Source organism: Thamnophis sirtalis, unplaced genomic scaffold (genome assembly GCF_051295495.1).
Source record: "Thamnophis sirtalis isolate CommonGarterSnake01/CBP01778 unplaced genomic scaffold, rThaSir2_p1.2 scaffold_1, whole genome shotgun sequence".
Taxonomy (NCBI): Eukaryota; Metazoa; Chordata; class Lepidosauria; order Squamata; family Natricidae; genus Thamnophis; species Thamnophis sirtalis.
This window is the reverse complement of record NW_028261381.1, coordinates 48981213-49125391: the sequence shown is the minus strand read 5'-3', so window position 1 is coordinate 49125391 and position 144179 is coordinate 48981213. Positions and strand designations below refer to the sequence as shown.

The following is a 144179-nucleotide window of genomic DNA, read 5'->3' as shown; positions in this document are numbered from 1 at the left end:
TCAGTACCAGTTCCGGGTCAGCGCCAGCAATCCCTGGGGAATTAGCTTACCCAGCGAAGCCTCTGAATTTGTGAAACTCCCGGAATATGGTGAGCCTATATTCACAAAGGAGAGCTGACTTTCAGAATGGAAAACTTCCCTAATGTCACACTTTAGAGTTCTAGGCTTTATTGAAAATAAACATTTCCTGGGAGTTCAAGCATCACATGGTTCATATTTTGTTGCCCGCTATGAAAAATTGGAAAGTGATGTATGCTAACAAGTCTTCCTACGTTCAGATCATTTTATGTTGGTGCAGCTGGTCTTTTGAGAGGAGGGCAGCACAGGGTTTATAATACTTACTTTGCTTGCAGCCATCCTGTGAATAACTGAAGAGTTTCAAAAGAATGCTTTGATTTGGCAAAACTTTGATTGACAGCTCCCTCCAAAGAGAAACAACATCCTTGGTCAAATTGGCCCGGGCCCATTCATCTGCAGACTTTTCTCCAGACTAAAGCGATGGGTTGTCTTGAATCAAACTCCACCCTCACGCCCCCATGGATTGAAATGTCACAGTGGAGCAATTTGCTTTTTTTGAATGGAGGCATTGCTTTGAATCAGATTACTTCAATGACCCAACCTGAAGCGATACTTCAATTAGATCACAGCCAATCTGTACTCTTTTAGATCTGAAACCCAGAATTTTCATTTGAAAAGGTCTCAGGAGGGCTGGTTTCACCATTAAGCAGAGTGAACCAGCCACCTTAGGCAATAGATGTTTAGCAGAGCGAAGAACTGTTCCTTGCAGGTATTTCTGGAAAGGATTAAAAAAAAAAAAAAACCTCAAAATAACCTGACTTTGGTAAATGATGGCATCAGGATAGGGAGCCAAGTATCTTGGGCCACTGCCGGCTCAATCAAGAACTGTTGCCAGTCAAAACAAGATCTACGGTTTGAATCGGAACAATAGTATAACATGGTATCTGAATTCAATTTTATTTAATAGCAATAGCCCTTAGACTTATATACCGTTTCACAGTGCTTTACAGCCCTCTCTAAGTGGTTTATAGAGTCAGCATATTGCTCCCAACAATCTGGCTGCCTCATTTTACTGACCTCAGAAGGATGGAAGGCTGAGTCAACCTTGAGCCTGATGAACAGTGAGTTACTGATCTTACAGAAACACAGTCATTGGTCAGATAGTCTTGGTCCATACTAATATTAATTTTAATCACTATAAAGCATTCCATCCCATCTTAGGCATGTAGTTCTTAATGCAACAATTTGCAGTTATGGAAAGGAAACTTTCTAACAAAACCCTGGTCTAAAGTTGAGACAAGGTGTTCTTTGCTTTATTCATCTATGGATATACCACCTCAATCCAAATTTTAGGTGGTTTACAACTCATATTAAGTTACAGTAATATCAATATAGTAATAACAAACAGCATGTAATTATAATCAAAACTAAACTAGCCCTTCTCACCCCTACAGAGGGTACCTTTCCTTTGGCCTTCCTTGCACTGCACCTCCAGGACTCTGAGAAGGTAATCTCTGACTGTCTAGGTTAGAGGAACAGATTTGATCATAGAAAGGTAGTGTCCTAGAGAGAACTGATGAAATTTTAGAAGCCTTGTGATCTTCCTGAACCTTGCTAAGACACAAGAGCAACAGGCAAACACTGCATTCACTCTTTAATGTATTTGCATGATGAAATCAACACTCACTGCCATCATTATGAACGACTGTGGCGCTGTTATTAAGAGTGTAGTACTGCAGGCTACTTCTGCTGCCTGCCGGCTGCCTGCAATTTGACAGTTCAAATCTCACCAGGCTCAATGTTAACTCAGCCTTCCATCCTTCTGAGGAGGGTAAAATGAGGACCCGGATTGCTGGAGGCAATAGGCTGACTCTGTAAACCACTTAGAGAGGGCTGTAAAAGCACTGTGAAATGGTATATAAGTCTAAGTGCCATTGCTATTGTAGTTTGTTATAGCTGTTGTTGCTGCTGCTAAAATAATTACCTAACATTGACTGTATCTGTTTTATAATTCTATTTCCCAACCCATCTGGTTCCACCAAGACTCTGCAGCGGATGGTGCTACCATTACTTGGAAAGAGAATTTTGATTTTGCCTATACAGAACTGAATGAAATTGGACGGTAAGGAAGTAATTTCACAAAAGAAAATGTAGAGAAAGTATAATTGCACCTTTTTAATCATATTATCATTGCAATGGGAGTCTCTCCATAGCAACCACACAATCTCTGAAAAAGTCAAGACTGCTGTAATCAATCACGGAGAGTCACCGCATTCACACTTTCATGGGTTGCAAAAACATATCTTCCCAGCTGAGTTAGAAGCACTGCATTGCACAACATTGTGCACACAGACACACACACATAGTATCTTCTCTCTATGTATCCCAATTCATTTATTAAATTGCTTAAAATCTTTGTGGGCTTGGATCTAGTTCCCAATATGATGAGCTCCATTCACCAGAATTCACTTTTCTTTTCTTCCTTCTCTTACTAAGCCCCATCACTACTGTACATGCTATCATTTGCAACAGAAACCAGTCTTTTTTTAAACCATGACTAACTCACAAGTGGATAGTTTAGTACATTGCTCTAAGCTATTAATCAAATGTTTACAAACCACAGTGGTAGGTTTAGTGAAGGAAAACATGATGATCTAGCATGATATATAAATGCAGGCTCTGTGTTACTGCTTTTTCTAAGCTCACCTTAGAAACCTTTTAATGCTAAAGTCAAATGAAGAAATAATCACCTGGAGATATAGAACCACTAGAAAGTTACAAAAGTGCTTTTCCAAAAGGCAACTGGACTTTGGGGGATTTTTCTTTGAAAATGTTTCCCTCCTCATCCAAGAAGCTTCCAAGCCCTAGTGGTATAGTGGTTAGAATGCAGTATTGTGGGCAAACTCTGCCCACAACCTGGAGTTTAATCCTGACAGGCTCAAGGCGGACTCAGCCTTTTATCTTTCCAAGTTTGGTAAAACGAGGACCAGGATTGTTGGGGGCAATATGCTGACGTTTGTAAACCGCCAAGAGTGCTGTAAAGCTCTATGGAATCATATATAAGTCTAAGTGTTATTGCTATTCTTCAGTTCTAAACGAATAATTGAAGAAGCTTCTTGAATGAGAAGCAAAACGTTCTTAAAGAAAACCCTCCTAAAAAGTCCTGTTGCCTTTTAGAAAAAGAAACGTTGGACATTCATGGCTTGGATGATTAAGAATCTCTATGGACAACCACTAGAAAGAAAACAGTGCTGACTAAATCTGGGCACAGGATTTATCTATGTAAAAATATGGAGAGAAAGATTTGCCCTTTCTGATGAGCAAATTGTGTTCATGATTTGTGACTGGCATATATATTGGCATCCTTCAGTCTCAAAAGACTATGGTATCGTGCTCTGGAAAGAGGTAATAAAGCAGCATCTGGTGTGGCTAAAAAGGCCAATTCGAAAGTGGCAATCCCTTCCATACTGAGGGCAGATATATTTTGTCCCCTGCCCAGCCCCTAGATTTCGCTGGTTCCGGGACTGCCTCTTTGCCTCAGCCTGCCAAACAAGTGTCTCTTCAAATTGAAGAAGGTCATGCTGCATCTTTAGCCTCCAAGCTGAACGATCAGAGGTCAAGGTTTCCCAGCTGTTAATGTCCGTTCCCAAGGCCTTTAGATCCCTCTTGCAGATATCCTTATATTGCAGCTCCCTCTGGGGCACTTTCCCTGCACTAATTCTCCATACAGGAAATCTTTCAGAATCCGACCATCAGCCATTCTCACAAGTTGCCCAAGCCAGCGTAGACATCGCTGTTTCAATAGTGTATACATGCTAGACATTCCAACATGTTCCAATACTGTGCTATTTGGAAGTTTGTCATACCAGGGATGCCAAGGATATGTTGGAGACAGCGCATATGAAAGGTGTTCAACTTTCTCTCCTGCCGTGTGTAAAGAGTCCATGATTTGGGACTGGCATATAGTTCAGTAGAAACTATGTATGTCCACCTGTCTCCTGGCTATGGAGGATACTAAGTTATCTTGAGGTTTATGATAGAGGGCTTGAGTATTCTTATAGAACCTTATCCATGGTATACATTTGTGAGGATATGTGTATGGAGATGGACAAAAGTGTTAACTTTAAATTTTTACAATTTAATTTTGGGAAGAGGGAGTTCTTCCCACACAAAGCTACTCAGAATTCAGCTTCTAATTCATAGTTAGAATCTCTTATAATAGATTCATTGGGGGGAAAATTGAATATAGTTGTATTAGTTTTACTTTTCCCAAAAGAATATATTGCCAGGGCAAAAAACAATAAATTACATGTAAAGTTAATAACTCAATGATTTTAGAAAGCTCTTAAAATTTATTGATATTGAACCAAAATGGATTCATCCTTTATTCACAAGGTATCTTAATGGTCTTAATTTTCCAGGGGGCGATTTGCTGTCGTAAAGAAATGTATTCACAAAGCCACAAGGAAGGATGTTGCAGTGAAGTTTGTCAATAAAAAAATGAAAAAGAAAGAGCAGGCAGCGCATGAAGCAGCCATGTTGCAGCACCTACAACATCCTCAGTATATCACCATTCATGACACTTATGAGTCGCCATCTTCCTATATCTTAGTTTTAGAACTGTAAGTCCTACATGGAAGCTAAACTTCTTATTTCTTGAAACAAGTCACTTACCGTATTTTTCAGAGTCTTAGACACACCGGAGTATAAGACACACCAAAATTTTGAAGAGGCAAATAAAAAAAAAGTTTTTGCACTCTGCAGACCTCCCAAAAACGGCCGGTTTTTTGCAAAAAAAGGCCAATTTTTGTCAAAAAAGGGCATGCATAGCCTTTAGGAGGCTTCCAGAGTGCTCCTGGGAGCTGGAGGAGCAAAAATGAGCAAAAAACGGCCCATTTTTCGCTCATTTCTGCCCTCCCCAGCCCCCAGGAGCACTCTGGAAGCCTCCTAAAGGCTATGCATGGCCATTTTGGTGAAGCGGGTGGAGTTTCAAAAGGCAAAAAAATTCAGTGTATAAGACGCACCCAGATTTTCAGCCTCTTTTTTGAGGGGAAAAAGGGGCATCTTACTCTGAAAAATATGGTGTTTATCTGTTCTATCATATTGTACATCTGACTATTTTCACAAAAGCCATTTCATTTCCTTACAGGAGGGAAATGAACATTTTGTATATGTCTGGTTCCAAAGATGCATTTTTAAAGTTTCTATGCATCTAAATGTAGAGTTCCTTATATTAAGTTGGATTTATGAAAATGTAGTATCACAAGCCTTTAGCCTGTAGTATTTTTTAAAAATAATTGTCCACCTTTTTTCTTTTTAAAAATACCACTCTATTTAGGGAGATATCCCAGTATTTATGATTGATTGATTTCCCACCTTTATTATTCTTATAAATAATTCAAAGTGGTGAACATACTTAATATTCCTTCCTCTTCCTATTTTCCCCAAAACAATAGCCCTGTGAGGTGAGTTGGGCTGAAAGAGAATGACTGGCCCAACCCACTGACTTTACCCAGCTGTCTTTCATGCCTAAAATGGGACTGGAATTCACAGTCCGCTTAGATTTCATGAGATTTATTTTTGTAATGGAACATTTTTGGATTTTAGGATGGACGATGGCCGCCTCTTGGATTATCTTATGAATCATGATGAACTGATGGAGGAAAAAATAGCTTTTTATATAAGAGATACGATGGAAGCTTTACAATATCTTCACAATTGTCGAGTTGCTCATCTGGATATAAAGGTAAGAAGGAGAAAAGAAGAAAATATTAACTTGTGCCTCTACAGTCTTAAGTACCCATTTTTGCTTGTTCATCTTCACAGCAAACCCAACTACCGGTATGCAAAGTTGCTTCCCAGCTTTAACTATTTGAAATTAAGTTAGTGTCCACATACATTTGAGCCATTCTGCAGGATGTATTTAACTGAAATCTTTGTAGATGAAGATACTAACCATCACACAACCTGTTAAGTATTTTCCATCTGCCAGTCCCAAATTGTCTTTCTATATTATGTTTGCTTTAAATAAATCTATCCTAATAAAGACAAAGTTTTTAACTGTCTCAGCACCCATCACATTCACCTTAGTTCATAACTGTTTAAACATATTAAAATTTTTATATTCTGTTGGTGCCTTGTGATTTTTAATTACCTGTGACAATTGGGTTAGCAATATGGTCTGATAAATCATATTTCAGTAATGTGAGGATTCATGCTAGATGCCCTCTTGAATGTAATGGGCCACAAACCTACCAGACAATACTTGTGGATTTATTTTCTATAAAAAAGATATTTGTTTGAGGAGTAACCCCAGATATAGGCATGTTTCTCTTAGCATATTGGCTATACCAGTATTGACTGAAACCTGTTTTTATCACAACAGAAATATACAATACACCTTTTAAAATGTGATTTAATTTTCAATTTCCACAGCCAGAAAATTTGCTGATTGATTTACGGATCCCAGTGCCACGTGTTAAGTTAATTGACCTTGAAGATGCTGTTCAAATCACAGGCCATTACCATGTCCATCATCTGCTTGGAAACCCGGAATTTGCTGCTCCAGAAGTTCTCCAAGGGGCTCCAGTGTCCCTGGGCACAGATATCTGGAGTCTGGGAGTGCTCACCTACGTCATGTTGAGTGGCGTTTCCCCCTTTCTGGATGAAAGCAGGGAGGAGACATGCATCAATGTGTGCCGAGTAGATTTCAGCTTTCCCCACGAGTACTTTTGCGATGTAAGCCATGCTGCCAAAGATTTCATCCACGTGATCCTTCAGGAAGATTTCAGGAGGAGACCTACTGCTGCCACTTGCTTGCAACACCCGTGGCTGCAGTTTCACAATGGCAGCTATTCCAAAATACCTCTGGATACCTCACGCCTGGCGACTTTCATTGAACGCCGCAAACACCAGTTTGATGTGCGCCCCGTTCCCAACGTGAAGAGCTTCATTATGAGCAGAATGAACCCAGGAACGTAACGCAATACAACTGTGGTAACAATGACGGAGCGCTACAGCGGGTGAAAATGGAGAAAGCAGATTCACTGCAACTTTTCCTCTGTGTACAGAGTATTACATTTGATGTGATTGTTGAGGAAAGTGTGTACTGTTTCAGCAGTTACATTATCTAAGTAGTTAGAATTAGACGCTTTCTCAGGTTGCCTCAGCTGCAACGTCTTGAGGGGGATTTGTTGTAATTACATGGTCATGTTCAATAAGATGGCATCAGTCAAAAACGGGAATCAAAACACAGTTATCTTATTTCTGAAAGATTTGAAGATCTTCAACCATCTGAAAGATCTAGGCAGTTTTGCTAATTATATGAATAGTTGAGTGATGTATCTGAAATTCAATCAAAAATTGGAAAAACAAAACTAAGTGACTATTTATAGTCAACAATTCTTAAACTGGAGTGGATAAATATTGGCTTCTGTGAAAATTGCTATCCTTGTGTTAAGGATCAGAGCTTTCCTGTAAGGCAGATTTCATTAATCTTGAACTAGAATTAAGCTTGTGGTAAGTGTGCTATACTTGAGATTCACAGTAATACTGAAGTGATAGATAAGTGGCATTGATCAAGATATCAGCAGATCATTGCCAATAAGTCCTCTTGGGATGCCACACTTTGTTTTGTTCAACATTAACTTACTAGAAGGTAGCAGTGTGCTACTAACAAGATGGTAAAGTAATTGAGACATCAAAAACATTTAGATGAAGCACAAAAAGGTGATTTTTTAAAAAATTAAAGTTTTATAGCTCTTGTACAGAAAACTTTTGTTGAGAAAAAGCTATCTTAAAATAAGTGCTGTATCTGTAAACTAGATGTCAAAGACTTTTTCTATTTGAAGAATGTTTGTTGAATCCTCATATTCTCTGTAACCTAAAAAGGATTTTATTTCCCTTCCACTTATAAAAGTTGCTCAGTTGTGAATTCAAGCCAAAGTTGGCCAAAGTGTGGTAAACATAGTCGGTCCATCATTATGCTTATGGCTCTGAAATTGGTCTTAGTACATAAGGCTAATAGTTTACTATGACCGTATGCATTTACCTTCTTTGCTCCATTTCTCAAATATGTTTTTTTTTGTTTAATCCCAAAGCATAGTATGAAGCAACTCAATGATAATATTAAAAATCATTGCAATCAATATTACTTTCTGATTAGCCAAGGAGCCCACAGTGTGACAGCCCTTTAACAACCATGTCAAATTAAGTGTTTTTGAAATAATAGTTCCAGGCTGAAGTGTTCTTTCATTATCTTTGTAAAACCATTCCAACACTGAACACCCCAAGAGTATTTTAATACAGTTAATGAATTATTCATGGCCTTGCTGTATGACATTCTTTAGAAGTCAAATCAATCAAAACATCCATCTGGTTTTCCCCACTCCTTTTCCCACTTCCCCAACAATTAATGTCCTGCATGCCTTAGGGTAGGCTGATTTATTTAGTGATTATCAGCAGATATGATGGTTGCTACTTCTTACATGCAGAGATAATGGGCTCCTCTTGTTGGATCACAAAGTGTCAATGATTTGAGGGTGTCCTTTCACTACTTGTGATATAAAAAGCTCCTGGTACAATACTTTCAAGGCCAAATGTATTGTTTAGCTAAAAGATAAAATAAATCTCATCATTCTGGGAAAAAGCAAGGAATAATTTAAGCTTTCATCCTTGGCAAGACGATACAGATAATTGGTTTTCCAAATAAATGCATAACTCCATGACAAGCTGACATTTGGTAACTATTTGTATTCTGTCAGTGGTGCCAGAGCCCACAAGATAGAGTACTCTTGTACAATTGAAAGTTGGGGGTGGGGGAGGAAAAAAGAACTGGCAACTGTTCTTGCAATTTTATCATGAATACTGTGAAAGAGAATTGTGGAAGACAGACTCAATTCCTAAAGAAAATGTGGGGCAAAGATAATACAGAATGAGATTTCTGTTCTGCAATGAGCACTGCTACTTTTCTCCTTGTTCTTTTCCAGGAGTGATTAAGCATCAATATATATTTTTTTGGCTTAAAAGGATTGGGCCTGGGGTCAAGAATACCAAAACAGGAAGAACTCTAAAACTTTAGCATGTTAGATTTCATGGGTTGGATTAATTTTTTTTTTAAATTGTACCAGCGGGAACCCACTCTTTAGTGGGTTCAAAGTCTCCTCTTTATTTAAGGAATTTATAAATTCAAACAAAGACCCTATCATCTATTTCAGACAGAAGAATCTCAGTCTATTAACATTTTGGACCAAGATCCTAGTCCGATCCCATTTTATCTATTTTATTTTTTAGAGAGCCTACTTCATTTTTTTCAGACATTGGGAAATAATATGCCTTAAGAACCAAGAACACATTCTCCAAATGAAGAAAGGGAAATTAGAAGGATTAAATTCCCAGGCACACAGGCCATCTTGTCTGAACTGGCAGAATATTGGGGCTATGATAGCCTCCGTCCCAAAGGCATTTGCAGTTTTTCTTGGAGATTCCCTCTCTTGCATCTTGTTTTACTTGGTGCATGCTCTTTACAATTAACAGAAATAATGGTTTTGTAAGACTCATGTCATGCTTAATAATAATTCTAAATCAAATTAACAGGGCTATTTCCCTAATATTTTCCCCTTTTCCTACCAAACTTCTCCAAACAAGTGCTGTAAATGTTTTTTCCACTTTGCCTCACTAGATAAGTAATAATCAATACAGGAAAGCAGAACAAACAGTACAGAAAATGATGTTAGGAGGTGGGGCTATTAAGTATATATATAGAGAGAGTGCCTTTGCTAGGAAAAAAAAGGCAAAGCCCTTTTTCTTTAAATACAAGATGTTCATTTTTTTCATAATTCATTACACACACACACACACACACACACACCTTGTTGTACTTAATATCAAAGCAACCATCATATGTTGCAATGCTGCCATAATATGGAATGTAAGATAACATCAATTCCTTGTTGCCTTTAGCAACTATTTCTAAAAGGCACTGACAATCATCTAAAAGTGTGGCACGTGGGGCTCAGGTAAAAACGAAAGCCACGATTCAACTGAAGTTGGATCCTAAAATCACACCTATTCCTTTTCTTAAGATCTATGCTGCACTGCTAATATATTTACTAATGAGTAAGTCTAGCTGAAAACAATGCCACATATTTCCAAGTAAAGATATATTTAAAAATGTGGCACATTATGGGGAATTTTTACTAGACCTGAAACAATTTAACAAAAGCCCCACCATTTTATTTATGGATGCAATTTGTTTAAATCTCCTTTCTTCAAGCTGTGGTAGCCATTAGATTCACAATTGCCAACCTGCGTATCCAATTCTGCTACTCTACATTTACATCGATCAGATGTTCACAAATGCTCCCAATTTGAGTCTTTAATGTGTGATTCTTTAAAAAAAAAGTACGGCTTTTATACAGAGTAATTTGCTATGATTTTTTGCTGAAATCACTGCAAGCAAACGTTGGGATAAACCCTGGTGATATTGTGACTGGTGTTTCATAGAATAAGCATAAATTGTGACACAAATCAGACAGTTGACTAAGATATTAAAAAAACTGTTACTTCAAAGGGCTCTGTAATGTGGATGTAAAACCTATCTAGTCCAAATACCTTTTTTTTTTTTGCATCAGATGCTACACAAATAAAAGTGGCTGTGAGGGTTTTTTTTAAAGCCCATCTGTCAAAATATGAAAATCTCATTTTGTGAGACAATGTTAGCAAAGTAGTTTGAGACTGGCTGCGAATGGATGTGTTACTCTGGCCCTTATTCAGTGTCTTGGATCTGCCTGACACAGCTACATGTTCTTTCTTAAAGAACCTCTGATTGATTGCATGTGGTCAAGTGGGGCTAGCAATGATTTGGGTCCTTTAGAATGTAGCTCAAAACGGCTGTACACCATTGGAATCTCAAAATGTTCTGAAAGTGCCATTTCCATGGACCTTTTTTTCTTTCCTATTCATTTCGAGCATCTATGATTCATCAGATGATGGTGCTTTCTCAGCAAAATTAAATCAGACGCACCCCTTTTCCTCCTAAATACTTGTTCTAAAATCATTATATTAATGATTATCAACATAATGTCAGGATTAGTTGGGTTATTTATACTTTCAAAATAGCAAAACTCTTGTTCTATTTAAGCCATATTTTACATTCTATTTTTATGTGCTAGTGTTTTAATCAGCTCTTTGTATTTTGCTAGCAAATTATTCTGATTTTGTCCATGTGACTCCACAATAGACATATATTCTGTCATGTGAAGAACATTACATGACATTTCCATATTTACTTAGTAGTAAGCCCCAATGAATTCAAAGATGAACAGTATGAGTACAGTCCTACAAACATTCTGGTGTATGACTCATTCAACTCAGTGGGACTTGTTCATAAAGAGATATACATTGGATTACACTATTACTACAATGGACTTGAAGCTGCTGTGTAAGGTCCCACCAAGTGAGAACTGTAGGAAAGGTAGTATAATAATGGTGTTTTTTTTTGATTGAGATAACTATATATCTGAGATGCTGTCAGGATTTCCACAAAGGAAATAATCAGACTAAATAATCCCTATTCCCATCCTTTCAAAGGTCAAAGTGCGAACTTATTTCACAGCCTTAAACAAATTTCAGTCTTTTGCTGGTCTGCCTTAAGTGGTATTATTTTATTGTTAATTTCATTTTGTATGCATATGTGTTTTGTAAAGAAGCATTTTGTAAATATTTTATTTATACCTCTTCATATGTAATGTTGTAATGTTCCTATTCTTTGGCAACGTATGTTCTCTATGGATAAAAAAAGTACATTTTAGGCTACTACCTTCCTTATAAATGCAATATATATAAAAAGAGTTAGCACTGGATTGTTTTAGAATATATAATTAATTGTTCTGATAAAATCGACTAAGCCATATATAATGCATTCGGTGAGTAGAAGTTTTTATTTTGACCTGTATCGATGATCCTCAATTTGTGATCTAGGACCCATTAGTGGTCTGCGAGAATATAACAGGTGTCCATGACACTGACAGAAAAAGAATAAAAATGCCCAAAATCTCATGATCACTCAATATTGCAATATTTTGTATTCTCAAGATCTGACGGCTTTTTAAATTAAAAATAGTTTAGTTAATGTAGGATCCTATAGACCCTAGCAGAGTGTGGTATTTATCCATCATGTAGTGGTCATTAAAAGCTTTGAATGATGGTGGCAGGATGTGTCACGCACAGGCCACACCCACCCCAGCTCCGCGAATGGGGAAAACGTCACGAAACATCACGTGATGGCAACATGATGCGGCAAGTTTGAATCCCGTGATATAGAGCAATACATTTGGAATCACTAGTACATCGCAACACAGGTTGCTCTCTTGCCTACACTTCCTTAGAAGTAAAGTCAATTCAGTATAAAGGAAATTATTTCCGAGTAAACATGTATAAGATTAGACTAGCAACATACTGATGGCATACGTATTTCAATAGAATTGTTTTAAATTCCAGCATGTTAAGTTTAATATACCATGATTTATTCTTTGCAGCTGAAAGAGGACAGCTGCATTACTGTCCCCAACTTTGGCTCAGAATTACTTACCTACAGGTACTGCAAAAAAACACAAAATTGTGTACAACAAAGCAGCTCTTTTGAAAGAGTATGTTACAAAGTTTCAGAGATGCAAACTGCCACATTTAAAATACAAATGTCTGATACTTCCTCTTCTGAAGTTTCCTTAATTTCTACAATTCCATGAACTACAGTAAAAATACATTTTGCCATATAATGAGTTAGGAAGTTATAGCTCTATTATATTTGGGCAAACAAAAAGTGTACTAATTGACCTTCACAATATACTAAAATAAGTTGTCCCAAAGGTGTTTTTCTCAAGAGGCAACTGAACTGGATCTTAGGGACTGTGAGCTCGGCCACCTGTGGTTTGGACTCGTGCTCCTCCTCTTTGTGAAGGACTCCCAGGAAATATCATGCGATTGGGTCCAAGAGGAAGTTAATGCCTCACTGTGGGAGTGGGAGGTGTCCTTAAAAGAAGCAGCTTTATCATTGTTGTTAGACACCGCAAGATGGGTGGCCATATAAATGTAATAAATAAACAAATTATCCTATGTAATGTAATTGGAATACACCAGAAGTGGGATTTAGCCCGTTCTCTCAGGTTTGGGGGAACTGCTAGCAGCGGCTGTGGAAGGCTCTGCCCACCCACCCTGACGCACTGGTGCATGCTCACATTTGCGAACCGGTAGGGAAAGTAAGTGAATCCCACCTCTGGAATACACCACCTCAAAGCATTTTCACAAAAGTACTATTAAATATAATATTAATGCTGTTATAATTATATTTTGTATAATTATTATATAAATTTTAATATTATAAATATAAAATATAATAATATTGTAACCAGTTTGTTCTAGTGTTAAGGTGGAACTCACAGACTAGAGACTATGAGTTCTACCTTAGGCATGAAAGCCAGCTGGATAATCTTGGGTTATCTTGGGTAATCACTTTCTCTGTGCCATGAAATAGGGCTCAAGTGATAAACTGGCCAGTCAATTTATATTGCGATCATATGGATCAACATTCAGTTGATCTAAAGACAGCGGACTCTGCACTTGAAGAAAAACTCTAGGAACAAAAAAAAAAAATCCTTCCATCCCCCCCCCCCCCCCCAAATCCAGTGGATGAGAAGCGAAACGTCTTCAAAGAAAAACCAGAAAGTCCAGTTGGCTCTTGAAAAAAAGCACATTTGGGTCTAGGTACAAAAGAATAATCCACACTAAGTGTAGATCAATGAGAGAAAAAATGAATTTCAACAACTGTAGAATAAGGCTGCAGCACAAAAAAAATGACAAAAGTGAAGGGGGTCTGAAGCCTTTCTGAATGCCTATATCAAGGCCAAGATAAGCTGCTGAGAGAATGAGGGAGCAGCAGAGATGGAAGATCAAGCAGAGGAAGCACCACAGCAAGATAATGCCCTGCATGGGAGGTATCATTGATGAAAGCCGAGGTGGGAGACATTGGGAAATCTTACCAATCGCTGGACGAAAAGGTGGCACTGATTACAGTCAGGGGTGGGCTTCAAAAATTTCAGCAACAGGTTCTCTGCCTGGTTGCTGGGTGGGTTTGGCCATCGTGGGCATGGCCTAGTCGGCCTCCTCCACCACGGCAGGTGGACCATTTCCTTCCCTAGGCTCCGGACACTTTCCTCGAGCCTCTCAGAGGGCAAAAACTGCCTTCTCCAGGCTCCAGAGGGCTTCTGGAGGCTGGAAATGGGCCTGTTTCTGGCCTTCAGAACTTCCCAGAGGCCCGTTTTTTCCCCCTTGCTGAGCCTCCGCATGGGCCCTGCACTTACCTCACATCCAAAAGTGGAGACTTCTGGGAGGGGCGGCAGGGGTGGGTGGGGCCAGCCAGGGGTGGGATTTGGAGGTTCTTCGAACCGGCCATGTTAGCTATGGGTTCTCCCTAACCTGGGCGAACCTGGAGCAGCCCACCCCTGATCACAGTATAAGAAAAGGCACTAAGAACCAGATCTATAGAAGCAGGAATCTACTACACTAGGCAGGACCCCTATATATGTCTGAATTGAATAAAGAGCAAAGACTCATCGTCAACTCTATTCTACATCAGATGAACTTGTATCCAGTGACACAGTGCATTGACTGGCAAGAGAGCAGGACCCTGACTTCACAAAGGTAATTAGGGATTAGATAAAAAACAGCCCTGAGTTTACAGATTTTTTCCCCCATTTACTTGGACTTTGTATCAGATTATTGTATCTTTAGTACATTAATCTTACCCAGCTGTATACTGAAACTTTAGACTTAAGGCTTAGGTACATGTTTTATCAATTGTAACTAAACTTGGGGCGGGGAGGGGAGTTAGTATTATAAGGTGCGGCTATCTTAAGTGGCAATGTGTAAGACTATGTCACAGTTCATTCTCAACAAAAAGAAATGCTTAAAATACCTTGTACAAATACAATCAGATTTGCAATACTATCTCAACATTGACTCAGAAGAAAAGATGCACTGACAGCAATGATTTTGAAGCATAGAGCTTCAAGGCTCAGAGCAGTGTTTCTGAATCTTGGTATTTTTAAGATGCATTGACTTCAATTCCCAGAATTCCCCAGGCAGTATTTGCTGTGGAATTCTGGGAGTCAAAGTCCACACATCTTTAAAAATGCCACGGTTCAGAAACACTGGCTTAGAACGAACTTTCCTTGAACTAGATTTTGTGCATTTCCCATTCACATGTGCACTTATGATACAAACCCACTTTTCTAAATTTGGTTCTCTCCTATTTTGCTGTTTATCAATACCAGTTGGGAATTATGAGCCCCAAGTCTCAATTGGTTGTGGCTGCCCATGTGTTATTTTTAATATAATGATAATTATTATTTCTGCTTCCGATGAATGCAGTCTCTACATTTACTGTAAATAAATTGACATTTAAAAGTCATCATGTTAGGACAGTTCGGACTCTTTAAGAGAACACCAAAGCGGATGTACAAAATCATGTCTGATTTTCATCCTCACAAGAGTTTGAGATAAACATTATCCAGAACTGAGAGCACAGTCAAAGGGGAATTTGAACTGAGATCTCCCCATGACGCCCATTTTCCAAATCTTGGCGTGTTCGGGGTAAAACTATGATTTGTGAACTGAAACACGTAGCAACACACTTAGACTCTCTTGTTTTACCAAAGCCTCTTCGGCAATGCGAAACTCTCCAGCCACGCCCATCATCGGCTCCTCCACGCCGGCAGAGAGCGCAAACGCAATTTTCTGCCCCGGTGCTACATCACTTGCCACTTCCGAGTCCCAACTCGACCGCTTTGAGATCGTCATTGGTTCGGCGACAAGGTCCGGGACGCACGCGACGCCTTCTCTGTCTCTTGCGCGCGGTAACGGAGAAAGCGCAAAGCGCTATGGAGTCGCTGGCGTCTGAGCTGTACGGAGTTCAGGCTCTGCGCTTCGGGGAGTTCGTCCTGAAGAGCGGCCTGGTTTCCCCGGTCTATGTCGACCTCCGCGTCATCGTGTCGTATCCGGCGCTGCTAAATAAGGTATCCGTCCAGCCCGCGAAGCTCGACCGGCGTGAGCGGTAAAGCGGTTATTGTGAGGGGGCGGGTCTAAGAGAGATTAAAAGAAAAGGAGGCGGGGCCTGTGAATGACTTCCAGCATTTTCCCTGTGGTCACGTGATTTACGTTTGGATGCTTGACAACTGATTCACATTTACAACGTTTGCAGTGTTGGGGGTTATGTGATCACCTTTTCTGACCTTCCGGCAAGCAAAATCAATGGAGAAACCAGATTCACTTAACAAGAGCCTTATTAATTCAACAGCTGCAGTGATTTTACTCACCAAATGTGACAAGCCCACTTAAATGTTTCACTTGGCAACATAAATGTTGGGCTCAATTGTCGTAACTCGAAGACTACCCGTATTTGCATCCCAAATAATAGCAGCTGTAATTAAATGTACTTTAAGCTAAAGTTAACGTAGGATGGCCGCATATTGTTTGCTGGGCAACAGTATAGAAGTGGGTAGGATTTTTAGATCAGTCAGGCTTAGGCAGGCCCTTTTGCTCTGAGAAGTCTCTAATTTTGTTGCTTCGACTGTAAGCATTGCTCACAGCCAAGATTATGAAGAAATTCTTCTCCAAAGATCACAAAGACTAGTATTTGTAGACTTTGTAGGAGTTTTTCAGCAAAGTTTGGATTTGAAGAGATCGCCTGGACAGTCCATGGGGAAGAGTTACAGCTGTGTCTTGTTTTCCTGCCGCTTAGTCCTTTTAAGAAACAGCAATATTTATACTAGGTAAAAGTTCCAAACCATCTTCACAGGGTAATAAATTAAAACAGCACAGATGTGTTACTAAAATATGAATAACTCTGACCAGACTATCTTAGTCCAGGAGAGGTCACAATTTATGTATTGGCTAAAGCTGAAAGTACAAAATAGATTTTTTAGCAATATGGTCCACCTGGTCCTTGGAATAAATTGAACTTAGTTCTCAGCTACATAGCTGACTTTTTAAGAAAAGCAGGCATCTCACTATTTCCCAGACACAATTGCGACATGCTGATGATGTATATGTTAGAGTAGTGTGTGAACCCACTGAATTGCTAGAAGTCAAAATGCTTACTTTTCCTTGACTGATTGGTTTGGTTTGTTCTTGAAAGTCTGTAGAAAATACTTCGAAGTTAAGGATAGATACTATTATGAAGTTGGGTGCTTTGGAAATGATTGTCCAAGGTCAGGAAGCTTTACTTCAGAAATTAAAATCTGAAGAGTAAATGGTAAACACAAATTAAGGATTGGGAACAAGGGAAAGCTATATGTGAGGTGAATAATTTTTGCCCATACAAATCAAAGACATATTTCAGATGATTATTTATTGAATATTTGATAAAGGAGTGATTGCTTCTTTGGTCTCCATTGTGCTTTAAATGATGCTAAAGAAACAACTAATATAACACGGTCTTAATTATCCAGTTGTTTAAGCTGATGAATAAGTGATCATTCTTTCAACTAGCAGCTGAGATCAAACTTTTATGTTGCCCCAGGAAAATTTGGAAAACTCCTTAAACTTTCACTTATTGGTAAATATATTGTGTGCTAATAAAATAAATTTTAAAACCATTCTGTCAGGTAGCAGATCTCCTTTTCTGTTCAGCGAAGGATGCCACACTCAAGTATGATTCTGTCTGTGGAGTTCCATACACAGCTTTGCCCTTGGCGACAATAATCTGCTCAACCAACAAGATTCCAATGCTTATACGGAGAAAAGAAGGCAAAGATTATGGTAAAAAGAATAACATTTAATTTAAATTTTACATATTGATAGTATAGGTCAGTGGTTCTCAACTTTTTTCTTCACCACCGACCGCCTTTAAATATCTTTTGTGACCATGGGGCATGGGCTTGAACCCCAAAGACTTAACTGAAGATTTAAATCATAACATTTCTTCAAGCCTTTGCAGACTTCCTGTGATGACATTCCCCCCCCCCCCCCAAAAAAAAAGAGGTCCGCAGACCTCAGGTTGAGAATCAGGAGTATATTAATAGTAAATAAGCAAGATGTGACTGACAGTGAATTGCTATCAGCTTATTCTCTTTTGGTAGAAAAGAGTTTTGAGGTAAATTTTGTGCCCACAATTAATAAATATGCATGCAAATGTGTTGAACTGAAATGATTTTTTAAATGATTGATGTGTTACCATATATATTTATTAATGACAATAATATTTTAGGGTTTTATAATAATGTTCGATCCTTTCTATTCCTCTTAAAGGAACCAAACGCCTTGTGGAGGGCACAATTAATTCAGGAGAGACTTGTCTGATCATTGAGGACGTAGTAACCAGCGGTTCAAGTGTCTTGGAAACGGCAGAGGTTCTTTGGAAAGAGGGACTCAAGGTTACTGATGCCATTGTGCTGTTGGACAGAGAACAAGGAGGGAAAGCCATGTTGGAAAAACATGGAATTAGGCTGCACTCCGTGTGCAGCTTGTCTCAAATTCTCAAAATCCTTGAACAGCAGGAAAAAATTACCTCTGAAACGGTGGTAAGAGTGGAAAAATTCATTCAAGACAATATTTTTAAACCATCTGAGCAAAATGGTACCGCTCTTGTGAAAAGGGTATACAAAGAAATAAGTTACGCTTCTCGGGCTGAGCTACCTGACACTCATCCTCTGGCTGCTCGACTTCTTAGGCTCATGGAGAAAAAACAGTCTAACTTGTGCCTTTCTGCTGATGTGACCAGTTCCAAAGAATTGCTCCAACTGGCTGACACTCTGGGACCATCCATCTGCATATTGAAAACTCACATTGATATTCTGGATGATTTTACTCAGGAAGTAGTGAAAGAGTTGTGTGTGCTTGCGGCTCGGCACGAATTCTTGATTTTTGAAGACCGAAAATTTGCAGACATTGGAAATACAGTGAAACATCAGTACAAAGGTAAATTTGACTTCCCCGACTACACTGTAACCTCTCCAGGGCTTTTCCACTTGTTGGGATATTTTGAATTTCAAACAATTGCTATGTATTTGATTGAGCACTAATTTGCTTTTTATTTTCCAACCTCCTGAATTTCTCTTAACATAAATTTTATTCTGACCATTATCAAAACTTAGTGCTGAGCATGTATGCTTTTCATTTCTTTATTTTTACTATTCCACACCTATGTCATGGGAAATGCTTTTGTGACAAAGTGTTTGGACATTGAAATTTATTTATCCAACTGAGCCTTTCCGCACTGGCGCTAACTCTAGCGTAAACACATTTCAGTAATCTTTTTTTGTGCCAGATCTTCATAGCATTGCTTTCTGGTCTACAGCCATTAATAGACTTCAATGATTTAGATGCTTTATTTTTAAATCAGGTTTCCCCTCTTGTATGGTTGGGTTTCTGCCATTCTTGGCTGACTATTCTCTTCTTGATACAGTTAGCTGACACCCAGGTGCTGGGATCTATTGGTTTTAGGCTGAAGAGGGATCTTTCCCCTCCAGCCATAGGATTGTCTTCCAGGGCTATTTTGATCCAGATAGCCAGACAGACAGGTTTTTTCAAACTAGGTTTTATCTGAGTATCTGAGATGATCCCCAGCTTGAACACAGTCATCATTCACTTATGGTAGAGGGCGGAATAGCACGATGAAGCAGAAAAGAGCCACTCCCTCTCTGTAGGTGACTATTGTAGTTTGGACTGTTTTGGAACATGGATTTTTGATCTCAATCCTTGGCAACATTTCCATAAAAATAAGAAAGGCGAAAGAAGGAAGAAGGTTTTGGTCAGTTTGCATAGCTTTTTCAGCCACACCTATTCTCGTAATGGTTAACTTCCCTATTCTTTCTTTCAGGTGGTGTTTTCAAAATAGCATCCTGGTCAGATATGGTTAATGCCCATGCAGTTCCTGGCCCAGGAGTTCTTAAGGGGCTGAAAGAAGTAGGACATCCTTTACAACGCGGGTGTCTCTTGATTGGTGAGATGAGCTCCAGCGAGTCCCTGGCCACTGGGGACTATACGAAAGCCGTCGTAAGTTGGAACTTTCAGCTGAATAGAATTGAAAGATAAAAGCATCTCAAGTACCTAAATGCATCCATCTTTCCCCCCATTCTCCAACAGTGTGAAAAAGCTGCTTAGAATGGAAATGTAGCTACATTTCAGTACATTAGAGAAATTCTTGCCAGAAAAGGACAGTGAAAACTAGAATAATTCTAGGAAGCTTGGGAGTTTGTAGGCAAGAATGGAAGGGGATTGTGAAAAGATTCTGACACGAAGAAAGGATGATTATATAAGAGCTAGTGCAGTTTTGTGATTGAGATATTCTTTCTTTTACGAGATAAATACAGGTAGTCCTCAACTTAACAACTATCTATTTAGTGACCATTCAAAATTTCCGTGGCATTGAAAAAAGTGACCCGTGACCATTTTTTACAACACTTGTGACTGTTGCAGCATCCCCATAGTCGCATGATCAAAATTCGATTGCTTGACAACTGTTTCATATTTATGATGGTTGCAGTGTCCTGGGGTCATGTCATCACTTTTGTGGCTTCTGACAAGCAAACTCAAAGGGGAAGCCAGATTCACTTCACAACAGTGTTACTAACTTAACAACTGTAGTGATTCACTTAACAACTGTGGCAAAAAAGATCGTAAAATGGGGCAAATCTCATTTAACAACTACTTGTCAAATCAAGGATTACATGTATTATTGTTATTATTATTTTTGCAAATAGGGAGATGTGCATAATAGCATCACAGTTTAGTATTCTTCCATTTTATAATATGTCAAAGCAAATTTACTGGGTTGAGTGACAGGCCTTGTGTCTGCATGTTTTTTAGGTCAAAATGGCTGAAGATCACTCAGATTTTGTTCTGGGATTTATTTCTGGGTGCAGAATTACTGAAAAGCCTGAATTTCTTCACTTAACTCCAGGTGTCCAGATGCAAGCTGGAGGTGAGTATTGTAATCACAGTGGGTCATTTCAAATAGATATATAAATAATTTTTTAACAGGACAAAGTATTTTAGAATGTGTACTTAACTGGAGTAAAAATTGTCTAGATTCCAAAATTGTCTAGATTAACAAATACAAAAGTTTAGTATTTACAATAGAATTTAATTGGAGAACAATCACTGTAACGTGGATTTCAAAACTGGAGCACATTTGTGTGATATAAATATTCCTTTTTTGATTAAAAGCTTTTTTGCTACGGGTATTTCTCCTTTTGTGGAGTGAGTTTTTTTCTTTAACGTTGGTGGTAAGAAAAGTCTGTTAATGACCCCATTGCCATGGAAAGTAATAAACAGCTCCTTACCAAATGTATTCATGCAGAGATTGGAGTTCCATCTATTGGCTATGCTTTTCAAGATCTAAATGGCATGGGGCAACAAGAAGATCTTTTGATGGTTATGTTCCGTTGCTACTCTCTTGCTTTAAAGGGGTACTTATGAAGTATTTTTATTTTGCCTGTTAATTTCAAAAGGCAATCATTTTTAAAAACATAATAGGAAGTCTAAGCAATGGAAACTGTTCCTTTTGTCAGCCTATATTTGAAAAGAAAAAATTCAAAATGTTTTATTGGAGAAAGGAGTATTAGTTCACTGTCTTGAATTATTTATAAAAATAAAGGCTGGGTTAAAAAAAATTCTTGTAACTTCAGAATATTTTTGATATTCTGTCTTTTTTTCAGCATAAGCCAGAACTGATTTTATTATAAATGTAGATAGATAAAAGAGTTGTGTAAGGATTTTTTTCCATGCATTTTCTAATTGTTGTCTTGAAATTTATTTTTCCCCTGGTGATGGACTTCATCTGAGAAATTATTTTTTGCCATCTCTTGCATTATTTTATACTTATATTAAATCTATATTGGCATTTTATTACCTATGCAATAAGGAAAGGGATTCTTTGAAATGATTTCCCCCAGATTCTTTTATGGTTTTATAGTTTTCCCTTGTACTTAAGCAGTATCAGGATGGATCTATTCATTTTTATAAAGAATTATTTTTGTCTGAATTTTTCTGTCATTTTTTTAAAACTTTACCAAAATGAAAATAGCTGAAAACAATAAAAATATATGTTGTTCTTTGCAGGTGATAGCCTCGGGCAGAAGTACCTAAGTCCACAAGAGGTGATCAGAAAACGAAATTCAGACATCATCATTGTAGGACGGGGCATTTTATCTGCATCAGACCGCCGAGCTGAAGCAGAGGCGTATAGGAAATTAGCCTGGGAAAGTTACTTGCAGAGGATTGGTGTTTGTACCCAAAATTAGCCAAGTTGGTTTCTACTAAACAAGCCCTTCCAAGAAGCTAGCCCAATTAAAATGAATGTGTTTTGTCCACCAAATGTTTTTGTATGTTAAAACAAATTTGCCACTCAGGGATTTGCAAGCTGCCACACAAATAACAGCTATGGCACCTCTTGACACTGAAATCAAGCAATCGGTTTTTATATTGACATGATTTTGGAATTGTGTCCTTGTGTTTAGAGTAAAATAGAAAACAATTCACAAGTCTTTAAAACACCACCATTAGGTTTGAAAACATCAGTAATATAAAAATGGAGAGAAGTCAGAAAACAAGATATATCTTTATATAGCTTATGCACTTCTGGTTATCAGTTCTTAATTGTTTTCTGTATTAAAATAAGAAGAGAGAGAGAGGGCATTTCAGTCACATCTGGAATATGCTTGAAAGCCTTGTACTGACAAAATGAGCACTGCAGGGCTCCATATTAAGAAGCCAATTTTAGTTTAAAGTTCTGTCATCTCCAGCCTTTGATAAATAATCCTTTTGGCCTGATCATAGCCAACCAAAAGAAGGCAATTTTTGGGTAATTAGTAAAAAAAATTAAGTTTTAGCCGGTATAACATTAACTTTCAAACTCAATATTCAATCCCGAGCCTCTTTCTCTCAAGACCAACAGCTGTATTGATGTTTTTAGAAAGAGAGATTGTGATCCTATAGAATTAGTTGATGTGATCTCTTAAGGGATTTCTTTTGACCTGTGCTACATATCAAATCAGGGTCAGGATTTCGGCCTCAAAACATTTTAAGAGCTACAGATACAAACTCCTGTTGTTTCAAAAGAATCTCAAGGATTTAGGCACTGTTTCCTTGTATTCACAGTGAACTTTCCAAGATGGCAGCATAAAATGCCATTCCAGAGTATAGGTGATCCTTGACTTACGACTAAAATGGAGCTGAAAATTTCCATGGCTGAGCAAAACAGTTGTTGACTTTCGTCCCATTTTATGACCTTGCCACAATTGTTAAGTGAACCACTGTAGTTGTTAATAATAACTTGGTTACTTGAATTTTGTTTGATTTTGCTTGTCAAAAGGTCATAAAAGGAGGAGCCTGTGACCCAAAGGACATGGCAACCATCATAAATATGAATCAGTTGCCAAGTGTTTGAATTTTGATCACATGACCATGGGGAGGCTGCAACAGTTGTGCGAAAACCACGGGTCTCTTCAGTGCCATAATTTCAAATGGTCACTAAATGAATAGTTGTAAGCCGAGGACTACCTGTATTTAAAGTAAGAGTCTTATATGCTATTTCCATCCACAATATTGAGCTGCTTTGGTTTCTGGAAAAAATACCATTCTCTTGCATTTTTGATTTAAACTATCTTAAAACGGTTCCAATGGGACATGATTTATTGAGATTTTAGGATGAAAGATAGGGATATATCACAATTTTTGGATGACACCGCTTACTTAAAGGTAAAGGTTCCCCTTGCACATATGTGCTAGTCGTTTCCGACTCTAGGGGGCAGTGCTCATCTCTGTTTCAAAGCCGAAGAGCCAGCGTTGTCTGAAGACAACGTGGTCATGTGGCTGGCATCTCCGTGGACATGTCATGTGATCCCTTTTGTGGCCTTCTGACAAGCAAAGTCAAAGGGGAAGCCAGATTCACTTCACAACAGTATTACTAACTTAACAACTGTAGTGATTCACTTAACAACCGTGGCAAGGAAGATCGTAAAATGGGGCAAATCTCATTTAACAACTACTTGTCAATTCAAGGGCTACATCTATTATTGTTATTATTATTTTTTTGCAAATAGGGAGATGTGCATAATAGCATCACAGTTTAGTATTCTTCCATTTTATAGTATGTCAAAGTTAATTTACCAGGTTGAGTGACAGGCCTTGTGTCTGCATGTTTTTCAGGTCAAAATGGCTTGGGCAGCTCAGTGTCTTAGCCACTGAGCCACCGCATCTTACCTTCCATCAAATTCTGCTTCAGACTTTGTAAAAAAAAAAAAAAAAAAACACATGCTGCTGTGGTCCACTTAATGGAAGACCTGTACTGGATAGAAATGTGAACGTTCTCCCAGCCTGTTCTCCGCACCTCTCAGCAATTTTCAGAATCATCACAGAGTTTAACCTTTGAAACCCCTTCCTTACATTTGGACTAACAGTAATCGGTAGCTTTTTTTTTTTTAGAATACAGGATAACGAAGTTGGAAGGGATCTTGGAGGTCTTCTAGTCCACCCCCACCCCACCCCTGCTCAAGCAGTGGACCCTATTTTTTTTCTTGTAGGGATTAATTCAAAAGCTTGTGCCAGATTGGCCTTGAAGCCATTGTTTTATAGCAATGATGGCTAACCTTTTCCAGACCGAGTGGCCAAAGGGTACCCAAAAAGCCCAAAATGCAATGTACATGTGCCCCCCCGCATGCCCCCCGCATGCATGGCAGAGACCTAAAGGCCAGTTGGCTGGTGGGCGGTGCGCACGCATCCACAGCAAAACTGAACTGGAGTGACGGCTTGGTTGCCCACAAGGAGGCTTGCTGCATGCCATCTCTGGCACACGTGCCATAGGATCTCCATCACAGTTCTATAGTGTTCCTAATGGTCCATCTGGTTTCTTTTGCTGTTCAAGGCAAGAGTTCTAGAGTTGGTGGCTTTAGAATGTTAGCGTCCTTAGGCATGAAAGCCAGCTGGATAATCTTGGGTTATCTTGGGTAATCACTTTCTCTGTACCATGAAATAGGGCTCAAGTGATAAACTGGCCAGTCAATTTATATTGCGATCATATGGATCAACATTCAGTTGATCTAAAGACAGCGGACTCTGCACTTGAAGAAAAACTCTAGGAACAAAAAAAAAAAATCCTTCCATCCCCCCCCCCCCCAAATCCAGTGGATGAGAAGCGAAACGTCTTCAAAGAAAAACCAGAAAGTCCAGTTGGCTCTTGAAAAAAAGCACATTTGGGTCTAGGTACAAAAGAATAATCCACACTAAGTGTAGATCAATGAGAGAAAAAATGAATTTCAACAACTGTAGAATAAGGCTGCAGCACAAAAAAAATGACAAAAGTGAAGGGGGTCTGAAGCCTTTCTGAATGCCTATATCAAGGCCAAGATAAGCTGCTGAGAGAATGAGGGAGCAGCAGAGATGGAAGATCAAGCAGAGGAAGCACCACAGCAAGATAATGCCCTGCATGGGAGGTATCATTGATGAAAGCCGAGGTGGGAGACATTGGGAAATCTTACCAATCGCTGGACGAAAAGGTGGCACTGATTACAGTCAGGGGTGGGCTTCAAAAATTTCAGCAACAGGTTCTCTGCCTGGTTGCTGGGTGGGTTTGGCCATCGTGGGCATGGCCTAGTCGGCCTCCTCCACCACGGCAGGTGGACCATTTCCTTCCCTAGGCTCCGGACACTTTCCTCGAGCCTCTCAGAGGGCAAAAACTGCCTTCTCCAGGCTCCAGAGGGCTTCTGGAGGCTGGAAATGGGCCTGTTTCTGGCCTTCAGAACTTCCCAGAGGCCCGTTTTTTCCCCCTTGCTGAGCCTCCGCATGGGCCCTGCACTTACCTCACATCCAAAAGTGGAGACTTCTGGGAGGGGCGGCAGGGGTGGGTGGGGCCAGCCAGGGGTGGGATTTGGAGGTTCTTCGAACCGGCCATGTTAGCTATGGGTTCTCCCTAACCTGGGCGAACCTGGAGCAGCCCACCCCTGATCACAGTATAAGAAAAGGCACTAAGAACCAGATCTATAGAAGCAGGAATCTACTACACTAGGCAGGACCCCTATATATGTCTGAATTGAATAAAGAGCAAAGACTCATCGTCAACTCTATTCTACATCAGATGAACTTGTATCCAGTGACACAGTGCATTGACTGGCAAGAGAGCAGGACCCTGACTTCACAAAGGTAATTAGGGATTAGATAAAAAACAGCCCTGAGTTTACAGATTTTTTCCCCCATTTACTTGGACTTTGTATCAGATTATTGTATCTTTAGTACATTAATCTTACCCAGCTGTATACTGAAACTTTAGACTTAAGGCTTAGGTACATGTTTTATCAATTGTAACTAAACTTGGGGCGGGGAGGGGAGTTAGTATTATAAGGTGCGGCTATCTTAAGTGGCAATGTGTAAGACTATGTCACAGTTCATTCTCAACAAAAAGAAATGCTTAAAATACCTTGTACAAATACAATCAGATTTGCAATACTATCTCAACATTGACTCAGAAGAAAAGATGCACTGACAGCAATGATTTTGAAGCATAGAGCTTCAAGGCTCAGAGCAGTGTTTCTGAATCTTGGTATTTTTAAGATGCATTGACTTCAATTCCCAGAATTCCCCAGGCAGTATTTGCTGTGGAATTCTGGGAGTCAAAGTCCACACATCTTTAAAAATGCCACGGTTCAGAAACACTGGCTTAGAACGAACTTTCCTTGAACTAGATTTTGTGCATTTCCCATTCACATGTGCACTTATGATAAAAACCCACTTTTCTAAATTTGGTTCTCTCCTATTTTGCTGTTTATCAATACCAGTTGGGAATTATGAGCCCCAAGTCTCAATTGGTTGTGGCTGCCCATGTGTTATTTTTAATATAATGATAATTATTATTTCTGCTTCCGATGAATGCAGTCTCTACATTTACTGTAAATAAATTGACATTTAAAAGTCATCATGTTAGGACAGTTCGGACTCTTTAAGAGAACACCAAAGCGGATGTACAAAATCATGTCTGATTTTCATCCTCACAAGAGTTTGAGATAAACATTATCCAGAACTGAGAGCACAGTCAAAGGGGAATTTGAACTGAGATCTCCCCATGACGCCCATTTTCCAAATCTTGGCGTGTTCGGGGTAAAACTATGATTTGTGAACTGAAACACGTAGCAACACACTTAGACTCTCTTGTTTTACCAAAGCCTCTTCGGCAATGCGAAACTCTCCAGCCACGCCCATCATCGGCTCCTCCACGCCGGCAGAGAGCGCAAACGCAATTTTCTGCCCCGGTGCTACATCACTTGCCACTTCCGAGTCCCAACTCGACCGCTTTGAGATCGTCATTGGTTCGGCGACAAGGTCCGGGACGCACGCGACGCCTTCTCTGTCTCTTGCGCGCGGTAACGGAGAAAGCGCAAAGCGCTATGGAGTCGCTGGCGTCTGAGCTGTACGGAGTTCAGGCTCTGCGCTTCGGGGAATTCGTCCTGAAGAGCGGCCTGGTTTCCCCGGTCTATGTCGACCTCCGCGTCATCGTGTCGTATCCGGCGCTGCTAAATAAGGTATCCGTCCAGCCCGCGAAGCTCGACCGGCGTGAGCGGTAAAGCGGTTATTGTGAGGGGGCGGGTCTAAGAGAGATTAAAAGAAAAGGAGGCGGGGCCTGTGAATGACTTCCAGCATTTTCCCTGTGGTCACGTGATTTACGTTTGGATGCTTGACAACTGATTCACATTTACAACGTTTGCAGTGTTGGGGGTTATGTGATCACCTTTTCTGACCTTCCGGCAAGCAAAATCAATGGAGAAACCAGATTCACTTAACAAGAGCCTTATTAATTCAACAGCTGCAGTGATTTTACTCACCAAATGTGACAAGCCCACTTAAATGTTTCACTTGGCAACATAAATGTTGGGCTCAATTGTCGTAACTCGAAGACTACCCGTATTTGCATCCCAAATAATAGCAGCTGTAATTAAATGTACTTTAAGCTAAAGTTAACGTAGGATGGCCGCATATTGTTTGCTGGGCAACAGTATAGAAGTGGGTAGGATTTTTAGATCAGTCAGGCTTAGGCAGGCCCTTTTGCTCTGAGAAGTCTCTAATTTTGTTGCTTCGACTGTAAGCATTGCTCACAGCCAAGATTATGAAGAAATTCTTCTCCAAAGATCACAAAGACTAGTATTTGTAGACTTTGTAGGAGTTTTTCAGCAAAGTTTGGATTTGAAGAGATCGCCTGGACAGTCCATGGGGAAGAGTTACAGCTGTGTCTTGTTTTCCTGCCGCTTAGTCCTTTTAAGAAACAGCAATATTTATACTAGGTAAAAGTTCCAAACCATCTTCACAGGGTAATAAATTAAAACAGCACAGATGTGTTACTAAAATATGAATAACTCTGACCAGACTATCTTAGTCCAGGAGAGGTCACAATTTATGTATTGGCTAAAGCTGAAAGTACAAAATAGATTTTTTAGCAATATGGTCCACCTGGTCCTTGGAATAAATTGAACTTAGTTCTCAGCTACATAGCTGACTTTTTAAGAAAAGCAGGCATCTCACTATTTCCCAGACACAATTGCGACATGCTGATGATGTATATGTTAGAGTAGTGTGTGAACCCACTGAATTGCTAGAAGTCAAAATGCTTACTTTTCCTTGACTGATTGGTTTGGTTTGTTCTTGAAAGTCTGTAGAAAATACTTCGAAGTTAAGGATAGATACTATTATGAAGTTGGGTGCTTTGGAAATGATTGTCCAAGGTCAGGAAGCTTTACTTCAGAAATTAAAATCTGAAGAGTAAATGGTAAACACAAATTAAGGATTGGGAACAAGGGAAAGCTATATGTGAGGTGAATAATTTTTGCCCATACAAATCAAAGACATATTTCAGATGATTATTTATTGAATATTTGATAAAGGAGTGATTGCTTCTTTGGTCTCCATTGTGCTTTAAATGATGCTAAAGAAACAACTAATATAACACGGTCTTAATTATCCAGTTGTTTAAGCTGATGAATAAGTGATCATTCTTTCAACTAGCAGCTGAGATCAAACTTTTATGTTGCCCCAGGAAAATTTGGAAAACTCCTTAAACTTTCACTTATTGGTAAATATATTGTGTGCTAATAAAATAAATTTTAAAACCATTCTGTCAGGTAGCAGATCTCCTTTTCTGTTCAGCGAAGGATGCCACACTCAAGTATGATTCTGTCTGTGGAGTTCCATACACAGCTTTGCCCTTGGCGACAATAATCTGCTCAACCAACAAGATTCCAATGCTTATACGGAGAAAAGAAGGCAAAGATTATGGTAAAAAGAATAACATTTAATTTAAATTTTACATATTGATAGTATAGGTCAGTGGTTCTCAACTTTTTTCTTCACCACCGACCGCCTTTAAATATCTTTTGTGACCATGGGGCATGGGCTTGAACCCCAAAGACTTAACTGAAGATTTAAATCATAACATTTCTTCAAGCCTTTGCAGACTTCCTGTGATGACATTCCCCCCCCCCCCCAAAAAAAAGAGGTCCGCAGACCTCAGGTTGAGAATCAGGAGTATATTAATAGTAAATAAGCAAGATGTGACTGACAGTGAATTGCTATCAGCTTATTCTCTTTTGGTAGAAAAGAGTTTTGAGGTAAATTTTGTGCCCACAATTAATAAATATGCATGCAAATGTGTTGAACTGAAATGATTTTTTAAATGATTGATGTGTTACCATATATATTTATTAATGACAATAATATTTTAGGGTTTTATAATAATGTTCGATCCTTTCTATTCCTCTTAAAGGAACCAAACGCCTTGTGGAGGGCACAATTAATTCAGGAGAGACTTGTCTGATCATTGAGGACGTAGTAACCAGCGGTTCAAGTGTCTTGGAAACGGCAGAGGTTCTTTGGAAAGAGGGACTCAAGGTTACTGATGCCATTGTGCTGTTGGACAGAGAACAAGGAGGGAAAGCCATGTTGGAAAAACATGGAATTAGGCTGCACTCCGTGTGCAGCTTGTCTCAAATTCTCAAAATCCTTGAACAGCAGGAAAAAATTACCTCTGAAACGGTGGTAAGAGTGGAAAAATTCATTCAAGACAATATTTTTAAACCATCTGAGCAAAATGGTACCGCTCTTGTGAAAAGGGTATACAAAGAAATAAGTTACGCTTCTCGGGCTGAGCTACCTGACACTCATCCTCTGGCTGCTCGACTTCTTAGGCTCATGGAGAAAAAACAGTCTAACTTGTGCCTTTCTGCTGATGTGACCAGTTCCAAAGAATTGCTCCAACTGGCTGACACTCTGGGACCATCCATCTGCATATTGAAAACTCACATTGATATTCTGGATGATTTTACTCAGGAAGTAGTGAAAGAGTTGTGTGTGCTTGCGGCTCGGCACGAATTCTTGATTTTTGAAGACCGAAAATTTGCAGACATTGGAAATACAGTGAAACATCAGTACAAAGGTAAATTTGACTTCCCCGACTACACTGTAACCTCTCCAGGGCTTTTCCACTTGTTGGGATATTTTGAATTTCAAACAATTGCTATGTATTTGATTGAGCACTAATTTGCTTTTTATTTTCCAACCTCCTGAATTTCTCTTAACATAAATTTTATTCTGACCATTATCAAAACTTAGTGCTGAGCATGTATGCTTTTCATTTCTTTATTTTTACTATTCCACACCTATGTCATGGGAAATGCTTTTGTGACAAAGTGTTTGGACATTGAAATTTATTTATCCAACTGAGCCTTTCCGCACTGGCGCTAACTCTAGCGTAAACACATTTCAGTAATCTTTTTTTGTGCCAGATCTTCATAGCATTGCTTTCTGGTCTACAGCCATTAATAGACTTCAATGATTTAGATGCTTTATTTTTAAATCAGGTTTCCCCTCTTGTATGGTTGGGTTTCTGCCATTCTTGGCTGACTATTCTCTTCTTGATACAGTTAGCTGACACCCAGGTGCTGGGATCTATTGGTTTTAGGCTGAAGAGGGATCTTTCCCCTCCAGCCATAGGATTGTCTTCCAGGGCTATTTTGATCCAGATAGCCAGACAGACAGGTTTTTTCAAACTAGGTTTTATCTGAGTATCTGAGATGATCCCCAGCTTGAACACAGTCATCATTCACTTATGGTAGAGGGCGGAATAGCACGATGAAGCAGAAAAGAGCCACTCCCTCTCTGTAGGTGACTATTGTAGTTTGGACTGTTTTGGAACATGGATTTTTGATCTCAATCCTTGGCAACATTTCCATAAAAATAAGAAAGGCGAAAGAAGGAAGAAGGTTTTGGTCAGTTTGCATAGCTTTTTCAGCCACACCTATTCTCGTAATGGTTAACTTCCCTATTCTTTCTTTCAGGTGGTGTTTTCAAAATAGCATCCTGGTCAGATATGGTTAATGCCCATGCAGTTCCTGGCCCAGGAGTTCTTAAGGGGCTGAAAGAAGTAGGACATCCTTTACAACGCGGGTGTCTCTTGATTGGTGAGATGAGCTCCAGCGAGTCCCTGGCCACTGGGGACTATACGAAAGCCGTCGTAAGTTGGAACTTTCAGCTGAATAGAATTGAAAGATAAAAGCATCTCAAGTACCTAAATGCATCCATCTTTCCCCCCATTCTCCAACAGTGTGAAAAAGCTGCTTAGAATGGAAATGTAGCTACATTTCAGTACATTAGAGAAATTCTTGCCAGAAAAGGACAGTGAAAACTAGAATAATTCTAGGAAGCTTGGGAGTTTGTAGGCAAGAATGGAAGGGGATTGTGAAAAGATTCTGACACGAAGAAAGGATGATTATATAAGAGCTAGTGCAGTTTTGTGATTGAGATATTCTTTCTTTTACGAGATAAATACAGGTAGTCCTCAACTTAACAACTATCTATTTAGTGACCATTCAAAATTTCCGTGGCATTGAAAAAAGTGACCCGTGACCATTTTTTACAACACTTGTGACTGTTGCAGCATCCCCATAGTCGCATGATCAAAATTCGATTGCTTGACAACTGTTTCATATTTATGATGGTTGCAGTGTCCTGGGGTCATGTCATCACTTTTGTGGCTTCTGACAAGCAAACTCAAAGGGGAAGCCAGATTCACTTCACAACAGTGTTACTAACTTAACAACTGTAGTGATTCACTTAACAACTGTGGCAAAAAAGATCGTAAAATGGGGCAAATCTCATTTAACAACTACTTGTCAAATCAAGGATTACATGTATTATTGTTATTATTATTTTTGCAAATAGGGAGATGTGCATAATAGCATCACAGTTTAGTATTCTTCCATTTTATAATATGTCAAAGCAAATTTACTGGGTTGAGTGACAGGCCTTGTGTCTGCATGTTTTTTAGGTCAAAATGGCTGAAGATCACTCAGATTTTGTTCTGGGATTTATTTCTGGGTGCAGAATTACTGAAAAGCCTGAATTTCTTCACTTAACTCCAGGTGTCCAGATGCAAGCTGGAGGTGAGTATTGTAATCACAGTGGGTCATTTCAAATAGATATATAAATAATTTTTTAACAGGACAAAGTATTTTAGAATGTGTACTTAACTGGAGTAAAAATTGTCTAGATTCCAAAATTGTCTAGATTAACAAATACAAAAGTTTAGTATTTACAATAGAATTTAATTGGAGAACAATCACTGTAACGTGGATTTCAAAACTGGAGCACATTTGTGTGATATAAATATTCCTTTTTTGATTAAAAGCTTTTTTGCTACGGGTATTTCTCCTTTTGTGGAGTGAGTTTTTTTCTTTAACGTTGGTGGTAAGAAAAGTCTGTTAATGACCCCATTGCCATGGAAAGTAATAAACAGCTCCTTACCAAATGTATTCATGCAGAGATTGGAGTTCCATCTATTGGCTATGCTTTTCAAGATCTAAATGGCATGGGGCAACAAGAAGATCTTTTGATGGTTATGTTCCGTTGCTACTCTCTTGCTTTAAAGGGGTACTTATGAAGTATTTTTATTTTGCCTGTTAATTTCAAAAGGCAATCATTTTTAAAAACATAATAGGAAGTCTAAGCAATGGAAACTGTTCCTTTTGTCAGCCTATATTTGAAAAGAAAAAATTCAAAATGTTTTATTGGAGAAAGGAGTATTAGTTCACTGTCTTGAATTATTTATAAAAATAAAGGCTGGGTTAAAAAAAATTCTTGTAACTTCAGAATATTTTTGATATTCTGTCTTTTTTTCAGCATAAGCCAGAACTGATTTTATTATAAATGTAGATAGATAAAAGAGTTGTGTAAGGATTTTTTTCCATGCATTTTCTAATTGTTGTCTTGAAATTTATTTTTCCCCTGGTGATGGACTTCATCTGAGAAATTATTTTTTGCCATCTCTTGCATTATTTTATACTTATATTAAATCTATATTGGCATTTTATTACCTATGCAATAAGGAAAGGGATTCTTTGAAATGATTTCCCCCAGATTCTTTTATGGTTTTATAGTTTTCCCTTGTACTTAAGCAGTATCAGGATGGATCTATTCATTTTTATAAAGAATTATTTTTGTCTGAATTTTTCTGTCATTTTTTTAAAACTTTACCAAAATGAAAATAGCTGAAAACAATAAAAATATATGTTGTTCTTTGCAGGTGATAGCCTCGGGCAGAAGTACCTAAGTCCACAAGAGGTGATCAGAAAACGAAATTCAGACATCATCATTGTAGGACGGGGCATTTTATCTGCATCAGACCGCCGAGCTGAAGCAGAGGCGTATAGGAAATTAGCCTGGGAAAGTTACTTGCAGAGGATTGGTGTTTGTACCCAAAATTAGCCAAGTTGGTTTCTACTAAACAAGCCCTTCCAAGAAGCTAGCCCAATTAAAATGAATGTGTTTTGTCCACCAAATGTTTTTGTATGTTAAAACAAATTTGCCACTCAGGGATTTGCAAGCTGCCACACAAATAACAGCTATGGCACCTCTTGACACTGAAATCAAGCAATCGGTTTTTATATTGACATGATTTTGGAATTGTGTCCTTGTGTTTAGAGTAAAATAGAAAACAATTCACAAGTCTTTAAAACACCACCATTAGGTTTGAAAACATCAGTAATATAAAAATGGAGAGAAGTCAGAAAACAAGATATATCTTTATATAGCTTATGCACTTCTGGTTATCAGTTCTTAATTGTTTTCTGTATTAAAATAAGAAGAGAGAGAGAGGGCATTTCAGTCACATCTGGAATATGCTTGAAAGCCTTGTACTGACAAAATGAGCACTGCAGGGCTCCATATTAAGAAGCCAATTTTAGTTTAAAGTTCTGTCATCTCCAGCCTTTGATAAATAATCCTTTTGGCCTGATCATAGCCAACCAAAAGAAGGCAATTTTTGGGTAATTAGTAAAAAAAATTAAGTTTTAGCCGGTATAACATTAACTTTCAAACTCAATATTCAATCCCGAGCTTCTTTCTCTCAAGACCAACAGCTGTATTGATGTTTTTAGAAAGAGAGATTGTGATCCTATAGAATTAGTTGATGTGATCTCTTAAGGGATTTCTTTTGACCTGTGCTACATATCAAATCAGGGTCAGGATTTCGGCCTCAAAACATTTTAAGAGCTACAGATACAAACTCCTGTTGTTTCAAAAGAATCTCAAGGATTTAGGCACTGTTTCCTTGTATTCACAGTGAACTTTCCAAGATGGCAGCATAAAATGCCATTCCAGAGTATAGGTGATCCTTGACTTACGACTAAAATGGAGCTGAAAATTTCCATGGCTGAGCAAAACAGTTGTTGACTTTCGTCCCATTTTATGACCTTGCCACAATTGTTAAGTGAACCACTGTAGTTGTTAATAATAACTTGGTTACTTGAATTTTGTTTGATTTTGCTTGTCAAAAGGTCATAAAAGGAGGAGCCTGTGACCCAAAGGACATGGCAACCATCATAAATATGAATCAGTTGCCAAGTGTTTGAATTTTGATCACATGACCATGGGGAGGCTGCAACAGTTGTGCGAAAACCACGGGTCTCTTCAGTGCCATAATTTCAAATGGTCACTAAATGAATAGTTGTAAGCCGAGGACTACCTGTATTTAAAGTAAGAGTCTTATATGCTATTTCCATCCACAATATTGAGCTGCTTTGGTTTCTGGAAAAAATACCATTCTCTTGCATTTTTGATTTAAACTATCTTAAAACGGTTCCAATGGGACATGATTTATTGAGATTTTAGGATGAAAGATAGGGATATATCACAATTTTTGGATGACACCGCTTACTTAAAGGTAAAGGTAAAGGTTCCCCTTGCACATATGTGCTAGTCGTTTCCGACTCTAGGGGGCAGTGCTCATCTCTGTTTCAAAGCCGAAGAGCCAGCGTTGTCTGAAGACAACGTGGTCATGTGGCCGGCATCTCCGTGGACATGTCATGTGATCCCTTTTGTGGCCTTCTGACAAGCAAAGTCAAAGGGGAAGCCAGATTCACTTCACAACAGTATTACTAACTTAACAACTGTAGTGATTCACTTAACAACCGTGGCAAGGAAGATCGTAAAATGGGGCAAATCTCATTTAACAACTACTTGTCAATTCAAGGGCTACATCTATTATTGTTATTATTATTTTTTTGCAAATAGGGAGATGTGCATAATAGCATCACAGTTTAGTATTCTTCCATTTTATAGTATGTCAAAGTTAATTTACCAGGTTGAGTGACAGGCCTTGTGTCTGCATGTTTTTCAGGTCAAAATGGCTTGGGCAGCTCAGTGTCTTAGCCACTGAGCCACCGCATCTTACCTTCCATCAAATTCTGCTTCAGACTTTGTAAAAAAAAAAAAAAAAAAACACATGCTGCTGTGGTCCACTTAATGGAAGACCTGTACTGGATAGAAATGTGAACGTTCTCCCAGCCTGTTCTCCGCACCTCTCAGCAATTTTCAGAATCATCACAGAGTTTAACCTTTGAAACCCCTTCCTTACATTTGGACTAACAGTAATCGGTAGCTTTTTTTTTTTTAGAATACAGGATAACGAAGTTGGAAGGGATCTTGGAGGTCTTCTAGTCCACCCCCACCCCACCCCTGCTCAAGCAGTGGACCCTATTTTTTTTCTTGTAGGGATTAATTCAAAAGCTTGTGCCAGATTGGCCTTGAAGCCATTGTTTTATAGCAATGATGGCTAACCTTTTCCAGACCGAGTGGCCAAAGGGTACCCAAAAAGCCCAAAATGCAATGTACATGTGCCCCCCCGCATGCCCCCCGCATGCATGGCAGAGACCTAAAGGCCAGTTGGCTGGTGGGCGGTGCGCACGCATCCACAGCAAAACTGAACTGGAGTGACGGCTTGGTTGCCCACAAGGAGGCTTGCTGCATGCCATCTCTGGCACACGTGCCATAGGATCTCCATCACAGTTCTATAGTGTTCCTAATGGTCCATCTGGTTTCTTTTGCTGTTCAAGGCAAGAGTTCTAGAGTTGGTGGCTTTAGAATGTTAGCGTCCTTAGGCATGAAAGCCAGCTGGATAATCTTGGGTTATCTTGGGTAATCACTTTCTCTGTACCATGAAATAGGGCTCAAGTGATAAACTGGCCAGTCAATTTATATTGCGATCATATGGATCAACATTCAGTTGATCTAAAGACAGCGGACTCTGCACTTGAAGAAAAACTCTAGGAACAAAAAAAAAAAATCCTTCCATCCCCCCCCCCCCCAAATCCAGTGGATGAGAAGCGAAACGTCTTCAAAGAAAAACCAGAAAGTCCAGTTGGCTCTTGAAAAAAAGCACATTTGGGTCTAGGTACAAAAGAATAATCCACACTAAGTGTAGATCAATGAGAGAAAAAATGAATTTCAACAACTGTAGAATAAGGCTGCAGCACAAAAAAAATGACAAAAGTGAAGGGGGTCTGAAGCCTTTCTGAATGCCTATATCAAGGCCAAGATAAGCTGCTGAGAGAATGAGGGAGCAGCAGAGATGGAAGATCAAGCAGAGGAAGCACCACAGCAAGATAATGCCCTGCATGGGAGGTATCATTGATGAAAGCCGAGGTGGGAGACATTGGGAAATCTTACCAATCGCTGGACGAAAAGGTGGCACTGATTACAGTCAGGGGTGGGCTTCAAAAATTTCAGCAACAGGTTCTCTGCCTGGTTGCTGGGTGGGTTTGGCCATCGTGGGCATGGCCTAGTCGGCCTCCTCCACCACGGCAGGTGGACCATTTCCTTCCCTAGGCTCCGGACACTTTCCTCGAGCCTCTCAGAGGGCAAAAACTGCCTTCTCCAGGCTCCAGAGGGCTTCTGGAGGCTGGAAATGGGCCTGTTTCTGGCCTTCAGAACTTCCCAGAGGCCCGTTTTTTCCCCCTTGCTGAGCCTCCGCATGGGCCCTGCACTTACCTCACATCCAAAAGTGGAGACTTCTGGGAGGGGCGGCAGGGGTGGGTGGGGCCAGCCAGGGGTGGGATTTGGAGGTTCTTCGAACCGGCCATGTTAGCTATGGGTTCTCCCTAACCTGGGCGAACCTGGAGCAGCCCACCCCTGATCACAGTATAAGAAAAGGCACTAAGAACCAGATCTATAGAAGCAGGAATCTACTACACTAGGCAGGACCCCTATATATGTCTGAATTGAATAAAGAGCAAAGACTCATCGTCAACTCTATTCTACATCAGATGAACTTGTATCCAGTGACACAGTGCATTGACTGGCAAGAGAGCAGGACCCTGACTTCACAAAGGTAATTAGGGATTAGATAAAAAACAGCCCTGAGTTTACAGATTTTTTCCCCCATTTACTTGGACTTTGTATCAGATTATTGTATCTTTAGTACATTAATCTTACCCAGCTGTATACTGAAACTTTAGACTTAAGGCTTAGGTACATGTTTTATCAATTGTAACTAAACTTGGGGCGGGGAGGGGAGTTAGTATTATAAGGTGCGGCTATCTTAAGTGGCAATGTGTAAGACTATGTCACAGTTCATTCTCAACAAAAAGAAATGCTTAAAATACCTTGTACAAATACAATCAGATTTGCAATACTATCTCAACATTGACTCAGAAGAAAAGATGCACTGACAGCAATGATTTTGAAGCATAGAGCTTCAAGGCTCAGAGCAGTGTTTCTGAATCTTGGTATTTTTAAGATGCATTGACTTCAATTCCCAGAATTCCCCAGGCAGTATTTGCTGTGGAATTCTGGGAGTCAAAGTCCACACATCTTTAAAAATGCCACGGTTCAGAAACACTGGCTTAGAACGAACTTTCCTTGAACTAGATTTTGTGCATTTCCCATTCACATGTGCACTTATGATAAAAACCCACTTTTCTAAATTTGGTTCTCTCCTATTTTGCTGTTTATCAATACCAGTTGGGAATTATGAGCCCCAAGTCTCAATTGGTTGTGGCTGCCCATGTGTTATTTTTAATATAATGATAATTATTATTTCTGCTTCCGATGAATGCAGTCTCTACATTTACTGTAAATAAATTGACATTTAAAAGTCATCATGTTAGGACAGTTCGGACTCTTTAAGAGAACACCAAAGCGGATGTACAAAAGGCAACATACGCAAATCATGTCTGATTTTCATCCTCACAAGAGTTTGAGATAAACATTATCCAGAACTGAGAGCACAGTCAAAGGGGAATTTGAACTGAGATCTCCCCATGACGCCCATTTTCCAAATCTTGGCGTGTTCGGGGTAAAACTATGATTTGTGAACTGAAACCCGTAGCAACACACTTAGACTCTGTTTTACCAGAGCCTCTTCAGCAATGCGAAACTCTCCAGCCACGCCCATCATCGGTTCCTCCACGCCGGCAGAGAGCGCAAACGCAATTTTCTGCCCCGGTGCTACGTCACTTGCCACTTCCGAGTCCCAACTCGACCGCTTTGAGATCGTCATTGGTTCGGCGACAAGGTCCGGGACGCACGCGACGCCTTCTCTGTCTCTTGCGCGCGGTAACGGAGAAAGCGCAAAGCGCTATGGAGTCGCTGGCGTCTGAGCTGTACGGAGTTCAGGCTCTGCGCTTCGGGGAATTCGTCCTGAAGAGCGGCCTGGTTTCCCCGGTCTATGTCGACCTCCGCGTCATCGTGTCGTATCCGGCGCTGCTAAATAAGGTATCCGTCCAGCCCGCGAAGCTCGACCGGCGTGAGCGGTAAAGCGGTTATTGTGAGGGGGCGGGTCTAAGAGAGATTAAAAGAAAAGGAGGCGGGGCCTGTGAATGACTTCCAGCATTTTCCCTGTGGTCACGTGATTTACGTTTGGATGCTTGACAACTGATTCACATTTACAACGTTTGCAGTGTTGGGGGTTATGTGATCACCTTTTCTGACCTTCCGGCAAGCAAAATCAATGGAGAAACCAGATTCACTTAACAAGAGCCTTATTAATTCAACAGCTGCAGTGATTTTACTCACCAAATGTGACAAGCCCACTTAAATGTTTCACTTGGCAACATAAATGTTGGGCTCAATTGTCGTAACTCGAAGACTACCCGTATTTGCATCCCAAATAATAGCAGCTGTAATTAAATGTACTTTAAGCTAAAGTTAACGTAGGATGGCCGCATATTGTTTGCTGGGCAACAGTATAGAAGTGGGTAGGATTTTTAGATCAGTCAGGCTTAGGCAGGCCCTTTTGCTCTGAGAAGTCTCTAATTTTGTTGCTTCGACTGTAAGCATTGCTCACAGCCAAGATTATGAAGAAATTCTTCTCCAAAGATCACAAAGACTAGTATTTGTAGACTTTGTAGGAGTTTTTCAGCAAAGTTTGGATTTGAAGAGATCGCCTGGACAGTCCATGGGGAAGAGTTACAGCTGTGTCTTGTTTTCCTGCCGCTTAGTCCTTTTAAGAAACAGCAATATTTATACTAGGTAAAAGTTCCAAACCATCTTCACAGGGTAATAAATTAAAACAGCACAGATGTGTTACTAAAATATGAATAACTCTGACCAGACTATCTTAGTCCAGGAGAGGTCACAATTTATGTATTGGCTAAAGCTGAAAGTACAAAATAGATTTTTTAGCAATATGGTCCACCTGGTCCTTGGAATAAATTGAACTTAGTTCTCAGCTACATAGCTGACTTTTTAAGAAAAGCAGGCATCTCACTATTTCCCAGACACAATTGCGACATGCTGATGATGTATATGTTAGAGTAGTGTGTGAACCCACTGAATTGCTAGAAGTCAAAATGCTTACTTTTCCTTGACTGATTGGTTTGGTTTGTTCTTGAAAGTCTGTAGAAAATACTTCGAAGTTAAGGATAGATACTATTATGAAGTTGGGTGCTTTGGAAATGATTGTCCAAGGTCAGGAAGCTTTACTTCAGAAATTAAAATCTGAAGAGTAAATGGTAAACACAAATTAAGGATTGGGAACAAGGGAAAGCTATATGTGAGGTGAATAATTTTTGCCCATACAAATCAAAGACATATTTCAGATGATTATTTATTGAATATTTGATAAAGGAGTGATTGCTTCTTTGGTCTCCATTGTGCTTTAAATGATGCTAAAGAAACAACTAATATAACACGGTCTTAATTATCCAGTTGTTTAAGCTGATGAATAAGTGATCATTCTTTCAACTAGCAGCTGAGATCAAACTTTTATGTTGCCCCAGGAAAATTTGGAAAACTCCTTAAACTTTCACTTATTGGTAAATATATTGTGTGCTAATAAAATAAATTTTAAAACCATTCTCTCAGGTAGCAGATCTCCTTTTCTGTTCAGCGAAGGATGCCACACTCAAGTATGATTCCGTCTGTGGAGTTCCATACACAGCTTTGCCCTTGGCGACAATAATCTGCTCAACCAACAAGATTCCAATGCTTATACGGAGAAAAGAAGCCAAAGATTATGGTAAAAAGAATAACATTTAATTTAAATTTTACATATTGATAGTATAGGTCAGTGGTTCTCAATTTTTTTCTTCACCACCGACCGCCTTTAAATATCTTTTGTGACCATGGGGCATGGGCATGAACCCCAAAGACTTAACCGAAGATTTAAATCATAACATTTCTTCAAGCCTTTGCAGACTTCTTGTGATGACATTCCCCCCCCCCCCCCAAAAAAAAGAGGTCCGCAGACCACAGGTTGAGAATCAGGAGTATATCAATAGTAAATAAGCAAGATGTGACTGACAGTGAATTGCTGTCAGCTTATTCTCTTTTGGTAGAAAAGAGTTTTGAGGTAAATTTTGTGCCCACAATTAATAAATATGCATGCAAATGTGTTGAACTGAAATGATTTTTTAAATAATTGATGTGTTACCATATATATTTATTAATGACAATAATATTTTAGGGTTTTATAATAATGTTCAATCCTTTCTATTCCTCTTAAAGGAACCAAACGCCTTTTGGAGGGCACAATTAATTCAGGAGAGACTTGTCTGATCATTGAGGACGTAGTAACCAGCGGTTCAAGTGTCTTGGAAACGGCAGAGGTCCTTTGGAAAGAGGGACTCAAGGTTACTGATGCCATTGTGCTGTTGGACAGAGAACAAGGAGGGAAAGCCATGTTGGAAAAACATGGAATTAGGCTGCACTCCGTGTGCAGCTTGTCTCAAATTCTCAAAATCCTTGAACAGCAGGAAAAAATTACCTCTGAAACAGTGGTAAGAGTGGAAAAATTCATTCAAGACAATATTTTTAAACCATCTGAGCAAAATGCTCTTGTGAAAAGGGTATACAAAGAAATAAGTTACGCTTCTCGGGCTGAGCTACCTGACACTCATCCTCTGACTGCTCGACTTCTTAGGCTCATGGAGAAAAAACAGTCTAACTTGTGCCTTTCTGCTGATGTGAACAGTTCCAAAGAATTGCTCCAACTGGCTGACACTCTGGGACCATCCATCTGCATATTGAAAACTCACATTGATATTCTGGATGATTTTACTCAGGAAGTAGTGAAAGAGTTGTGTGTGCTTGCGGCTCGGCACGAATTCTTGATTTTTGAAGACCGAAAATTTGCAGACATTGGAAATACAGTGAAACATCAGTACAAAGGTAAATTTGACTTCCCCGACTACACTGTAACCTCTCCAGGGCTTTTCCACTTGTTGGGATATTTTGAATTTCAAACAATTGCTATGTATTTGATTGAGCACTAATTTGCTTTTTATTTTCCAACCTCCGACTCTAGGGGGCAGTGCTCATCTCTGTTTCAAAGCCGAAGAGCCAGCGTTGTCTGAAGACAACGTGGTCATGTGGCTGGCATCTCCGTGGTCATGTGGCCGGCATGACTAAATGTGATCCCTTTTGTGGCCTTCTGACAAGCAAAGTCAAAGGGGAAGCCAGATTCACTTCACAACAGTATTACTAACTTAACAACTGTAGTGATTCACTTAACAACCATGGCAAGGAAGATCGTAAAATGGGGCAAATCTCATTTAACAACTACTTGTCAATTCAAGGGTTACATCTATTATTGTTATTATTATTTTTTTGCAAATAGGGAGATGTGCATAATAGCATCACAGTTTAGTATTCTTCCATTTTATAGTATGTCAAAGTTAATTTACCAGGTTGAGTGACAGGCCTTGTGTCTGCATGTTTTTCAGGTCAAAATGGCTTGGGCAGCTCAGTGTCTTAGCCACTGAGCCACCGCATCTTACCTTCCATCAAATTCTGCTTCAGACTTTGTAAAAAAAAAAAAAAAAAAACACATGCTGCTGTGGTCCACTTAATGGAAGACCTGTACTGGATAGAAATGTGAACGTCCTCCCAGCCTGTTCTCCGCACCTCTCAGCAATTTTCAGAATCATCACAGTGGTTAGTCTTTGAAACCCCTTCCTTACATTTGGACTAACAGTAATGAGTAGCTTTTTTTTTTAGAATACAGGATAACGAAGTTGGAAGGGATCTTGGAGGTCTTCTAGTCCACCCCCACCCCACCCCTGCTCAAGCAGTGGACCCTATTTTTTCTTGTAGGGATTAATTCAAAAGCTTGTGTCAGATTGGCCTTGAAGCCATTGTCTTATAGCAATGATGGCTAACCTTTTCTAGACCGAGTGGCCAAAGGGTGCCCAAAAAGCCCAAAATGCAATGTACATGTGCCCCCCCCGCATGCCCCCTGCATGCATGGCAGAGACCTAAAGGCCAGTTGGCTGGTGGGCAGTGCGCACGCATCCGCAGCAAAACTGAACTGGAGTGACGGCTTGGTTGCCCACAAGGAGGCTTGCTGCATGCCACCTCTGGCACAGGTGCCATAGGATCTCCATCACAGTTCTATAGTGTTCCTAATGGTCCATCTGGTTTCTTTTGCTGTTCAAGGCAAGAGTTCTAGAGTTGGTGCCTTTAGAATGTTAGCGTCCTTCTATTTCTCTTTCCCTTCAAAATCAAAAGAAGCTATTCCATATCTTAATTTGTGTCTGATGTTTGTAATGGGAGTGAGCTAAATCCAGACATCCTGGATAGAAAGATTAATGAATAAGGATTAAGAGTTAATGTACACAGAAATACTTGACCTAGTGACACACTGCACATGTGCGAGATCAGAGATGGCTGCTAGGCGTTCTTCTCCGTTCTGACTCAGACGGAAAAACGCTGGAAACCTCAAAAAAATCGATTCGAATTTCCCGTGAAGAGGTCCTCAGGGATGTCCGGAGTCTGGGGGATCCGAGGAAGCCAGACCCCTGCGGGGGCCACCGTTCTCAGGCGGCCCCGGCTCGTTCAAACATCGGAGGGAGAGTGGACGGTCAGAACTACTGTTGGGACTGAGGAAGCTGGGCGGCTGTCTTTGCCTGGTGCCGCGGCAGTCCCTCCGGATGGCTCTCCCCCCTGTTCGGCTTCGTTTCGCCCCGTCTCTGCCCCCCCTCCTCCGCTCTCGTCTGGTCAGGTGGCCCCACAGAAGCGATTCCATCTTTGCCTGCCCCCACTGTTGTGAGGCTTCCCCCTGTGTTCTCTGTTTGGCACTGGACTATCTCTTATTGTGGCATTTCAACATCCGGCCTTTTTCTGCCACGGCCTCTGGATTCCTAGGCTTGCTGGCACATCTCCATCTGGCCTTGATTATTGTCACTATTATTACTTTCTGTGGCTACCCTTGTGGCATCGCCCTGGACAGTGCCTGTACAAGAAAACCCTTTACCATCTTGGACTGTTCCGGCCGGTTGGACCTTTTCAAATTTACAGAAGAAGAGGGGGGATATAAGACATTCCCCCATATATTTTATCTGAACTGTAACTGGTCTCCAGCCACTTCAACCACCTTGAACGCTGAGAGCCAGTTATGTTAACTGATCTTGCATTTTTAATCAACTGCACAATTTATCTCCTTTCCCTCCTTTTCTTTCATCTTTTTCTTCTTCTCTTTGTATGGGATATGCATGGGATACGTATGGGATGAATGAATGTCCCACTTTTTATTATTATATTGTTGTAATTTTTGTGTTTTAACTGCTACGTGGGGATTGCCTGGGGGAGTGCATGGGTATGTATGATTCGGAGGACCTGCCGGGGGATGCGGGGGCCATGGGGGTGGTTGAGGGGACCAGAGACACGGGAGAGGGTCGGAGTATTACGGTCGTAACAGGGAGGGGCAGATATGGCGGGGACTTTAGGGCAGGCCATTACCGGGGAAGGAGGGTTCGCTACATTACAGAGATCCCTCCTTCCAGCCCTATGAGTCCCACTCCAAGACCAGATGGCGCAAGTAATCAGGACCCTGGACTCAGGCTGCTGTCGCTAAATGCCAGGTCTGTGGTACATAAAGCTCCTCTCGTCCGGGACTTAATTTTAGACGAGAGGGCAGACCTGGCATGTATTACTGAAACCTGGCTGGGCCCAGAGGGAGGAGTCCCCCTCGTAGAGATGTGCCCAGAAGGATTTCAGGTGCTGCACCAGCCGAGAGCCCAGGGAAGGGGTGGGGGTGTGGCTATTGTTATCCGGGAGTCATTAGCTCCTCGTAGGGTCCCTGCTCCGGAGCTTGTCGGGTGTGAGTCTCTGCTGGTAAAGTTGGACCTCAAGGGTCAAGTGGGTCTGCTGTTAACGTACATGCCTCCCAACAGCGTTGCAGCAGCCCTCCCCTCGCTCCTCGAGTCGGTAGCCGAGCTGGCAATTGAGTTCCCTAGGCTGATGGTCCTGGGGGACTTCAACTTGCCGTCGCTCGGTGAACACTCTGATGGGGCGCAGGAGTTCATGGCTTCCATGACGGCCATGGGCTTGACCCAAGTAATCCGGGGCCCAACCCATTCAGCGGGTCACATGCTCGACCTCGTATTTCTCTCGGAGCAGTGGATTTGTGATCTTGGTCTGAGGGGTAACGACATCATACCCCTGTCGTGGTCAGACCACTGCCTACTGAGGCTTGACTTCCGGAGACCAAACCCCCACTGTAGGGAGGAGGAACCGACCAGGTGGTTCCGCCCCAGGCGACTTATGGAACCGTTAAGGTTCCAGACGGAGCTTGGGGTCATTCCTGATACTTTCGCCCACAGTCCGGTAGAGACTCTGGTTGCTGCCTGGCACTTGGCAGCATCGGAGACCCTTGACCGGATTGCGCCACTACGGCCCCTCCGAGGCGGCGGATCCCGGAGACCTCCTTGGTTCACCGAGGAACTCCGGGAGATGAAGCGCCGGAGGAGACGCCTAGAGCACCTATGGAGGTCCGATAAGTCCGAATCGAACCGAGCAATGGTAACCACCAGCACCAAGGAATACACCAGGGCACTTAGGGCAGCGAAAAGATCTCATATAGCCACCTTGGTTGCGTCCGCTGAGTCCCGCCCAGCCGCCCTGTTTAGGATAACCCGCTCCCTACTAAATAGGAGGGAAACGGGGGAACCCCTACAGGGCAGAGCTGAGGATTATGCCCAATTCTTAGCGGACAAAATTGCTCGGTTTCGGTCGGACTTGGACTCCATCTCTGCAGTTCCAGCCGAGGCACAAGAGGATGAAGTAGACCACCTCTGGGTTGAGTTTCAGGATGTTGCCCCTGGGGATGTGGACAAGGCCATGAGGGCTGTAAGTGCCTCCACCTGTGTACTGGACCCGTGTCCCTCATGGCTGGTTGTTAACAGCAGTGAGGTGACACAAGGCTGGATCCAGGCGGTTGTTACCGCCTCTCTTCGGGAGGGGAACTTCCCCGCCGCGCTAAAAGCGGTGGTGGTGAGACCCCTCCTGAAGAAGCCATCCTTGGATCCAGCTGTCCTCAACAACTACCGTCCAGTCTCCAACCTTCCCTTTCTTGGGAAGGTTGTTGAGAAGGTGGTGGCCTTCCAGCTTCAGCGGTCCTTGGAGGAAGCAAGTTATCTCGACCCCTTCCAGTCAGGCTTCAGACCCGGTTACAGCACAGAAACTGCTTTGGTCGCATTGACCGATGATCTTTGGAGAGCCAGAGATGGAGGTCACCCCTCCATCCTGGTTCTCCTCGACCTCTCAGCGGCTTTCGATACCATCGACCATGGTATCCTTCTGCGACGACTGCGGGAGGTGGGAGTGGGAGGCACTGTGCTGCGGTGGTTCTCCTCCTACCTCTCGGACAGGTCGCAGTCGGTGTTAGTGGGGGGGCAGAGATCGACCCCTAGGCCCCTAACATATGGGGTGCCGCAGGGTTCGGTCTTATCCCCCCTACTATTCAACATCTACATGAAACCGCTGGGTGAGATCATTCGCAGGCACGGGATAAGATACCATCAATATGCGGACGATACCCAGTTGTATCTGTCCGCCCCGTGCCAACTCAATGAAGCGGTGGACGTGATGAACCGAGGTCTTGAGGCCGTTATGGACTGGATGAGGGCTAACAAGCTTGTACTCAACCCGGAAAAGACCGAGTGGCTGTTGTGCTTCCCTCCCAACAATTCGATCAGTACTCCATCGCTCAGGCTGGGGGGTCAAATTCTACACCCCTCAGAGAGGGTTCACAACTTGGGGGTCCTCCTGGATCCACAGCTGTCCTTTGACCACCATCTGACGGCTGTGACCAGGGGGGCATTTGCCCAGGTTCGCCTGGTGCGCCAGTTGCGACCCTACCTGAATCGGGAGGCTCTCACAACAGTCACTCGGGCCCTTGTGACCTCTAGGCTGGAATACTGCAATGTGCTCTACATGGGGCTGCCCTTGAAGAGCATCCGGCGACTTCAGCTAGTCCAGAACGCGGCCGCGCGAGTGATCGTGGGTGCACCTCGGTTCACCCACATAACACCTATCCTCCGCGAGCTGCGCTGGCTACCTGTTGATCTCCGGGTGCGCTTCAAGGTGCTACTAGTCACCCATAAAGCCCTCCATGGTAGTGGGTCTGCGTACTTGAGAGACCGCCTTCTGCCAATTACCTCCCTGCGACCAATTAGATCTCATAGATTGGGCCTCCTCCGAGTTCCATCTGCCAGCCAGTGCCGGCTGGCAATTACAAGGAGGAGAGCCTTCTCAGTAGTAGCTCCGACCCTTTGGAACGATCTCCCCGTGGAGATTTGTACTCTCACCACCGTCCAGGCCTTCCGCATAGCCCTTAAGACCTGGCTAGCCCGTCAGGCCTGGGGACAAAGATAATTGCCCCTCCCGAATGATGAATGAATGTTGCTCATTATTTTATTTTATGTTGTCTGCGTCATTGTTTGTATACCCCTCCCTTGATTTTATGTAAGCCGCCCTGAGTCCCCTCAGGGAAAAGGGCGGCCTATAAATGTTAATAAACCTAAACATAAACATAAACCTAGTGGCTCAAATTTGCATGCTGGCTTTTTTTCAGGACCTAGTGCAAAAATCAGGAGACTCATCGTCAAGCATGTCTTTGCAGAGTTAAGCTTTGTCTGCTCGCTGTCTCTGTTTCCAGAATTATCAGAATAGATTGCTGTGACATCTCATCTGGACTGTGATAGCTGATGCTGCCTTTGTAAATGTTTGGACATCTCTTTTGGTTTAGATCACTGCTGTCAGTCTGTTTGACTAGAACCTTATAGTATGCTTTAGGTTTGCTCTGTGGATATTGCGAGGCCTGCCATTAATGGATGATACACAATAATGTGCATGCAATCAATCAAAAATAAAATAGTGAAAAAGTTGATTACAGTTTTTCTGCCTATAATAAGTATTCCTTACAAGAATACTTACAACAAGAATGATTACAACTTAGTAGCATCTTTTGGAGAGAGCTGGAAAGCCACACCGAAAGCACAACCAGACACGGCATCCCAGGTTGTCTTCTCTCGAGCTACAGTGTATTAAATTAAACATGCTACTTATGATCTTTGAAGTAGATTACAGATAGACCTGTTTATTCCATTATGTTTCGTCTGGGTTTCGGATCTACTGCAAAGTCCTTCTCTTAGTTCAGCTAACCTCTGATGCTTTTGGAATTTGCCAAAAATTGAACTAGCTCCTTCCTCTGCATCAATCTGCAAGCAGGAAAAATATGCAAATCTCAGCAAATTAAGTTTGGCTTGACTGCTGGTTTAGGGAAGGAGATTTTTGACACTGAAAACATTTTTCCTGAAGTTCTTATCAGTCTGTAAAAATTTCTGGCCAAAGATGTAACTGTGTTTTACTAAGATATGAAAAACATTACAAACAGTACATATCCTTTGGAGTTTGAAAAAAATGTCTTGAAAGTATGAAAATGTGTACCTCTGTAAACTTTGTTTTCCAAAAGTACAATTTCACAAAACCATTACTTTATCCTCAGCCCTACTGAAGGCAAAGCAATTAATTCAAGGTTTAGAAGTTAAGAAGAAATTTTCATTGAATCCTATTGGGGAACTAGACTTTGAAAAGTCATGTCTGGTTACTTTCTAAAATCACTGATAGGCAGGACTACTGAATCTGGGCTGCAAAGATCCGGATAATGAATAATGGTAACAAAGAAAAATAAGGACTCTTAATTCTTGGCTACTGTGTAAGATTATCCAGATTTTGCAGCCTGGATCCTAATGAGGATAGGCTCCAAGCTACAGCACCCTAATTTTTTATTGCCTATTCCCATATTTATTAGTTAAATTTCCTCCAGAAGCTCTAAATGGCAGTCATATAATTTGAAATGGATTCAGGGTTGTAATGAAAGGATTACATCATACCGCAATAAGTCCCAGTACAGATTCGGATTTGTCTTACCAGGTTGGGAAGAAAAATAAAGGAATCATCATCATCATCATCATCATCATCATCATCATCATCATCATCAGTCTTCTCTGTAATGCTATTTCATTTTGAAATAAAGCAGAACCTGGAAATTGCCATTATGTTACTGAGATTATTCATATCTTCAAGTGATTTGTTTTATTTCTGCTGCTTCTGAACTGGTCCTAATATGCAACAGTAGTTTTGAGAAATCCCAGCTGGGCCATGCATGAAAATTCATTACAGCTCATTACAGTAACAACTTGCCATTTCTATTAATTGCAACTAAGCTTCAAAGACAACACTAAATCTATGCATGTTTATTTGGAAGTGCGCAAATCATAAAGGCTACTTCCATGTAAGCATTTTTTAAATGACAAGTTTTAATTTTGTAGCTCTATTTTCAAGTCTGGGGCAACTACATTATTGTGTTCGGGCTCAAAATAATTCTCTAGGCCAATGGGTCTCAACCTTCCTAATGCCGCAACCCTTTAATACAGTTCCTCATGTTGTGGTGATCCCCAACCGTAAAATTATTTTATGTTTACTGTATTTTTTCAAAAATATGTGTTTTCCGATGGTCTTAGGCGACCCCTGTGAAAGGGTCGTTCGACCCACAAAGGGGTCCCGATCCACAGGTTGAGAACCACCGCTCTAGGCAAACAAGCAGCTTATTTTGGCATTCATCTATTATTTGATGCTTTTTAAAAAACGTTCTTGGCTGCTTAGAGTAATAATTTAAATTCAGGGAATGTTTATTACAATCATTTAAAGTCCTAATTGTCCATGGAATTTGTAAATAGTACATGTGACATTCCACAGTACGTGTGCTCAGGGGGAAATAAATTTCTAAATGACACTGCATATTTGTATATGCAATTGTTTTATTTTTTTTATAAAAATTACTCTAAAGACTGCATAACACAGGGATCTTTTTAAAAAGTTTTTACCACCAAGATCTCCATTGCTCGATTCCCTCCCCCAACCCAGAGAAATTGTCAGTAACACAGCATCCCAGTGAATTGGGGGCTGCACATCGTCGACCACAGAATATGGATGAAACTGTTCAGCGGTATATTGTTCAGTCTGAAGGCGCTTCCCAAGAGTCCACATCAGAAGAGTCTCAAATCAGTAACGCCTGGTTCTGAGTACATCAGAATGGCTTTGAGTTAGGAATCTGAAGAGCAAATGGGCTGCTGGCCATTCGTCTTTAGCATGCAACTAGAAGCTGTCTCCTGCTATTTGTGGCATTTTCAGGGTTTGTGCAGCTGCCAAGGGTCTTCCCTTTGGCAAGTACGGAAGAAGGAAGCCAAGCAGTTCTCAAGCTTTCCATTTTTTTTTCATCCAGACCTGAGTAATCCCATCAGTCAATGGTACCATTATAGGACCTGTTGAGCTTGTTGAATGTGAAGTCTAAACTATGTGAGGATATGGGCTTGCGGTAAAGAGGATTTGTAGCCTTAAAAGGAAAGGAAAGGAAAATTATGAAACAGAATGCCTTCTTGGTAAAATTAAACTGTACACACACACACCAGTAAACATGATTTTTTTTTCTTTTTTGTGACGCTTTAACCCCTTTAGTCAGGGTGGAGTCAGGGCGACTGAATGGAGCGGAGCATTTACTGGCCGAATGCCCTTCCTGACACCTATGTTGAGTTCATAGCATATATTTTCTCTTTGTACCCTGATAAACATCTGCCTCTGCCTAGGACTGAACTCTCAACCTTCCGAGTGTCTTCACCTTTAGGCATTGCACCTGCTCACACCAGTAAATATGATTAAAGATAGGCTAATCTGTTAGCCGTTCACACTGGTCTCCTGTAATATTTAAGAGCCTTGCTTTATTGATGAATAGTTTAATGATTCTTAAAAATCCTGTCCTTTAATGCCACTAAATTTGCACAAAAATTGATTTTGTCTAGTTTGCACTGGAAGACATTTCTAATTTTATTGCTATATAAAGTGTTAATTGAAGAACGTTAATGTTTGAGGGATTATGGAAGGATCTTGCTTTCTATCTTACAGTGACACATACAGTATAAACAACCTCACCAATCAGTAAAAGAGCATTGTGAATGTACAGTGAAAAACATTATGGTTAAATATCAATAAAAATGAAATGGAATATTCTTTATAATGCTCAACTTAGTTCCACATAAAAACAAGTTATGAAAGGTGGAATAATATAGTTTCTCATTCAAAGCAGGAAACAGAAACATGGTATGTTATCTAACTATTTAGTCATGCAATGCACTTTCAGAGGTGTTTCATTTTAGTAACAATTCTGGTGGAAATATCATATATGTGCACTCATCTGCCCAGTTCATACTGGGTGAACTTCGAAGTTCTGGGGTGAAGATATGAGAGAATGTAATCCTTCAAAATTTTGAGCAAAATATTTTTGTTTGGCTTCACTTGCTTTGCTAAATACCTTTTTAAATAATCCACACAACCCTAATTTCTACCATCTTTCATCACAGTATCTTGAATTCAGGTATATCTAGGTAAAAAGATCTTGACAACAGACTGATATACATTGTTATAATCAAAGATAGGAGCTACTGTATATGTTAAAGAAGCCACTATAAAATACAATTCTCAAAAAGGGCCTGAATAATAAATCTAATATATTTTCTAAATACATTCTTTCCCTTTCAAGAAGTAGGACTTCTTGATTTGAGGTCATTCTCGAACAGCAAAACTTTCCTTCACAGTCTCCGTATTCTCAGCATCCTTTTGTATTTCTTCAAACCACTGTAACTTTTTCTATCTCCTCTTTGTTTTCCTAATTTAATACTTACCATTTCGTATCTTGCCCGGGAACGCTCACTCTGAAATTTGGCAAATTCCCGTCTGTCGTGAATAGTAACCAACAGCTTCCAGATTGCCAAAAGGACAATGCCCAGTAGCACAATGCTGCCTACTACAGCGAGTAATATCGTCATGACATCAGGAGTGGTAGTACACTCTAAGAAGAAGAAAGAGGGGAACATGATTCATCATTGTTGACAAGGGCAGTATCTTCAAAACAGGCCTCATCACATAACAACAGATTACATTGCTCCCAAAGTATGTATGAATCAAATTGGAAAATATTTGAATGTAACTGTTTTCAAATGTTATTGTCCATTTTTAACATCAAAAGTACGCCTGAGATTTAAGCAAGGTCTATTGCTTAAATTCAGTACCATGGATTATTTTGATGCAAATTGAGTTCATATGATTCATGTGGAGGTGCTGGCTGTGCAAACGCCATTAAGCAGATGGGAAACTGTTTTTATCAGCAGTTCCCAAGTATGATCCTAAATCAGAGCAGCCCATGGAACTTTAAAATGAAATGTTTATGCTGAGAGCTTTATGGGCACACAGTGCATGACTGATGGATGTAGCCACATTCTTTTGTGTCAGAGACATCTCTTTGCAGGGAAGGTTATATGCATAAGATAAATTTCTGGGAATTATCAGCTAGATTTTAATGTACACATTTTCATTTAGAGAGCCATCTAGCATTGGATTAAGTGTAAGTGTTATTTATCTACAGGATTGCTCTATGTAACCAAATTGGACTCTGCAGAAAATTCTAGCAATGCAAAAGGGACTCCATAGATGGGTATTAAAGGAAAAGCTTTTTCAGTGCCAGGAATCTTGTGTGCCAGGTGCACTTTATATATTATTTATTTATCTGTTTATTAATAACATTTGTATTAATTACTTCGTATATTTCTCAAGCTGTATTTTTTATTTTATTGCTAAGCATTTGTGAGATAATTTTTCACAGCAGATGGCAGCATTTAGCCAACTTTCACCTTGAAAAAGCTAAGCAGGATCAGATTGGGTTAATTCTTGGATGGGAACCACCAGAAACACTCCCCACTGTAGACTAGATGTGAAGTAAAGGTCACAAGGTGTCACTTCTATATTATTGCAAAGAAGACAAGACAGACTCATCTATATTCATCTATATAGCCATCTTGAATCAAGTTTGACCCAAGGGAACATTTACTGCTTACATTTTGCTGTTCAAAATATGGAAAATGAGAAAATAGTTTCTCATAGTTTCTTACTTCTGGTTGGAAATCCAGCTTACATCTGATTACACCTGATTTAACCAAAATGAATATTCAATTACAAATGGGGTTTCTCCAATGTTTTCCATTTAAACTGCTATTTTATACATTGGATTATCTAGATTCTTTTCTATCTGGTGATAATTATATTTAGCCTAGCTAGTATATGGAATGGGTGGGGATTTCTATCCAGTTGGTCAGAACTTGTCCCAAATGTTTTTTCTGGCAATAGTGCTTCCAAACTGGAGTGAGCTTATTTCAACGATCCATCTCAACAAATATACTCTTTTCCCGTTACTGGCATGTTGAAAATTCACAAGAGACCAATTTTATATAACCTGGAAGGTGTGAAAAAATATCCTCCTCATAAATCATTTTCAAATAGAGAACTAATTTCACCATGCTATGTGTTAAAATAAGGTGGTGCAGTAGCTCAGCGGTTGCTGGGTTTGCTGGCTGGAAAGCTGGCAGCCTAGGTTTGAGACTCCAACCTGATGGAGTGAGCTCCAATCCTCACCCCAGCTTCTGCCAACCTAGCAGTTCAAAAGCATGCAAGCGTGAGTAGATAAATAGGTGCCTTGGTGGCACAGTGGTTAGAGTGTAGTACTGCAGCTACTTCTACTGACTGCCGGCTGCCTGCAATTTGGCAGTTAAAATCGCACCAGGTTCAAGGTTAACTCAGCCTTCCATCATTCCGAGGTGGGTAAAATGAGGACCCAGATTGTTGGGGGCAATATGCTGACTCTTCAAACCACTTAGAGAGGGTTATACAGCACTGTAAAGTGGTATACAAGTCTAAGTGCTATTACTATTGCTACCACTTTGGTGGGAAGTTAACAGTGCTCTGTGATGTCATGCTGGCCACATGACCATGGAAATGTCTTTGGAAAGCCCTGGCTTAATGATCTTAAAATGGAGATGAGCACCACCCCCTCAAGTCGGCAATGGCTAGTGGAGCAAAATCTGTAGGGATTCCTTTATACTTTAGCCGTTACACTTTACAAGAGTAAAGAGCTAAACTAATTCAGATTTTAATGTTTCAATCTATAAAATGGGAAAATATATTCATGGGAGGGAAAGCCTTAAAAGAAAAAAACCACATAATTCCAATAAAAGAAGAAGACAACAAATATATGGAACTCTGATTGAAAAAAAACTGATATTTTATCAGTAGTTTGGATAAATGTGCCTTTCTGTCTAGAACTAATGGCTGAAATCCAAAGACACAACATACTAAGATACTCTTATTCAACAATAAATTAAAATGTAGATATAACTTGTAGTGTCATGTTAAGAATTTATTTTAGGTAGGTAAAAATAGATAATGGTTGATTCTGCTCTGTGCCACCGTACTATTGACTGAAATTACTTAGAATCTGTACTTTTCTTTATTATTTATCTACATATAAAATATGTATGGACCTTTTTTGTAGCATAGTCAGTACTAAGAAATGAGTTTGTTAACAAATACGTATGCAAAAAAGCTCAAACTAATTGGGTGCAACGGTTAGACAATAAAGTTTGAGCCATAATGTTTGCCCTAGAAGCACTTGACTAATTAAATGAGCAGATTTCCATTGCTAATTTATATTTGATGATGAAGTTCTATGCCTTCATTTTAAGTCTAAATCAATTTATTACTTCCAGATTGAAATCTTCCTGAAAGTAACACAAGAATGCTAAGAAGTATGATATGCCTTTGAAATTATCTTGTCATCCCAGGTACACATGACCTGGTGATAGACACCAGCTTTTCAAATGCTGGAATTAATAACCCCACTTTTTCAATAAAGTTTCTGAATTTTATCTTATGGATCTGTGGATCTGGGTTTTTCAAATGCCCTCTGTGTTACCAATAGCCACCTTTCTCTTCAATATTTATATATCACCCACTCTCTGTAAAAAAAATGGAGTAGAATTGATCCATATATATTTTTCTACATAAAAACTGTGTCCAAATATGTGTCCTGCACCATTCTAAGATATTTTGTTTGTTTTAAATTCTCAATACCTTGATGGTCTGAAGAGTTTACATCAATAAGAAAAAAGCAAGCAGATAAATAAATACCTGCTTCCTTCAGAACGCTGATATTTGTCTTTCCATTGGTGAGTTCTGAGTACGTGAATTTCATCACACAATCCTTCACGGGATAAGCGCATAAGATTGAATTAGTGTCATCGGTTTCTGAAATAAGATTAAAAAAAAACTCAAGTGGAATAAAGGGCATCAATGCAATACATTCAAATGCAAAACTCATGTTCTATGTTTGCGTCGTTGGCATATATTTAGCACATCGCGATGTGTTTAAAATACCTGTTATTTTGGCCTCTGCAATTGAAGGATACGCTGGGATTCTCACGAGACTGGATTCCTTCAATATGAGAGGCTTCTTATTAGTACATATGGAGCACATTATGGAAGTGTTCGCATGTCTAAAATTATACAAACTATTAACATAGAGAGTGTGCTGGATGAGATGTCCAACCCAATTGCTTTACTTCATAACTAATTGTTTATAAATCTATGGGTAGACATCACTCAGGGAACACAGAGGAAATGTTGACGTGGTTGTACTCTACTAAAACCGTAATTATTATGAGGTCCTGAAAGAAGGCCAAGGAAACCTGGCCTTTTGGAGTAATTTCTTTGGAGGAGGAAGTTTCATTTCCTTCTACAAATCTGCATAAAGGAAGTAATTGTCTAGAAATGGGTTTAATTTTACAGCCTATTTCTGGGCGTAGGGAGTTGGAAGTGAGGAGAAGTACAATATGGGATGATATGCATTACAGAAATATATGATGCGAAAATGCTATGGAGGGAACAGACAGCATTAAACTAATCTGTTAATTAAAGCTTTTCAGAGATATGAGGTAGGTTGAGACAGGCAAGTGATATGTTTTCAGGTAGGTCTTTTTTGTTTTTTGTACTTGTATAGACTTCAATCCTTTTAAAAACTATTTAGCCCTTTGGGAAATAAAGACACCTGGCAGCCGTTTCTAGTTCTGACAAGAAAACATTAAGCACTGCTATTACTAAGTATATTATTATCTTAAAAATAAGATACACACTAGGCAGGTTCCAAGAAAGAAAACTAAAATTATTTTTTAAAAAAAATCTAAAAAGCCAACACAAAAAATTGCTCTGACCCCCACAGAGATGGTATTCAGCAGGTTCTGACCAGTTCTGGAGAACCAGTAGCAGAAATTTTGAGTAGTTCGGAGAACCAGTAAATACCACCTCTGACTGACCCTGCCTCCTGAGTCTCAGCTGATCTGGAGGGAATGGGGATTTTGCAGTAATCGTCCACTGGAGTGGGGAGGGAATGGAGATTTTACAGTATTCTTCCCCTGCCATGCCCACCAAGCCATGCCCACAGAACCAGTAGTAAAAAATGTTGAATTCCACCACTGAACCCCAACCAAACTATATAAAGGCGGGGATGTTGCTTCAATTGCAGTTGCAGTTTATTTGCTGGCCCTCTAAACCAGGGGTGTCAAACTCACGTCATCACATTGTTGTCATGCGACGTATCGCGACTCCCCCTTTGCTAAAATGTGGGTGGGCGTGGCCAGTGCGTGATGCATCCAGCTTGCGGCCCGTGAGGTTGAAACCCCGATTTAAACAAAAAAAACAGAATTGAGGATATTAAAAGTACCTATAATGAGATTGTGAACAAATCCAGTAACAGTGCTCAAAGCATGGAGCAGACTCAAGGAGGCATCAGTTCTACAGGTAAAGTAGGGCTTAGCCTATATGGATTGAATTGGATGACAAATAGTTGATAATGCCATTATTTTACCACACTTCCACAGAGTACCACTTGTCTGCAAATCTGGGCAATCTTTATATAAATAAAGAGGTCATTTAAATATTCTTCAGTATGTTGTGTCTGTTCCTATAGTGACCCCAGGTTGAGGACTCAATTTTTTTTCTGCTCATCTAAACACTGGGTGAGCCCTTGCTACTTGACAAATAGGAGCTGGCAAGCAGACTGAGCACATAGAGATCCAAACATCTCAATGAAATTATAAATTGATTGCTCCCATGGCACTTGGCACCGAACTCACTGCTTTTGAAGCTCAGTGGATCTTTGGCAAGTTCTCATCGTTTCCCTAAAGGAATCCTGCAGGATTCTAAGAGTTCTTGCAAAACAAACACGGAACTTTATGAACAATAGTGGATTCCCATTCAGTCTTAGTTCATACAAACTCAAACTGCAATGGAAATGCCATTGGGAAAAGTTGTATTTTAGGAAGGCAGAGAACAAAACAACTGTATTTATGGAAGAGAACATTTTTTAGCTCAGGATTTAACTGTGGGGTCCATGGTGTTTTCTGAGCTTGGTTGTTTACCTGCAGATGTTTCATTACCGAACTAGGTAACATCATCAATTGGGTAATGAAACATCTGCAAGAAAACAGCCAAGAGCATCAAGGACCACTCACTGTCAGGAGAGGAAATATGTACCATGTGGTTCTCAATATAGTACCTAATAAATTAAGCCCTTTGAAACCACTGCAACTCTCCCCCACAAAAGCGGGTTCATTATTATGTGAACATTTTGCCAACAGATATAAGAAGCTACTCTATTCTTTATTAAATGTATTGTTATTTGTTATATAAAATAATACATTTTTCTACACAGGCAGATATAAATTTAACCAGCAGTGGCTCTTTAGTCTTACTACCAAGGATGTTTTAAGATCAGTATGTGAACAATGTACACGTAGTATTCAACTATCTACTTATAACCACTGATTATCTGCAGAAGGAGATTGGTGAACAAGTCCCACTTCATTCTCTGTATGTTTTTTCAAAATGCATAAAATTTATAGAGTGAGTTACACAATAAAAGAATGTGGCATGGGTGGTTCAAATTCTATAAATTCTTGCAGGTAATTTAAGATCATTTTCCTCCTTTATAATACCCAGAAACAAGATTAGCTGTACAAAACATGAAAAATTAGATGGTAGGTATTTGATAAATTCAGCAAAGATTTTATCACAAGGCAAAGGCTAGCCTAGATTCTGTTTATTCATATACTCTCTGGGCACTATTGCATTCCCTTTGGTTTATGCAGAACTCTTGTTGCCTATAAAATCAAAAGTTTTGGGTGCATTATTCTAGAAATGTGCATTTAAAATACAATTGACATAGCATGTAGACTTAATATACCACTTCCTAGTGTTTTACAACCTTCTCTAAGTGGTTTACAGATTACCTCCAACAATCTGGGTCGTCATTTTACTGACTTCGGAGGAATGGAAGACCGAGTCAAACTTTGAGCCGTTCAGGATCGAATTGCTGGCAGTGAGTAGAGTCAGCCTAAAATACTAAATTTTAACCACTATACCACCGCAATTCAAATGAAACAATAATGAACTGGGCAGAGTTTTGGCCAAACATCCCAAGCACTGTGTATCTTTCTTTGTAATGTTAACTGTGCTTCTCTTGTGGAATGCTATTACAAATACCATTCCAAATTAAACTGCGATTCATTGATTGTAATTATCCTATTTTTTCTTCTCTTATTTCTTCATATAGCTCATCCAACTACAACTGTCTCCCAAAAGCTGGTGCTTCCATCTCCAAGGACCAAACCAGATGTGAAAAATATGTTATATTTAGTATTCTGCCAGTAGGGCAGATAAGGAAATAATTCTGTAGATTTGGCCTTTGAACGATTTGCAATTTTCTTCTTGTACTGGAAGGCCTTTCTGTGCAAGCCAGCACAATATTTAGCTAGGTTATCTTTGCAGAGCTTAAACATGTGAATTTAGAAAACAGCCTTAATCTAAAGGCTATCATTTAGGGTTATCTACATTCAGCTATTGGAAATGAAGTTTAAAACTTGTTCACTTTTATATTTACAGAAAAAGGAAGATTTCAGCTAGATGTTCCAGGTAAAGTCATTATTAAAATATGCTGCCGCAAAATCTCTACTGCACTTGTGGATGAAGAAAGATATTTTCTTCAAAAGACTGAAAGCAGAATTGATATTAAAACCCTGTGCAAATAGCCAAAGGAATGTCAAATTCACCCTTGCCCTCAAGAGCGATAGAAACATGTCTATCGTAGATTAAAGAAAGAAAAGAGTATTGCAAAACATTTACATTAGCAAATACTGTTGCTTGTGTCAATGGAAGAGTGAAGAATGAGTCGAAGAAACAGAAGTCATGCATGTATGAAGAGCAACACTAGAATTGTCTGAACAAACAATAGGTAAGAAAAAAAAAGATGAAGCCATTCTTTTTAAAGACAACTGAGTTGACCTTTGAACATTCTCAAACATTAAAATATTTAAACTCAATATTGGAATAGACCAAAAATGTCATCTAGCCTCACCTCTGTTTGGATATTATCTGTGCACATCCACAAATATCACCTAAACCTGTGATGGCAAACCTATGGGACGCGTGCCAGAGGTGGCATGCAGAGCCCTTTATGTGGCCAAACATGCCATCGCCAGCTGCTCTTCTGGTTTCCGGCACACACATGTGCGCAAGCCAGCTGGGCTTTGTTCAGGTACCGGAGTGCTGGAAAATGGCCTGAAAAGAAGCCAGAAAAAATGGCCAAAAACAGTCCGAAAAACAGCAAAAAATGGCCAAAAAACACCCAGCCAGCTGGTGTTTGGGTTTTTGGTGCTCTTCTGTGTACACATGTGCACATGCATGTCTGCACGTTCCAGTTTGGGCACTTGGTGCTGAAAAGGTCTGTCATCACTGAGTCCTAAACAATCCAGAAAGGTGCTGGATTGAGGCAGTGGAACATAAATGAGCACTAAGGGCCGTTCAATGCAGAACTCTCTGCTTCGACAGTCTATAGCTGTGATGGCGAACCTATGGGGCACGTGCCAGAGTTGGCACACAGAGCCCTCTCTGTGGGCATGCGTGCCATCGCCAGCTGCTCTTCTGTTTTTCGGTGTGCACATGCGCACTAGCCAGCTGGTGTCAGCCTCTGTTTTGATGCTTGCTTTTTCGGCTGCCATTGAAACGGGGAGGGAGGGCATGGTATTTGGGTGAGGGAAGTAATCTGTACAGGACTGTTAATTGGGAGTTGTTCTCTCCGTTTGTTTGCGCATGTGGAAGGAGAGGAGTTTCTCGCCAAGGCCAACTGTCCGGCATACCAACCTGATGATGATTTTTGAAGATGTCTCCACCTGACAGTTGTGGAGATATATGATTGGACTATGGACTGGGGTACCAAGGGGAGGGGAATGAATCATGTATCTAATGCTTTCACGCTCTTTTGCTCAGATCCAGCTTTATGGCACGGCTCCTTCACTTAATAACCAAGAAAGAAATCACTCAACTACATTTTGCAGAATTAAGTGTACTTTTACTGATTATAAGTAATGAGAAGCTAAGCAAAGCTGGATCTGAGCAAAAGAGCATGAAAGCATTAGATATCAATACATGATTCATTCCCCTCCCCTTGGTACCTCAGTCCATAGTCCAATCAAGACATTAAGCTGGATCTCACCTCGCACCCATCCCGGAGCTGACACCTTCCGAGGGGGGTGCACCCAAACGCTGAAGAATGTCCCACCAGGGCAGTGATCAAGAAGAAGATATGGGAGCAGCTGCAGGCCCTTCTGTGGTGGAGCAGATGGCTGGCCTGCAGTTGGAAGAACGATCTGTTCGACCCAGGTGGACTTGGGGAGTGGGACAGAAAGAGGATCCTGAAGAACCTTTGACTGGGATTACTATGAGGAGACCCAGAAAACCAGCAGCTGACTAGCGGGATCCTAAGGAGAAAAATCTTATGATGTCCCAAGCCATGAAACTTCTCGAAGGGGCGTGGGAGAGATGCCAGACTTGTGAGAGTGGAATGGAGAGAGAAATTGAGGCAGAGACAGAGAGAAAATATATCTTGCCTGACCTGAGAGAGACTGGAGGGGTCGAAGGGGGAGTTGAACAAGATGACCTAGCGCCAACCCCAATCACCGTGGCTAGAAACATTCCAAGAGGGGGGGGCCCGCAGACGCCAGATGGCTAAGGTTCTTCCTTTAAGTGTAAAATACGGAGGAGAACCAAAAGAGTTAGGTCTTTTTCTTGTTCAACTGTGAAACTACATGCAGATGTATGGCGATGAACTGGGTTCTGATGAAGCCAAGGTAAGAGTTATATTGATGGCTTTGGAGAAATAAGCGGCAGATTGGATGGTGCGGTTGCACAATGCCGACTCCCCACTTTTGAGATACTTTAATGGGTTTATGACCACTTTGAGGAAACTCTTTGATGAGTCCCTCACAGAGCGAAGAGCCAGAATTAAATTTACAACTCTTACCCAGGGGAAACGGCCAGTAGCTGATTATGTACAAGAATTTCGGCAGCTGTCAGCTTATATGAGGGTGTGGTCTGAAGAAGCATTGTTAGACCATTTCGCTGATGGGTTAAACAAAGAGATTTACCAGCATTGTGTGAACAGGAGACCTCCCCGTAGATTGCAACCCTGGTATGAAGCAGCCACTGATATGGAAATTGACTTGGCCAGGCTGAATTACAAAGGGGAAAGTGAGGGCAAAGAATCCCCCCCTGCCAACCCCACCCAAGAGTTCCGAAAGGGGGAAAAGGTGGATTTGCAAGCAAGCCCAAACCCTTTGTGTGCTTCTGCTGTGGGAAGGAGGGGCATTGTGCCATGAATTGCCGGGTCAAGATGAACCAAAAAACCCCACCCCCTCGGAAAGAGAAGAGGCTGGAGAAACCTCCCAGCAAGAGGAAAGAATCTGCCTTGAAAGAGGAGGAACCTTCTTAGCATTTCAACCCTGTGGAAGGAGGAGGTGAAACCCCCAGCTCTTCGGAAGGAAGTGACTCTGATGATGAGGAATGCTGGGTAAGTTCCCATTCAGGACCCATGACTATTCCAGTTGAGCTTAGAGTGCCCTCTTCTGGCGCACGGGAGAAAATTCTAGCTCTTTTAGATTCCGGTTGTACACGATGCATTATGAGCCTGGAAATAGTAGAGAAATTGGGATTGAAGCTAAAAACTTTAAAAATCCCAATTGCATTTTGCCAATTGGATGGCTCTATTGCGGGAGGGAGCCCTGCTCATTTTGTTACTGAGCCTATTGAGATGTGGATGGGAACCCACCAAGAAACAATAAGATTTATTGTAGCTCCAGGAATGGACCAATCCCTTATATTGGGATTGCCCTGGCTGCGTAAGTGGAACCCACACATAAATTGGAGAAAAGGTTGGTTATGCATCTGGTCTGCTACGCCCCCTGAAAGGGAAGAAGGGGTTCCTGAACTGAATAAGCCAGACCCCAACCTAGCAGCCAGGGGACAAGAAAAAATTGAAAGGGAGGAAAAAATCCCAAAAGAATACTGGGACCTGAGAGATGTTTTCAGTGAGAAATCTTCAGATAAATTACTCTCACACAGACCCACTGATTGCAGCATTGACATTCTCCCTGGTGTAAAACTCCCTAAGCCTCAAATTTACTCAATGATCCCTAGAGAAATGGCCGAACTGAGGAAATTCATTGACAAAAATTTGGAAAGGGGTTTCATTGAACCAGCTAGACCCCGAGTGGCTGCTCCGGTCTTATTCAGAGAAAAGAAAGATGGCTCCTTTCGTCTATGTGTGAATTTTAAAAACCTGAACGGAGTATGTGTCCAAAATCTCTACCCTTTACCACTGATGAAGGACATGCTGGCCCAGCTGGGTAAAGGGAGGATTTTCACAAAGTTAGATCTATGAGAGGCCTACTACCGTGTCAGAATGAAGGAGGGGGATGAGTGGAAAACTGCATTTAATTGCAGTTGTTTTCAATTTCGAGTTATGCCATTTGGACTGCAGGGGGCGCCGGCTGTTTTCATGCAATTAATTAATGAGGTTTTACATGACCACCTTTACAAAGGCGTGATGGTCTATCTGGATGATATTCTTATTTACACGGAAACACGTGAAGAACACGTGAAACTTGTTCGCACAGTACTCAAAAAGCTTCGTGCAGCAGAACTATATGCTAAATTATCTAAATGCGAATTTCATCAGGAGAAAGTAGATTACCTGGGGTATCGCATCTCTCACGAGGGAATAGAAATGGACGCAGCAAAGGTTCAAGCAGTCACCGAATGGGCGGCCCCCCGCACAGGCAAACAATTGCAAAGTTTCTTAGGTTTTGCTAATTTCTATCGTCAATTTATTCCTTCTTTTGCCAAGATTGCCTTGCCAATTACAAACCTCCTGAAATCAAAGGGGGAGGCAAGACCCAAACCGGGTAAACCCTTGAACTGAACTATGGAATGCCAAGCTGCGTTCGAGAAATTAAAAAGCCTGTTTGCAGCTGAACCAGTCCTGAAACACCCGGACATGGATTCACCTTTTGTAGTCCAGGCGGATGCTAGTGATGTTGCAGTAGGGGCAGTGCTACTTCAGACAAATGCACATGGGAAGTTGCAACCCTGCGCTTATACTTCTCGAAAGCTAACAGAGACTGAGAGACGATGGGCTATTTGGGAAAAGGAAGCTTTTGCTGTCAGGTGGACCTTGATGACCTAGCGTCATTTTTTGGAGAGGGCAAAACACCCTTTTGAGGTATGGACTGATCACAAAAACTTGGAGGCTTTGAAAAAACCCCGAAAACTATCCCCCAAACAAATGAGATGGGCACAACACTTCAATAGATTCAATTTCACTTTGAAATATATCCCAGGAGGGAAAAATTTTATGGCTGATGCTTTGTCCAGACTTCCTCAATATAACAGTTCAAAGCTTAGTGTTGTCCAACCTGTCATGCCAACGAGAAGCCTCACAGCTCTGGTTGTCACCAGAAGCAAAACCACTTCCAATTTAGAAGTCACACAAGACCTTATTGCAAAACTTAAGAAAGCCCTTGAAGTTGATGAGTGGTTTCACCAACATACAGATGAATGCACCATGAAAGATGGCATGACTTGGATCGGAGCTAAATTGTATGTTCCTGCGACTATTAGAGCCATGGTCCTTCAACGTGCTCACGACTCACGCATGGCTGGACATTTTGGTTTTGTGAAAACCCTGCATCTCATCAAGAGACAGTTTTTGTGGCCCTCATTAAAAAAAGACATTGAGTCTTATGTAGCTAGTTGCCCTACTTGTGCTGCGGCAAAACAACCATCAGGGAAGCCTCAAGGATTGCTCCAGGTAGTGGCCCGTCCTGAGGCACCATGGAAGGAGATCTCTATGGATTTCATTGTTGAATTACCAGACAGTCAAGGAAATACAGTGGTTTGGGTGGTTACTGACTTGTTCTCCAAGCAGGTTCATTTTGTCCTTGTTCCAAGATCCCTTCCGCTAAGTCCCTAGCTAAGTTGTTCATTACACATGTCTATCGACTGCATGGAGTACTGGTTCGCATCATCTCGGATAGGGGGGTGCAATTTACCTCCTTGTTTTGGAAAGTTTTTGAAGTTGATAGGCTCCGCCCAAGGGTTAAGCTCCACCCACCACCCTCAGACTAATGGGACTAATGTGAAAGGACTAATTCGGTACTGGAACAGTATCTCTGATGTTTAATCAATTACCAGCAGGATAATTGGGTGGAATTGTTGCCTCATGCTGAGGTGGCGTATAACAACTCGGCACACAGTAGCACGGGATTTACGCCCTTCAACGTGGTGTACGGACATGATTTTGTGCCTATCCCGAGATACCTCGAGAAAAACCACAAGTGCTGTCCCTTTCCGAGTGGAGTGACCAGCTCCGGGAGATATGGCCTTTGGCGTACCAAGCGCTGGATGCGGCACATCAAGCACATAAGAAGCAGGCGGATAAAAAGAGGGAGAAGGCAAGGGAGTATAAGGTTGGTGATCGTGTATATTTATCCACCAAATTTCTCCGAACCTCTCAAAAGTCTAAGAAATTAGACTAACTAGTATGTTGGCCCGTTCCCGATTATAAAGGTCATCAACCCTGTGTCTGTACATCTGGAACTGCTTAAATATCTCAACCGTGTTTACCCGGTGTTTCATGTCAATCTCTTGAAGCCTTCTCCACTTCTCCATTGCGGGGTCTTTTGGTGGCTCCGCCCGCACCGCTCCTGATTGAGGGTGAACAGCATTTTGATATTAAAGAAATTTTGGACGCTTAGAAACCGCGTTCAATGTGACCTGGAAGCATTTCCCTCCCTCTCATGCTGAATGGGTCGATAAGTCCCATGTGCAGGCTCCTTGACTTCTTCGTAAATTCTACTCTGCCTACCTGGACAAGCCTTGACCTCGATTGATTTCTCTTTTCTTTCCCCATCCCTTTGTTGTTCGTCCATTTGTCTGTGTTCTTTCGTTTCTACAGGGGTGATCATCCTTTTTCTGGAGGAGGGCCGGATGTCAACCTCTGTTTTGCTGCTTGCTTTTTTGGCTGCCATTGAAACGGGGAGGAAGAGCATGGTATTTGGGTGAGGGAAGTAATCTGTACAGGAGGACTGTTAATTGGGAGTTGTTCTCTCCATTCGTTTGCTCATGTGGAAGGAGAGGAGTTTCCCGCCAAGGCCAACTATCCGGCATACCAACCTGATAATGATTTTTGAAGATGTCTCGACCTGACAGTTGTGGAGATATATGATTGGACTATGGACTGGGGTACCAAGGGGAGGGGAATGAATCATGTATTGATATCTAATGCTTTTGCACTCTTTTGCTCAGATCCAGCTTTACTTAGCTTCTCATTACTTATAATCAGTAAAAGTACACTTAATTCTGCAAAATGGAGTTGAGTGGTTTCTTTCTTGGTTATTAAGTGAAGGAGTCGTGGCAGCTGGCCTTTGAGCTTCTGGGGCTCCGGGGCGCGCACATGCGCAGGCATACATGCACATTCCAGTTTGGGCACTCAGTGCCGAAAACGTTCGCCATCACTGGTTTATGGCAAACAAAAATCTCTCAACATTCTGCGGTCCAATATTCAATTAGGTGGAAACATAAGAGACATCAGCCTTTACTTGACTCTCCCATCTGTCCTATGTGATCTGGCAAGAGGGTACCGTCAGCCAAGGAGTGTTAGTTGGCCAAGCCCCATAAGAGTCCCTTCTGCCACTGTATCCACCTTCTGGAACATAATCTCTCCAGAGATTAGGCTGGCCCCAACCTTGCTGGCCTTCTGCAGGGTCCTGAAGACTTGGTTCTGTGCTAGATCTTATGCTACAGGTGTGCAATACAGGGGCACGTTTCTTGGCTTAAGGGCTTTTTAATGATTTGTGTGCCTTATTCCTTGTTTGTTTTGTATCAAATAGATGGCTATATAAATAGATTTAATAAACAATGAATGCAGTGTTTACTTCTGTTATTGTCACGCAAAGGACTCTAAATACTTCAGGAAGCTTCCTCCAGTTACTGAACAGCACAAAAGGCTAAAAAAAAATCCCATTTAAATGAGCCAAGAATTTACGGCATTAAAAACAAATTATGGCAGCTTTGCTCAAGTGTTCTCCCTGTTGTCAGAAATGCACCTATGATTCACACATTTTATATGTGCAATGTTTCCATTGTTTTCACTTTGGTGGTACTTACTGAGAAAATCTACTCGCGTTATTATTTCATCCCGGCAGTTTTTTTGGCAGGTTTGGTTATCAGCCAACCTTCCTGAGTTGAACAGGATACACTCAATGCAGTCTCTGGGAAGGAAGAATCGTTGATAATCGTGATCTTCAAATCACATTTAAAACATGATAACGAGACTTTTTTGGAAAATAGAATCTCTTTTGATATAGACTACATATTACAGCATTCGCAAATAAATTTACCCCTGTGGCTGTTACAAAATGCAAAGAGAAGAATGGGCTTCAAATATTCCAACTCAAAATAGGTTTTTATTATAATTATATCAATATTACAAATTCAAGTGAATATTCCCTTGAGTTCAACATCTAACACAGGGGTCTCCAACTTGGCAATTTTAAGACTTGTGGACTTCAACTCCCAAAATTCCTCAGCCATCCATCCTGGCTGGGGAATTCTGAGAGTTGAAGTCTATATTGAAGTTGCCAAGTTTAGAGAGCCCTAATTCAACACATGACGGAGAATAAAGGAGAAATGAGTCTTGATATTCTAACTGTAGCACCAGGACTCTGAATGAGTCCCTTCTTTAAAGTAATAATGGCCCTGACACAGGTGGTATTCAGCTGGTTCTCTCCGGTTCAGGCAAACTGGTAGTGGCAGCTGTGGGAGGCTCCACCCACCCACCCCAATGTAATGCGTGAGCACTGAGCAGGTGTAGAAGGCGGTGCGCATGTGCAGACATGGCACGTGCGCTCACATTTGCGAACAGGTAGGGAAGGTAAGTGAATTCCACCACTGCCCTGACAAACTATTGCTCTAGAACAGGGGTGGAGAATTATGATCCTTTTATGACTTGTGGACTTCAACTCCCAGAATTCCTGAGCCAGCAAATCAGGAATTTTGGGATTTGAAATCCATAAGTCATAAAGGGACCATCGTTCCCTACTGCTGTTCTAGAGTCGGTTCAAATTTAGATTCAGCTTTGTGACAGGACTATGCTTCTACAGAAGACCCACCAGATTGTAACATTTGTGTTCTTTTGAACATCTTCCATCGGATAAAACGGGCCAGCTGCTGATGTGTGGGTCAAGAACATTCTTAACATATAGTATAATGTGTACCACAATATTATCTCAAACAAAGCTGTTTTGATGTTTTTAATTCTGCTTAATCTACATAAATTATGTATTGTTTGACTGTTAAATCTTTCCAGGAAGTGATTTCAGCTTGGTTAGCCTCCCTTTAAGAATATTCATAAAAAGGATAAAGGCACTTCAAAGAGAAATCATTCAAGAGAGGACTTGCTTTAAGGAACAATTCCTTGGAATAGTCCCAAACTGGTGTTTTGTTTTGTTTTTAATAATTTGAGGCTAAATAAAATTGGAACTAAGGATAGAAATGCAGGGTAGGGGTTGTATTAAGCAAAATAGAACATAGTATACTAGTGACTTATCATATCTTCATTCATTACTTGGTTTTCTCAGCTGTGCAGAGCTAAACAAACTGGGATTTCTGACAAGGTTCAATGTATGAACACTATGCTGTTTCCAACTTGGATAAAGGGTTACAGATCTGAAGCAAAGTTAGTCAATCAGATTCCATTACGTGGATCTTGAACTATTGGAGCAGAATGAGAGAAGATAAGCAAATGACAAACATATGAGCCCCGGGGAAAGTTCTATTCCATGTTCTATTGTTAAGAGGTTTTTTTAATTGAAAAGCCAAGCCCCAACATTCACCCTACGAAGCACTTTAGAAATGATCTCCTTTACAGTAATCTCTGTCATGCTTTGATAATCAGCACATTTTTTTGTACTTGCAGAAGTAGAGGTAGTCCTCAACTTACGACCATAATTGAGCCCAACATTTCCGTTGCAAAGTAAAATATTTGTTAAGTGAGTTTTGGCCCATTTTACAACCTATCCTGCCACAGTTGTTAAGTGAATTGCTGCAGTTGTTAAGTTAGTGACATAGTTGTTAAGTGAATCTGGCTTCCCCATTGACTTTGCTTGTCAGAAGGTTGCAAAAGGTAATCACATGACCCCAAGACACTGTAATTGTCATAAATATGAGCCAGGTGCCAAGCGTCTGAATTTTAATCACATGACCATGGGGATGCTGCAATGGTTGTAAGTGTAAAAATGGTCATAAGTCACTTTTTTTAGCGTCTTTGTAACTTTCACTAACAGTCACTAAATGAATAGTTGTAAATTGAGGATTACCGGTGTTCAGATTGGAAAGACAGTAATGCAGCCAAGAAACCAAAAAAAAAACCCCACCCCATGTTATGACATTGCTCTTTGAGTGATTTTGAATCTAGATATTGGCACATACCTTTTAGTACTGCAGACACCTGGGCAGGTGGGACATTTTTCACAAGTCTCCCCAAAAGCTCCAGGTTCAGTGCATTGGCATTTTCCACAGATGCAGTTGCCTCGGCCACTGCACATTTGGCCATCGTTAGAAAGACACCGGCCTGTGTCCGTTGAGCAGTTGCAGTTATCCCCAATATAGCCGTTGTGGCACTTACATTCCCCACAGTGGCATTCTCCATGACCTAAATATGAGTTACACAAAGGAAAAACAATCATTTGCGTTGCCAATGCAATGGGCCACAGTTCCAGATGCTCTCTTAAAATCTGATTCAGAAATAGAAAGAGACATATTCAATCATCAACATAACCCCTCATCCAATGATCTTGTATTTGTATTCGTTAAAGTTCATTTAATTGTTATGGAATTATTCGGGGCTTTGGGGCACACTTTGCTACTTCATCTATACCAGGGGTGTCAAGCTCAAGGCTTGAGGGCTAGATCCAGTCTGCAGAGTGCTTAAATCTGGCCCTTGGGACCGGCCCATGGTGCTTTTGCCAGTGAAAATGGAGCTTGTAAGGGCCATGTGAATCCCTCACAAGCTCCCTTTTCACTGGCAGAGGGTTGCACGAGGCAGTAGCAGCTGAAAACGGAGCTTGGGAGCCCATTTTCGCTGACAGAGCACTCGGGCCACCACAGGTGATCCTGACACAAGTGATGTCAAGCTGGCCACACACCCCGAGGTCAAACATAACCATAATGCGGCCCTCAATGAAATCAAGTTTGACACACCTGATCTATAACTTCTTCTAAGATCATTATCTTATGAGATAAAAAAGACATAATATACTTTATACATTCATGTTGTAGTAGTAACATTGAGAGCCAGTTTGGTTTAGTAGTTAAGAGCACCTGACTAAAAACCAGGAGATTGTCGCGTCTTAGGTCCAAAGTCAACTGGTTGACTTTGGACCCATCTCTTTCTCTTTCTCTCTCTCAGTCCTAGAACAGAGTTAAAGGAAAAGTACTTCTGAAAACATTGCCAAGAAAACTGCATAGAGTTATCCAGTGGGTTACTAGGAGACAAGACTGGCTCAAAGATACACACAAAAAGAAAAAAAAGAAAAATAGTGGTGGCAGCAGAAGACATTAACTGGATTAGAAACAGAGATGACTAAGCACAAAACTGAGCATGAAAACAAACTGAAGGCAACTAAACGGGGGGGGGGGGGGAAATATATGGTTGGTATCTACATTTCATAACAGAGAGACTTGTTTCTCCACTATTGCTTCAGGTGGCAAGTGGTCAATTTATTCAACCTTTCCCTCAGAAACAAGAGAATAACATGTCCCCCGAAAGATCCATGTAGATCATTTTTAAAATATATGTATTATCCACAGTGCTTTAAAAAGTTGATGGTAGTTTTTAGGTTTCCAAACCAAGAAATTACTTGAATAATCAGAATGTGATTCTGTAGAAAGAAAGCCTACAGAGGTCTTCTCTTTCAAATAATACAATTCTATCTACATTGTAAAAGATCGAAGGATGGACGAGACGTGAGGCGGCGGAGGTAAGTTGAACAGTGGTTTATTGCAAACAGAGCAAGAACTATGTACAAACAGAATTCAGCACCTCACCCTGCTTGACAGCTATTTATACGGAGCTGTCAAGCAGGGCGACCAATGGGAGTGCTTCTGGGAGCCCGTGCTCATCCAGCCGTGCTTTAGCCAATCAGGCGCAGCTTGGCTGTTGCCGGCTGTCAGTTATAAGTCGAGGATCTGCAGCTGGTCATAAGTCGAGGACTTTATGATTGGTTGCAGGTCGAGGACTTAGCATAAATCTACTCAGAACTCCCACTGAATTCAGTGTGGATATACTCCAAAATTATGGGCCCAGAACAGTGGTGTAAAAGAACTTACCCAACATAAACCTTTGGAAGAAGACAATGGGCCAAGTCATCATGTTTTCAGCCCTGAGGAAAACGCTTTTCCAGTTATTTTATCTACCAAATCAGAGGTGGTATTCAGCAGGTTCTGACCAGTTCTGGAGAATGGGTAGTGGAAATTTTGAGTAGTTTGGAGAACTGGTAAATACCACCTCTGACTGGCCCCGCCCCCATCTATTCTCTGCCTCCCGAGTCCCAGCTGATTGGGAGGAAATGGGGATTTTGCAGTAACCTTTTCCTGCCATGCCCACCAAGCCATGGCATGCCCACCAAGGCACGCCCACAGAACCAATAGTAAAAAAATTTGAATCCCACCACTGTACCAAATGTATATAAAAAGGTTTATGTTGGGTAAGTTCTTTTACATCACTTTTCTTTCAGGATTGGTGTGTAGACAGAGATGTTCCATTTAAGCTGGGAGAACATAAATTGCCCAGTGAATGTTTAGGCTGAGTTGTTTTTAACCAAAGCCTTACTGGTTCAAATCCAAATCTAATTTCACATGGTTATTGGAGAAATCTCTTTGTCATCCTAGGCTGGGGTTGATATTAGGGCTGCCCTTTCCAATATCCCAAGGAAAAGCATGTTTTGCTGAAAAAGGGAGACATTTTTCAAATGGTTAGCATCTTACATGTAAAGCTTATATTTAAAGTTTAAGCTCTACTTTTGCAAGAACAAGGAATTATAAAGGAGTTAAGTGCAATATCAAAACAGAACAATAAGTTTCTTAGTTGTTCTGGTCGTAATACAAAAAAAAAACATAACCAGATGTTTTCTTTTCAATTCTGGATTATTTTCTGATGCTGCCAGAGTCTGCTTATAGTCAAATCAGAGCAGTGCCAATGTCTCATTTGTTGCCTTCTGTCTTGCACTAACAAATACTTCGTGGTAAATATTTTCATCTCTAGTATCTTTTTGTTGGTTGGAAAGAAATTTTACTTTCCGCCAAAAAGAACTAAAAGTAAATAGCTACTGCAAAACTTGCAGGATTGGCACTAACAATATTTTGCAACAATTTATCCCCAGAGGAATAACTTCCTAGAGCTTTGTAATACAAGCCATGTGATGAAGGCTTGATATCAAGGGGAATGGGAAGTAACAGAGTCTTTAAAATGATGCGTTCTTGTCAAACTACTTGATGTGATGGAACATGTTTGCAGAGTAAAGGTCATCAGTTCCCTTTCCTTATATTTGCAGAAAAAGCTGCAGTCAATTCTAAATGGTAATCCAGTAAGGTTCCATCTAAAAGGAACTGTAGGAAATATAAAGGATTTAATTGAATTAATTTCTTCCTAACCTTTCCTTAAGACATAAAATTTGTTATACCGTACTTTATTCTCAAAACAATTTTTATCAGGAGTTTTAGGCCAAAATGACTCACCCGTGAGGTTTTATTGGCTAAACCCAAGTCTTGCATTCTGTTTCTTCCATATAAACCTACTGTAGCTATTACCTGCCTTCCTAAGGTTACACACCAAGATTGGTCTTTTTGGTGTGATGGGGTATTGCCAGTTTTGACTCCTGGACAAATTCCTGCAGTTTTCCTGGCAAGGTTTCTGAAGTAATTTGCCTTCTTTGTAGGGCTGAGAGAGAGTGACTGGCGCAAAGTCACCCAGTGGACTTCATGTCTAAAGCAGGATTAGAACTCACGGTTTCCAACTTTCTAGCCTCGTGCCTTCACCACTAAGCCAAACAGGCTCCCTGGCTTTCTTTAATGCAGTCTAATTTCAAAATTTATCGTGGGGGTGATTTCCTATTCATTAAATGTATTTATTTGTATCGCTACCATCTCACTCATGTGACTGGCGGTTTACAAGGATTTCAGCCCAGTAAAAACAGGTGGGTACAGCAAGAACCTGGAAGCATGCCAGAAGACAATCTGTTGATACTTTCTTCCTATGACCAACTACCAGCATCTCACTTGCCTTAGTACTATATACAATGGGCACATTTAACAAGCAGGCCATTTAGACTGCGTAGTACATCCCTTGACTTGCCCAAGGAATGCCCATGAGGCACACTAAGGAATTCTTATGTAGAAAGAGGAAGTTGGAGAATGATGATTTGAGGCATGCTGGCTTCCTATTTGTTTCTATGCTTAGGTGAATGTAGAAATCCTTAGAAATGAGGTGATCTCCAGACAATGAGGGAGGTGTTCAGATATTGGTGTGTGTGTGTGTATGTGCGCGCGCACGCAGCACACACACATACACACACTATATTGCCAAAAGTATTTGCTCACAACTGCTTCTGATTATGTGGATGGGTGAGTGAATAATATATATAAAGCTAGATTAAAAAATACTTCATATCCAAAGCAGAAAACAAGGAAAGACATCAGTGTACACATAATGTCTCTAGCCATTATCTCACTATAGATATAGCACTATTACAGATTCTAGGAATTATTTCCAAAGTGTTTACATGAGATTGTTTTTATCATTCTAGCCACACACGTAAGTACTTCATTCTGAAGCTTAATATTTCAAACCATGTACTTAAACTTTGTGTTAAAAGCTAAACTAATTGCTTTATGGTGAACCACATGCCCATGTTCATGCACTCACAAATATACACACATACATATATATTTTGGATAGATAGATAGATAGATAGATAGATAGATACACACACACATCACTGTGTGATATATATACGGTGTATATATGTGTGTATGTATATGTGTGTGTGTGTATGCGTATATATATATATATATATATATATATATGTATGTATGTATGTATGTATGTATGTATGTATGTATGTATGTATGTATGTTATATTTATGCTGATAAATAAATAAAGGTATATGTATACACACATACATATATATTTTGGATAGATAGATAGATAGATACACACACACATCACTGTGTGATATATATATACGGTGTATATATGTGTGTGTGTGTATGTGTGTGTGTGTGTGTATATATATATATATATATATATATATATATATATATATATATATATATATATATATATATATATATAATCACACATAGACACACACATAACCATATCCATTTCCAACTGAATGAATACTGCAATCTTTAAGAAGTGAAAATCAAACGGACTCACTGTGGAAAGATTGCAGGCTAAAATAAGTAATAGAAAAGAATGAATATTCTGCTGAAAATTGGACTTCCATTTCAGATATACTTTTGGATCTGAATTGCTTCTCCTCCTTTTTTTGCTGCTATAATCTAATTTTAGACTGTAAGATATTTCTGTCAGAAACACAGTAAACCGAAAAGTAAGCGATAGCACCATCCAAGTACATTATAAATAAATAATGATACAGACTAGAATGCTAATGGCTATTTATGATATGGGAACAACTTTAAAATCTTGAAATGTGCAAGTCCATATTTATCTATTAAACTCTCCACTTTAAAAAAAAAGATTTGACTATTGGAGATTGGAGTCTATCAGTACTACTGAATGATAATTATGAAAGCAATTCAAAGGTACCACTGGCTATCAATGCTAGAGAAAACTGTTAACTTTTGCCTGCCTTCTTTATTGTCATAGACACTATAAGGCAGCGATGGAGAACCTTTTTGGCACCGAGTACCCAAAACGGAAGGCATGTGCATGCGTGTGCATGTGCGCCTGAGTGCCAGAAACCTGAAGACCAGCTGGGTGGCACACATATGCCTGTTTTTGGCTGGGGTTTTTGGCTGTTTTCAGGTCATTTTTGAGCCCTTTTTCAGGCTGCTTTAGACCCAGAAACCAGCCCAGAAAATGACCTGTTTGGGGACTTTTTTGGGGGGTTGTTTTCTGGCACTCTAGCACCCGTGAAGACTAGCATGCATGTCAGAAACCAGAAGAGCAGCTGGCAACAGTACACGTGCTTCCGCACCTGCGCACAGCATGCATAGCGCCTGTGCGATGCTCCACTGAGCAGATGGAGCGTTGTGGAGGCTCTCAGAAGCACCAAGACACATGCGCGTGCTGCGCGCGTCCATGGCAACGCCGGCAAGCCCGTTCCCACCATACTGGTGGGAACGGAATCTGCAACCCACCACTTCATGTAATGTTCAACCAACTAGGTGTATGCTGCTCTTCTTTTCCAGACTAATTATCTGGAAAATGTACAGAAACTGTGGGTCTTCATGGGACTGGCCAAATAGTTAATCTGGGTATAAAAATGAGATGTATAATCCAGCATATTTGGGAAAGTCCACACTGGCAAAAGCTCCTATTATCTTCGGATATGTTACTAATTTGAACAACTTTTAGAGTTCAAGAAAGGCAGAAATTCCCAAACCTAGGTAATATTGCTTGATATTCTTATGAATCAATAGGCCTTTTGTGTTTATACGATACTTTCAGGCACTCAAAATTAAAGTATTTTAGCATTATTCAGTTGGAACAGGATATAAAGCACAATGTAGACTCCCCTCTCCAAATATTAAATGAAAGTATGTTTTCAAAATGAGGATCAGTTAGCATGCAATTTAGTTCTGTAATATAGCAAGGTTTCAAAAACTTGGATTTGTCACAACAGCAGCTGTTTTCTACTCTTAATTAAAGCAACCCCAGCCCCATTTTTTTCTCATTACTCTGCAAATATGAAAAAAGGTGCACGGCTTTAAGAGCTAAATTGGGTTTAATTAGCAAATCTGGATCATCTTCACATAGAAAGCTGGAAAAGACCAGGCTGTTTTAATGAACACCAGAGAAGTGTCACACTCACACTAAATACAAAACAGTTCTCCCCAAACATTTAAGTGCGTGCAGCAGCCCTACTACTAATGATAGCCCAAGCAGTTTCCAGAACTGCTATTTTGGTTTTGGATCATATTTACTAAGTAATGTTTGGTGGATATTTCATTCACTTTCCAACATCATTACAAAAACACTTCTTCTATTCCAACAAAACATTAGCTATTTCCAGCTGTTCAACTACAAAGAGAAAACCTCGTCATTTGCTTAAAAGCATTTATTTTATTAATTTTTTAAAAAAAATCAGGTTGTTAAATGTTATACACCCATACAGTATTTTCAGAAGCCCTTTGATAGATGAGCTTTATGCTTTATTGATGACTGACAAGTATCAAAGAAATCCCAACAAGTAATTTCTAATTGCTCTGATTTAGAAAGGGTTAAGCAGACAGAGAAATAGGCAATTATTTATATTATAGAATGCATAATAACAAAGTTGGAAGGGACCTTGGAAGTCTTCTAGTCCAAGCAGGAAACCCTATGCTATTCTGGACAAATGGCTGTCCAATCTCTTCTTAAAAACCTCCAGTGATGGAGCACCTCTAAAACTTCTGGAAGGAAACCGGTTCTCAGTGTCAGGAAATTTCTCCTTATAAAGGAGAATACTTGTAGCTCAGGGTTGACATGAGGGGTCCTTGGTGCTCTCTGAGCTTTCTTTCTTTTTTCTTGCAGATGTTTCATTACCCAAACTAGGTAACGTCATCAGTGCTAGTAAGGGGCACAAATTGAGAGATATAAACTTTGAGGAATGTGCTTGGCTTAAAGAAACACAGGCCACAATAATTACACTGAACAGCTCAGCTGGACAGCCATTTATCTGAAATGGTGTAGGGCAGGGCTGTCAAACTCCTGGCCTGGCCACGCCCACACCCGGTTTAGTGAAGAGGGAAAAGTCCCAAAACGTGATGATGTGAGTTTGACACCACTGATATAGGGTCTCCTTCTTGAGCAGGGGTTTGACTCAGTGGTGAGTTCCGGCAGCCACTAATGCCAGTTCGCTTAGTGATGCGCCGCATGTGCATGCACGCTTGATAGAGCAAAAAACAGGATGGCACTGCCTACAGCGCCTCCAGGAAAACCAGTTTGGAGGTGTGGCAGGCCTGGGTCACAGCCGGTTTCAGTGACCCAGGCTGCCAAGCTACTACCGGTTCAGTCGAACCTGTAGGAACCCACCACTGGTTGGACTAGAAGACCTCCAAGGCCTTTTCAACTCTGATGTTCTATGAAATCGTTTGCTGTCAGCCTTATTCAAGAGTGACAGTGTCACTCTTATTATTCAAGACACATACAGACAGGCATACAGACACCTCAATTTATATTTGCAATGAACTATTTAGGAGGGAATTAAATTATTAGAAGGTGTTTGCTGATCCTGTCACACTACACACCACAGGAAAGAATGGTAACCAACTACCGTTGCAAGACGTAGCAAGAATCTAAGGACACCTGTTAACTAATTCTTTTTTAGAAAAGTTAGAAAGCCTTAATTAAGAATTGGTGACCATTGTGCATCAAGAATAAAACAATATTCATATTCTTTTGTAACATTTTCTTATTCTGGCACAATGCAATGGAGGAGGGGCTAATGGATGGATCATCTTTCTAACAAAGATGTTGCAAGCACAATTACAAAAAATTAAATGTGGAAAAAAGTGAAGTAGTCAAGCACAAAAAGCTTCGAGAAGATGCGGGTGTGGTGGGAGAGAGTTTAGAGATCTTAGGGGGGGAAATATTGCATTTATCGAAATTACACCCTGCCTCTACTAAACTAAATGAAACATCCAAATTCTCACCATCGATGCTGGCAGTCTGCTACTATGAACACCAGCAAAGAGCAAACAGAAACTGGAAATATATTATCCTGTCTTGTTGTCCTTCAAGAGCCTGGCAGGATATTGTCTTGGCCTCCTGTGCCCCTTTTATGCATTCATGCTTATTAAAATGCACAAAGCACCACAAAAAGGCCCACTCCCTTCATCTCCTCCAACTCTGGCTACATCCCAAAAACGTCAAATGTACAATTCAAATTAAGCGATTTTGGCACACAGCTAAGATGGCAACCTTCATGCTGCGGTTTTCTGCAATTTGTTCACATGGGCACATACTGTTGGCATCTTAATTCAAATTTTGTTTAAACTATCAGATAAAACTTGGCCAAATAAATATTTTTCTTTTATTTTGCACAGAGGAAACAACTACAAAAGTATCCCATTCTGTTTATATACATTAATTACAGATTTAATATTCTCACTTCACTCCATAGACTAGTTTGCTAATTGGCATAAAAGATGCTAATTAGTCATCCAACTATGTAACATAGGTCAATGACAGTAGAACATCAACAATACGTGTTATAAAGTGAACCCTAATACATACGTAGAGTCACTCTTTTATTTTTTTAAAAATGTGATATGGATAGATAACAAATCATTTGTTATATGATATATTCTCAATATACTCTTAAAATATTAGGATTGTAATAAGGGAAGGTTCATTATTGGTACCTTTAAAAGTAAAATTAATATCTATGGCCAGGTAGGAAATCAAGAATGAGAACACAGGGCAACTTCTGAAGAAAAGTCAAAACTTTGGCTCAAAATACTACAGGTAGTCCTCGACCTACAACCACATTTGAGGCCAGCATTTCTGTTGCTAAGTGAGACATTTGTTAAGAGAATGTTGTCCCATTTTATGACTTTTCTTGCAACAGCTGTTAAGTGAATCACTGCAGTTATTAAGATAGTAACTGTTGTTAAGTGAATCATGTTTCCCCATTGATATAGCTTGTCAGAAGGGGATCACATGATCCTGGGACCCCCATAAATGTGAGCCAATTGCCAAGCACCCAAATTTTGACCATATGACCCCAGGGATGCTGCAATGGTTGTGAAAAATTGCCTTTTTTTCAGTGCTGTTGTAACTTAAAAGTGTCAGTAAATGAACTGTTTGGAAATCAAGGACTACCTGTAGAATTTAATTCATAGAAAGATTTTTTTTATCCTTTCATGTGCTTTTTTTTAACATTCAAGTGCTGTTGAAGGCCTAAATAATCTTCATGCAGATTGATCTTTGTCTAGCCTGATGTTTTAAATGCTTTGTCTAATCAGGTATGGGGAATTCAAACACAAAAATAATTTTGTGTAAATATAAGTTTTCTTAAACTTTGAAGGTAAAGAAAAAGCTTGGAAGGCCTTGAATGGTGGGGTTTCTATTCCTCAAATGAAACATGAATATAACCCTAACCCAGGGGTGGGCTTCAAAATTTTTAGCAAGGGGATCTCTGCCCGGTTGCTCGGTGGGTGTGGCCCTTTTGGTGTGGCCTAGTTGGCCTCCTGCATCACGATGGGTGGAACCTTTTTTCCCTCCCCGAGCTCCAGGGGCTTTCTTCAAGCCTCTGGGAAGGCAAAAACGGCCTCCCCAGGCTCCAGAGGCCTACTAAACTTCTGGTAGGCCTGTTTTTCACCCTCCCCAAATCTTCACACATGCCCTGCACTTACCTGCATCCAAAATGGGTCATGTGGGGACTCCTGGGAGGGGAGGGGTGGGCAGGGCCAACCAGGAGTGGGATTTGGGGGTTCTCCGAACTGCACAAAATCTTAGCTAGAAGTTCTCCCGAACCCCTGCGAACCCCCAGCAGCCCACCCCTGCGGCCTAACCCTAACCCTGGCAAAGATTAAGCACGAAGGCTTTCTGGGATAGGATTAATCAGTTTTTCCCTGCAGGGACAAATAATCAATGTTTTCAAATATTTGGTCAAATGTTAAAAGTATTCTGCAATCTCTATTTCTCAGTTTCTATTTTAGTCTTAATTGCAATACTTCACAATAGAAGTGCTATTTAAGAATGACTTATTATATGCGTGTTTAAACATCAGGTTATCTGGAGGCAAGGATGACATTTCTCTTCTCATTTCACCATGTCAATTTAATTCAACTAGGCGTGCTTCTATCTCAATCCAGCATACAAACCATATTTTTCATTCCACTTCATCTCATATTAAAGGATCACTGATTTCAAATATTACTGTACTTGTGTTAACAGCCCATTTAAATTGTTACAAAGGAGCACAAAAGTAACAATGTATTTGCCCTCTTCTTTCATTATCTCTGGAATGAATTCAAAGGTTCCAGAATAAGCACAATGGAGAACGATTTAAAAAAATATCATTAACTGGAAAAAGAAACTCACTTTTTTATCAGTTCTCTCCCTCGCATCTACACCTACACATTCTTCCACTTCATTATTTTCCATCTCCAGCATAAACAATGCAATGGAAAAATACAAAAACAGACACAAAGGGCCCCTTGGTTATATAGGTTTGACACAGAAGAAATAGTGAAAAGTTGATTCACTTATTTCTTTGTTCAATAACAACTTGTTCACAGAATTATCCATACTTTGCACGCATTGTACAATGAGGCTGACTGCGCCTTGTCAGATCTGGAACACATGAGCGTGCCAATACAGAATCAGGATTGCAGAAATCCCTATATGCTGAGAAGGCCAAAGAACTGGTGATTATTAATTAATTAAGAACGCTTTTTTTCCTTTGTAAAGAAACCAAGCCTGTTGGGTTCTCTAGAATACACTGCTCCAATCCCCTCAAAGGTTCAGAGCATGGTAGCCATTCCATAAACAGATATAAATGGCCGCTCCTGTGGTAATTTTAAATACTAAAATCTATCCTCTAGTCTGCTTATGCAAAACAGGGTTGAAAGAAAAGTTGGAACAAGAAGATGGTCATCAGCCCTTGCAAACATCAGGGCCTTAAGAACGTCCTTTTCCGATCTCTCATTGGCACATTCTTGGATCTGTAATTGGATAAGCCAACAACAGCCAAGTTGTTTGCACAAGAAGACAGAGTTTAGTACTCCTTGGAGTAACAATAACAATGACACTTATTGAATAATCAGCATAGGGGTAGGCTTCTGGGGGTTCGCAGGGGTTCAGGAGAACTTCTAGCTAAGACTCTGTGCAGTTTGGAGAACCCCCAAATCCCACTCCTGGCTGGCCCTGCCAACCCCACTCCTCCCCTCCCAGGAGTTTCCACGTGGCTCATTTTAGATGCAGGTAAGTGCAGGATGCACATGGAGGCTTGGGGAGGGCAAAAAATGGCCCTAACGGAATTTCAGGAAGGCTAGAAATGGGCCCATTTCCAGCCTCCAGAGGGCCTCCGAAGCTTGGGAAGGCGGTTTTCGCCCTCCTGGAGGCTCAAGAAAAGCTTCTGGAGCCCAGGGAGGGCAAACCCCCACACACCGTGGTGCAAGAGGCCGACTAGGCCACACTCACCATGGCCACACCCACCGAACAATTAGGCAGAGAACCCCTTGCTAAAACTTTTGAAGCCCACCCCTGAATGAGAGGTACCAGTAGAGGGCACAGCTAAGAGACTCAGAATATCTGCTTTTGACAATTTGCTATGTAGTCCCAGGGAAGAGTCATTTACTTAAAACATAGTATAACTGCACATGATCCTCAGTTACAAAAGATGCTACGAGGTCTTAGTAGAAAATGTACTGCTCAACCATCGTCAATATTTTAGTTGTTTCCCCCCGGCATTCCAGGAGAAATCAGCAAAGAGGTTAATGCTGGGAGGGACCAGGTAGCTTTCCAAAGATTGCTGGGCTCACTCATCAGCCTGGCTGGTCTAGCCAATGCTCAGGGACAATAGCTAACAAACATCTGGAGGCCATATGTTGCTCACTTTTCTTTGGAGAGCTGTACAACCTCAGCACAGAGTTCCAAATTCTTGTGCCTCGGCTTTACCAATAGAAGTCATCCGTTGCCCAAAACAATAAGGAGAAATCAGCCAACAAAGCACAAAGAATCATCTTAGGTTATCTTTCGGTTTAACCTGAATGCTCATCATATATCCCATGCTTAATTTAATAAATTTGCACATGAGAATGGGTTTAAGAGTGATGCTGATATTCTTGTAAGGAGTCAGCATATCTGTGGGAAGGCAAAAGTGATGGGCGGTAGGAATGAAGCGACAAATCTCGGTGAATTTTGTTGCCTTATATAACTCAAGAATTAACTCAATTGCCTGGCAAGCTGCATGCTGTGCATTAGCTGACTGGATTTAAATAACCCAAAGTAGATGGATAAGTTGGAAGCATCACGTAATGCACTCAGAGAATAACCTTGGAAGATGGGAAGAGGAGCCACAGCTGAGACAACAGTCTAATAAATAAAATCTGAGTCCAAAGGAGGGAGGGATGGGGTCAAGGAAACAGTCTCAAGAGACCCTCCCTAGTTCCCGTAAAGTAAAGGCGGGGGAGGGGGCTTGCAAGGCTTGAATATTACTGCAATTTTACAATAAAGGTTGTGTTAGTACTCATGGTTTTGTATCCCATCTGAACTACCTTGAAAAGATGACACATTGTGAACGGAAGCAGAGGGTGCCTTCCTACCTCTCTGCGCCTGCCATCATTGTAATTGCCATCTCCTTCTGGAGCCTCATCAATGAAACGGCTACAGGATCAATTGTGTCATGATTTTACTGGGAAGGATTTCCCCCCCCCTCTTGGGATTGGATCTCAAAGATTTTGATGTTCCAGAGATATTCTGTATTTTAATGTGCTCAAACAATATTTCTTGCCAGGCACAAAGAATCAGGACCATGCTTAACTTCCAGTTAAGCTGATTTATTGCTCATGCCTATATACAAGAATCTCATTGAACTGACAGTCAGCACTAAATTGGTGCTAGATAAAAATTAACAGAATTCAAGAGGGGCTGGATGCGGATCGCTTGTGAGAATGTAATGTTTCCAGGCTGATTCCTCTTTTGACTCTGCCCTCAGGCTCTGCCTCTTCTTCTCTTATATTTCTAGACTGATGTAATCATCTGGGCAAACAACCTATTTGGGACCAGCCATATTAAAGTAAATTAAAAGCAGAACAAAACCATGACCACCCAAAGATTTGAAGGCAAAATGTCCAGTTGACATTTATCTTTTGAGGAAATTGGATTTTAAAAACAAATAAGCAGAGCCTGATGCAAATTCAACATGTCCGTTTTGTTTGTTATTTTTTTTTAAAGTTCTACCCTAACAAGCTGCTGCATTTCCTCATTTGCTTCCAAACATTGAAGATTAAATCTGGGGCAACTCCAGGGGTTGCCAAAAATGATTTGGCTATGTTATGTGCTGCCATTCCTGCATCCTATTATCATTTCCACAGATGGCTTTCTAATTATCCACAGATAAAGACCAGTCATTTAAAAGATTCTGTATATACAGAATCTGTATATATACAACTCATGCGTGATGTTGACAGATTCATCCAGATGCTAGACAGTTGCTTCTCCTTTGAAAACGAGCCCTTTGTTTCCTGGATAGTGCTTTGGTACCTTTTTCATCTTTTTTTTTAAAAAAAAGCTGTCCGAGATTTAATTCTTCCTGCTATATTCATGCGAGCTTCAGTTAGATCCCTTCTCACACAACAAATGGGGAAATACTTCTCTGCTATTTTTATCACTCTTTACAAACAGACCTACGATGAAGAGTAAGCATTATTGTATTAGCTTAGAAAGCATCCAGCATATTTTAACACATTTCTTTTAAAGAGTGAATTTACAGTAAAGGTTTCTGAAAAGTTATGGTAATACTACAGAAAATGTTAATTTGGTGATTTTTTATTTTATTTTACAGCCAAACAGAATAAATCTATTGAGAGCCCTTTGGCCAATGAAACTTGTGTAAAATGCAGTATTAATTAGGAAAAGATTTATTAGCTTCAATCATGACAATATTAAAAAAAAAACATGCCTTAAATTCATAGGTATGCAAGGGACAAAGTTCTTTATTATATATGTCAGGTTTTATAGGTATGGAAATGAGGTACAAGTTGCATTGCATTTGATACAAATACAATTTGCTTTAACTTTGAAGATTATTTAAATTAAGAGACAAAGTGGAATTTGAGAAACATATTTAGCGATGGAGTTGATGTTATTGTAAGATATTAGAAATTAAGGGTGATTAGTGATATTGTTTATGTATTAAGAAGAAAATAAGTTTAAGATATGGGAAGAGAATAATATAGCTGATATTGGAAACAGAGATATGATGTAAAATGGATTATGTATATGAGAAAATGTAAAAGAAAACATTTGGGCATCACTTTGTTCATAAAATATGTAAAAAAATTGCAATAAAAAACCTTGGGGGGAAAAACAAATAGTGTTTGTTTTGAGTGGAAATGTTCCCAAGTTTCTACAGAATAGAAAATTCTGAATTTTGCATAGCCCAGATCTGATGAAATTAGCCACGCCCTCAGTGTTCCTGGAGCTTCATGGGCATGATATCCATCAACATGATGTCTTGCTGGGCAGGAAAATATGAGAAGGGAGAAAGCAGGAGGTTTCTGCACTGAAGAAAGAAGAGGAATCCCAAAAGGGTGCATAGTAACTTAATATTTTAATTTATTAAGCATGGGGGGAGGGGGAGGCAAGATAGGCAAAAGAAAAGAAACAAGAAAGAAAAATAAAACTTGGAAGTAAAGAGACCAGAAATTTATCAGCAACATAGAATTAGGTTCTTTTTTCCTCCCAGTGTTTTATTAATTGGTTTTAAAGAGAACTTTAACAGGCTGCTTTAGGGCAGCGATAACTCCAGACAGTTCTCTTCTCTGCTCTTCACTCTGAAGAAGACGGGAAGATACGCGAGTGAGCAACTTGGAGTGAGAAAGAGATATTTGCCAGATTGGGATGCTAACAAATTGTTTGCAAGAACCCAAGAGCCAAATCACACTGACAATCTCAAGACAGACACACACACAGAGCATTTTCTTAAAAAAGAAAAAAAAGGAGAAGGACATAACTCAACAATATTGAAACTCCAAGCATGGTAGTATTCCCTTCAATCTAATGCATACAATAAAAGCCTCCTTGCTATAAGTAAAAACCAAAAAGAGTATGCCACTTCCTGCTGTTTATGTCAATGCTCATTATAACTGAGTGGTCTAAACTTCTCATATTTCACGATGTTAACCTCCTTAGCAATATGAATAGAAGCACGCCATGTCTAACCCCTTTTCAGAACCCCTGAAGTGAAATTATGTTAAAACAGACTAACACACCTCACTTTTGCTCACAGTTTTTAAATAGTTTTTAAACAGAAATCATAAATAGTTTGCCAGAAGTGTCATGAATTAGAAATATCCCAAGCATAAGAAAGAACTGATAATATCTAGATATGTTAGCTATACAGATCTTCACAAAGAGTTTATTTTTCTAAGAAGCCAATAAAAGTAGATATTTTTCCCTATTTCCTTCTTATAGCATCGCTGGAATACTTGAGATAAAGCAATTCATAGATCAAGGCAGGGATTTAAAACTACTACTTGGTTTCATTGATTCAGAAATGAAAAAAACTAAAATCAATATGGACCTATACAAGAACAAACTTACTGAGTGATGTTATCAAATCACCGAATCAATGCAGCAGATAAACTTAACTGAATTATATAAAACTTCCTTTTTACAACTTTGTAGTCCCTATTTGGGTTATGGAGCTGAGCATTTTATTGGGCAGATATCCTTCCTGACATCTACATGGAGTTCACAGCAGATATTTTATTTTTGCGTCTTAGGAGAGAATATCTGCCACTACCTAAGATTAAACTCTCAACCTTCTGAGTGGGAAGCAAGTGTCTTCACCACTAGACCACCATGACACTCAATTTAACTGATTTCTATAGTTGAACAAAATGATCAGAATCAGAATTTTTAATTAAGTGCCACCGAATCAAACACATTTCCTGATGGCTGCATGGACAAATAGAGGTGCTTGCCATCTCATTGTGCTTTAGTGACTATCTATCTGCAGCTCTTCCAGGGACATTAATGAAATCTCTTTGATTCCATTCAACCAATTTATCCATCATCTTCATCTCCTATTTGCCCCACAGAGTCATTTGTAATAGTCTGTCATCCACTGGCATTGAATACCCAAAGTATGGCAGTTTCTGCTCGCTCACCATCCCGTTCAAGATAGGAGTCAGTGCTTATTTGGTCCATGATTATTGGGTTCCTCTTGCAATTCACAGCATTCTTTGTAACCAACTTCAGATCTATACTTTGAAGGCACCTTCTCAGTCTTTCTCAGTGTCCTGGATTCCCAAACATACATTACATACATACAAGAAATACTATTGTTTTAATCACTCTGTTTACCACTTTGTCTTCTTCATTGTTAACCATAAGACAACTAGGATATTACCTTCAACCTGTTAATATTTAACATTTACATGAATTTTTCATTTTCTATTTTACTTTCTGAATATGTTCCTACAGATTTCTTTATTATTGACTACAGTAAGTACATAATTCTGATTATGTACGTCCAACTGTTGTCACTTCAGCATCATAATTTGATTCCAACTATCATCAATTCCAATTCTGCTATTGTTATATTTGTTGTCCAGGAGGAAAACATGCACCCTTATTATCCTTTTCCTATTCTGAATCATTCTGTATCAATTCGATTTTCATTGTAGATTCTTGTTCATTGTGCTGGTTCTTCCAAACAGTAATCATGTGTTTTTGTGTGCTTATGAACTTTAATATATTCCACAATCCAAGATAATCAATTCCACAATCCAAGATAATCAATGCAGTATTATTAGGTTCAGAAAGTTTTAGAGAATGAGAAAGTCAAGATCTTGTGGGACTTCAGAATCCAGACATACAGGCACTTGGCCCACAACACACCTGACATAACAATAGTTGAAAAGAAAAAAATATGGTTCATTGACATTGCAATACCTGGAGATGTACGAATTGAAGATAAACAGCAAGAAAAAATCATAAAGTAGCAGGACTTGCAAATTAAAGTTGAGCGACTGTGGAAAAAGAAATCGTGTGTTGTCTCGATTGTAATTGGAACTCTTGGAGCAATACCTAAAGGGCTATCTCGCTATTTGGAAATTTTAAATTGATCAGACTTGAACATTCTGATTCTACAAAAAAACCACCCTACTTGGAACAGCTTATATCCTCTGACATTACCTTAACAGTTCCTAGGTCCTTGGCTAGGACTCGAGCTGTTGAGCTACCAACCAGCCCCAAAGGCTGTGAATCTTACCAAAGATTAACAACATAATAATAAATTAAAGCTAACCCTCCTGTTTACATTCTCCATAACTATCTGGTTTTGTGTTTAACTGGGATTATGGGGGTGGGAGGTGGGGGGTGGGAGAGAGAAAGAGAAAGGAAGGGAGGGAGGAGGAAGAAATTATTGAAATAGGATGATAGATTGCACATTCCCTGACATCTCTGATCTTTTTTCAGTCTCTAGACTGTACTGTTTAGTTCACTATGTGTTGATGCTTTATCTTATCTCCAGCAACTTTAAACAATTTAAGGTTTACTTCATTTTCACCTGATGCTTTCCTATGTGATAGTTGGTTTATTGCTGTCATACCTCATCTTTTGTGTTTATTATGTCTCTTTTGGGATTATTCCTGAGTATTCCAAGCTTCAGAGCCAGTTTGGTGTAGATAGTTAAGTATCTGGTTAAGAAAGCTGATGAGTGTGAGTTCTAGTCCCACCTTAGACATGAAGCCAGGAGGGTAACCAATCACTCTTTCTGGAAGCAGGCAAGTCAAACCACTTCTGAAAAAGCTTGCCAAGAAAACTTCATTGATTTGTCCAGGCAATCTCCAAATTGGACGTGATTGAATGGCCAAAAACAAAATCCAAGTTTCACTCTAATTCCCCACCCCCCCTGTGATTTCTTTGAACTTTTTGAAAGGTGCTCTCATTTTCACTGTCTTGTTATTTTCCTATGTGGATCTTCTTGATTAAGTCATTTTTCCTATTGCCCTCTTGCTTCAAATTAAAAACTGGTGTGCATCGTGCCTTTTTGATTGCACAGTGCTTTCATTTTGTGCCTTTATTTATGATATTTTTCTCTGCAAACCACTGGATTTTCTCCTCTATGAAATTATGAGACTATTCTTTCTTGCTCACTTTTCAAAATAACCCTAATCTCTTTTTATAATTTTTCAGGTTCTCTTCTGAATAATTTAATCAATTCCTGATAAAGGTCTATGCTTTGACTGTATGTCTTCCAGGTCAATTCTTCCTGACACAGGTACTTTTTAATTTGCTAAGTTTAAACTGTGTACTTCGCACCTGTAATTTGTGGTCTGTTCTATAGGTAGGATTAATTTATGTTGACATAATATCTACAGAATTCCCTGCAGTGTAAGATATGGGTAACATTTGCTAACAGTGGATATTATTATTATACAATTGTATCACAGCAGCCAGTTGTTTCACCGGATTTGGCATTGGTTACTAGTCGGGCCCACCCAGGGGCCTAGGACGTCGTAACGTATTTTCATAATATGCGTGCAGATCCAAGCAGTGCGGCTTTTTGCATTTGACTGATGGTGATTTTGTCAATTTTTAACTGTTTTAAATGTAATTCCAGTGCTTTTGGAATAGCACTCAGTGTGCCAATTACCACTGGAATTACCACTGCTGGTTTGTGCCATAATCGTTGAATTTCAATTTTTAAGTCCTGGTATTTCGCAATTTTTTCTTGTTCCTGCATAAATTCCAATGGATCATTTGTGCTACTGAATTGTGCTGCAATTTATAATCAGTCTGCACGATTTTTTACAGCAGCTGAGTATGTGATCAACAGTTTCATCAGCTTCTTTGCAAAGTCTGCATTTGGCATCATCAGAGGATTTTTTGATTTTGGCCTTACTGGCATTTGTGCGGATAGCTTGTTCTTGCGCAGCCAGGATTAGTGACTCTGTTTCTTTCTTTAATGTACCTGTTGTTAACCATAACCAAGTTTGTTCACTTTCCACTTTATCTTTTATTTTTTCCAGAAATTGGCCATGCAGTGCTTTGTTCTGCCAACTCTCCATTCTTGATTTTATCACATCTTTTCTGTATTCTTGTTTCGTCTGTTGGGCCTTCAGTAGATTTTTGTTCTTTACTTCGATTAATAGATGTTCTTGACTTTCTTTTAAATAATCAGCCAGTGCATGTTTTTCTTCTTCAACTGTTTGCTTCACTTGTAATAATCCTCTGCCACCTGATTTTCGGGGCAGGTACAGTCTATCAGTATCACCACGTGGATGTAAACTGTAGTGCATTGTCATTAGTTTCCTGGTTCTTCAGTCCAAAATGTCGAAATCAGCTTGTGTCCAGTTAACTATACCAGCTGTGTATCTTATAACTAGTATTGCCCAGGTTTTATGGCCTTGATTGTATTTCCACCATTCAATTTAGATTTCAAAATTTTCCTAACTCTGTTAGTGTACTCTCGCCTGACAATAGTTTTTACTTCTCCATGCTTGATGTTATCCAACTGCAGAATGCCTAAGTATTTGTAGACTACATTTTCATTGCATTTAATTAGTTGGCCATTGGGCATTTCAATTCCCTCACATGCAGTGATTTTGCCCCTTTTTATGGATACAGTGGCGCATTTTTCCATGCTAAACTGCATTGAAATATTGGTGCTGAATGCTCAGACTGTGTTTGTCAATGATTGGATTTCTATTTCTGACTTTCCATAGAGTTTCAAATCATCCATATACAGTAAATGCGAAATTTTTTCAGCTTCTTTGGCTGTTTGGTAGCCTAATTTCATTTTTTTAAAGATTACTGATAGTGGGATCATTGCAATGATGAAGAGAAGAGGTGAAAGTGAATCACCCTGGAAAATTCCTCGCTTGATATTAACCATTCCATAGATCTCATTCCCTACTGCCAACTCAGTTCTCCATTGTTTCATCGCCTTTTCAGTAAAGGATGTAATATTTTTGCTAATGCCAGTTGTTTCTAAGCATTTTATGATCCAACTAGGTGGCAGTGAGTCAAGTGCCTTTTTGTAATCAATCCAGGCCATATTCAAGTTCGTTTTTCTGTTCTTACAATTTTCTAATATCATTTTATCAATTAGGAGCTGATCTTTTGTGCCCCTGCTCCTTCTTTTGTTGCCTTTTTGCTCTACTGGCAAGATGTAGTTTGTTTCCAAATAATCCATCATGTTATCTGCAATAATCCCTGTGAGTAATTTGAAGGTTGTTGGCAAGCATGTTATTGGTCTGTAGTTTTCAGGTGTTGTTCCCTTAGTTGCATCTTTCTGAATCAAGTATGTTTTTCCAGTTGTCAACCATTCATCAATTTGGCCCTTTTGTAAAATTTCATTCAGTTGCCTGGCCAATATTGCATGTAAACTGGTCAGATATTTGAGCCAGAAACCATGTAATTGGTCCTTTCCAGGTGATGTCCAATTCTTTACCTTTTTCACTCGATTTTTGACCATCTCAGTTGTTATTTCTAATACTTGCATTTGTTTGTTGCCAATGCTTTTCTCAAAGTCATGTATCCACTTTGCTTCCTTATTGTAGTCCTTTGCATTTTCCCACAATTCTTTCCAGAATTCAACTGTGGCCTGCTTTTCTGGTTTTTCACTTTTGGTGTCACCATTCACATTAAGACTTTGATAAAAATGCCATTGGTCTGATCGAAATTGCTGATTTTGTTTATATTGGATGATTCGTGCCTCATATCTTTCAATTTTTCTAGCTGTTGCTGTTATCTGCTGTTTTACAATCTCTACAGCTTCATTGATGTTTCTTGTATCCAATCTATATCTTCTGATTAGCCGATCTATGATTTTGTTGTTTTTAAGCGGTTGCTCATGCATGCTCTTTAAGTTACTAGCATCTGCCCTTAATTATTATTATTATTATAAAATTGTATCACAGCGGCCAGTTGTTTCGCCGGATTTGGCATTGGTTACTAGTCGGGCCCCACCCAGGGGCCTAGGACGTCATAACGTATTTTCGTAATATGCGTGCAGATCCAAGCAGTGCGGCTTTTTGCATTTGACTGATGGTGATTTTGTCAATATTTAACTGTTTTAAATGTAATTCCAGTGCTTTTGGAATAGCACCCAGTGTGCCAATTACCACTGGAATTACCACTGCTGGTTTGTACCATAGTCATTGAATTTCGATTTTTAAGTCTTGGTATTTTGCGATTTTTTCATGTTCCTTCTCGGCGACCCTGCTATCACCTGGTATTGCGATGTCTATGATTGTGACCTTATTTTTCTCAACCAGTGTGATTTCCCCCCTTTTTATGGATACAGTGGCGCATTTTTCCATGCCAAACTGCATTGAAATATCGGTGCTGAATACTCGGACTGTGTTTGTCAAGGATTGGATTTCTATTTCTGACTTTCCATAGAGTTTCAAATCATCCATATATAGTAAATGCGAAATTTTTTCAGCTTCTTTGGCTCTTTTCATTATTATTATTATTATTATACAATTGTATCACAGCGGCCAGTTGTTTCGCCGGATTTGGCATTGGTTACTAGTCGGGCCCCACCCAGGGGCCTAGGACGTCGTAACGTATTTTCGTAATATGCGTGCAGATCCAAGCAGTGCGGCTTTTTGCATTTGACTGATGGTGATTTTGTCAATATTTAACTGTTTTAAATGTAATTCCAGTGCTTTTGGAATAGCACCCAGTGTGCCAATTACCACTGGAATTACCACTGCTGGTTTGTGCCATAGTCGTTGAATTTCGATTTTTAAGTCCTGGTATCTTGCGATTTTTTCATGTTCCTTCTCGGCGACCCTTCTATCACCTGGTATTGCGATGTCTATGATTGTGACCTTATTTTTCTCAACCAGTGTGATGTCTGGTGTATTATGCGCCAGTATTTTGTCGGTTTGTATACGGAAATCCCACAAGATCTTGACCATCTGATTTTCTGTGACTTTTTCAGGCTGATGTTCCCACCAGTTTGTTGCTGTTTTAATATTATAATTTTTGCACAAATTCCAATGGATCATTTGTGCTACTGAATTGTGCCGCAATTTATAATCAGTCTGGGCGATTTTTTTACAGCAGCTGAGTATGTGATCAACAGTTTCGTCAGCTTCTTTGCAAAGTCTGCATTTGGCATCATCAGAGGATTTTTCGATTTTGGCCTTAATGGCATTTGTGCGGATAGCTTGTTCTTGCGCAGCCAGGATTAGTGACTCTGTTTCTTTCTTTAATGTACCTGTTGTTAACCATAACCAAGTTTGTTCACTTTCCACTTTATCTTTTATTTTTTCCAGAAATTGGCCATGCAGTGCTTTGTTCTGCCAACTCTCCATTCTTGATTTTATCACATCTTTTCTGTATTCTTGTTTCGTCTGTTGGGCCTTCAGTAGATTTTTGTTCTTTACTTCGATTAATAGATGTTCTTGACTTTCTTTTAAATAATCAGCCAGTGCATGTTTTTCTTCTTCAACTGTTTGCTTCACTTGTAATAATCCTCTGCCACCTGATTTTCGGGGCAGGTACAGTCTATCAGTATCACCACGTGGATGTAAACTGTAGTGCATTGTCATTAGTTTTCTGGTTTTTCGGTCCAAAAGGTCCAAATCAGTTTGTGTCCAGTTAACTATGCCAGCTGTGTATCTTATAACTGGTATTGCCCAGGTATTTATGGCCTTGATTGTATTTCCACCATTCAATTTAGATTTCAAAATTTTCCTAACTCTGTTAGTGTACTCTCGCCTGACAATAGTTTTTACTTCTCCATGCTTGATGTTATCCAACTGCAGAATGCCTAAGTATTTGTAGACTACATTTTCATTGCATTTAATTAGTTGGCCATTGGGCATTTCAATTCCCTCACATGCAGTGATTTTGCCCCTTTTTATGGATACAGTGGCACATTTTTCCATGCCAAACTGCATTGAAATATCGGTGCTGAATACTCGGACTGTATTTGTCAATGATTGGATTTCTATTTCTGACTTTCCATAGAGTTTCAAATCATCCATATATAGTAAATGCGAAATTTTTTCAGCTTTTTTGGCTGTTTGGTAGCCTAATTTCATTTTTTTAAAGATTACTGATAGTGGGATCATTGCGATGATGAAGAGAAGAGGTGAAAGTGAATCACCCTGGAAAATTCCTCGCTTGATGTTAACCATTCCGTAGCTCTCATTCCCTACTGCCAACTCAGTTCTCCATTGTTTCATTGCCTTTTCAGTAAAGGATGTAATATTTTTGCTAATGCCAGTTGTTTCTAAGCATTTTATGATCCAACTATGTGGCAGTGAGTCAATTGCCTTTTTGTAATCAATCCAGACCATATTCAAGTTCGTTTTTCTGTTCTTACAATTTTCTAATATCATTTTATCAATTAGAAGCTGATCTTTTGTCCCCCTGCTCCTTCTTTTGTTGCCTTTTTGCTCTACTGGCAGGATGTTGTTTGTTTCCAAATAATCCATCATGTTATCTGCAATAATGCCTGTGAGTAATTTGAAGGTTGTTGGCAAGCATGTTATTGGTCTATAGTTTTCAGGTGTTGTTCCTTTAGTTGGATCTTTCTGAATCAAGTATGTTTTTCCAGTTGTCAACCATTCATCAATTTGGCCCTTTTGTAAAATTTCATTCAGTTGCCTGGCCAATATTGCATGTAAACTGGTCAGATATTTGAGCCAGAAACCATGTAATTGGTCCTTTCCAGGTGATGTCCAATTCTTTACCTTTTTCACTCGATTTTTGACCATCTCAGTTGTTATTTCTAATACTTGCATTTGTTTGTTGCCAATGCTTTTCTCAAAGTCATGTATCCACTTTGCTTCCTTGTTGTAGTCCTTTGCATTTTCCCACAATTCTTTCCAGAATTCAACTGTGGCCTGTTTTTCTGGTTTTTCACTTTTGGTGTCACCATTTACATTAAGACTTTGATAAAAACGCCGTTGGTCTGATCGAAATTGCTGATTTTGTTTATATTGGATGATTCGTGCCTCATATCTTTCAATTTTTCTAGCTGTTGCTGTTATCTGCTGTTTTACAATCTCTACAGCTTCATTGATGTTTCTTGTATCCAATCTATATCTCCTGATTAGCCGATCTATGATTTTGTTGTTTTTAAGCCGTTGCTCATGCATGTTCTTTAAGTTACTAGCATCTGCCCTTAATTTTTTTATTTTTTGTTCTAAACGGATTTTCCACTTTGGCTTTGATGCTTTTTCTGTTGTATGACTAGGTACTTTAATTTTAATGCCTAGTTCATTAGTGACTATTACAGCTGCGCTGTACATTAACTGGTTTGTTTCCAAGATGGATCCCGGTTCAATTGTTGAAAACACTGCATTAACCATTTTCATGATAGGGGCCAAAATTTTCTTCGGCACAGTTTTTAGTGATGGTAAACGTTGCCTTTCCTCATTAAGCAGAAAATGCTCCATGATCTTATCCTTCAATTCTTTTTGTTTTTGAGTTAGTATTATTATTATTATTATTATTATTATTATTATTATTATTATTATTATTATTATTATTATTATTATTTAATGTGTTCTGACCTAGGCTTCCTAAGAGCATGAAGCAAACTCCTTGCCCAACAAAAGTCCCTTTTATCAATTTACTGTGAATTCTGCTCATTCACATCCAGCAAAGGGAGGATTTAGCTATTCCCTTCATCTGGCAACTCTGTGCATGCGCACACTGGGAACAAGCTCTAGCTGTTCATCTGCCTCACTGATGTCAGACTTTGAAGGCAGCTGATAACTGGCATACAGCTCTGGCCCCTTCTCTGCCACCAACACAGTTCCTCCCCAACCTACTCACTGTCTGAATCTGCTGCCAGCTCTGCTGGCTGCTGGCGGGCCACAATGGCACTGGTAATAGAGTACTATAGCATCCAGTACTCCATTCAAATGCTAACATTTGGCAATGCATAAATTGGTTCAACTTCTCCCATTTTTGTTGCTCCACCAATGATCTTCACTTTTTCTACTCAGCATATGAATATTTTTATTTTATTTGCATGACTGAATATGCCATGTGTTGGAGGATTTATTCTACCCATGTAGACTGTTTTCATCTATAAACCACAAGGTCTCATGTTGTCTTGCATGGCATTTGAAGTTCTACTGAATCACTCTGGGAATGTTTCCAGACAGCCAAGTCATCAAACTATAAAACATATTTTCCCCCAAAGCAAAAAACAAAACAAAAAATCCACCCTTAAACAATACTGTACAATTTACAGTCCAAACCTCCAGACAAGAACATACAAGCTTCTACCATCAAGTACTGAGGGGAACTTCTTTATCGTTCTATTATTAATATTATTTTGTGCAGAACAATGCACTCATTACCATGTTCTCTTCATTGTGTCTAATTATTCTACTGCTTCACTGTCACTGATTGTTTTTACAAACCCTTTCTTTCCCTCAGGGAAGTCTTGTTTTCCTGTGTTTGAATGCCACCGAATGTAATCAGAGCCAGATTTGATGCTTCTAAAACTAAGCGGATTTTATCAACTTTGTCTGTCATTTATAAAAAATAAAATAAGTAAAAGGAGAAGCCTAGGAAAAGGAAGGATTCCTAACCTGTAGCTCTCTAGATGTCCTATGATGTTTGGATATGGTAAAACGTTTTTATCCAGCTAATTTGGAGAAGCTTAGTTGGCTTTAAATTATAGTCTAATAAGTGCAGAACTGTTGATTCATTCCTTTCCCTACTTTAACAATTTACTTCTCCTATCCCCCATTCTAGTTTAAAGTATGCTATTATTTCCATGTTTATTTGAGAACAGAGGGTGGTGAGAGCAACTTTTAATAAACGAAACAAACCAACAAATCAACAAATGGTGATCCTTCCTATCAAACAAGGCTTTGGTGACTTAGGAACATCTATTCTTGTGCAGTTTATCTCACATTCAATAGGTCACTTTTTATGGGGTTTGCCAAAGAGATTTGTCTGGTACGAATAAGTGTTTCTTACACCAGTGTTACTAGAACTGAATCAAGTTTTTTTCTTTTGTACTTGCTAGGAAGAGGCTCACCATATAATTATTAAATAAAGCAGTAGTGTCCAACCACGGCAACTATAAGACTTGAGGACTTTAAACCCCAGAATTCCCCAGGTAGCTATGTCTTAAGGTTCCAATATTGGGCACCCATGCTTTAAGGGTTATTGTTTGAACTTTTCTGTTCTATGTCTCTCTCCTTCTTTTCCAACTTCCTCAGCAGGAATTCTTGAAAATACATCTAAGCTTTCACTGTAAATAAAGGTTAGCATCCCATAAGGCCTTCTGAATGAGGGTGGTGAGGAGGAGGAAAAGCGGAAACTGAGTCATCAAATAATCTTTTTGCATTTCCTCTCAGTTTTCTCTGCAGTCATTGCTATAGTTTTCAAATCTTTTTTTTCTCCTTTCATTTAAACTTTGAACTGTGTCTTTACAGGAATCATGTGTGGGCAGCATGACTCAGGCTCAGCTGATGATATAAATCTATTTTTGTACGGTTCATAAAAACCGTGTGCAAGTCCATTTTCCTGTATGATATTTTGTTCTTTGACCTTAATAGTCAGCAAGATTGAATAAAGTCCCAAAAGCCCTGGAATCAGGCCACTACATCTTACTCAAATTCATAGAAGCCCTTCCAACCTGCCTCTTTTCATGTCCATTATTTCTGGGAATCTTCATGTCCCAGAACTCTAGACACAACATCCTCTGCACAATATTTCCATGCATTTCACACAAAGTGTCTTTGCCAAAGGAAAAGCATGCTCATAAAATCTGCAGCTTGCATTCCCTTCTTGCATATAAAGCCAGTCTAAGACTACAACCTCAGGCAAGCGAAAACATTGTATACAGCATTCTCCCTCATATTGTTGTGTGGGTTCCCTTTCCCTTTCATGTATCTCTTAATCTCATTACCTATCAGGTAATACTTATTACCAGGGAAGAAAAAAACCCATCTAATTTCTCCTTGATTAATGATAAATTTTCTCGCCCAATGGAAAATATTACACTTATTTTGTGTAGTGAACATTAAATTTAAGTCTGACTCCACTTGATGACAATGCACTGTAGGTACCAATGTAGTAAGTAAAAATGCATTAACTTATAACTTTAGGAAACAATCCCGTTGTGTGGCTCCCAAATGAATATACGTTTAACATAGCGAAGAGAAAGGATAAGAGAAACGTAAAGTCTCAATCTTTTATTCTTATGATGAACTAGCACCTTTCGTAAGATGTATTTGAGTGGTGGTCAATAAATCAACTAAATTAGCACAATGAATTTTAGGAGGGGCTGCCCTTGAAGACCATTCAGAAGTGGTCCGAAATGCAATGGCTCAAAAGGTAATGGAATCATCTTGATTTGTAACACCTCCACTGAGATAATACCTCCACTGAGAGAAATAGGCTTCCAATATAATTCAAGGTGACCTTATACGGTCTTTTATAGCTTAGGATCCAGGCATCTTTGAGACTGCAATGCCCATTTGTAAGATCTGGTAGGGAAGGCTTGTTGTAGATCCCAACCCGTAGGGAATGGTACCATTATGGACCTTGAGGATTACTCTTCTTTATAGCTGAGTCTACCTAGAACTGCTTACTTACTCTTGGATATAAAGATGTCTCTATCTCTTTCTAGTGTCTTTTAGAGGGGCTTTGGAAAGGACTTGTACAACTGGATTGCACTGGATGACACATCCCCAAGTGATTCCTAATTATTGTGTGTGATTACTATGATTGTAAAGTCATAGTATGTTATGATATCTATTTTAGCCCTGTTGTTATCTCATGCCATGCCATCGCACACTATGCTACACTATGAAGTATAAGATGCTCAAAGTCATATTGAATTGTAGCAGCATTAGCAAGCAAGCAAACAAACAAAAATAACTGAGGTGCCCCCTGCTTACCCAAATGAACTTTGAGAAAATCTAAAACATACCTGAGCAGAGAATGCCTTTATATCTTGGACAGGAGAAGTCGTCACACTCACAAAAGAGCCCGTAGATCCTGCCAAATTCACTTTTGTAGCACACGCAGCGGTGGCAGGAGCACTCCCCACGGCCACTGCAGATACGTTTCCCTTCAGCTTCTCGGCACATGTTGTGGTACATGGCCCCACTCTCTCCTTCCTCGCATTCACACATGGCTCCTACATGGCCTGGGTTACAGTCACATAATCCACACACGTGTGTGCCATTTCCACTACATTTACTGCTGTTGTGCTCTATCTGTTTGGTACATCCACATGTGCAGTTGTAAGAAACAGTCACCTCTACAGTGTCCCGAAACCAATCTGGTTTGATAGTGAAGGTGTGTGAGATGCTCTCAGCTGGGCATGTCCGAGCCTCTACTGATATCTCAAAGGAAACCTAAATAGGAATAGTAAGAAGCAAGAGTGAAAAGGCAACAGAAACCTGAAAATTTACTTATGTGTAGATAGTGTCAAAGACATTATTAGCATAATTGTAAGCACCTATAATTCTGGTTAATAGTGCAAGGTAAATCTTTTTATACACATCTCTTAGCATGCTGGCTTCTATATTTGTGTGTGTGTGTGTGTGTGTGTGTGTGTGTGTGTGTAACCACACATATATACACATGTGTGTGTACTAACTAGAATATAGAAGCTAGCATGCTAAGGGATTTGTTGAATTTAAAAATGTATTCTTAAAAATTTTCATATTCTATAAAGAGTTATTTAGAATGTTGTTCTTTAAACCAAAAATTGAGGAGATGATCCTATATGTTCAGTGCCATTCCACTGTTAATAAATCCAAATCAGTGAATTTATTTCTGCATAGACATGCATGGGACTGGGATGGCATTAAAGAAAACTCATCAGACAATTAAAATATTTTATTAACTGAGATAGAGGAAAAATACATATGGTCTTTTATAAGCGAGTAGCTGCTTAGTTTTGTAATTGTCAAATTATACAAACAGCTAAATAGTATTTATCTCAATATTATTTAAAGACCCCTGGCTTAGACTACAAATAAGTGCTGCCTTTTCTTTTTTTCTACAGGAATACAAATTTGCAAGCTGCTTGGAGAATGCAGAACTGTTGCTAAAAAAATAAGGGAGAAACTTGGTTAAAAAAAAATCTGCTGCTATAGCCCGTCCTTGCCCAATAGAATGAAGGAAGAGATTCTAGCAACTGAAAAGAAAGTGCTTTATGTATGCGGGTATAAGCCCTGCCCCAGGTTTATTCAAAAGCCTGTTTCTGGGCCTTTCTCATAATGGGTTTTGTTTGAAAAAGATGAGGGCAAGGGAGAACTCATTGTTCTTTTGGAGCCCTTATGATTCTGTGCTTTTCTGGACAGCAGCCTGCTCTATTTCCACATGCCAAATGGCAACATACAGATGGCACTTGCAGCACATTCAGCTACAAATAATACCAACCACGCCATTCCCTGATTTAGAAAAAGAGCACAGAATCAGCCCCCTCTAACTAGAGAGTAGAGGGAATTCCTCCTAATAATTTAATACTCATTATTAAATATTTGCAATACTACTACAATGCTAAACAATGTGGCCCAGGCTGGCTCGAATAGCCCCCACCAGCAATTCCTTGAGATCTTGAGACAACCTTAGAAGACACCAGAGGAGCAATCTCCCCAATGAACAGAGAAAAAAATATGTATCAAAAAGTCAAAGAGAAAAAGACCATCAAAAAATTTACAACTGATAAGAGATTCCCCTTTACTACCACCATTGAATTACAATAAAATAATGTTACAATGGTCAGTTTCTTCTTCTTTAAAGGAAATATCATAGAAAATACCCACTTTTCCCAAAATGACAAATAGAGGTAAACTCACCGTGTCTCCCATCTGTAGGTCTCCACACTTCCTGACTCTAGGATGTGGTAAACCATCTTGACATGTGGCTGTGAAAGCCAAGTTAATGTCATCAGGACTATCCCAGACAGTTAACTCTACTTTTGATCTAATACTCTAGGAAAGAAAGATTAATTAATTGAACTGATTTTTAAAGCACATCTATCACTTTGTGAACATAAAGCTGTTTTGATTTCTAGCACTTATTCAGAGATTAAGTAAAAGTGTATAAACATTGTAAATTAACAAAGAAGCTTTTTTCGCTTTCTAATTAAAACAGATGAGCTGTTTTCAGAGAATTTATTTGGGGAAGATAATATAGTTTCCACCTATTCAGAAGGTTCCTCAGTATGAAAATATTAGAAACTTTTTTCTTCATGAAGGCACCACATCAATATATCAGGGAAAGTTGCAATGTTTAACATAATTTTCATAAAATTTAAAGCATGCAAGTTCTATTTTCAATATTATGTAGCTATGAAGCATCTCCTCCACATAACTTCTACACAAGCTTAATCAAAATAAATTGAATACATCTACTATGATAAACATCTGCTAAAATTGTCTGTTCTTGCAGACTAAAGAATCTCAGAGAATCCTCCATTATTCTGGGGGACTGTCTATGCAGGGGTGTCAAACTGGGGAGGCCAGATGCATCGCACGCAAGCCATGCCCACCCCAGCTTTACAAGTGGGAGAAATGCCGTGAAATGTCACAGCAATGAGACGTGGTGAGTTTGTCACTCGTGGTCTACAGTATCGAATTAAGTTGGGAATGCTATTGGAACCCTGGTTGTTCTGTAGACTGTAGAGATATGATCCAGATGATACACACAATTATTTATATGAATTATATTCAATCACACAGAATCCAGATATTTGAGATGCTTGGCTCAAGAAAATGCTAGAGAAAATGGCTAGATTAATGCTGGAAAACAAGAAGAACTCAAACATAGATACAGTGGTTTATTCCATGACAATGAAGAAACAGTTCTTCTCTGCTGTCATTTCATCAGTATATCTTTCAGAGTAATCTCAAGCAACTAAAATCCTAAGGGCAAATTGCTTGCAGCCAAATCAACTAGGTCTCGGCATTTTAAGTGATGTGGAGGTGCAGCTGATTGTCCTGTTTTTATAGTCAATTGGAAAATAGGGACAAGTTATTTGGAAAGGTGAAGCCAACTATTTGGCTAATAAAAGCTGCCAGAATGAGATTGGCTAATTAATGCAAATTAATCAATTAATTCTTATTAGTGGTAGGGCCGTATGTTTGTGATTTACAGGAGGCTATTTAAGGGGAAACGTAATAAATCAATCAATTAATTTATTCTCTCTCCCTGTTTGCCAGTGCTCCTTTACTGAGTAAAGTCCGAGAATGTACATCAGCAAATCAATTCAAGATTTCTTGGATAATGTAGGTATTGGAAACTGCTACATATAGACATGGTTCTGTAGCCGAAATCCTTGAAGGCAAGCACCTTGAAAGAAGCTGGGAAGCATGGTCCAAGCATATTTTCTTTCAGGACTCTCTTGTGACCTTTCATAGCATTACCCATGTATCAGGTGCAAGCAACTAGATCCACACATGAAAGGTTCAAGTTGATTACTTTACTGTACTTATAGTATAAGAATCAGACTGCTTGCCTTTTCTTGAGAAGAGAGAAACTTCCATGGAACTGGGGGGAGGGGAGCTGCCAGGCATTTTATTTTATGCTATTGTGTGGGTTTTTTACTTTATTATTTTATTTATTATTTTTATTTATTTTCCATTTCTGAACAGCCCATCTCCCATAAAGAGGGACTCTGAGCGATGTACAATAAAGTATGACTAAAGCAGCTATGCAAGGATTCAAAGCTAGTTCCCTGCTTGATCCCTCTTCCCTGCCTGGCTTGGAGTTTCCCAACACCACAGAATTATTCTGGGGCATTGGCTGTTTAAATCTGGGAGCCACATTCTAATTCTATGGGACTGAAAAGGTTACTCGCTTTATCAGTCATTATGTATAATACATATGTTGGTCTTATTGCTGTTACTGCTGTTGCTCTATCAAGATGAGATAGCTTTGGCTTCCCAAGCCATAGCAGCTGCAGAGCTTTAGATGTTAACTGTATGAAAACTCAGTACTGCTATTCTGGCATTCATGAATGGAAAGGAAGTAATAAACTTTCTGGCATAACACTTATCTGTCTTAAAACAATATAGAGAAAGCATTCCAAAACAAGCCAAGCAATGAGCAGGCAGTAAAAATTCAATCCTCACTATACAATTACCACTGCTACTGTAGTAGGTTATTCCGATATATTCAGCACTCATAAAGTGGTACACTCTCATCAATTTTTTTAAAAAATATTCAAAGAATCATGATTGTGATCAACACAATTAATGGTACAAGCTAGTATGACCACAAAAGGAATAGTTTTATATGTCATCACGGTTTTCTGGTTTTAGTCCTTCCAAAGTAAATCATTCAAAATAGCTGATTTAGCAGCGCCACACAACCTTAAGAACACACAAGGCTTGAGAAGGCCCAACCTTAACTATCTCTTACACAAGCAAAAGGTTGGATGAAATCATAAAAACTTTGAATTATTGAATGAACCGGGAATTGTTTTGTTGAACAGCAGAGCGATACACTAATCTTTTCTTAGGAAAACTGAATGTGGGGCGCAGCCAAGAATGTGCAGCTCCAAGTTAATGAAGAATGTGTGAAGTATGAAGTAACAAATGGTTTGTCAAGAGGAATTGCATACAAAATAGAGAGAATCCATAGTAGTAGGAAATATAAGTGATTTTTTTTCAGTCTCCCATTGTCTAGTTTCTTACCATCTGGATGACATTCTCAAATTCTTTAGTCTTTCTTCATTATTAGAACTTAACTGCTAATTTGAAAATTGTTATAGCAACATTGTTTCAGACTAATTTCAACCTGGTTGAAGACTGCTGTTTGTGGTTATGATTGCCACCCAAACCAGTTTCTGCAAAATTGGATTTTTAAAATAAATATAATTAAACTAATCTAGCATCAAGGTAGAATTGTGAGAACCTTCCTGTAACTATTGCTTACACATATACTGAAAGGAAGACAAAACGGAGAAAACCTGTTTTGGTAGTAGCTCTTAACAAGTTGAGAATTTAAAAGCCCAGTCTGGTGCCAACTACTGTCTCACAGTTTGTTGTTATGTAGCAGGGATTTTTACTAAAAGTGTACATTGCTTTGTGAGGTACATGTGATCATTAGATTACAGTCTTTGAATGAATCTAAGTTCTATATACCATGGAAACTCTCATGTCTGTTTGTTTGTAACCTTTAGTTGGACGAAACTGGAAGGTATATAGGGTCACAATTATTGAACTAAGGTAACTCCAATGGGTGAATTTACAAAAATGCCAGGACCCTTGACTCCTGTGGCAATGAAAGCCATTTCAAAAGGTCTAGACTATGTACAATGATACGAACAGTATTCTAAAACAAGCACCAGGTAAAAATCAAAGAAAAAAGTAGAGCTCAATAATTTATTTATGTTTAATTTTTTTTAATATTTCACTTGGAATGTTTATGATTCTATATTTTAAATAATGTAAACATCCCACTTGGGTCTTTGGGAACTGGGTAGCCATAAATGACTTTATATGCAAATACTGGGTGACTGTAAACTCTAATATACTTCGAAGCCTGGTAATATTTCAACTAAGAATTTAAGAGAAAAGATACACAAGAGAAAATGCGTAAGAGCTTTCTAGAAGAATTTTGTTCAGGAAAAAAAAACTACCACTGGTTATATTCTGATACTAATGACCTGAGTTATGATAAGAAAATACTATCAGGTTTGGAAGACTGAATCTAAAAAAGCAGGAGACTAAAAGAATCCCATGAAGTGTGTAATTGACAAGAACAAATAAAAGAAATATAATATATACCCTACGCAGAAAGCTGATTAGCTCTACTCTCTCAAAAGAAATATATGTCACACATACACACTCAAGTTAATCCCACGAATCAAGTTTGAAAAAGAAATGCAAATGAAGAGTACACAAATGATAAGAAATGAAATATAATCTTTCTAAGTATGCCTTTCATTGATCATTCACAGTTGAATTAAAAAGTATGAAACTTACATTGTAGGCTTTGACTATAAGCTGGATGATATTTCGGGAGTCTTGATACAAAATCTCTACCGTTGTTCCAGGAATTAGGGCCGTGAGATTCTTTTTAAAACAGAGCATACAAGAAAATTGAAATCTAAACCAAAAAAACTTCCAATGCTCAAAAGTTCATCCATTTTAATAGTTCTTTCAGTCTTTTTCATGTTAATTGTTATTAAAGAATGAGTAATAAAAGGGAATAATGCCACTGAGAAATTACTTTGCAGACATTAACTTTCATGTAATATAATTAAGTAATAGTAGATTGAGTTATACAGAGTTCAGAAGGATTAAATCCACAGCTATTTTTGGTGCTATTGTGGTCAATGTTTGTCCATTTGCTTTAGAAAACTTAAGTTCTTTGAAGGAAAGCTTCAGCTTGAAATTAATAAAAGAATCAAATAGGAAAAGAAGGGGCTATACGAGCAGTTAAATTTCATGCAATTAGTTCTGGTTGTAAAATCCAATCATAATATTATTCTCAAATGCTTTTTAATTCAATGCTGCTATTCTTTGCAAAAAAAAACCTAGCCTTTTTTCACGTTCAGGAAAAAAATTCTGACACTTTGACAAATGTTCTAAAAAAAGACATTGATTGATTTAGCATTTACCTTATAAAGCATATAATGATTTTTGGTCACTGCAAAAATTACATGAATGTTGTTCTCAGCTAATTTTTCTCCAAGAAGTGCAAGTGAAGGATAATCCTAAGAGGGAAAAGGAAAGCAAAGTAAGAATATGATAATGTAACATTATTTATTATGCAGCTTTTAGCCCACAAATCTGTAGATTACCTTTATTACATTGACTTGAATGAGATTTACTAATGAATAGACTTTAAAAGTCTATTCACTGTATGTAATCAAGAATTCTTTTTGATTGTGGAATTATTCTCTAATCATTTGCCAAATAGCTGAACTCAACTATGAATATGAACCAAAATATGTTTCCTTCTATCAACAAAGAAAAGGATGGATCATCACCTGTGAAATTATGACACTTCATAGGTCTGTTGGAATAGGTTACAAAGATGTTCCACATTGTAGAGGACAAAAGCATTTCAGTGTACATAAGAATGTAGCTCTTTAGGGAGAGATCAACTGCTAAATAACTATCATTTTCTACATGCTAACGTTTTTCTAGCAATTTTTCAAAGAAATTTATCTGTATCTTTCTTTGGAAAGGAAACTGATGTTCTCCTAAGCCTGTCTGCCATACTTTTGAGCACCAGCTTTTCACTGCATTCCAGACTAGTATATTAATTGCAGCAATGGTCAACTAAGATGTATATTTTTTTGTTTACTTGGGAAACAAAGGATTGTTCTGTTCAAGCGCTCCGGGAGGCTACCATAGGACAACTAGTCAGAAAAGCTTTCCAGCAGGGAGGAGGGGCACGTTACAGGCTCATTAAAGGGCCAAAAAATCAGTGTGAGTTGGCATTTTGCTTGGCCTACAGAAAGGCGGCCACGGTTATGGAAAACAAAGCAGTGCTTCATTCGGAAAGCTGAAGCACTCTCTGTTGATGTTTCATCAGGAGCTATTTGTCCTTTGAAATTATTATTACTAATTTGTCAATGAGAATATTTACATTGTCATGATCTGAGATAACTGAGGCTGTTATAAACTATTGCATAATTAAACCATGTTAATTTAGAAATCAAAATCCCTCTCAGTCAAGCTTGATTTTGGGTAACTAGCCAGATCTAACCATACTGCTGGCTGGGGAATTCTGGAAACTGAAGTCCCCACATCCTAACGTTGCTGAGACTGAGAAACATTGGTCTAATTATAACCATGGATCTCCTAGTAGGCTTTCATCCAAGCACTGAGCGGCCTCAACTTCACTTAGCTTTCCTGAGATCAGTCAATATTGGAAAAGAAATTTTGCATCCAAATCAGGCATATTAACTTGCATTAATCATAAAATAATAAGCATTGTTTGGAGTGTCATAATATCCTTTCCAATACTGGGGGGGGGGGAGGAAGGATTGTAGGAACTACAGGAATCCAATGTGCACCATGTATTTCTATTATGTCCAGAAGGAATGAAAAGTTTTTATTTTATTTTATTTTTTATATTTATTTATTTATTTATTTATTTGTTTGTTTGTTTGTTTGTTTGTTTGTTTATTTATTTTGTCAAGTGTGTATAAGATAATAGATATAAGTATATACCAGATTATGAATACATGAAATGGATACAAATAAATGGGGGTGTTAGGACAGGTATGGTAGCCACGTTGGTGCACTTATGCACGCTTCTTTACAGACCTCTTAGGAATGAGGTCAACAGTAGACAGTCTGAGGTTAAAATTTGGGGGGGGGGTTGGGAAGAAACCATAGAGACAGGTAGAACATTCCAGGCATTGATCACTGTTGCTGAAGTTGTATTTTCTGTAATCGAGTTTGGTACGGCTCACCTTAAGTTTGTACCTATTGTGAGTTGGTGTATTGTTGTGGTTGAAGCTGAAGTAGTCATTGACAGGTAGAACATTGTAGCGGATAATTTTATGTGCTATACTTAGGTCAGACTGAAGACGGAGTAGTTCTAAGTTGTCTAAGCCCAAAATTTCAAGTCTGGTGGCATAAAGTATTCTGTTGCGAGCAGTGGAGTGGAATTCAGATATTTAAAATATCAATGCAAGACAATTTTCTTACACATTTTCTTTCTTATTTGTTTAAACAGCACTATATTTTAGAGTGTATAACTAGGTAGACAAAGATATTTTGGGTCTTGAATATGTGTCCAAGCTCTGCAATGGACAAATGCACACAGAAGTAAACCGCAATTCTGAACCATCTTAGTAAAGGGAAAAAGAAAGAATATCTGGCTGTGCATTCTCACCAGCTGATTGGAAGCTGTGTATTCGTTGGCTTCATTCAAATGACACAGCCCATCATGTGGTTGCACCAAACCACCCAGCTTTCCATCTAGCGCAATGTGTGGGACATCATCAGTAGTGAAGACCAGCAAGTGCGAAGCCTCCTTCCGCCACCCAATCTCTTTCTGTATGAAAGTCAAGGTAAGAAATAGAAGTTCTGTCACACTCTTTAAAAGCTTATGCAGAAAAGGGAATGTAAGTATACAACCCCCTCCTCCTCCTCCCCAGCGAGAACAAAATAGGTTATAAACCCAAATCTTTAAATTCTGCAATCAGAAATTCTGCACTGAAATAAAAAGGGACAGTACCAAACAAGTAAATTCATTCGCAGGATATAATTTTGAAACACTTTTGAAAAGACGAACAGCTCAATGTAATGATGCCCAGCATACCATTGCAACAAAAGAGGTCAATTATATTTCAAGAGTTCAATTCAGTGAAACCGCGAATGGTCTTCTTATTCTCTTACACCAGGGGTCTCCCAACTTGGCCACTTTAAGGCTTGTGGAATACCCCAGCCAGCATAAGGGATCCGGGGAGTTGAAGTCCACAAGTCCTAAAGCTGCCAAATTTTGAGACCCCTGTCTTAGACATTATCAGAGGCCAATGCCTGCACAGTGGGAATAATCCATAGTGGATTTTTATCCTGTACTAGTAGAACCCAGCAATTTTTTTAACAGCTAAATATCTGTTCTAAATAAACTACCAAATGTTCATCAAACAAAATGCCACAATGGATGTGAGGCTGACAGAAAAAAAGTGAAGCATGGTGTGCAAGAATCAGCCAACAGTATTGGATTAACACAGGATAAAGAATAATGTCTCTCCAAATGTTGTTAAGATACACCTCTCAGCACTTGAGCTAAGATGAGGAGAAATAAAGGAGGCTGGGAACTGTAGTTCAGCAACAATCAGTGAACCAAAGTTCCTATCCTGTAACAGAACAAAACAGGCTGGGATAACTACTGGCTAGCAATTTTTCAAGGGGACTGTAGAGCCAAACTGTTTATTTTGAAGTTAATATGGGCTGAACATACGGGAAATAAATGCTCAGCCTATATTTTCATTGGCCACTCTCAGACTGAAACCGCAGTAGATGTTAAACTATTACCGATCCCACCCAGCTCTGGAACAAAAACTGAGTACTTTATATCTATACTTCGCAATTTTTTGGAGAGCGATATAAATGTGAAGAGAATATCAAAAAGAGGCATGAAAAATATTATTAGTAGAAAGTGCAAAAACACAGTTCAGTCTTTAGTTTCTCCTAAAAAAATCATGCACCTTCCAAGAAAGTGATAGATATATTATCATTTGATTTTACAAGCAGCAGTTTAAATTGTAATGGTCATTTTGCCAGCCAAGGAATCTCTGCCGAGCCAGCTAACAAGAGACAACTGTTTCTGAGCATTTCAGAAGCAGACTCTGTTTTGCTCAGCGCAGAGGTTTTTTAAAAAAAACATCAAGGGACAGCAGGCAACAGAAACAAAAGCACAAGTCAAAGACATCCAACGTTACAACAGGTCCTTCACAATTAAGTCCTAATGCTACACAGCTCAGCAAAAGGCAAAGGCAAAAAGAATGCACATTTTATCAAAACCCTTGTGCAAAATGCAACCACTGTTTGAAGAAAGAGGCAAGAAGAATAACTGGTACCCAGTGCATTTTGCTTTTCTTTCATTTTACTCATTTGATTAATGTAGCAGCACAACTCACATAAGTTACTCCAGGCAGCACACAATAGGATAGATCGAAGAACAGAGAATTCGTAATATGAGATAAAAAGAACAGAATTCATAATATGAGATAAAAAATAAAAACATAGGAGCAGAGCTTCATAAACAACAAAGCTAAGATATATATCACACTTTTCGTGTCCCAAGCCCCAAACCATTTTTTTCGGCCAGTAGGGATGGATTTACCCTAATCTCAGATGGAATTATCTTCCATATGGTGGGTGCCTTGGCAGAAAAATTCCTTCTCCCTGGCCCTGCCAGCCTTCACTCCTTAGCTGACAGCACTTGGAGCATGTCCATCCTTCAAGATGGGATAGGTAAAACAATTGTATTTCAAATACAGATAGATATTAAGAAGGGAAAAGAGCAATACAGAGGGAAAAATATATTTCCTCATACTGTACAACCAAAATGACATGGAAAAGCAACCCAGTGCATCCTTACTACGATGCACTTATACCATAACTACAAATATAATAAGAATTCTTGCATCAATTTCTAAAACAAAACCATGCCCATGTATCATTTTCTATTGCTAATCGTGCTGGCAATCAGCATGCCATGCAAAATTGCTTTCAATTATTATTCCCACAGAGGCCCAAATTACTTACTTCGCACACAGCAGCTTGCAAGATTGCATCTAAGCCACCCTCTGGAGCATCTCTGTTGCGGGAAACTTTCTGTTTCTGAACTTCTTCATTGAATCTATCTATTTCATCTGTGAGGGATAAAAGATGGCGGAACCCAAAGGATGGGACACAATTTGGGAACAACTTATATCTAAAAAAGAAAGAAAGAATACACATTGATGTTACAAAAACATCATAACATCTCATACATCCCTCATCAAAGCTGAAATTTAGAAATTTAGATATATCTTACTCTTTTAAAAAAATGAAGATTCTGACTCATGGAGAACAGAATCTTTTTAAAGAATTGTTCAACATTATGGATGGATGAGATCTCCAATACATGAGGAGGTTTCTAAAGATAAAATAATCCATGCAAATAGAACCACTGAAATGACACAATACTGTATTCTCCAAAACTAAAAAAACCAATCAGACAAAGCTAGCAACATATAGGAAAGAAAGAAATGTTAACACAATTTCATGGCTAGACTGGTTACTCATTATTACCAATATAGTAATTTTACAAAAGAAAAGTTCCTCTATTTTGTTAATCTCAACCTTCTGCAGCTTTTTGGAGAAGTCTATTTTAGTTAGAGGCAGCTGCAGAGAATGAGAACACTGTCCTTTATTTTAAAAAGGACCACACTTTTCCTGTCTCCATTAGAGGATGGAGCTGTGGTCATCCAATTGTGTATGTTCCCAAACATCCTGCCTCACTGGTGGACATAGATGGATTCTGACAGAGAGTTGAGGGATGAAATATCTTAAATTCTCCCAACCGGCAAAGGAACTATATTCACAATAATAATAAAAATAAATATTTTAAAATTAGCTTAAGAATTTAAGAGTTTCTAATGCTATATGAGGAATAGTGTGATTGACTATTGAATTAAATAATTACTTGGGACAGAAACTTCAACCTAAATAGGCCCACAAGATCAATGCACCATTTCAGTAAATGAATTCGCCTTTTATAATCTTATTTAAACTACTGTCCCCAGCCTACATGAGCGCAATATACCTAATGAAAATAGCTTGGTTTTTGTGTATGCTCATAATGTGTATGCTAACAAGATTGAAACCTTTCTTCTTTGTGATGATCAGAATAATATAAATGTTGTGGATAGATTACAAGGTTCAGGATCATTAGCTGGATCATTGCAGTAAGGAATGTTTGAGTCGTCCTTCTTTTACATAAAGCTTTACAATTTGAAAAATGCTGAGATCTACTAATAGTAATTTAAATAAACCTAATTCTCCATTTGAAAAGCAAAACTGAAAAATAATGATGGTTAAAATAAATTCGTTTTGTGTATCACCAGTTTTACACCATAAAAAAATATTTTGCATTAATCTTCCTTTCTCTTACAAGTAGGCACAGGAGTCCTCAGACCTTCCACAAGACTGTAATTCTGAATCTTAGCGTACAATCTGCAGAAGAAAAGCTGGCAACTCGAAGAACCTGTTTGAGTGCTGTACTAATAATATAATATGAAGGTGCTGATTCAGCAGTTAAGCAAGATTCCACCATAAAGAAAGAGTGACTTGCTCTTCAAAGCATGCCAGAAGCTGGTCGACACCCCAACCAAGCATATACAAAACATGGAATAAACATCAGAGTCAGTCTTTTAAAATATTGCTTCAGTATCACCCTTTCATGATGCATCCTAGGAGATGCCACAAAACATTGAATCTTTTCTTCAAGAGGAATCATTTTCTCCTGTTTCATAATGCTCAATACTTGGTACTTAAGGCAAGATTCATCCACTGGTAGGGCCAGTCGTTCCTTGAATTATGACAGAGGATTCCAGTCAACACACCAGGATTAATTGTGATCTCCTACGAACTGCTAATGGTCCTATTGTTATTGAAGTACTTTGACCAAAACACAATGTTCCAAGAAATATTTTGCATGTTGTTTTGACGAATCCATGGCTTTCTGACTTTTTTTAAAGAGCTAGCCATTGTAGAAACAGAAACAGATAGGTCTTGGTCTGATCCAGGTTGGCTCTTCTTGAACTCTCTATTTGCAAACTAAACTATTCCAGAAGCAAATTTTAAATATAACTTGGCCAAATGAAAATATGATTTTTGTAGAAGCCTAAGAAGGAGGCGCTTAATACAATGATACAATAGCAGAGTTGGAAGGGACCTTGGAAGTCTTCTAGTCCAAACCCTGCCTAGGCAGGAAACCCTATACAGTTTCAAGCAATTAACAGCAAAAGTAAGGTACGGTGGACATATCTATAAGTAGTTATACTTCTACCAATGGTTTGGCCATCATCTGTAAGTCTTCATCGAAGATAATAATGGGTACATAAGGTACTAGTAGAGATATGAGGCATAATTCTGTTATACAAAAGCAAGATGAGTGACAGCAGCTTGAAGGATGTGACCAATACAATACAATACAATAGCAGAGTTGGAAGGGACCTTGGAGGTCTTCTAGTCCAACCCCCTGCCTAGGCAGGAAACCCTATATCATTTCAGACAAATGGCTATCCAACATCTTCTTAAAGACTTCCAGTGTTGGGGCATTCACAACTTCTGGAGGCAAGCTGTTCCACTGATTAATTGTTCTAACTGTCAGGAAATTTCTCCTCAGTTCTTAGTTGCTTCTCTCCTTGATTAGTTTTCACCCATTGCTTCTTGTTCTACTCCCAGGTGTCTTGGAAATTAATTTGACTCCCTCTTCATTTGTGGCAACCCCTGAGATATTGGAACACTGCTATCATGTCTCCCCCAATGCTTCTTTCTATTAAACTAGACATACCCAGTTCCCGCAACCGTTCTTCATATGTTTTAGTCTCCAGTCCCCTAATCAACTTTGTTGCTCTTCTCTGCACTCTTTCTAGAGTCTCCACATCTTTTCTACACCATTGTGACCAAAACTGAATGCAGTATTCCAAGTGTGGCCTTACAAGGCATTATAAAGTGGTATTAACACTTCATGTGATCTTGATTCTATCCCTCTGTTTATGCAGCCTAGAACTGTGTTGGCTTTTTTGGTAGCTGTTGCACACTGCTGGCTCATATTTAAATGGTTGTCCACTAAGACTCCAAAATCCATTTCACAGTTACTACTGTTGAGCAAGGTACCACCTATACTGTACCTGTGCATTTCGTTTTTGTTCCCTAAATGTAGAACCTTACTCTTTTCACCATTGAATTTCATTTTATTAGATAGTGCCCAATGTTCAAGTTTGTCAAGATCCTTCTGTATCTTTAGCCTATCTTCTGGAGTGTTGGCTATTCCTGCCAGCTTAGTGTCATCTGCAAATTTGATGAGTTCCCCATTTATTCCCTCATCCAAATCATTGATGAAGATGTTGAAAAGTACTGGGCCCAAAACAGAGCCTTGGGGTACTCCACTGCATACTTCCCTCCATGAAGATGCAGTTCCATTGAGGACTACATGTTGAGTGCAGTTGATCAGCCAGTTACAAATCCATCTGATGGTAATGCTGTCTAACCCACATTCTTCTACTTTATCTAATAGTAAATTATGTTCTATCTTATCAAATGCCTTACTGAAGTCCAAGTAAACTATATCAATGGCATTCCTCTGGTCCACTAATTTTGTCACACTATCAAAGAATGCAATAAGATTAGTCTGGCATGATCTGTTTTTGACAAACCTATGTTGGGTTTTGGCTATTATTTTGTTTGCTTCTAGGTGTTCGCTAATTCGTTGCTTGATTATCTTTTCCAGAATCTTTCCTGGTATTGAGGTCAGGCTGATAGGTCTGTAGTTTCCTGGATCTGTTTTTTTTTTCCTTTTTTGAAGATGGGAACCACATCAGCTCTTTTTCAGTCTTCTGGTAGTTCTCCGGTGCTCCAGGATCTCTGAAAGATATAGTTCAGTGGTTCTGAGATCTCGTCTGCCAGTTCCTTCAGAACCCTGGAGTATAATCTTTGGGGTGTAATCTTTGGGGTGTAAGCTTTGAATATCTCAGACAGTCCTCTGGTATATCTTCAAATAATTGCATTACATATCGTAGTAGAAGCATTGTTCTAATTAAAATTGGCTCAAGTTTGTTTAGGAATTTACCTCCCTGTAAACTGGTTTCTAATATGTAACATATAACCCAACCTCTTTTATTGCAAAGATGTTTTGCAATATGTAATTATCTAAACTTCCAAAATGGTTGTTGTATATGATTTATTATAGGTTGTTCCATCTGGCACAGGAGAAGAGAATATCATAAGGCAGTGTTTCTCAATCATGGCAACTTGGAGATCTGTGGACTTCAACTCTAGGGGTTGAAATCCACAGTCAAGTTTGAGAAACATTGTCATAAGGGAAGCTTAGAATTTCACATATGTTCTATTTATTATTTTGATATTGTCAATTCTGTTTATTTAATTGGTGGGATTGTTATTTGACTTTTTGTTTTAGGTGGGTCTTGATTGTTAGCTGCCCAAAGCCTTTGAGAATGAAATACAAAGGAAATAAGCAAATAAATAAATGTTAAAATGCAAAGGTTTTTTTTTTTTTTAATCTCAGAGCAGATAATCTTAGAAATCTTTTTCAGCCCCTAAAATTTTACGGTGCTGTCCTACTGTTTCAGAATTTTGACAGAAGATTCCTAAGAGCAAGGAAAACAAACAGGCATACTGCATTGCTTTTCAGCAATACTGAGTCAAAGAAATTGTAGGATCTGGTGTCCTCTATAGCTGTGTGCATCAGCGTTCAAAGAGGATGAGCAGTGCTTAATAGCTACTGATTTGAGTGACACAAAGCAACCTTCCATGCAAAAAGCTTCAGTTCTAGAGCCAAGTATTCATTTGTTGCCCATTTCATTTCAGCAATGAGGTAGTGTCCCTTATGCCCAACCTTATTTAAAAGTGGATAAAACCTCTTTGTTATAAATAGCAAGAGTCCGTGGAAAGAGAATGCTTCAGAAATACAACAGAACTGATCCATGGGCCTACAACTAGGGTTGAAGTCTTAAACATGCTTTCTTAAGTAAAAATTGTTTCAAATATACTTAGTTTACATTGCAGGACTGAGAAATTATTTTCTTAACTGGTTGCAGATCTTGAAAGCAGCTATTTCTTGCTGACGGTATAAGAATCTTTAAAGAGAGATATAACAAATCTTTAAATAGAGAGAATTTTAAAGCTTACATTAAAAAGACATACAGACATCTTAGTGAACCATTTCTTAGTGAACTAAGTTGATGAGTTCAGGTTCATTTGTCTTTTTCCTCTTCTTCAGAACCAACATTGCTGTAGAAATTCAGTTTTGGATGTGGAGCAGATAAATGATAGGTTTGCAAAGTAAATGAATAGACATTAAGCAATTAACAGCAAAAGTAAGGTACGGTGGACATATCTATAAGTAGTTATACTTCTACCAATGGTTTGGCCATCATCTGTAAGTCTTCATCGAAGATAATAATGGGTACATAAGGTACTAGTAGAGATATGAGGCATAATTCTGTTATACAAAAGCAAGATGAGTGACAGCAGCTTGAAGGATGTGACCAATACAATACAATAGCAGAGTTGGAAGGGACCTTGGAGGTCTTCTAGTCCAACCCCCTGCCTAGGCAGGAAACCCTATATCATTTCAGACAAATGGCTATCCAACATCTTCTTAAAGACTTCCAGTGTTGGGGCATTCACAACTTCTGGAAGCAAGCTGTTCCACTGATTAATTGTTCTAACTGTCAGGAAATTTCTCCTCAGTTCTTAGTTGCTTCTCTCCTTGATTAGTTTTCACCCATTGCTTCTTGTTCTACCCTCAGGTGCCTTGGAAAATAGTTTGACTCCCACTTCGTATCCTGAGATATTGGAACACTGCTATCATGTCTCCCCTAGTCCTTCTTTCTATTAAACTAGACATACCCAGTTCCTGCAACCGTTCTTCATATGTTTTAGTCTCCAGTCCCCTAATCAGGGTACCACCTATACTGTACCTGTGCATTTCGTTTTTGATGCCTAAATGTAGAACCTTACTCTTTTCACCATTGAATTTCATTTTATTAGATAGTGCCCAATGTTCAAGTTTGTCAAGATCCTTCTGTATCTTTAGCCTATCTTCTGGAGTGTTGGCTATTCCTGCCAGCTTGGTGTCATCTGCAAATTTGATGAGTTCCCCATTTATTCCCTCATCCAAATAATTGATGAAAATGTTGAAGATTACCTGGCCCAAAACAGAGCCCTGAGGTACTCCACTGCATACTTCCCTTCATGAAGATGCAGTTCCGTTGAAGATTACATGTTGAGTACGGTTGGTCCCCCAGTTACGAATCCATGACCAATCTGTGACCAATTTTCTATGTCGTTATAGTAATCTCCTGTTAATATCCACAGCTTTGCTTGTTGTCCTACTAATATTAGAATACCATTGTTTACGGATCAAAGGACCTACATTAGGAGATGTGTTACTCAGTCTTCAACTTACAACCACAATTGAGTTCAAAATTTCCATTGCTAAACAAGAGTTGTTCAGTAGGTTTTGCCCCATTTTATGACCTTTCAAGCCACAGTTGTTAAGTGAATCACTGCAATTAGTAACACAGTTGTTAAGTGAATCTGGCTTCTCCATTGACTTTGCTTGTCAGTAAGTTGCAAAATGTGATCACGACCCCAGGATACTACAACTGTCATAAATACATGCCAGTTGCCAAGTGTCTGAATTTTGATCATGTGACCTTAGGGATGCTACAATAGTCATACACTGTCTAAACAAAACAAAAGGCGCTTTTTTCAGTGCTCTTGTAACTTTGAATGGTCACTAAATGAATGGTTTTAAGTCAAGTATCTGTACTTTAAAAAAAACAAAACCACAAGATTTTGAAAAAAGATTTGTTCCATAATTAGAAATCAATTCATATAAAAATTAAGATTCATACAGGATCTACTCATACAGAATTCATACAGAAATATAGAATTCTGTTAGCATCCCAGGCAGTTCTTAGAGTTATTTTCTCTTCCAGGTTTCAAGCAAACGATCTGATTAGACATATTTAACCGTCCAGGTTCCAAAGATCCATTCTTTCCTGCACAACTGATCTATATAAGAACACAGCAAATAATATTTTTAAGAACACTATGAATCTGATTTCAACTCCCCAACATTTATTTACATTAATGTAATTTTAAAAAGTGAGATCACTCCAGGAAAGAAAAAAATATTAATGCCAATATCAATATTCTGAATGGGGAAAAAATCCTAGAATTACCACAAATATTTATGTGTTATGCTTACTTGGAAACAATTTTGAAAACTGATGAACAAAGTTGACCAGCTGTTGCTCAATGCGATACATATATTTGGCATTTCTTGTGAAAACAACCCCAAGGCTGTTGCTTACCCAGTGCAGGGGTTATTCTGGTATCTTGGGGCCGTATAGGAGAAGGGAGAAATGTTCTTGTCTACAAAAGACCCAAAACCAAGCCGGAAATTGCTGGTGAGCTTTCCCATTTCTTCAGCCAGCTTAGTTCCCAAGTTCCGAATGGTGTCCAGATCATCCTTCATGGAGAGGGAGAGATCCATCAGATAGTACAGATCTACGGGATAATCCTCTACCTGTCGCACCTGCACGTGGAAAGAGGCGGGGTCACCTGTGGAGGTAGATGATTATTGGCAAGTTAATAAGCAAAAGGAACAGGTTTTATTTTGGCCTCGGTTTGGCACAGATCCTAACACAGAGGTGTCAAACTCAAGGCCTGTGGGCCAGATGCGCCCCGCAGGGTGCTTACATCTGGCCCACAGGACTGCCATGGAAATATCAAGGGACCAGTCTGCCGTGCCTATGCTGCCCAAAAGAGGCCACACAGGCCATTTTTGGCTGGCAGAGTGCTGCTGGAGGCCGGAGAGGGCAAAAATGAGGTGCGGGGGGCCGTCCGTGCGGTCTCCCCATGGCTTGTTTTAGCCGGTGCTGCAGGATGCCATCTAGGCTGAAAATGGGGCAGAGGGCTGTATGTTTTGGCCAGCTGACTATTGCAGGAGATGTCTGTCTCTCTCCCCCCCCCCGCTCCCCCCCCCCGGCTGGCCCACGGAGAACTATAATGTTGATCTTGCCCTTGAAGAAATCCAGTTTGGCACCCTTCCCCTAAAACATCCTCTTAGCTTCCCTATCACCGGAAATAGCCACAGTGTCCTGGCTAAAATATGAACACTTCTGCACAAAGTTTCCTGTTGCAGCATAGACACCTCCAAAATCTACACCGCATTCTTTCTTTTATATGAATCTCATGTCAGTCATTCCTTCAGTTAAGGCTGCCAAAAGGGCAGCTTTCAAATGGTGGGAAAGTGAGAATAAAGAATGAAAGCAGAAGACATTCCTCAGGCATTTTTTTTGCCGAAAACCTCTATAGCTGGGCTGTGGTAGACCTAGGCAGCAATTCTTTATCTAAGGTTCATACTGATGAAGGAAGCAGTGAAAATCCTTTGGAATGATAGCATGTTAAATGCAGCCAGTCTCTTACACATTTATATGCAAAGCACCAACCTCTGTGTGAAGAAGATGCGTTCACACAGAAGCCTCTACTCCTCTGCTATCACTGATTGGATAAAGATACACACAAAGGCCTCTTTCTGACAAATGTTCAAATTCTGTGTTTGGGGATTTAGGGCACAGATTATATAGAAATACATTAGGGCTGCTCCAACTGATGGGTGTTATGGACCAGGAAGGCAAATAACTGAGACTATTTGAAGTTTGCTTTGCACTACCCGCCCAATGGCCTTGCCCAAAAGTTCAAACAGGGGGATGGGGAATTATATCAACAGAATAATATGTATTAGTCATGTTAAAGACCATAGTTGGCTCCATGAGTAAAATTTTAATGCAAAAATACATCCTGGGATTTAAAACAGCAGGCAACTCCCTAAGACAGGGGTGTCAAACTCACATCGTCACAGGGATGTCATCTGATGTATCAGAACTTTTTCCCCCTTCGCTAAACCAGGCAGGGGGAGGGGCAGCTTATGACGCAACCGGCCTGCGGGCTGCGAGTTTGACACCCCTGCCTTAAGACATAAATATGCTGCTAAATTGCAATTTTTAATATAATCAAATGGAAAAAAAATTAGAGACACTGACCACCAAACCTACTTTAAATCTGAATGAATATCCAGCCCTGATAATATTATCCCAGGATGCCACTGAAAAGGCAAGATCACCCCTTGTCCCAAAGAAGACTATGAACTCCTAAATCAAAAGCAGTCTCAAGTGCAAACAATTCACACCCACACCCACAGCCTAATTAGTCAGCTATTTCTGGGGGAGAAAAAAATTCAGAATAGTTAAGGAGGAAGTCAACATCCTTACATTGCAATGCATATTCTGCTGGCTTTGTAAAATATGACTTATATTAAGAGCTGTTTCTAAACAGGAACTTGGCCTGGAAACCTCAATTCCATCCTATTGCAGCTTGCATTATAAAGCCCAGGAATAAAGATGCAACAGTAAAAAATAATTTTGTCTAAGTAACAGCTGCACAACCCAAGCATGTAGCTCTGAGATTATGGTGTTTACAGTTGTAATCCTCCTTCTGTTCAGAAACCAGGACAAAGAGCTTTCATGTACTTGGGATGACATTTTTTTCAGAATTTTTCACCGATAAATGGTCATGGAGTTTCAAGCCCTTCCCAGACAAAAACAAAATAAAGCAAACAAAACAGGAAAACCAATTTCATAACTAAAGCAATCCCTGATAGCTCTAGCAGAACTGTTCTCTCCTTAAAGTATGCAAAGCTTTTGTAAATATGGTTTAGAATGACAGAAATATTTCAGTTATACGTGCACAGAAGACAATGGGGTACAAAGTGTTTCTTCCATGCGCACATATTTCCAGTTAATGATGACACTGGAAGTAAAGTGACGATGGGAGAGAAAGAGAAAAAGACCATAAAAATGTTTAATTTTAAAATAATTGTTAAATTGTTAATCCAGGAACTAAGGCCAACTAGGGCCCTATAGACAGAGTCTGAAATGGAAGGAGGAAATAGAAGGAAAGGGACTAAATTAAAGATATGGGTGAAGACATTCATGGAAGGGACGGATAAAGAAGGTCAAGAAAAGGAGGGAGAGAACAGCACAGAAGAAGGTTACAAGGTCAGGGAAAATGGAGGTTACTTTAGGCTTGAAGTGAATGCCCTTAGGTTTTCCCTACAACTGAAAGTCAGTGCAAGGTTTGATCAAGATTTCTCATTAGCACAACCAACAAATTAATCACTGCAACATTTAGGTAGGCACAGAACGTGGTGTGTTTCTGCAGCTATACTTTCTCTAAATTCCACATTTTGTGACTTCTGCTTTTAATGCTATTTTGATTTCATTGGGTTCTCTGCTAGGAACATAATCCTCTAATTCTGTCCGTATAAGAATTTCACTTGCTGCCTAAAGATTCAGAAAGCATAAATGATTGATGTGACAGGGAGTTCAGCTGAACAAAAAGCTGTTCTCTCCCTTTCGGCACCGTGAGTTTGTTCCCATTGGACAATTATTTTGTCTTTGCAAATGTATTCTCCAGGAAAATCAGCATGCACCACGCAGAGGCTGATTCCGATTGCATGAATTTACTGTGAATCAAATGTGAGTCCCTATTAATAGAGAGCTATAAAATATGGTTTTAAATCTAATTTGACTATTTTGCCCATATATTATGAACCCCTTTGTTGTCACATCTACTTTAAAAGCACCCTTATTCAGATGATGAACAGGGAAGCAACTTATAACTTTTGAAAAACATGTAACCATAACTCAGAAGTATAGTTCTTGAATGTACAGATTTAGACAAGTGAGACTGAGAGGTGACATAAATTGGCAAACACTACCTTTATTAATAGTATAAATACATGAGAAATCACCATAAAAGATAAAATTACCTACCACTGCCCAGAAAGCTTTTTAAAGCCTAATATAAAATTACTGAATTGATGTGAAAATCCAAGGCATTTATACTTGTAGTGGGAAAGGAAAAAAACCTCAAAGGGCTTTGTGGGTTTATGCTAAGCTAGGTTTAACCCTGTTAAAGTTCTTGATAGATACACAAGGAGAGGCATCATATGAACTCGAGCTAGAAAAATAACAAATGGCTCACCTCTTAGTACATGCTTATTTGCAGAAAGAGAGGGACGCAAGGCAGAAAAACATTTGTTCTGTCTCTCATTTGATTGAATTGTTGTACAACACAAACATTCCATACAAAACTGTTTGATGAATTCAAATTTTATTTTGACTTTTGGCTACATTACCAAGTGCTTTTGAGAAAGTATGAAAATGAAAGGCCAAATATGTATAGGCCAGTGTTGAAAATCAACCAAGGTCTCCTTTCTGCCAATTAATTCCACAGTAAAATATCCAGCTTTTGTACTCCATCTTGGCAGGGAACTAATAATAGGGAGGTCTCTAGTTTCTAGATCAGAACTTCAAGATTCATAATGGCAAAACAATCAAAACATGTTTGTTGTTTCGAGCAGTACAGGGAAGGGGAAGATATTTCTCAAGATTGGAGGGTGGGAATTCAAATTTCTGGAAGTGAGTCAGTTACGAACTTTAGGTTTCTTCAAATTTTGATCTCACATATTCAAAGTTCAAAAAGCAAATTTGATAACTCTGTAAAACAGTTGTATCATCATAGTCTATTCATTTATTTAGTTATTTATTACTATGATTTTTATGCTGTCTACTGGTGGTCTGCCAGAAAATAAGCTAGGAGTGAGAAAATTTATCAAGACAACTCTATCTTTACAATGGCTTACAAGAAACTTAAATTAGTTGGCCTAACTTGGATCTCATCTTTTTAGCTATGAAATATTATCAATTTGCTCCATAATGGTTAGAAAGCCACTACAAGTATTTAACTTATGACTGGTCATTTAGCAACCATTCAAAGTTACCATGGATCCACCTTGGGATTATATACAAAGCAGATTTGAAGTTCTGATGGTCACACAGCACCCCACAGTCACATGACCAAACTTTGAGCACTGAGCAACATGGCTGTATTTATGGCAATTTTGCAGCATCTCACAGTTGTGGGGCACCAACTGGATCTTCACTGAGAATCCTTCATTGCAGGCTTCAGAATTCAAACACAAACTGTGCTACCAGCACTAGATTATGTAAATAGAAGAAGAATGAGGAGCACACACAAGGCACAACTTGCTCCCTTAATGCCAAACTGTCCAGCGTTCTTCCCTCGTCTCAAAAGAGTGGAGAACCTGGGCTTCCAAATGTTGCTGAACATTAACTCCTAGTCTAAATTAAACTAAAGGATGAGAAACACTCAGTGACACTCACCAGGCCGCAGATTCAGAGAGATCTTTTGAGGCATTATTTGGATCACATCTGGATTAGTCCCACTAGAGCTCTTACTGCTCAGTGGAAGGTTTTTAACTATATTAACACTGCTTTTTGTACTCTCAAAATGTCCTGCACAACCATTGGCAATGAGATTCTCAATAAAGTCACACCTCGAAGTGATGATTTTTTTGTTGTCAAATTCCTGTAAGAGAAGAGAAGAATGGAGAAAGCGTACATCAGTCTGCCCGAGAACTATCCTGATGCAAAAGAGAATTAGCAAGAAAGTCATTTCTCTCTTGTATAATTTCAGTGTGACTATTTTACAAAGGGATCATATCAGGAAACTTTTCAATGTATTCCATGTTCATGGCTTAGAACCATCCTACAGATTGGCATGAAATGCAGTGATTAGCTTGGTTGGGGATTGCAACGGCAATAGCACTTAGATCAGGGGTGGGTTCCGGCTGCCATTACTACCAGTTCGGTTGTAAAAAAAAATGTGCTCCATGTGAATGCGCATTTTCATTTTAAATGATCTGAGCATGCGCACATTAAAAAACAAATAAAAATTATATTTTTATATGAAGATTGTTCTGCACATGTGCAGAACAGAAAATCAAGATGGTGCCGCCGATCATAGAACTGTGTCCACCTGAGTTAGTACCTATTCGGCTGAACCGGACCGAATAGGTAGAAACCCACCTCTGACTTAGACTTATATACTGCTTCATAGTGCTTTACAGCACCCTCTAAGTGGTTTACAAAGTCAGTATATTGTCCCCAACAATCTGGGTCCTCATTTTATTGACCACCATAGGTGCCCTTGACATGGGTGATATCAAGCTGGCCATGCCTCCCTCCCCCGGGGCCCCCAAGGTCAAACACAACCCTGATGCGGCCCTCAATGAAATCAAGTTTGATACCCCTGCTGTTGAATGATGCTCTTGGTTTGGTGTTTTGCTGAGGCACGGAGAGAATGAACCATCCGAAGATGAACCATAGCCAGATGAAATGCCCTTTTTCTGCAGAATGGCACTCTTTCTGATCAGGTGCTACTATTGGATGAAGTGTCGTTTCCCCTGAATGGGCGGGGATTGGGGTTATCCTAGATTCATGCTTCACAGACAGCAGGTAGAATTTGTGACTGATGGTCACTCTTGCTTAGCTCTGGCTGCTTATTGTTTTTTTGTGCTAACTGCATTTTATTTAGCTATCTTATTTTCATGTTAGTGTCCTTGGGTATTGTTTTATGTTTTCTATATAATGCACTGCCTGGGAACATTTGATGTCTGGTAGTCTAAAAATACAGATAAACAGGTAACTGAGTCATTGTGCAACATTCTTTCATGCAATGCCTTCTCTAGAGCCCAGTTCAGCCTTGAAAAAGTACACATCGCTATATGTTTTAATTAAGAAAAATAAATATCAGGCTGCCTGAAAATTTCCCACTGCAATTTCAACATATCTCTGTTTTGCCAGTTTAGGAAAGGGTAGTTAAGAGAAACATCCACAGATACAATTCCTCATCTTTATTTTCCTGTAGACCCTGGAGATACAGATTTGGTAGAGTTTTGAAGGTCGTTGCACATCTCTTTTTGATTTTAAACTTTAAGCAGCTCAATAACAAAGCATTTTTAACTTTATTCATATCAGAAGAGGCAGAATATTTCGCAATCTGAAGACCCACGAAAGTAAAATAGCTCTACCAAATTTAGCTAATCCATAATATGAGCTAGAAGTGTACATTGTCTATTGATTTTTCCATCTATCTATAAATTACAAAGAGAGACAGGGCACCCATCAGACACTGAGTACTCCTTTCCACCTCTTCCAGCACAATTTTTTAAAACACAATAAGCACTGCTATAATCTCCGCTCTTGAATTTTCTGATTTAAACTCATCATTTTGTAATAAAAATATTCAGCTCTAAAATTACTTATTTACTTTAATCATTTTTCTTGGAATGTCATTCCTTTTTTCACATCTTAGCCTCAAGGGATGCATATCACCAAAGCATGGCATTGCCATATACCACATCTGTTTTTTCTCTGAAATCAGAAATATAAGGGAAGCTTTCATCTCTTTTTTTTCTAAAAAGGCCTCCAGAACCAAGGATCTCAGATGAAGTATGTTTTTCATCAAAATACCATCTAATTATTTCATGAAATACTGGTATAACCTGTTAGAGCCTAAGCTTCATAAGCTCATTAGCCTTTGTTAGAACTGGTTTTTAAAAAAGTTCTATCATTAGATCAAAATTATATAGGTATAATTATATTGGTAACTGGTAAATTGGTAAAATCATATAACATAATTGTCTAACTATATTGGTAACTGTTCTTGAATAGGAATACCTAAAATTTCTTCTTTTTCCTTTCTCCCCAAAAAGTATTCCTTCTGAATTGTAGATTAAAGAGCGTAAGAATCTCTGCATGTGCAGTAGAGGTAGTCCTCAACTTACGACCACAATTGAGCCCAAAATTTATGTTCCTAAGTGAGAAATTTGTTAAGTGAATTTTGCCCCATTTTCGATTTTTCTTGCCACATTTGTTAAGTGAATCACTGCAGTTGTTAAATTAGTCACACAGTTATTAAGTGAATCTGGCTTCCCCATTGACTTTGCTTGTGAGAAGTTCGCAAAAGGTGATCACATGACCTCAGGACACCACAACCGTCATAAATGTGAATCAGGTGTCAAGCATCTGAATGTAAATCACGTGATCATGGGGATGTTGTAATGGTCATATGTGTGAAAAATGGCCCTAAGTCACTTTTTTCAGTACCGTTGTAACTTCAGATGGTTACTAAATGAACTGTTGTAAATCGAGAACTACCTGTATTATTAAGCATCTAGCTTTTGAAACATATTCAGAAAATCATAAACATGCCAAAAGGTGATTAGACTATGAGTCTCTTACATCTTCATAAAGTCATGTATTCTGATGGCACCATTTCAAATGAAACTTTTTGGAAAGCAGAGAAAAACAAAAACCCATTATCCAGAAAGTTTTTCTTTGCTACAAATGAAAGGAAGATTAATTGATGCAGAACTCTGCCCCTGGGTTAGATATTTCCATTCAGCAACTTGTGGAAATTGTATCCTAGAAACTTGGATGCTAGATGCGCTTTTTAAAACCCAAACTTTATTCCACAAAAATCCAAACTTCATGAGACATTTTTATGAATAAAAGTATATAATTTTGTGGGATACAGTATCTTAATTTTTCCTCTGCATAATGAATACTTGAGTTAAAATGAGGTGAAGACATTTAGAATGTCTCCTACAACTGTTCATAGCTAGTATAAGATAGTCAACTTTTCCAGCCTAGCTCAAAAGCCTTGCTGTTATTGGCAGTGGCATCATTCAAAGAGGATGTTTAAATGAAAAACTACTGTAGGCTTCAGGAATTATTTCATATAAAACAGCCCTTTAACCTCTAGTCAAGTTTGAAAAGTCTTCACAACTGATTTGACTATGCTTCACCATGAACTACTGATGATTTTCCCAAAAGAGCGGCCACAACAATCTCTGTATAAATATTTGTGTTGGCAGGGCTATTCAAAACACTTGCATTTTCTGTGCCAAGAAAATAATATAAATTCATTTTAATATGACTGTATCCTCACCAATATTTTTTGCCTTTTAGATGTCCCCACACCAGTGGCTCACTTGTCTTAAACATTAGCTGCTTACAAGGGGGCTCCAAGCCAAAGATTTGGAGAAAGCCAATATTCTCCTAGGCTGGTAATGTCAAATTTATGGCACGTATGCCACAGACCTCTCCGCGGCCAAATGAGCCAAGCCAGAGCCAAAATAACATTTAAAAAGTCAGGCATCTTAGCTTAAGGAACAAGATGTATCTACCCTACGATGTTTTTCTTTAAGGGTGAAAACTTGGCGGGGGCAGGGGGGAAATCTGAGGTTAGAAATACCCAGGATGCAATTTACTTTGTTGGGGAGAAAGAAAGGGGAACATACCTCTTTAAAGCACCAAGCACACTTGGGATGAATGAGCAAGCATTCTTCACAGGAGGTAGCATTGCCGCTTGAACAAACACTGAGACCTTTAAAGAAAACAAAGAAAAACTGAAAGAAAGCCCAAGAAAAAAATATATGGAGATTTTAAATGCTCCTGCCCTGGAACAAAAGTAACCTATCAACATCACGTACAAGTTTTACTTCGCAACAGAGGAGATAAATTTATCTTCTCCAAAGTTCAAAGGTGGCTAAATAACAGCAATAATAAGAAAAAATAAAAGATACGTGAATGGAAACATTAAATATATATTACAGATAGTGCTTGATTTACAACCACAATTAGCCCAAAATTTATGTTGCTAAATGAAACCTTTGTTAAGTGAGTTTTGCCCCATTGTACAACCTTGTTGTCAAGTGAAACACTGCAGTTAACATTTAGTTAACAGGGCTGTGAAGTCAATGAAGCTTCGCCATTGACTTTGTGAGAAGGTCGCAAAAGGTAAACACATGACGCTGGGTCATAGCAATTGTCGTAAATAGGAGTCAGTTGCCAGGTGTCTGACCTCAGGATGCTACCACCGTCATAAATGTGAATCAGATGTCAAGTATTCAAATATAAATCACCTGACTATGGGGATGCTGCAATGGTCATAAGTGTGAAAAATGGTCAAAAGTCACTTTTTTCAGTACCGTTGTAACTTTGGTCACTAAATGAACTGTTGTAAGTCAAGGACTACCTGTATTTTACAAGTTAAATAGCATGTAATGGCCTTTTTTATCCACTATCTGAATAACAATGCCTATAAAATAAAGAATAAGGACAAAGATAAGCTTGAGCTCCTTAGGCAGGACATTTCAAAGTCTGAGGACTGTAACCAGGAAGGCATTTCATTATATACTTCAAGCAGGGATGGACAAAAGAAAGATGCAGTCACTCAAATATTCTTAGCTAGCTAACTCCTATGGGGCCTACCAAGTTGACTGCTTAAAGAGATATTTTTTAATACCAGGTGCAAAACAGCAAGCTGTATGTAGCAAATTACATTTATTTGTTTATTTATTTATAGCTATTTCTTTGGGCTCTTCAAATACTCCATTGTGTTCATAGAGAACATGCTAGTCAGTGGTGGGTTCCTACCAGTTTGTACCGGTTCAACCGAACCGGTAGTAGTGTGGCGGCCTGGGTTGCTGGAACCAGCAGTGACCCAGACTGCCACACCCTCGAACCGGTTCTCTGGGTGGTGCCATAGGCGCCACCATTTTCTTTTTGGCTTCTGCGCATGTGCAAAACAATTTTTATTGTACTGTGCATGCACGTGCCACATAGCAACCAGCGAACCGGCAGTAGTGATTGCCGGAATCCACTTCTGATGCTGGTTCACCTTCTGACAAATTGAATTTTTAATTAATTATGTCTATCTAGCAAGACACCCAATTTGTGCAAAGATACAATCAAATTGCAGTGATTTGGTCAGCCATCAAATCCTTAATAATATTCCAAATGTATTCCTAAACCCTAAAAGGAAGTCTATCTCTGGGCTGAAGCCTTGGCAGACTGATAAAGGAGAAGCAGCCTTTCAAACGTCTGGGTTTTAAGACACAATGTAGCCATTCCAAGTTATTGTGCAATCTTTTTATACTTAAAATAAATCCATCATATTCACAGGGCAACACACTAGATTCTAGTAAGAAACATTGTATTATATATACACAGTCATTGCCCTTTTATTATTCTCTGTGCAAAATTAATGAAACAAATACTGCTGTTTAGAGCATTTTCTGAATTTGAGGTTACTGGTCAATTATGCCTTATTCATCTTTGTTATATTGTCTTCTTGGTTATTCTTCCTTCTGAGCTGGAGGCTCCTAAATTAGTCCTTTGACATGCAATATATAGATTTAAACTAGTAGCTTTAATCAGTGGTAGGATTCAAGTAATTTAACAACTGGTTCGCCCAGCGTCAGGTTGGCTGTCATGGGAGGCGTGGCCCATCTCCATCCTCCAGTTTCACTGCACATGCAGGACAAGCCTCCCATGATGGCCAACCTGACCCGGGGGGAACCGGTTGTTAAATTACCAAGTGGATCCTGGTCACTGCACTGCAATAGAGAAACAGAAAACGTAGCGGCCAGACACAAGGGAAGGAGGAGGAACAGGGAGAGGGAAAGTGGCCTTCTCCTTCCCTCACACCGGCCGCTCCGTTGCCCTTTTCTCCATTGCGGTGCAGTGCCCAGGATCCATTTTGATAGCGGGGGTGGGTGGGGTGGGGGTAATTTAACAATTAAATGGACCAGTGCAAACCAGTTCTATCCCACCACTGGCTTTAACCATTGCAGCTAAAACCAAGGAGAATTCATATCCATCAATAGCTGAAACTTGTAAAATTCTATTATTTCCATTTGAGTTATGGAATACATGGTTCTGACATAACGGCACATTGAAAACTGAGATATGAATCAAGCTCCAAGCTCGCTCTCTCTCTCTCTCTCTCTCTCTCTCTCTCTCTCTCTCTCCCTCTCTCTTTCCCTCTCTCTCATTCTCTCTCTCCCTCTCCCCCCCCCTCTCACAGCAGTGAGCTATTACCATTACAGATCTTGACACTTCCTAGCTAGACTCTGGATATATACAAGTACATATACATATTTGATATCTTTGTGTTAGTGTTGACTTCTGGTAGCTTCCTGGACAAGTCCCTGTAGTTTTCTTTGCAAGATTTTGGAAGTGGCTTGCCCTTGCCTGTTTTCCAACAACTGAGAAAGCTCAAGGTCATCTGACTGGCTTTGTGCCCCAGGTACGCTGGAAGAAAAATCCATCTCGTTTAGTTCCAAGCTGGGAGAAAGATGCTAGAAACAACATGGAGGCTGGAGGCTGACTGGACAGAAGGTCCATTTATTGGTGAACAGAACCACCAGGGTTTGTGGTTCTGGGTCAGCTGACCAAATGGTTGAAAGAGTGGATGGATCTTTATAGGTTTCTGTGACTTTTGAAGTTTCAGCTGTTCTGGGGGTGGTGAAGGGTCTTGTGTTCTGAAAGGGTGTTGGGAAATTCCTATTGTGGCTAATGGCTTTTGTCCTGTGTTGGATCTTGGGTGAGGGGTTGTTTTCTAATCCTACCCTTCTGCCTTTGTTAGTTGTGCTGCAAAAGTTTTGAAATATCTTGCCTTGAATAGATTTCTGCCTGCAATGTTTGCTTTGCTTATGAATAAAGCCATTTATTTAGTTGGTTTCCTCTTTCAATAAGCTCTTTATCTCCTTAAGTGCTGGCATCTGCTGCGGACTATAAAGAAAGACTGGGGGGTGCTTTCTGCCTCTAAAAATATGTTTCTCCATTTCTCCTTTAGGGAAATAATATTCTGTCTTTTTAAATATTTCCCAAAATATTTCATTCTTCTGGGGGATGGGGGACAGGGTGGGCTTCCCACAGGTGGTACCAGAGCTCAGAGTCTTATGGTTTCTCACCTGGTATCTTAACCATTGCATAAAACTGGACCACATAGGAAAGCAAACAGAGAATAAAAAAGGGATTAACTTGCTTTAAATTGCCTAGTTATAACAATGATGATTGCAGAAAAGGAAAAAGGCATTATGGGAAGGGAGCTACAGTTCTCACTGAATTCGCATTACTGTAAAGGAATCAAAGGAATGACTCTGCATTCATGCTATGCAGTCTAAAGAGAAAATGACCTGAGGCTGGATTACAAACGGATTTCTTTTCTCTCATACCAAAGTGTCAGTGTAATAACTGCATACACTAGAGGCGATCCCATTAAATCCTTCTTAAAAGATCAACAGAAGCATTAACCGATTTGGCTCCAAAATTTCTCATCAGCAACCATAAGTAAGAGCAAAAAAGAAAGGGTAACACTGAATGGCAGGTTAGATGTGGCTCAAACAGATTTGCAATTTCATCTGGGTAGGAATTTCAATTTCTCTTCATAACACTTTTGTGTTGCTGTTCTTGTGCAGCCTATGATGATTTTTCAAAATGCAAAAGATGGGTGTTGTCTGGATGAATCATTCACTTTGAGAATTGAAAATTCCACACCCCACACACCACAGACTTGAAAAAATAACAATCTGCTCCCCCAGCAGCAGTTTTGTATCAAATGGTTTTGAAAATTGTCAACTTTAAGACGTGTGGATTTCAGCTACCAAAATTCTGGAAATTGCAGGTCCATACAACTTAAAATTGGCAAGGTTGGGAAACACCGTTTAAAGGCAACTGGACTTTCTTTTTTGTTTTTATTTGAAGACATTTCGCTTCTCATCCAAGAAGCTTCATCGGTTCTGGCAGGATAGTGGGAGGACATGGAAGACTCCTGTCATCCTCCATCATCCTGCCAGAATCGATGAAGCTTTTTGGATTAGAAGCAAAATGTCTTCAAATAAAATAAAGGAAGAAAGTCAAATTGCCTTTTGAAAAAGCACCTTTAAGACAATCATGACCTGGGTGGCTGAGAATCTCCATAGAGTGCTTAAAGACATGTTCAACCTGTGGAACGCTAAATTCTCTAAATCATCTAAGATGCGTGGACTTCAATTTGCAGAATTTTGGTAGTTGAAGTCCATATGTCTTAAAGTTGACACCATTGGGAAACACTTACCTAAAAGAGGATTTTTTTTAAAGCTATGCATTGACTTGATTATAGAGATGGGTCTACAGAGGTTTTTGGATGGGAGAAAAAAGAGAGGAAGGTGTGATAGAAATCATATATGCCTACTTTTCTATTGATAGGGCGCTCCATTTTGATGGCAGCTGTGGGAAGAAAGAAGCAAGCAGTTCTGTTTTCTTTTTGTAAACCAGACAAGTGTTAAAGCGATAAGAAAAAAATTAATCACCTGCTGACTTTGGAATTTAGGAGATGTGATGAAGAATATATGAATCTACAGAGAAGGCAGAATAGATTTTCAGAGGACAAAATTCCAGACATCAATTTTAAAAAAACATTTTAGGCAATCAACTAACTTGGGCCAAATATTTCAAGTAGTAGCTTTCAAGCTATCTTAGCCTGCACAGATTCTTCCTTCTTTGGCCTTCTTTATTTTGCTCAATGCTGACCATTTCTTTCTTCTGTTCTGTCTCACAATTTTCCCAGAGAATGTTCTTCCATCTTGTTGGACGATGTTATGGGAATTTCTTTCCCTACTCTAGGTTGGGTTACTGTCATAAGCAAATGACGCCATTGTTCAACAAATCAGTTTTCAAAATCCAAGCTAAATGTTACGTAGCAATGAAGTCTGTGTTATCCTCCACAGTTTCAAGCCATCCAATACCATCAAGAAGGACAGATTGAACTCTGGGTACCATCAATTAAAGCAGGGGTCCCAAAACTTGGCAACTTTAAGACTTATGGACTTCAACTGCCAGAGCTGGCTGGAGAATTTTGGCAGTTGAAGTCCACAAGACTTAAAGTTGCCAAGTTTGAAGACCTCTGAATTAAAGAACGTCATCTTGAAGGATCCAGAAAATGCACTTACTTTATCATAGCATCTTATCTCTGGAACAATATTACCCCCTTCCCCTAAGATTTTTATAACTCCTATCTTTACATAATTCAAGAAATAGTTCAAAACCTGAGTATCTCCCCAAGCATTGAGGATAGGGTGATGGTGAGTATTTTTTTTTTGTTATGGTTGGCTCATAAGTGCCCTTTGGTTCTTGTATGTAGACAGTTGCGTTCTTTTAAATCTGTAAGCCAACAGGGGTTGTCAAGGTGGCCACAAAATTTGAAAATCAATAAAGTCAATAAGCAAATGTCATGTGGTTTGTGGAACATGATGGGAAACTCTAGGATAATTTTTGCTATGTCAACCTTAGCAGTAAAAGGTTAAAATAAAACGTGAAATATTGATTACCTGCCATCACATTGGTGTCAACTCTTAAAGAGGTCACATACACTTAAATGCAAAACATGCGTGATTTTCTATGCTGTATACAAAACAGGTCAAACATCTCTCTGCCTAAATCCATCTTTCTCTCATTTTATCATTTTTATTTTATATGCAATGCTAACATGTGAATTATTTCTTCAAATAATAATACCGAAAAAATAAGGTAGTACTACGTAATGAGAATAAAATATTTTTTTCAAAATAAAGATTATGAAAACAGCATTCCACACTTTTCCCACTCTTGTCCTGCATTTAAAGGCAGACAATTATGCCCTTTATCTATACCATCATGACTATCATAATGTAAACTCCCAGAATTTAATTCATTTATTATTTTTGTTACACGAAAAATTATTTAACAAATTTGTTACTTATAGAATTCCCAGAAAGCCTTTTGATAGAATTCTGAATTCCACAAATTCAGATTTAAGATGAACTATGATGTGGGGGCAAATCCAGTATCAATTCTTATAACTAGCAGTTATGGAGGATGATTAGAACATGGTAGATTTGAAAGCTAGAAGGTGAAGTAGATGAAGGACAAGAAATAGAAAGTCACATTCATCAATTAGTTTGTTTTCACGAAGAATGAATAATTACATGGATGGTTATTTGGATAGATTTTTGATCAAGTAATGGCATATGTCAAATGTTCAGCTTCTGAATCAAATTTCAGGCAGTGATTTGTGATCTAGTACTTAATGTGTTAATAGACTGCACAGTATCATTCAGTTAATAGCATTCTGGGGAATATTGAAATAATTGAAATATTAAGTTTACAATAGCATGTCAGTTTATACCCTGACTTGATTTCATCACTCAGAAATAAATTAACTGCCCAAGTTTTGCTTGTATTTTACTTCCAGATGTCTTGGATTCAGTGCTTGTTATAACAATGTCTGGAAGGTTTTCACTGGGTTCTGCAGTTTTTCAATTCTTCGTCACAGGCTGCTTAATTTAGAAGATAGTTTGTTAACACTGCTTCTTAAATTGTAATTATAAGAAGGAAATCAACAAAACAGCTAAGAGCATTCAGATCTATTTCTGCTTTTAAAAGTGCACGATCATCACAATAAGAATATTTAGGGAGTGCATTTTGCAAAGTTAACACAAGTTTCTATGATAAGGACATTCTTATCCTTTCATCGCAGCTTCTCCAGTATTTTTTAATGCAGTAGTAAACATCTCAATTGCAGCAGTCTATGCTAGATTCATTTACCAGTTCACAGAATCCCACTGCATTATTATTTACCATAGATGTGAGAGGAGCATTTTCCTGGTTGTCCCTTGAATTTATTTTTTTCACAAACAAGCCTAGAATGGGGCTGGCAGGCTTAACTCAGCCGGAATTCTATTTGAGCCTTGAATGAGCATTTGCCCACACATGTTCAAGAACTTCATCATAACCACAAGGAATCGCTTTTTCCTTTGTAACTAAGACAAGGAATTAAAGGACATGATATGCCTTTCCAATCTTATTCTTCTAGCCTCAGACCAGTTCTGCTTCCACATAAAGTTAGAAAACAACTCCAAACCAAGCTACATGCTTCATACCATGCTACATTCCAGAGTTGGACATTTTTCAATTTCATGGTGCTTCAAGAAAAGATGTATGAAGCTTAAAAGTGCAGGAATGCTGAATTACACCAGCAGCTGTTATCAACTAAAGTACCGAAGGATTTTTTTTCCTACTAGAAAAATAACCAAATCAAATCCCCTTGTAAAGCAGGAAAAAGAATATTAAGACTTACCACCTCAGCCATCAACTTCCAATTATGGGCCTTAAAAAAATAGGTACCACAATGTGTGAGAATTAGTATATTCTGTCTTTGGATAACTATGGACAGGGAATCTCTGAGCTGCTTTTCTGAAATATAGATCAGGCTCTAGATCAGATTTGTGCATATACACAAATGAGGTGGGAAGAGAGTTTTAATTTAATAGTAACATAAAAGGGTGCAAAGCAGGGGTGGGATTCAAACATTTTTTACTACTGATTCTGTAGGCGTGGCTTGGTAGGCGTGGCTTGGTGGGCATGGCAGGGGAAGGTTACTGCAAAATCCCCATTCCCTCCCTATCAGCTGGGACTTGGGAGGCAGAGAATAGATGGGGGCGGGGCCAGTCAGAGGTCATATTTACCGGTTCTCCGAACTATTCAAAATTTCCGCTACCAGTTCTCCAGAATTGGTCAGAACCTGCTGAATACCTGAATGCAAAGGCATTTTGAACACAAACATGTGCAAAACTTCCTGGTTTTGAGTTTGAGTTATTTTGTATCTTCTGGAAGAATTTCACACTGAAAATGGGAGGCTTCAAAATGTTTTGAACTCCAAAGAGTTCAAATGGAAACATTTTGCATATCCCTTGTAAAACAGAAATGAGAATCCACAATACCCATGAGTTAGATCTTAGCTCAATATTACGTAGACCGATCTATGACAGTTTTGCATAACTGCAGGCAGGAATTGTCTTCACTTTTACTGTGAAGTGGTGGGGCTTGAACACAAGAACTTCTGAGGCAAAGCGGATGTTCTGTCGCTAAGTTACAGTTTTGATATGATCTGTCCGTAAAGGATTTTCTAACACCAAGGAGATGCCCACATAGTTGAGAAGACATTAAATGATGCCAGAGTCAGCAAGGATAAATGTGATCTTTGTAGCAATAGCAATAGCACCTAATATACCACTTTACAGTGCTTTTACAGCCCTCTCTAAGCAGTTTATAGAGTCAGCATATTTCCCCCAGCAATTTGGGTCCTCATTTTACCCACCTCGGAAGGATGGAAGGCTGAGTCAACCATGAGCCAGTGAGAATCGAACTGCCAAAATGCAGGTGGCTGGCAGTCAGCAGAAATAGGCTGCAGTACTGTACTCTAACCATTGCGCCACCATGTAACTTTTTAACTAACTTGTATTGTGTCAAATAATAAACAACCGAACCATCAGCAGCATATCAGGACAGAAGTCCCCAACATTTCCAAGTTTGTGGACTGGGGGGGGGAGAGGAACAGAACTTAAATGAGCATGCATACATTCACCAGTTGCTTGCACAAGCAAGGATGCGCATGCATGCACACATACTTGTCAGACATTTCTGTGGTCCAGTTGCAAACCCCTCACAGCTTATTAGTGAGTGGGCCACATCCCACAGGTTGGGGGCTCCTGCTTTAGGACATTGATAATTGATAAATATAGTTCTGGGTAGAAGTAAAAAGAGCTGCCATCTGGCATGTATCAAACAGAGATTCTGAGAACTTTAAAAATATGATCTCTTGAAGAAGCAATATTTATAGTGGAAAAGTATGTCATGATCCAGGTTAGGATCAAGCAACGTATCAGCAAGAAAGCAGCCTTGTATCTATGTAGTTTTCCTGGAGGCCTGAAGTCTTGGCAAAAAAAGCCGTGTTTAAAGACCAACTCTGTGCTACCTCAAGTTTTAAAGAGAAGTTGCTTCAAGAGGAGTTTTCTTAATGCTAAAAATGCTATGTGTAGGGAGAGATCTGATCCTTTTAAAGGAGTGCAAAGATATGACCGTCTATGGGAAGATTTACTGCTTCTATAAATGGAAGCCAGCTAGATCATTCAAGGAACTTAACCAAGGAAAGCATGATAGCCTATTTCCTGTTGCAAAACCTCTTCACAGAATAGTTGAAGAATTATTCCAGTGCAATATGCAATGTGTTTTCCTACCAAGCAGCCCTTCTCTGTCAACTATATTTATTCCTACTTCTATTCTTCAATAAAATATTCAAGCCCAATCCTGAGTGAAACGTGGCAAACACAAATTTAGCACTAGATATAACCACACCAAAGCCACTGAGTCAAAGGTGAACTCAGTGGCTAAGACGCTGAGCTTGTCGATCAGAAAGGTCGGCAGTTCAAATCCCTAGCACTGCGTAACAGAGTGAGCTCCTGTTACTTGTCCCAGCTTCTGCCAACCTAGCAGTTCGAAAGCATGTGAAAATGCAAGTAGAAAAATAGGAACTAGCTTTGGTGGGAAGGTAACAGCGTTCCGTGCGCCTTTGATGTTTAGTCATGCCGGCTACATGATCATGGAGATGTCTTTGGACAGTGCTGGTTCTTCGGCTTTGAAAGGGAGATGAGCACACACGCCCCTAGTCAGAAACGACTAGCACATAAGTGCGAGGGGAATCTTTACTTTTATCACCACACCTTTCATCTTGAGAAGGCGACTTCATTCCTGCGTCTTTCTCCCAATCACTATATATTTTCTTCAGACACTTCCTCATAAAATTAAGTTTGTAGATCTCAAAACCTTAAAAATATTGAAACCAGCAGGGTGATTTTGAGCCAGTCACTATCTCTCTCAGCCCTAGAAGAGAAGCAAACCACTTTCAAATGTTGCAAAAACAGGTGTATAGATCCATGTAGATCTTCATAAGATGGTATAAAAATAATAATAATGTTGTAGACTTCCAGTTTGCATTTCTCCACATATTGAAATCTGTAGAGTGACAGATTGTAGTGGTACATCATCTGTTACAATGCGAGTTGTGCCCGTATTTTAAGAAAGGTGGAAGGAAGGCAATTAAAAACAACATTCGCAAACAGGACAAGAACACACCTCCCCTTCGCTGCTAGCTTTGCTTCTTTCTAACCATTTTCTCCTGAAAATTGCATCCCTTTTGAAGCATGCATCGGAACAGCAATAAAGTATGCTCCCTTCCATATTTGAGCATACCAGGTGCTTTGACATAACATTATTTCCTTGGCTCAGCTGATAAGGAAGGAGAGTGTGTGGCTTAGAGGCTAATACAACTGCCTAACATGTAGAAACAGCCCAGGTTTGAATCCCAGTAAGCGTATGGCTAGCTGATGAGAGCTAAATAGCTTGAAATAGATCTATACTAGTCTCCCTTTATTTATTTATCAGCACAATGCAACACACACACACACACACACACACACACACACACACACAGACATCCTTGTGATCAACTGCCATATACAGTCACAAGCAATCACTTCTAAGTTACAATGCACTCCATGTGAAAACGATGTATAGATTGCTCTAAGATATATTATAGGGCAGTGAAGGCAAACCTTTTTGCCATCACGTGCCAAAAGTGGGGGGAGCGTAGGGGGGTCGTGCATGGGCATGCCCACACCCATAATTCTATGCGAGTGACCTCCCAATTTTCTCCCTTGCTGAAGCCTCAGGAGGGAGAAAAATGGCCCAACAGGCAAACCGGAAGTCTGTTCCTGAACTTCCAGTTTGCGCGCTGGGTTGTTTTTCTCCCTCTGGAGGCTTCAGGGAAGCCTCTGGAGGCCGAAAAATGGTAGAAAATGATGGCTGAAGTCAGCTGGCGCTGGAGCTGATAAGGCAATGCCTTGCGTGCCTTAATAAATGGCTCTGCGTGCCACCTGTGACACGTGTGCCATAGAATCGCCATCACAGTTATATGGAATATAATACTTTCTACTGTTTAGTTAGCTGTTAACTTAGATCCATGTTGTATTTGTTAAACAGGTAGATGTGTTTGTCCCATGGCTTGGACCCAATGGGAACCTAGCGAGTAAAAAGTGTTTTTGTCAGAAGTGAAAGCTGGGTATAACTTCAACAGGGGTGCAAATTGACATTTTAAAACATCCCACAATCCACAAATTGTTTTTTTTTAAAAACTAATTATGTAATTGAAGCTTATTTTTCAAATTGAGAGATGAAAAAGATCTGTTGCCTCAAATATACTGGGGAAGGTATCATTACAGCAGTGACGCGCGGTGAGCTTCATGGCCGGTGAGGCAAGCGCGAAAGCCCCGCTGAAACCCCGGCACAGCTTTAAGATTTGTGGACTTCAACTCCCAGAATTCCTCCTCCAGTCATGTTGCGATGATGTCATCTGCATGGATCTGCTCCGCTTCGCTTTATTCACCGGGGGGGAGGGCTGCCGCTGAAGATACCGACAAGCCCCCGCCGCCACCAGAATAACTGCTGCTGCCTCCTCCTCCTCCTCCAACAGCACCACCACATATGCTGCCCAGCGCTGCGGCCTTTTTTCCTGCTCCCGCTCCCTCCCGCGGACTCATGGCTCCTCAAAAGCACGGTGGAGGAGGAGGGGGCAGGGGTAATGCGGAGTCCAGCTCAGGTGCTCCGAGTGAAGGGGGAGATGCCGCTGCCACGGGTGGGGGCGCCGGTGGGACCTTTGCCGGCTTCACCTCAGCCGCAGCGTCGGGCGGCAAATCCGGCAGTGCTGTTGGAGGAGGAGGAGGTGGCAGCAGATATTCCGGTGGCAGTGGGGGCTTTGGGGCTTCACTTCAGCCACAGTGCCGGGCGCAAGCGGCTGAGACTGGCCGCCCACAAAGGACCTCCCCGGGCTTGCTTTGCTGAACACTGAGGCTAGTTTGACTGAGGCTAGTTTGAGGCTAGTTTGAGTGGGCGCAGCCGGCGCAAACTACCGTCAGTCGCCCTGCACTCATCAATACAAGTCTGGGGAGGTCCTTTGCGGGCAGCCAGTCTTAGCCACCTACAAAGGACTTCCCCATGCTTACTTTGCTGAACACGGGGCGACTGATGGTAATGAGCAGCGCAGCTGGCACCTAGGAGGTCCTAGGAGACCTGCTGTGCTGCATAAGCTCCTGCTGCTGTCCCCGTACCCGTGCTAAGTAGATTTTCTGAGGCCCCTCAGCTTCTGGAGCCTGTGACCACCCCTCGTCCCCCAGGCTGGCTCAACGCCTGAGCAGCCTCACTTCGGCGCCCACCCGTTGCCTCCAGTCCTCCCTCGCCCTCTCCGCCCACCGAGATGGAGCACATCAAGCATGTCTCGCTGAATGGCCGGCCCAGAAAGCATGCACTTTAAAGTGCATGCCGCTGCCCCGGCCATACAGTGGGGTGGCAGCATGCACTTTAAGTACCAGCGTGCCTCCCAGCCACAAACCAGGACATGTTTCGCTCTATGGCGTGCCAAAAAATGAAAAATGGAAAATAAAAATAAATGTGCCAGCCCGCGCACCAGCAGAGGTGGGTAAAACACACACACACACACACACACACACACATAATAAAAACAAATTACAATTACTTACATTACAAATAATTTTGAATTCCTCCCCCCTGTCCCCTCCCTCTGACCCACATACCTTCCAGCTGCATCAAAAATGCAAGATTTGGTCTAGCCAGGGCCAGGCAACCTAGGATAGTTCTGCTAGAGTCACCACGTGGATGACTCTGCTTAAACGTTTTAATAAAGCCTCTAAACAAAGTGCCCTCTGCAGGAGGAGACGAGAGAACTATGGGCCTCATTTGCATAAGGAATTTTTCGCTTTTTAACCTTTGCTTAACTCTTAAAAGGCGAAAAATTCCTCATGCAAAGGAGGCCCATAGTTCTCTCGCCTCCCCCTACAGTTAGCACTAAGCAGACTCAGAGTCACTATGACTTGGAGTCTGGCAGCAACTACCTTGGCCTTTTTAATTATTTTAAAATTTCTTTTCTTTTCCTCATGAGACTGGTGAGGCCCCGCCTCCCCTGCCTCCAGTGACTGCACATCCCTGCATTACAGTCTCTCTTACATCTCCAGCTATTCAATACTACTGCTGGAAGTGATACAGGGCAACCATACTTGCTAGTGTTATTTTCTCTGCTGAGTAATCTACGTCTGCGGAAGGAATGGAACTAGCATTTAAAGACCACCTTGTTTCTAACTTTCCGTGGAAGCATCTTAAAGGTAAAGAGAGGGAAGCAAAGAATAAGCTAGTAACAAGCCTATTTCAAAGATACAAAAGAGCTAATAAGCATGTTTGGGGACTTGATATTAACAGATTAACAGAGTTGGAAGGGACCTTGAAAGTCATCTAATCCAACCCCGCACCCAAGCAGGAGACCCTACACCATTTCTGAAAAATGGCAGTCCAATCTGTTCTTGAAAGCCTCCAGCGATGAAGCTCCCACAACTTCCAAAGGTGAGCTGTTCCATTGGATTGTTCTCACTGTCAGAAAGTTTCCATCATTTATTCCTTGTCTGGCCTTCAGGTGTCTTGGAAAATAACGACTCTCTCCTCTCTGTAGCAGCCCCTCAAATATTGGAACACTGCTATCATCTCCCCCCTGGTGCTTCTCTTACTAGACTAGCCATGCCCAGTTCCTGCAACCACTCACTGTATGTTTTAGCCTCCTGTCCTCTAAACATCTCGGTTGCTCTTCTCTGCCCTCTTTCTAGAACATATAAACAGAATATGAAGGAGAAGCCTTCTTAACTTTGGACTGCCTGCATATTATCACCAGCCTATACATCTATGGAAATCTTGCCCAACTTGGCACAATGTTGAACATCTTGAAAGCTGCATTCTCAAGGCGCCACACTGGGAAAGCTGAGCTACAGCTATTTCAAAATCACTAACCACCTTATAAACACTTTAAAAACACTGTATCAGCAAACCAAGTCCATACACTCCTACAACACCCACTTCTGCTTGGCTCAGTTGGGGGGGAAAAACAAAACACTAGAGAGCCTTCTCTCATACTGCAGAAGTAAGGTCCAAAGCATCTGAAGGCAGGACAAGAAGCAATTGATGGAAACTAATCAAGGAGAAAATTCCTGACAGTTAGGACAATTAATCAGTGGAAGGCTGGATTCCAGGTTGTGTGAGTGCTCCAACAGTGAAAGTTTTTAAAAAGAAACTGGACCACCATTTGTCTGAGAAGGTATCTAGGGCTTCCTGCCTGAGTAGGGGGTTTGAGTAGAAGACTTCCAAGGTCCCTTTCCAACTCTTGTCATTCTGTTCTGTTAAAAGCTTGGGGTGTCCATTCTTCAGGCACCACTACCAATTCAGGTTCTGTTTCTTCAGCTTTTATTTCACGTGGCATCATCCGAAAGACCTGGCAAACTTTAATCAATCCATTTAGCCACTTCTTCACTGCAGCCAAAGCAACCGGCACCTTCCAAAATGTCTTGGCAGCCGGTCCCATCCTCCTGCAAGTGCAGTTGAAGGAACCCAGACCATACATGGGGGGGGGGAGGGATGTTGAATAACCGCCCATCTATTTACAGACCTCTGAGCTGTTGCTGCTGCTGCTGCAATCGAAACACTGGTATGTTTACAGGGAGTTCTACACGTGCTACGTTTATTGTTTTCCATTAACTCCTTCTCTTCCCCGCTTCCCCAAGTCCTGCCTGCCGCGAAAAGCAGCTTAAAGATTCACAAAAATAAAGTTATCCTTTACTGTGAATTGGGCGGCCGTCTGACACAACTCCTCCCCACGCAAGATTCACACAACTATGACACCTTGTCACCCCCCGATCGTCCCCGGCGCGACATAAAATATATTCCCCAAGTCCCTTTTGGTTTGCACTCACCTGTAACGCCGGGGCAAAAGGAGAGGATCCAAAGGCAGGCGGCGGCGGCGGCATACCGCGGGAACCCTCTCCCCAGGGCCATGACGACGATCGCCGCCGCAGACGAGGGGACTAAAAAGCTTTGTGGGGGGGGGGGAAGCCCGGCGGGAGTCCTTAACAAAGGCCACCGCTGGCACGGCAGGAGCTTGGGCGGCTGGATCGGGCGCGATCCTAAGTATTACTGTCTACGGCCACCGAGTCCAAGCCAGCCAGTTAGCCACCCGGAGGAAAGTAAGGCAAGAAAGGATCGGCGACTGGCTGTTTCTTCACATCGTCTGGCAGTTTCTGTCCCGGGCGAATCTGGCCGGTCGCTCTCCAGGGAATCCAAAGTTGCGGGACGGCCTGAAACGGGCAGATCTCCCAGGCCCTGGAAGCAGCCACTGTCTCCTTCTCTGCCGCCTGGACCGCTTTGGGGTTTGGGGGTTTGGTTGTTGGTTTTTTTTTTTTTTTTTGGCTGTGTTTGTTTCTCCTCAACCTGCCCCCCTCCCCCTTCCCCTCCTTTCCTGGATGACTCTTCAGCTCTCTGGCTGGGACTCTCTTCCCAAACTCCTGAACTTTCTTGCTGCCCGGGCTCTGAATGGTAAATCTCCGCCCAGCCCGGCCAATCGGCGTCCAGCAGCGATTAACTCTTTGCAGCCCTGACGCGAGGCCTCTCCCGGCTTTTTTTTAAATTGGGGTCAGGATGGATGGGAATGAAGGCAGGACTGAATGCAGAAATAACGGAGTCGGAAGAGACCTTGGAGGTCTTCTAGTCCAACCCCCCCTCTCCCCGCTCAAGCAGGAGGCTTTATACCATTTGGGGACAAATGGCTGTCCAATCTCTTCTTAAAAACTTCCACAACGTCTGGAGGACAGATAGTCCTCGACTTACAACCATTCCTTTAGTGATCATGAGCCGTGGGCCCATGTGGAGTGGTTAGAATGCAGTACTGCAGGCTAATTCTGCCAGCAGTTTGACAGTTTGGATCTCACCAGGCTCAAGGTTGACTCAGCCTTCCATCCTTCTGAGGTGGGTAAATTGACGACCCAGATTGTTGGGGGCAATGCACTAACTCTGTAAACTGCTTAGAGGGGGCTGTAAAGCAGTGTGAAGTGGTATATAAGTGGTTATTGCTATTCAAAGTTAAAACGGGCACTGAAAAAAAGTGACTTATGATTGTTTTGAACCATTATGGCCATTGTAGCATCCCTCTGGTCACTTGATCAAAATTTGGACACTGGGCAACTGGCTCATATTTACCACAGTTGCAGTGTCCCGGAGTCATGCAATCATCTTTTGTGATCTTCTGACAAGCAAAGTCAATGGGGAAGCCAGTTTCACTTAACAACTGTGGCAAGAAAGGTCATAAAATGGGGCAAAATTCAGGTAACAACTGCCTTGCTTAGCAACGGAAATTTTGGGCTCAATTGTGGTCATAAGCCAAGGACTATGTGTACCGTAACATTATTAAAACATAGTGTTTTCTTTTCCAAGGCTCAGAATTTCCAGCTGCAAAGCCAATTTGTAGCTTTGTTTGAACTATACAGTAAATTTAAGGCATGGCATTCGAATATTCTGAAATATTAGAGTAATTCTGATATTCAGCAATAGAGGAAGGCTGTATATCTGTAGGTGGGGTTTATTGATAAACACCCTAGAAGAAGTGTAAAAAAATTACTAATAAACTGTTTTAATCTTTCAAATCTCTTTGCTAGTTCCTGGTACTAGTTTTGGGGTGGCAGCCATCTAGAGCCTAGACACAACAGTTTCAGAAGCATCCCTGATCTGTTGGTAGGTGGTTTCGTGAGTAACAAGTAGTTAACATTTATTTTCTCATCGTGCAAGCTATAAAATGCTTGTATCAGTGCTGGAATCAATGCTTCTTCCTGCTTCTTCCTGCCTCCTGCCGATTACCTCCCTCAGACCGATTAGATCTCACAGGTTAGATCTCCTCCGGATTCCATCTGCCAGCCAATGTCGGCTGCCCCCCCCCCCGGGGGAGAGCCTTCTCTGTTGCAGCTCCAGCCCTCTGGAATGATCTCCCTGTCGAGATCCGGACCCTTACTACCTTCCCGGCCTCCCGCAAAGCCACCAAGTCCTGGCTGCTCCAGCTGGCCGGGGGGGCTGTGAAATATTCAGCCCCACGGAAATTGTGAATGTTGTGGTTTTGTTTTTAAAGTGTTGTCTTTGTCTAGTTTTCCCCCTTTCCCTTGTCTATTGTGAGCCGCCCGTAGTCCTTCGGGAGTGGGCGGCATACAAGACAAATCAAATCAAATCAAAATCATTGGAAAGCCCTTCTTGGGGAACCTCAGGCCCAAGTCACCTCCTGATTAAACTATTGCCATACTCTGTTTATGGAGCTGCCCTTCAAGAACATTTGGAACAGTGATGACTTTCTCTTACCTTCGCTACCGGTTTAGAATTGGGAGCATGCATGCACGCTTGTTTTGCTCATGTGCAGAGTGTCTGTGATGATGTCTCGGTTGGTGGGCAGAGCCTCCTGCCGCTGCCATTACTAGTTCGCCCGAACCGGGGCAAACTGGCAGAATACCACCTCTGATTTGGAAGCTACAGATAATTTGGGACAGAATCTGGTATATCAGATAAGACCTCTGCTTCACAAGCTGTGTTGTCAGGTGCAATTCAAGGTGCTGGTAGTCTCCTATGAAGACCTTACTGGCAGAGGGCCAGGTTATTTACCAAACTGCCTTCTACCGGTATCTGCTTATTCCACCAGATGTGACAAACTGTGTATGCTTTGGGTCTCTTCTCTGAAACACTGCCATCTAGTGGCATTGTGGAAGTGGGCCCTCTGATGCTGCCCTTTGGAACCACACCTTGCCTGAGATCCAGATGGCTCCAACCCCTGCTTAGTCATGAGGACATTATATTTCCTCCAAGCACTGGGTCAGGTTATTAGCAGATCATGCTGTATGTGTGGTGCAACTTGGTTAAAATTTTCAGGGGGCTCCGCTTTTCTGTAATATGATTTTGTTATATTTTCGGTTTATGTATTGCATTGTGAGCTACCTGACATGTTAAGTCCCAAAGGTGCTTTTTCAGAAGGCAACTGGAGTTTCTTGTTTTTTCTTTGGAGTTGTTTTGCTTCTTATCCAAGAAGCTTCTTCAGTTCTGACAGGATAGTGAGGAATGGAAGGATTTATAGTCCTTGCAGACAGCTGGTCATTTGCATCCTTTTAGGGGGGCATTGAACCACTTGGAGCACTTTATCTGTGTCCTCAGGGTCACCCAAATAGTGCTCCTGGTTCCTTTAGTTTGCAATTTTTCCTTTGGAAATCCATTCCTACCCCCACACCGTTCAAAGGGTGTTCATCCCAAATTGTATAGCTAAAAGTATGTAGGTGTTCTCAGGCATCCATTGCAGACTACAGGAACCAGAATTTACAGAATTAAATCAGTAAAATCAAACCTTTATTGTCAATGCACAACATGTGTAGAATGAAATTGGATGAGCCTCCCTTGGTGCAGCCCCCCCACTGAAAACACAGAATCTATATAAATAAAAATGTAAATGTTTGTTTGTTCACAATCTTAAATCTCCAAAACTTCTTCACCAATTGCTTTGAAATTTTGACACAACGTTGCATTCGAATACATGCGTCTTTTTATATACCTATATTATATAGATATCACACCTGTGACAGATAAACATGATTTTTTTGAAAACCAGCACCATCTGTTGGACGTAAAAGCAACACATGCTATACTAAATATTTCACGATTCCATTTCAATGTTTCCGATTGCATTGTTATATTGAATTTTCATAGATTTTGATTTATTTTAATTTTGATTTAATTATTTCGTGTGACATTGCATTGGAATTGAGCTGTGTCGTTTACCATAGCGTTCATTTCGTGAGTATAGTATATTTGGAATAGTTTGGCCTCTCTCCAGCTTCATCCCGACGGTCCCTTTATATGTGTGGCTGGGCTGCAGCCACACCCTTTCCCTTTCTGCCCCTCCTCCGATGAGCTTCGGCAATTTCCGCCAAGGGGAGCCAAAGCCCTTCGGCCTCTCCCTCCTCTTCCCTCCCTCCCCTCCCCTCCCACCAGGCCTTTGCTGTCTG

At 39.9% G+C, this 144179-nt stretch overlaps 5 protein-coding genes across 6 annotated transcripts in view; 4 read left to right on the top strand and 1 right to left on the bottom strand.

Annotated features, from left to right (window-relative positions):
• Window positions 1–11938, top strand: part of LOC106546928 (kalirin) — a 95861-nt gene extending 83923 nt beyond the window's left edge. The window contains exons 23-27 of the mRNA XM_087711751.1: window positions 1–89; window positions 2062–2140; window positions 4440–4640; window positions 5626–5764; window positions 6454–11938. The exon at window positions 1–89 is cut by the window's left edge and continues 76 nt beyond it. Coding sequence (XP_087567877.1) covers window positions 1–89; window positions 2062–2140; window positions 4440–4640; window positions 5626–5764; window positions 6454–6999 — 1054 coding nt within the window. The 3' untranslated portion in view covers window positions 7000–11938. The remainder of the gene's footprint in view (window positions 90–2061; window positions 2141–4439; window positions 4641–5625; window positions 5765–6453) is intronic.
• Window positions 11939–15887: 3949 nt separating this feature from the next.
• On the top strand, window positions 15888–22390 carry LOC106546932 (uridine 5'-monophosphate synthase). The gene is made up of 6 exons (XM_014063926.2): window positions 15888–16088; window positions 17679–17832; window positions 18322–18990; window positions 19892–20067; window positions 20881–20995; window positions 22135–22390. Exons 1-6 carry the CDS (start codon window positions 15954–15956, stop codon window positions 22314–22316), a joined length of 1431 nt encoding a protein of 476 aa, XP_013919401.2. The 5' UTR covers window positions 15888–15953; the 3' UTR covers window positions 22317–22390.
• A 5044-nt stretch (window positions 22391–27434) lies between these two features.
• On the top strand, window positions 27435–33884 carry LOC148049396 (uridine 5'-monophosphate synthase-like). The gene is made up of 6 exons (XM_087711736.1): window positions 27435–27584; window positions 29175–29328; window positions 29816–30484; window positions 31386–31561; window positions 32375–32489; window positions 33629–33884. Exons 1-6 carry the CDS (start codon window positions 27450–27452, stop codon window positions 33808–33810), a joined length of 1431 nt encoding a protein of 476 aa, XP_087567862.1. The 5' UTR covers window positions 27435–27449; the 3' UTR covers window positions 33811–33884.
• A 4612-nt stretch (window positions 33885–38496) lies between these two features.
• LOC148049395 (uridine 5'-monophosphate synthase-like) lies at window positions 38497–42095 on the top strand. The gene is made up of 3 exons (XM_087707845.1): window positions 38497–39096; window positions 40687–40840; window positions 41329–42095. The coding sequence occupies exons 1-3, from the start codon at window positions 38686–38688 to the stop codon at window positions 42093–42095; spliced, it is 1332 nt and encodes a 443-aa protein (XP_087563971.1). The 5' UTR covers window positions 38497–38685.
• Window positions 42096–49761: 7666 nt separating this feature from the next.
• ITGB5 (integrin subunit beta 5) lies at window positions 49762–140741 on the bottom strand. 2 transcript variants are annotated; one of them, XM_087711717.1, is made up of 15 exons: window positions 140073–140741; window positions 124869–124954; window positions 120886–121090; window positions 115948–116197; window positions 108602–108770; window positions 106218–106379; window positions 103984–104079; window positions 103346–103435; window positions 99212–99346; window positions 97330–97759; window positions 68920–69142; window positions 66598–66701; window positions 55174–55290; window positions 51840–52006; window positions 49762–50497 (listed from the first exon to the last, which is right to left on the bottom strand). In XM_087711717.1, the coding sequence occupies exons 1-15, from the start codon at window positions 140152–140154 to the stop codon at window positions 50402–50404; spliced, it is 2412 nt and encodes an 803-aa protein (XP_087567843.1). In that variant the 5' UTR covers window positions 140155–140741; the 3' UTR covers window positions 49762–50401. The 2 variants fall into 2 exon arrangements, with proteins under 2 accessions (XP_087567843.1, XP_087567851.1); XM_087711725.1 differs by lacking the exons at window positions 120886–121090; window positions 140073–140741 and having other exon boundaries at window positions 49763–50497.
• Between the last annotated feature and the right edge of the window lie 3438 nt (window positions 140742–144179).

What these genes read in the sequence shown, in the direction of transcription:
- LOC106546932 (XM_014063926.2), top strand. Translation starts at nt 15,954, where the DNA reads ATGGAGTCGCTGGCGTCTGAGCTGTACGGAGTTCAGGCTCTGCGCTTC. An exon ending in AAAAGAAGGCAAAGATTATG is followed by an intron (nt 17,833 to 18,321) that starts GTAAAAAGAATA and finishes TTCCTCTTAAAG; the next exon opens with GAACCAAACGCCTTGTGGAG. An exon ending in AGTGAAACATCAGTACAAAG is followed by an intron (nt 18,991 to 19,891) that starts GTAAATTTGACT and finishes TCTTTCTTTCAG; the next exon opens with GTGGTGTTTTCAAAATAGCA.
- LOC148049396 (XM_087711736.1), top strand. Translation starts at nt 27,450, where the DNA reads ATGGAGTCGCTGGCGTCTGAGCTGTACGGAGTTCAGGCTCTGCGCTTC. An exon ending in AAAAGAAGGCAAAGATTATG is followed by an intron (nt 29,329 to 29,815) that starts GTAAAAAGAATA and finishes TTCCTCTTAAAG; the next exon opens with GAACCAAACGCCTTGTGGAG. An exon ending in TGTCCAGATGCAAGCTGGAG is followed by an intron (nt 32,490 to 33,628) that starts GTGAGTATTGTA and finishes TGTTCTTTGCAG; the next exon opens with GTGATAGCCTCGGGCAGAAG.
- LOC148049395 (XM_087707845.1), top strand. Translation starts at nt 38,686, where the DNA reads ATGATTTGTGAACTGAAACCCGTAGCAACACACTTAGACTCTGTTTTA. An exon ending in ATCCGGCGCTGCTAAATAAG is followed by an intron (nt 39,097 to 40,686) that starts GTATCCGTCCAG and finishes CCATTCTCTCAG; the next exon opens with GTAGCAGATCTCCTTTTCTG. An exon ending in AAAAGAAGCCAAAGATTATG is followed by an intron (nt 40,841 to 41,328) that starts GTAAAAAGAATA and finishes TTCCTCTTAAAG; the next exon opens with GAACCAAACGCCTTTTGGAG.
- ITGB5 (XM_087711717.1), bottom strand. Translation starts at nt 140,154, where the DNA reads ATGGCCCTGGGGAGAGGGTTCCCGCGGTATGCCGCCGCCGCCGCCTGC. An exon ending in ACACAGCTTCCAATCAGCTG is followed by an intron (nt 104,080 to 106,217) that starts GTGAGAATGCAC and finishes TTTCCCTCTTAG; the next exon opens with GATTATCCTTCACTTGCACT. An exon ending in CCCGGGCAAGATACGAAATG is followed by an intron (nt 50,498 to 51,839) that starts GTAAGTATTAAA and finishes TTTCCTTTTAAG; the next exon opens with GCTACAAATCCTCTTTACCG.